This window comes from Seriola dumerili, unplaced genomic scaffold, assembly GCF_002260705.1.
Source record: "Seriola dumerili isolate Sdu_G_001 unplaced genomic scaffold, Sdu_1.0 BDQW01000002.1, whole genome shotgun sequence".
Lineage (NCBI taxonomy): Eukaryota > Metazoa > Chordata > Actinopteri > Carangiformes > Carangidae > Seriola > Seriola dumerili.
In genome coordinates, this window is record NW_019174257.1 from 5,067,090 (window position 1) to 5,211,268 (window position 144,179).

The following is a 144,179-nucleotide window of genomic DNA, read 5'->3' on the forward strand; positions in this document are numbered from 1 at the left end:
AATCAACATTAATTCTGCACTATGTTAATTATTAGTGCAGTTGTTTTATTCCATTTCCCTATATGCCACTCCACACTACCCTACAATTTTTGTGTTAATCACATTTCACTGTAATGATCTACTTTCCCGAGCTTATTGATGAAACCACTGCAATTACTTAGCTCGATATTTCCCACATTAGTCGGCCTTAGAAGTGTTTCACACGTCCATTTATCTGCATGGGTTTTTAAACGGCATAAAATCGGCTTCAAAGTGCATTCATATTTTATTCTATTGAGATATTGCTCTGCTGATGGGCTGCCAGTAATTCATACCCTAAGCAGGCGTAATAGCCCAATGAACATGGACTTTCCTGATAGGAAAGCTGTTTCCAATGGAAGGGGTTTCTCTTCCACTGCTGAGCTAAAGGACTAATCCATTCAATTACCAGTTTCCCTGTCAGGCAGCTATGAAATATGGTGGTTGTTTTCCTACAGACAGAAGAAACATGATGAAAAGCTTTTTTTTTTTTTACTTTTGAAGACATTTTTCACAGATTCTGCATTATCACTTCTTGTTTGTGACCAGAGAGTGAAAATTACTTCTGTGAAGTGCTGAGTTCTGTGATGCTCAGGTCTGTTAGGGTCGCCATAGGTGTGACCGTCTTAGTGCTGTAAAAATGAGGTCACTTTTTTCTGCTGTTTCACCAAATTTCCACAGAGGTCAGGACAGGAGGATCTGGACCCATCCAGGTTTACTATTTCCTTTCCATGAAACACCTTTCCATCTTGTTTTTTATTGTAGTTATACACTTTATTCAGCAGTTTACTTTAAAATTTACATCTTTTCAAATGTAAATTCTACACTTGTTTTGCATAATCTCTTCCCATTGCTTTGTTTTGCACTAAAATCATAGATAGTTACCGTCACTAATGCTCATCAGATACCAATTATCGGCCCCTAACATCCTCCTCACAGCAAGCCAATTCATATTCCAAGCCCTTCTCCACTTAACCGAGGGTAAAAAATCGTTATGTTTTCTGTTTTCTGATTGCATTATTCTTGGTTAAGAAAAGCCCCTGTTTCATTAAGGTACTCTACTTGAAGGGAGGGGGAGGGCTGCTGCGTTAGTGGGATCAATCAATATCCATCTTCCCCTTGCCTTACTGTAAATGTGCTGAAGTATTTATGAATTAATTGACTTCCTCTGTCAAAATAAGAGAAACCTACCAACATCTCCTGAGCTGTGGTGTGGAGGTCACAGACACTCTTGGTAATAAATAGAGAGGGGTTGTTGTGGAGTTGGTGGTTACCACAGCTTAAATGTTGATGAAATGACAAATTGAGAACTGAGCTCTTCCACTTGGGAAAATGTGGGAAGGATTTGTTTTTATCTTTTATTAACCATTGGGTAATGAGCCATGTCTTCCATCTTTCTTATGATCATGCATTGTTTGTTGTTTGTTTGTTTGTTGTTCATTTGTTTTTTCAGTCATACTTTAAAGGCCGCAGTTTTAATTTTTCGTCTCCCCAAAGCTGGTTAATGCAGCACTTAGGCGTACTACTACGTGACACTTTTTATTCCTTCCAAATCTTAATGTGAAATAAATATATCTCTGTGTTTACTTGTGTATGTACACACATCAATAGATTTACAATTGGAGGCAATTGTGCACCATAGAGTAGGTTTCTCTCTTTTCTTTTTTCTCAAGTAATAGCGATGTGATACGCTCGATGAGCCTATTGATGGCAAAACCTGATGATTTTGTTGATGGATTGGTATGAGTGTGTCATACAGATCCATTGAATTTTGGTGAAGGTCAGTCCCATTGTGGCCAAGACTGTAATAACCACAGTGACAGATTGGACTGGTGAGGAGCGGTGTATCTTTAATGTCTGCATCACCCCATAGCCTGTGTCACTGAGGTGTGGCATAGAAAGAAGGTTCCACATTGTAATCTAGTGCTATGAACAAAGGAGGTGCACTCCCTTAGACTTTACAGACTTGCCTTGGAGAGTAGTGCACTAAAATGTGCATGTGCTTGCTTAGCTAATCAGCACGGACTTATCAACCATACTCTAAATAGCCATCAAAATCCTGACCCCTCATTCACGGAGTCAGCAACCTGAGGAGTTGCAGAGGGACGACAATGAAAGGTTGAGACTGTCCTCCCGTAAAAAGTGAGCCCATTGGTCGTTTGTGCAGCAGGTTATTATGACCCACAGTTAAGTATTATAAGGCAACATCTATCGGCTGTAGTAAGTATGACAGGTGCAAAGGGAAAGGTGTGGTGACGTAGTATATAGAGCGACAAAGTGTGCGTCAGGAGGAGGTTGGGGTGGGTGGATGGATGGGTCAAGAAAAGAATATTACACAAGAGAGCGGTCTTCGATTTCCCATGTGAAAGTAGCAGTTTATGTTGTTGCTATTATCCATGAGCGTTCAATGTTGTTATTATTGTCACAAAGATTGTGTAATGTTGAGGAAGAAGTTGTTTTAACTCAAATCACTATATTTCTCAAAACTAACCAAATAGTTTTTTGTGTGTAAACCTAACCAACCCATGACCGATGTAGGTACAGCTTGCGTGTTTATTATTGTAACCATGACAACCAAGGTTGTACCTGCTACCACAGGGACGCTGTTGTATCAGAGGGTTGAAAAAAATGACCTATATGCTTGTATATGCTTCAGATTGGAGGATGTGTTGGAAGGGTTACATCAGTACTCATAGAAAATAAATTAATGCACACTACCTTCAAGGTTGTCCGCAGGTCAGTTTCAGCTGAATACTTTCCACCACTGCGTCAATGCTACAGAATTACCTCATCCAAAAATAGAGACCATCTTGCATATCCGTTGTGCACAAGGAACAGCAGCATCATTAACCATAAACAAACCACAAACTGATATCCACCTTTGTGTTGCCCTGGCAAATCTGTGTTGGTCCCCAGTAACACTGGTGAAAGTTTAGGAGGACACTGAACCTCAAAGCTCCAGGTTGATGTCAACGAGTTGAAAATTGGTGGATATACTGTAAATTGGGGAAATCTGTTATTACTGTGTGCTGGGCAGCATAAAACATTTTTTCTGCAAATACTGGATCAGATCAGAGAAGACACCATGCACCATTGATAATGGCTGCACAGGTTTAATTTATTAGCAAAATAATACTGGGACCCAAGCCTGAGTCCCCAAAGTAACCAAGCCTTGCTTTTAAAAGGTTTTCCAGCCTGAAAAAATACAGTAATTAAATCAACACCCTAACACTGATTCAGTCAAAAAGAAAGATACTTTACATTAGTTAAATCCTAGGAAAAAGAACCCTACAGCAACTACAGCAGCAGCAGCAATAAGCTTCGGAATATATTCTCTGAAGAACCCTCTCTCGTCTCTCTGTATTTAAATGCTTGTACCTCTCTGAAGTCTCGTGGAACAAAGTTCTGCTTCTGTGGTTGGACATTTCTAATGCATCCCAGATTACGGACCACCTCTGTTTGAGGTGAATTACTTTTCGGGGCACCCAACGTACATCGGCAGTCTGTATTTGGAGCAGTCTAAATCATGTGATGTCACAGTATTCATTTTGCACACATTTTGCCTAACCCCACTTGGCGTAGGAGGCTCCCCAACACTTGGGTGGTATTGGGGAGAGAGGGAGGGAACAGCAGACATTTTTTTAAAAAAGGGAAACATGTTGAACAAGCTTCTTCCCCTGCCATGGTCTAGCAACCGCGGGAGGAGAACAGAGTAACCAACCACCCTGAGAAAACATTGTGGTTCGACCACCACTTATGACGCTGGACTGGATATGAAGAGATGCTGGTGGGTGGGTGGGGGCGGGGGTTCTTAAAGGACAAAGAGAGGAGAGTTTTGCCTGCAAGCAAACGCTCTTCATGGCTGCCTTTTAAGAGATACAAGGTCCACATGAAACATTGAGTCTCTCCTCAGAAGCTGTTGGCAAAAACATATCTATTCTGTCCAAGAAAGTGAATGATAGGGGATCTCTTTTTCCTCTTTATTGGGATGAGGAGATTTTGTTTCTGTTTGGGTACTAGCCACAAAGTTTGCCACCTTCCAGCTGTGATATTAACTCCTTTCTTTAAGGTGAGACCACACGTGAAGCCCTCTCACCCCTGACAAGGGAAACCGAGAGTATTTTTAGAGGAAAAACTCCTCCAGTTTGACTTTTCTTGTAAAGATTTATGATCTCCTCTCTGAAGGCAAATAAAAAAGAACACATGAATGAACTAAGAATACCAACCACCTACATAGAAAATGATACTGGAAAATATTTGTATCTTTCCTGTTTAATCTAGTGTCAAACACAAAACCAGGGCGTTTTCACCTTTTTTTGTAACCTCTTATCTTTTACCAAATTAGAAGGTTTTCACTTTTTAAGACATGGATTGTATGTGTTTAGTCAGTTGGACAATTTGAGAAATTCATTCATAAGTGTTTGGGTTGAGAGGAAACAGAGGGAGACTCGGCAGATCCTGTCTGAGTGTGAGTGTGTTTGTGTATGTGTGTGTGTGTGTGGGATAAGTTTTGCCATCAGTCTGAGTTACATGCATTACCATGCTTCCTGATGTGGGTTTAATGCATGTCAGATACTACCTGGCTGGAAGGTATGAACAAGTGTTTTTTTTCTGTAGTATCTCAAAGATGCATATTCAATTATTTCATACTGTATGCATGTATGTATGCATGTATGTAGCCCTGTAGCTCATATTGGCACTAATTCATAGAGTGTGATTTACTTACTATCAGAAATACTTGATTGTATAGTATAAAGCATAAACTTGCATAAACTTTTCATTGTTTGCCAAAATAAACTTAATTAATATGATGTCTGGTATAATTATATGGTTTGCAGTAAAATAAAAATCTTAATTTGTTAAAGGGAGTAATGACAAAAAAAAGGAGGAAGAACTGAGCCTCTGTAACGGGTCTTTTGTAAACAGTGACAACTATGGCAGCGCTAATGAACAGGACAAACTGAGTTTTAATACAGCTTCATTACTTCATGTGAAAGAAGTATGAGAGTTACAGAGTCAGTGTAAGTGTGTTCATGTGTGTGTGTAGGGTAGTATTTGTACTGAGCTGTTACCTTCCTTAAATCCTTTCATTATCACTTGATTGTTGGCCCGCAGTTTGGGCGGTCACATGTGTCATTGTTTGCACAGTAAGGGGGCAAAATGTCAACACGACCCAGCCACAATGTAGCTTCACATATTCTTTTTGTTGTATGTGGGAGCACTTGCACAAGTGTGTGTGAGTGTCAGTGTGTGTGTGTGTGTGTGTGTGTGTGTGTGTGTGTGTGTGTGTGTGTGTGTGTGTGTGTCTGTATGTTAGTTGACAACCCTTTCTGCATCCTCCTTGGGTTCGGTCCCATTTCCGTCTGGACAGTTCCAAAATAACTGCCCCCCTCCCCCCTGTCCCTCCACACTCCCTGCACATTCACACACTCACACACACACTTGTTGCTTCCTCTGAACACAGGAGCACATCGATCAAGACTGGACCTCTCTTCCTGAGATAGCCAGGAGGAACTGCACCAGAAACACATACACCCATACATACACATGCACAAACAAATAATGATTTGTTTCATTCTTGTTAGGCTTGCACACTAATTCAAGGCCAAAATGCAAAAAAACAGAACAAAAATAAAAAACTTTTGAATAAAATATTTCTAAATGCATAATATATTTTAGTGCATGATTGCTGGCAGTTCCAGATGCACACACGAGTTCAATTCAATGCACAGTCACACATTCACCACAGAAAGCAAAAGATATTAAATTTTTGATTGCACTCATCTGCAGCCACACACAGACACCAACACACTACGTCCACATTTTCATACAAAGGAGCACATCTTATCCTCTTGACATTTTTGGTAGTTATTTCCTATTTACTGACTGGTTGTTTTGTTGAAACAGCTTCTCCAACCACTGAGTCATACACCTGGTTTGGCTTCAAAACTCGTCTCACAGGTAACAACCAGGCATCAACAGGGAAAACTTTGCTTGTTTTCCTCGATAGAAACACCTGGAAACCAGGAAGTGCGTGAAAAGCAGGCACGGACGTTGACGTACGAGCCCTTCGTGTAATTACTATAAACAAATGAGGTCACGACAACTGGTAGCATTTATCCCACCTCAACTTATTGTTAATGCAATAATTACTGTTGCATAATGTTACATGTTACTCTTGTCACTGTTTAATTTTAATTAGAAGGATGAACATGTTCAAAGTAATTTTTTATAGGGATTGGAATTGGCCAGATGTGCTGCTGTTGGTTTAAAACTGCATTCTTAATTCTGTAAATCCTACCATCCTTCCTGCCACAGCAGAGCCACACGGACACTCCACTCCATAAATAGCTATTCAAACATATCAAATATCAATTACCTTTCCCAAGTTTAATCCTCCTTTACACTGTGTGTACTATGCAGCAGTATTATGCAAGAAATAAACACTGGACCTGCGCTCAGCAGATACTTAAAGGTAAATTTTTTAAAAACACAGTTACAGTATGTTTACATTCACTATTTTTCATGAAAAGCCAGTGTGTGTCTCCTTGATACCTAATAAATATGCTGAATGCATTTCCCTCCTCAGAATACATATGCAGAGCTGGTTTTTGAAAGAATTTGAAACCTATATTGTTAACATCCATATTTGACTGCTAGCAGTCTCCCTCTTCCTTGCCTTTTTTGGAGCACTGCATGTATTCATCAGTGGAATAGGGTGAAACCATTGCAAGGCCTTTGCACACGCACACTCACACAATGCAATCCAGAAGATTCTCTATACATATAAAGACCAGGCAGCACACAGTGTAAAACAGCAGTGTTTGTCTTGTCATTAGTGGCCTTACATGTTCATGTTAAGTAATGTAAAATGTAACATTAATGACCATTCAATTTGATAGTGACTCACTGATGTCAAAGTGATTTTAAAAACATGAAATGTTCACCCTGTTTTCAAACAGCATCAAAGATTTTGTCTTATGTCTGTCAAACTGAAACACACTGCTGACCAACAACACCTCCAAGGAACTGTTCATTGTGAGGAAATCCTTTTCTGAAATTCCATCATTTACTTTTTATGACAGACAGATTCCTGGCTATGATATTGAAGTTTCTCTTCTCAACAATGTACTTGCCACCTGCTTCCCTTTAAGAGCAAAACTCCTCATATGGCTCTTTTGCTTTGAGAAAATTATGATTATATCACAGAAAAAGTACAAACACGGAATAATTCTTTAACAATGTGTACTGTTGGTCCCAGTTGTGTATATTTCTACATATGCATGCTTGTGTGTGGATGTGGCTGTTTGTATGTGTCTATGTGTGAGCTAGTCTCCATATGCATCCTGTTTCGCTCCTCTGTGCTAGCTGTTTGATGAAGTTTGAAACATGGAAATCCAGGCATAATCTCCTATCCGATCCCTCTGTGATCAACAAATGGGAATCCTGGAGGCCCACTGCTCCAATTTGCACAGGAGAGGAATTACGGGACACACACTCACACAGACACACATGCACACACATGCTCATTTTACATTCACACAGAGTTTAAACTGACATCAGCCCCCCATATGTTCTCACTACACTCAAATTTACATACACATAACAACACACCCAAATGTATAGCATTCCCAAACACACAGACTGTCATCCATACACACCTGTATCTACATAAACATGCACACACTTAACAGATGGCCTCGCTGTCAGGGGCTTTTATAGACTCCACAGAGCTGAACACGAGTTTTCTCTCCCAGTCTGGAGACAGTCTCCCCTGTATCCGTCACATATTAATTATTAGGTCTCTATTTCAAGGGGGAAATAGTTAATAAACCATTCAAATACTTCCTGGATAACATTGACATCATGCCACGCATGCAAAGAACAGCACCAGATAATGCTGAATAGTCTAGACACTCATCAAATGAAAGCTAATCTTTTTAATTACACTGGGAGCAGTGTGTTTCACATCATTTGAAAAGAAAACAAATCATTGTGAAAGATTTATTGTCCAGTGTCTCTAAATCTAGATCCTCTCGGTAGTGGGATTCTCATTTTGTCAACCAAGAGTTCCAGTTACCATCTTTTTAATTTTCTGTTATTATTGATTTTGTAAGAGGAGACACATTTTCCAAGGGTGAAAAATTAATTCTGGAATGAAGGTTGATTCATTTCAAAGACTTAAAAAACTGCACATAAAATGCTGATTACAAGTCTTTGGCATCATAAACACATCATTTAAAACCGACATGGTAAACTTCACATTGAAAGTGTTTAAGATTTATTTCTTTCAGCTGGGAATCAGCCAAGCATATCAAGAACTGTTCTTTTCAGTGTTCGAAAACTTTCCGCTATGCTCAGGATCAATCTTCACATGAATGCAATTCAGGACATTTGACAGAAAGCTCAAAATATGTAAATAACTCGTACTTCATGAGAATATCACTGCCTAATTTTTATTTTGTTGAAAGTTTACATTACCACTGATGTGTTGAGTGAGTTGTATGACCTTTGTAGGCTACATGTTAAAACACAGTTGTTCAGTGTTAAAAATGCATGGATGTCAGGACATCTTTTTCCTTTCTGGAGAAACACACTTATTTCAGATACTTGTAAAGCTCATTTTCATGTCTGACATTGTGGTTCTACAGTTTAAAAAAATATTATGTCTTGCCAAAATTTAAATCAGAAAAATGTGTTCAAAAAGAGCTCCTTTTGTCTAATTTATTTACACCATTGAGTGCCTACAGCATACACCTTGCATGAAAAGATTGTCAAAGCCCTGTCATGTCGGAGCGCCGTGTTTTAGCCTGCCTCGCTCTCTTCTCTACCCCAGAAAGGGAGTCCTGGGACTGCTTAAAGCCCTCAGTCCCGCTCCCCCCGCTCCCCCCAACCGTCTCTGGCTGCTTACAGCCGGCAGGGCTCCCAGTACTAGACCCACTAGCCTCCACAGATATTTCCTGAGGAAAACATATCACCTCAGGCTAGACCAGTCGGCTGACTATGCTGAGGCAGCAGCAGCCCCAGCCCACAATCCACCACAGGGCTCAACCTCACTCTCCCTCCCGTTTCTTTCCTCTTTCCTCCCTCTCTCTCTTTTTCATTTTCTCTTATTCTCTCTGCCTCTCTCTCTCGATTCCTCTGTCTATCTTTCTGTCTTTCCCTTTACCTGGTAGTTGTTTTTTTCTTCTCTCCTTCTCTTCCCCCCTTACTTTTACTGCCTGAGAACAGAAATTCCTTACATCCGATGGGCAGTAAATAATTACAAATCAATATGGTTAATCGTTTTTACAATATGAAAATATTTTGACTGAAGAAAAAAAATCCATGAAAATCATCTCCTAGTCGTTAACATGTCGGAGAGAGGGCATAATGTACTGCAGAATTCATCATAGGGTTTTACCCTGGAACAGTATTAACCTTGCCTGGTACTGAAACAGGTGTCTGTGGTGGAGAAAGGAAATGCTTCTGGTATTTGGACAGTTAATTTATTACATTTATATTTTGTCAATAATTTTTATGTTTTCTGTGTGCAACCTGATTAGATAGACTTGTGAAATGCAGAATAAAAAGAGTTAAGTGCTTTTTCGATTGAAAAAAGGGATATCTAAAAGGAATTATGATTTGACATCAAAACATGAGTCTATAATATTGCACTCTTAAAAAGAATGAAGGATTGTTTTAATTAAATATATCTCTCATGCAGGAAATAGGAGGTCACGTTTTCAACACTATCTCGAGTGGAAACACGTCTGTAAAATGAAAAGAAGAACGGCCGAGCACTATGCATGTAATTTTTCAGTGTTTGGGCAGATAACTATGCTGCAGAGATTCAGAACTGACGACAACCTTCATCCAGTATCAGTCAAACATCTTGTTAGGGTAATGCACTGGACTCTTTCCTTGTTCGCTCTTTTTAAATGCACAATATGTAAGTATGTATGTAATGTATGTAATGATTAAAATCCTTCATCCGGTTAGAATATATAATTAAAAAGTGAATGGTGAAATCTGGCTTAAAACTGGACAAAAAGAGACTTTTGACCGCTCCTGGCAGACAACCACAACGCTGATGCATGTGCTAAGGGGGTCTCACGCCACTGAGAGTTGACCAAATGAAATTGACCATTACTTTGATTAAAATTACAGATTTCTCTGGGGTTAAAAATTTCTGGAAACATTTGAGACATTGTAAGTACACAATTCAACAAAATATACAACATAGGTCTAGCAGTGTTTAGACATTTTAATGTGGAAAAGTCTCATATTATACCTGTATGTCACTCTGGATTAAATGTTATGGCAATATAAAATGACCTTACATGCTGTAGCCTCGGGGTCATTGTGGTGTTTTTTCTTCTCTCTTTTTTTCTCAAACATGAAGCAGGTTAAGGAGAAGATAGGACTTAGCTTTTGGCAACCGTCCCCATCCTTGAGTCCGAACCAGCATCCGTCAACATCTTTGCAAGCTGCAGAGGAAAGGAAGGACTCGATGATGTGTTTTATGTGGGGAAGGAGGGTGGGAACCCAGTGGTGCGATAGTAAAACAGAGAGGACATGTTAAACGTATTGATACCTTCGCCTCAGGAAATCCCTTTTACCCCATGTGTTCTCATCTCCCTGTCTCTCTCTCTCTCTCTCTCTCTCTCTCTCTCTCTCACTCTGTCTGTTCTGCTCTCCCTCCTTCCCATGAAAGCATTTTAAGACCGAGGTCTGCCTCCTTTGTCCTCCCACCATTCCCTCTGGATATTTCTGGAACAAATTGATGTTACTGGATGATAACTATAAATCCGCAGAAAGTTGAAATTTTCAATATGGTACAAGAATTGTTTTGATAAGAGTCCCGTGGCAACATCACTGTGAACAACAGCTTTCAATTCAGTTTCATTAATTTATTATGTTAGGATCATCATGACTCATGACTGTTGCATGTGAACTGCTTGGTCTCATATCAAACTGTTAAAAAGGTGAACTCAAAAATAAGACAGCCACCATTCAATCAGTTTCACCAAAATATCAGCAGAATATATGAGAGCAAAAATCTCTTCTTCTGGGTTTCGTCAACTTGAACATCTTGATGGTTTGCATCAAATGCAATGCCCTTGGCCATCCACCAGTTATTGTCATACATTACTGAAGGTTACTCGGGGTTATCTCGTCTATTATTATTAGCTCCTGGGGTTCTGTGGAATGGATAATATAAATAGTAGTCGACTTTCTTTCATTTCCCTCTAAAAGTGTTATTGTTCCTGCAGGCACGCAGCTGGCCTCCAACATTGTTAGATGTTGATATTTGGTTGAATGTAGGTAACGTTGGGTGACCAAAATTCAATATCAGGACAAGGTCTAATGCCAACAACAATTTGATAGATACAATGCTGCCGACAGCTGATGTTGACATTTTGTTGGTTTTGAGTTGTGTTGTTTAGTAGCCAAAATCCAACATCTCCCAAACGTCTTATGCCAACACCATTTTGACATATCTTGTGAGCATTTCCATCATTTCCAACCAAAGTTTAATGTTTGTCCGACAGTCAAGAGTCATTAGCGTCCTCTGACATCCAACGTCTGTTACCTGCTGTGGTGGTTCTAATCAAGGTGATGAGTGTTACCATCTATATGGTAAGTTACTCTGCAAAAACAAAGTGGTATACACAGTATATCACAATAGAAGTACAAAAGTTGAATGCAGTGCAAACTATTTCTCTTTAATATAATAATAATTAGAAAGTGCTAAGATAATAAAAAACAAGACACGTAGTAATAAAACTATATAATCAATAGTTGTATGAAATGAAAAGAAAATGTCAATTAAAAACATGTTTTAACTGAAATGTACACAAACAACACAGAAGTTGCTCTGTCAAGTGGGTTTGTGCATCATTTGTTCAATAGCCATGCTGCAGCAGAAAATGTACTTTTACCCTTGTTGCAAAACCAGAATTTGGACCTTAGCTATGTCTGGAGCTTTCTCTGATCACATCAGCTTATGCATGCAATGATAGAAATTAAATACATCTTGTTCTCATTGAGCTAAAGAATATTGTAACACAAATTATGGAAGTAAGGTTTGTTTAACATGCAAGGCGAGGTTCTCTCATTGCTACATCATGACCTAAAACCAGACTGAACTTGTTCAAATAATTCATAGCAACTCATATGATTTATCCAATGAGTATAGACAACATCAAGACAGTTGTTAGGAATGTTAATTTTGAAACAGGTTGATAGTAAGGCAGAAAAAAAGGGGTCAAGGCTGGGCTTTTTCATTAGCAGTGAACCAGATAATGTTTAAAATATAGTATAGAGTGTGTTATGTTAGTGTAGTGAGAGAAAATAATTTAAGGGGTTTTGGGCCTATTGTACCAATTATGTGTTTTACAGACATTGTTATTAACATGGCAAGGCAACAAGGGTGAGTTTGCATAAGTCGTCACCTAATTTACATTGGCTAATTCAAAAGAAAAGTAATGCCAGGAGTATTGATGTTTTTATACTTCAGTGAAAACCTGTATGAGGAGGACTGACAGGATGTGTGCATGTCTGGATGTACAAAGAGAATGACTGACACATACCAGGCCTTTCCTTCAGTATTGAGCCATAATCGTAACTTACCAAACTAAGCATGCATTAACTATACTGTCTAAATATGATTTGAAATCATCCATAAACTCAGTGATTGTTTGCTTTACTTCTTATGTTCTGTTATTTTTCTTAGAAAATTACTATTTAATGTAAATATTCTCCTCTTTCACTTTGCACCAAAATACATGACTCAACTTGGCTTTTTAGGCATTAGTCAAGAGTCATTTAAAATCTGAAATATTGTGATTATAGTTAGGCGCAATACTTATGCTAAGGACCTCTATTTTGTAATACTGAATACATCTGTAATATGTATATGTAATATTTTTTTTTTTCACCTATAAACAATCTTATCTGCTCGACATGTTTTATTCCAGTTCTCAAGAAACGTTCCTCCTTTATTATTTCTTCATTGCTGTTGCAACGATATCCTAGCTCTGAGACTGCTGGCATCACTTCAGTTGTTGCGACAAATGGTTTACACCAAAAACATTCCGAACATCACTGAAATGCCATTATATGGAGCATGGTGAAGGGACACTTCGGCATAGCTAAAAAGAGTGTTATGAATATGTCCTGTTTTTTTTTGTTATTGTACCAATATGAAAAGTTCATAAAGGAGTATTAGAAACGAAAGAACGTTTTAAGATCTGTGCCATCAGTCATTTTGTAATTTTTTTAAATGGCAGCTATTTCACTTTCGATCCAAACTATTCAGCCGCTGTTTGACCCAGGTCTGCTTTCCACCCTACACAGTCAGTGAGGCCAGAGGAAGTCAAGGCAAAGAGGTCTATTACACCTTGGGGTCTATCTCAGCCTGCGTCAAGACGATCCCACTTAGCATGAAGGATGACTCTATCTGTCCGCTGTCTCATTTTGCCTGTCCAAATGCCCCCGCTGGCCCGGGCCTACCTGCCCATCGACCGCTGTGATTTGTCGGGATCCAATCCTAGGAATGATAATTGATTTAATTGGAGGTGATGAATGAAGGGGTTTTATGGAACATGGATCATAAGTTGTTGACAGTCTGGGGGATAATGGGGAAAGTTTATGGGTCAAAAGGCAGAATGGTCTTGTTGTGGGTTTGATAAGTCATAGCTGAAGCAGTTTGTCGGGTCCATGCTGGAACTTTCTTTGGAAATGCTTCTTTGAGGCAGCATTTTGTCAGCAAGTGATGAATTTGGGAGGTGCAGTTCAAGTCCTTTAGAGTCTTGAAGTTACAAAGTGTGTGTGCCTGTGTAAATTGGTGTAATAAAGGGCACAGACAGATACTTTGAGAGACAAAACTTTCTGAAAGAGTATATAGATATGCACGTGTGTCACTGTCTGTATTATACTTGTATATGAGAAATATAATGAATGCAGATGCTGCCGTACAGGGCACAAGGGGTCACTGTATGGTTTGATGAGTATGAAAATGACATGAATTATAACCTGTGACCTTCACAGTCACGAGATCACTGTCACCCTGACCCTAAGCCACCTTGTTCATTCTTGATTTATCCAATCAATGTCACTATGTATATCTTTGTGTTACTTTGCACCTGTATATTGATATATCTGTTAATATACCGTGATGTACATTAATGTGTGCATATCTTTGTGCTGTTATAATATGTGTATACTTATGTATCTCTGACTACATACATGAATGTCTGTTGTGTATGTGTGCATTGTGTATCTTAACATCTAATTTTTCCATTTCATACATCCTTAGGTTTAAATAAGCAACCTACACTCTGTTGGAACACAGGGTGACTCTGTTGTGAGCACAATGTGAAAAAAAAGAAAAATCCTGCGACAGGAAGGCCCAAATGAGGTCTTGTTTGATGGATAGGTTCCCATTTCTGTTGCACAGGTTACAGATGGCATGTTTAAGTGCGTCTGTGTGTGCATGCATTTGGTAAGATAGCGTACAGAAACACTTTTACACAAATGTAATACATAAATCTGCACTCCCTTCCTTTCACATGGCAAAAAAATGACAAGTTTGGCAAGCAATTTCATGTTGCAGCCAGACTTGGCAGCGTTACTTCAGGATATAAGAAATTAAACTTTGAAAGAAGAAACCTGTTTTAAAATACCCTGACTTTGATTTTGGAGCTAATGCACTGAAACAAGCTGCTCTAGAAACCAGCGGAATTACCTGCAACCAGATGATTCAAAAACTATCCTTGAAAGAAGTTTGGTAAGTTCATTGTCTTCTGCAGTGCTTCCCCTACTCTTTACTTCCCACTCTCTCTTTTCTCTCTCCCGGTACATCCACCTTGCTCTGTCTCTCTCTCTCCTGGTTCACTGTCTGTTGAGAGAGGAAGCGGAAGGAAGGAGGAAAACCTAATGCCTTGTTCCAGACAGATGAGCGGAGTCGCGGGTTCAATGTGCAGTTGAGACAGGAAGAGGGTGAAAGAGTGAGGTTGGGGGAGTGTGATGGTGGAGAAAAACAAAGAGAGGGAACACAGGGAGAGGAAAAAGACATTTGGAAAGAGGGGGGGTAATAAGAGTAAGACAAAGAAGGTGGAATGAAGATGGAGAGATTGACAGACTGAGAGGGATGGAGCAAAGATAAAGAGATGGAGGCAAAAAAAAATTAAAGAGAGACAAGAAAAGTGGTGGAATGAAAGAAAAAGAGCAAGAAAGAAACAGAGAGTTAGTAGGGTGTGTGCTGCCAGGATCCGATTTCCACATTCTTCCTATCGCCACACCTAAATCCTTAATTGTGTGGCCACAGACAAAGTACTGCAGAGACCACAGCACTCCTGCTAGCCGGCGTTTAGCAGCCGAAAACCTCGCTGTTTAAATTGGTCGGCGACCCAGTCTGCATGCGACTGGGGTTTTGGAGTGAGCGAGAGTGAGAGAGAGAGAGAGAGGGAGAGCTAGAGAGAGAAAGAAAAGGAATGAAAAATAATACCAGGAAAAGAAAGGAGAAAATCCTTTTCGGAATTTGAGCTTGGCGAGGTCAACTGAGAAAATAAATACGAACATTTCTGCAAATCAAATTGCCACCACACCATCAGTGTGTCAAATGTTTTATGGAGGGAGAGCGGCGCCTAACATTTTTTTTAATCAAATCATATAGAAGAGAAAGTGCTGTATTTGAACTGCCCCAGTTACAGTATTTTTGGTCAGGCGCTTTGGCCAAAAGATGAGTGGGAACTAAATTAAATGGGAATCTGTTTACAGTGAGTGAAACAGTAGTAAGGAGTTAATGGATCAGTCATGATAGATTTTCCATGATTGATTAGCCCGGTTAAAAAAAAGGAAACTCTCAATGCCAGTGACTGTGCAGCGAGTATTATAAAGTGATCTATGCTGGTTATACTGTATCAGAGTATTCACGTCCTGAAAAGTTGATAAACTTCCAAAACAAAAGGTGACTTTCCTCACAGTGAGCAATGGCAGAGGGAGAGTGGTTCTCCTTTCTGTAGCCTGATAACAATTCCCGTTTTCACACACTATGGAAGTTTTCACTTACTGCCATTCTCTGCAGGACTCTGAATGACCACAAGAAAAATAACAAAGATGGGTGCAAAAATATCCCCATCTGACCTCACCTTTAACGCAAACAAACATCTGAAATGAGCACTGCCCGTCTCTACGTGGCCGCAGCCTAAAGGCCTCCTCATTATCCACCCATCTATTCAAAAACCAGTGTGTGTCTGTGTGCGCGTTTATGTGTGTGTGTTGGAAGCGAATGGGACAGGCGGATGAGAACATCATTTTCCTGGAGGTCGACGGGCCTCAAACCCCCCCACCCCCAACCACTCCACCCGACATGCTGTCTCTGATCAATAAACCTCTATTTTCTCCCCCACACAAGGTTTCCCATTCAATACAGCTGCCACTGGCTTTAAAAACATAGAACCATGATCCATTTATTATTGGCTGTTACTATGATCTATCTACTCACCCCACCATCACCACCACCCCACCTCTCTTTATGTTGCTGCCTATTGGGGAAAGAGGGAGGGGGTCTCTTTATTTCCTGCCTATGCTGCTTATTGACATGCCATCACTAAAGCCCATCATTCATCACTCAGCCTACATGAATGTGGAGATGTATGGAATATTGTTAAGAACTGTATGTAATTTAGATGGTTTGCTTTAGGGTTATACAGACAGCCTATATTTGTAAAACGTCTGCATTTCACACACTTTTCCATACATTTTGGATTGTGCGGGACAGACAGTAGAAAAACTATGGACTATGGAAAGCAACATGAGTAAAAATGTGTTTTTAAATATGAGTGAGAGAAAGGTAGAAACATGTACAACAGAAGGAAAAAAGAAGGTACATAGATTTTTAAAAGTCTGTAATTTGTAAAACTATTTGATCCCCCACTCTGACAATAACCAGAACTACATCAGATCATGGTAACAACGGAATTTAAATCTTTCTATCATAAAATTCTTGGTTTAGCAATTAAAATGTATCATTTCAAGTGTCTCAGATAAAATCCAAATGAGACAGACACTTTAATTTACACTTATCCATATATAGTATATAACAAAACTGAGTACAACCCTGCAAAATATTACTAAAATGTTAAATGATTCAAAATTGTATCATCTTAAAATAATTGTATTATTATTTATTTGAAGCGCATTTTATCCTATGTATAATTAAAAACAGACAAGTGATCACACTTGTTAGTTCCAATTAAGGCCTATGCATGAATGGCATTATAAAGAACCTGTGACCGTTGTGTCTAATGCAACATGGCTCCACATGGTAAGGCATTGCACAAACAAGTAAAAAATCAGTAAGACTGTGAGATCCATAATGATGGAAGAGGGTACAAGAGCATCAGTGGGCCACTGAACACAAGCTGGAACACTGTTGCAGCAGTGGTTGGGACGTACAGGAAGAGCCATACTATCAATAACAGAACGTGCAGTGGCCATCCTGAAAAAAACGATACCACCCACAATTCCCTTTTCACACAACCTTGCACTGAAAAACCGTCGGGTAAGTGCTTCAGACTTGGCACACGGATTTTCTGAGGAAATTGGTGTTTCAGTGACTGATCAGACAGTGTGAATGGCACTGCATGAAGTCAACCTCTGCAGACAGAGTCCACAAAAAAACCATTGCTCACAAAACGGCTCATCGCTCTTCTGCCAGCACAGATGAAGTGAAGTGAAGTGGTTTCAATAATCAGATTTCAGTTCATCTCCAATGTGTCTTGTATAAATTTACACTAAGCTTTTTTGGGATAGGATAGCTTTCCAATTTACCCAAGGTGCATGAAGTGACTAATGAGGTGCAAATGAGGTCTTGTCATCAGAATCAGGGGAGTGGGCATCTGCATCTGGCAATTTTTGTTTCGAAACTTTTGAAAACGGACAATTCAACAAGCACGTTCACTTCACTCAGCGGTTGGCCAGGTGTGTAGTGGCAAGAGAGTGAGTAGGATTTTAACTTTTCTCTCAAGTTCACATTTTACACTCTTCACAACTGCTTCTATCACTTTTCGTGAGTACAACACTATGACCGCATTCCAGGAGAGATTGTGTCTAAGACCGTTATCCCATTCAGAATAGGTCTGAACCTAATACATTTGCAGCATATGGACCGAATAGGCCACTTTGACTGTGAACATTTTCAAATTTGAAATTTTCCTTTGAATCAATCAGATGTGTTTATCTGCATCAAAGGATTAGCTGTCTTTTTGCATTTGTCTTGCACTTGCATCTCTTCATCTGTGTAGCGCCTGTCTGTGAGAGCCACGGCCTGTGAGTGCTAATATTTATTGCTTTACATTTAGTGAAAACTCGCTAAATTATATCCAGGTTTGCATTGAGGTTATGTTCATTTGTATGTGCCTCTGTGCCTTTATGTTAGAGCATATGAACATTTCCCACACGTGCACATCGACGCACACACAGAGTCTTGCCAAACCCAAACTGGCTCACCATTTTCTCCAGAGGACGAAGCTGTCAGCTTTCTGGCCGCCACAGGCCCGACTCTACCTGACCGCTCCAACTGGAGGTCCTCATTAATGTGGTCCACAGCATGCCAACTTTTAATAGCCACACACAACTGTACAACGTCAGATTATGGGGCCTGCTGCTGTATGTAAAAAAATAATAATTAAGAATGACCAGTGAGGCTGTCTTACCGCATTCTATAAATACCACACACGACTTTTCTGACTCTGTATTTGTGCCAATGTTCAATGACCTCATCTTAGTTCCGACCAACGATGTGTTCTTAAATAGTGATGCCATGGGAGAAGATGCAGCAGACGATCTAACTCACGGTGTGCGATGAAAACAGAGGAAGCATGGAGATACTGTATTATTTTTTTATTCAAGAAAGGGAAATTAAGGAATGTTAGTAATATTAATGAACCGATGAACTGATCAAAGATAAAAGTTGCAGGCAAGAGAAGAAGAAACCCTATGACACACACTTAAACGTCACCTTAAAACTTGCTTACCACAAGATGTTTTGGCTGGTCAGCGGAAAAGGACAAAGGCGACCGTTTTGTCCAGATGATGAATGGGCTGGACTGACAGGTCACTTCTCTCTCTCTCTCTCTCTCTCTCTCTCTCTCTCTCTCTCTTTTTCTCCCTCTCTGTCTTAGTAATCTTTTTTCTGTCCTTCCTTCCATCCTTTCCTCTTCCTCCTCCATCTCCATCCACCCTCTTACCCAAAGCCACAATTTGTTCCCTCCTCTGACTTGGGGCCAGGAGACGGATTCCACCAGGTGACAGATTTATCGGCGTCTGCACGAGGTAAAACGCCTCAAACCCTCAGTAACGCCTGGAGACCCACTGCTGGGGGAGACAAGATTGAAGCACCATTTATATCTGCTGGGGTCCCAGTAAAGGGCAGCTTCTATATATCTCCACAACAGGGGACTCTGTCTGCATTTCTCAGAAAATTACTTGCACTTCCCCATCCAGCTGGAAAGCTAGAATTTTCTCATTCTTTAAAACATATCTGGATTTCTTTCTTGATGTTTCCTCACTTTTGGACAAATGAGTATATGAACCATATGTGTGAGATTTCCCCCTTGAGTCTGAAGGGGGGAAAGCTGGAAGTCATTTTCGCCCAGGCCGACAGGCCATATCAGGGAGCTGGTTTGAGGTTTACAGTGACGGAGTTCACAGGTGTAACAACCCCACCCCATCCCCCTAACCTGCCACAAAACCACCTCATACAGGGACCGTAATTAATCCAGGTCCGGGCCTCACCCTACGGGTGGTCCAAAGTACACACAGATACACACATGCATATACTGTACTGTATGTACTGTATATACTGAGCAGTATATACATCAAATGTACTATGTGTTTCTCCTCTTTTTGTTTCTTTAACACACACACACACACACACACACACACACACAGACACACTGACACAGGCACACACACATATGCCTGTACAGCTCTGAAAATATACAAAAGGCTTACTTAGCTGGTTTGGAACCTGCTGCACAGACAAACTGGGCAGCTGCATGACTGGCTGACTGGTGAGTGGTGACTGACTCACCAACTGTTTCATTAGCTGACATGTGATTGATTGACTGGTTGAATAACAGATGAAATAAGCTGACTGGCTAACTGTACCCTGGTTGTCTCACAAACTGACACTGACTAGCGAACTTGTTGGATATCAGATGGAGTTACTCACCAATGTGTCAACTAACCCAGTGATTGCCTGACTTACTGACTAGTCCGGTGGCCAACTGTTGAATTTATTGGCTAACTGAGTAACAGACTGACTGGCTTTGGATGTCTGACTCACCAACAAACTGGGTGACTTACTGGGTGACTCATCAGCTGATTTATTTTAACTGCCAGCTCAGTTGGTTAGCTATTTGGCTCTGGCAGCCTGTTAGAATAAGCTAGCTAACCAAATCATTGGCTAGTTGGTAGCTGATTTACCTGCTGCCTGGCTAGCTGGCTGTCTGTCTGCATACTTAGAATGGCTAACGGGTCATCTCTCCTTCATTACTGTCTGGTTGGCTGTATAACTGAATGTGGATGGCTTGACTGGCTAACCAACAGACAAACTGTGAATTTAATGGCTGCATCATCAACTGGCTGACTGGCTGACCGTCTGGCTGACTAAATAATTCAATGCAGAAGGGACTCCATCCAGATAAAATTCACTCGCATCTCAACTCTCCCTCTGTCCAAACTTCTGTCAGAAAATTTGCTGGCCAACCTCCTCTCTTCATTCCTCATGTCAGCTAAGACTCGAATGATTGCATTGGTTTCGTTGAAGAACATTACATTTTTCATCTCAGGCATTTAGATTATCCAGAGTAAGCAGGTGAGGATTCAGAAAGACGCGCAAAAACAGTTCAACAAGACATACAGTACGGCTGTTGTATAATGGCATTACAGGGATCAAACTGGTGATCTTTAGGTCAAAAGGAGTTCTTCTAATATAGTGATCATCTGCTGCCAGACCAGAAAGCAGAGCTATGGAGAAAATTATACATTTTAGAAAAGTATCACGTAACATAATTTCAATATTTTCTCGGGATCCAGTCCAGAGATCATTGTGCCAGCTGATTATTTAAATTACTTACTGTGCTTCAGAAATACCAGCAATTTGTTTTATTGTTACACTTTCAATTCCTTTGAAGACATAAAGTTATCACTTCTTTCAAATAGGTCATGTTTTGTTTCAAAAGGCGCTGAGAGCAGTCGCTGCAAGGGAAAAGAAAGACTGAGTAAGTGAAGTCTTTGCTCAACAAGAAGATAGCTTCAAACAAAAGGAAGAGAGGGGATTGGCCATTGATGGTATCAGACTCTGGTGCAGTGATATTGGATAGATTTAAGAAATTTTGGGGATCTGATGCTGCAAAGTATGCTGAATTAGAGATATGTTTATATGGCCTGTCTTAAAAATCTTCATTCTGTGCATATATGGATCACCTGATTTGTGTAACTTTTAATATTAAAAACATAACATTAAAGAATAAAGTTAAATGATATTAGAAGCCATGAAAACCGATTTTAAAGTAGACTTGGCAGAGTTCCTACAACTCCATCCATCAGTGATGGATTATGCTTAATTAAAGAGCAACCCCTGTCTTCCTCAAACACTGTGCGCTCCCATGTGACCTCTTAGTTCAGTTTTGAAAGATTCAGAGAAAAGTACATAAATTTTCAAGACCAAATTCCTCCAGTCAAAGAGAGGAACTGGCCATAGATAATGTTTCCTAGTGTCTCCATGACTAAACATTATGGCACAGTTAATGGTTAGGATCTCAGTATTTACCCTCCATTAGGTCTTAACACACACAGTAACAGATACACACAAGCTGACATAATGACCAAGTGACCTGCACATCACTCACCTCTCTAGGCCTCTCACTTAGAGGTAAGCAAACACACACAGAGAAACACACACATCACCAAAAATGATACCTTCACAGAGAGGTAAGTAAACATACACATAGAGAGACTGGAGCAGAACAATGTCCACCCCCACCCCCTCTTTTAAACCCATGAAGCGGCTCCCTCGGCCTCTTCACCTGCCTGACTTTATGGATCTCTGTGCTGCAATTAGGCTTTATTAGCTATTCTCTGAATGACACAGCACAATAGCCGCCCTAATTGAACAGAAACACATTGATTGGAGGTGTTAGCCCTTCAAACTGGGCAGCAATGGAGGATTGAGGTCAGAAATGTTCACATCGAAGTATACAGCATATGGTTTGTCTTGGTGGTGATTGTCAGGACACTATAGCTGTTATTTGCCTGTAGGAGCGCATCAGTTCAAAGGATAAATTTCAACTCTAGATATTCATTCAATGACCAGTTTGTGATTTTCATTACTATAACTTATCTGTGTACACACTTTCTCTAGGAACTTTTTTCGTGTTAGCAATGACAGAAATCAATACTGTGCTCTCATAAAAAAGAAAAGTCACCAGTATGGCATTAAACTGGCTTACTGAGAACCAGACAATAGTATTTCTGGAGAAATTGCCCCTGTATGAATGCTGAAATATGCAAAATGGAGGCACTAGAAAGAAACTCATATGGAGCTATTGTGTGTTTGAAATTTGTAAAAATAAAATAAACTGACTCTCAAAATGCAAGGTACACTGCTAATAATTGTCATGTAGCACTACTGGGGGCTTTCAACATGTTTTTTCCCTTAAATGTCTGATATGTAGCCTGGCATCATCTTCAATTTCCAAGGGGTGTTATCAATGGTTGCAGACTAAAATGTATCTGGACGCAATTGAATAGAGCCACAACCATTCAGAACAACGAAATGTGTGACGTAGCACAGAGCTGGTAAATTAAACCTTTACCAAATTCTGACAGTAATCTGGCAAACACATCTTTCTTATGTACAAATGCTCTAAGTGCAGTTGTTTGTTCTTCTTTTAGAGAAAATATAGCCTATCGTCTAGTTTGATTAATACTTTCACAGTATAAGCAGATTCAACAGACCTCGCCACATTAGTAGCAGCTATCTTGGTTGTTAACGAAAATGCTTCAGTTGCACTCATCTCTCAATTATTGTATCAAACCGTCCCAATTTTTGATAGTTAAATGAGTGTTTGGCTCGACCTGAAGCAAGGCCTGACCCATCTTGCGAGAGTAAATAAGCATGAGCTCTAAAAACAAATTTTAAAAAATGTACATGGTAACAATTACTCACTTGATCCTACTAACAGTAGCTCTCACTGAATTGGAGGATTGTAGACAGAGGTTAAGACTTTCTGCCAAATGCGTGAAATGTAAATGTGAATGGATTGGAGTGGAAATCGTAATGTTATGCATTTTGGCAGAAGTGGAGGTGTGTGTTTCTTCGATGGCCTGTTAGCTGTTCTGTATCATTAGCGCAGTGTTGAATGGTATGGCAGGTTTGTTAGAAAGGGACAGGGGTTGGGTAAAGGGAGAAGGGAATGGTCCATTGGGCACAGTTGTGTGTGTGTGTGTGTGTGTGTGTGTGTGTGTGTGTGTGTGTGTGTGTGTGTGTGTGTGTGTAGCCAAGGGTCAGCCAGAGGGGATACGATGTGTCTGTCACAACTGACCGCTCTGCAACCACAGACACCAGTCGACCAGCCACTAGTATTTGTTTGGTGTGTTCGTGTGTATGTGTTTGTGTTACAAGCAGAGAGAGTAAGAGCAGTCCATCCTCTCTTACACACTTTTTCACTATCCAGACTGTTACAGCCAACCGCACGCTGACCCCAGGGTTACTGACAGTGTGTGTGTGTGGGTGTGTGTGTGTGTGTGTGTGTGTGTGTGTGCGTGTGTGTGTGTGTGTGGGTGGGTGGGTGTCTCAGACAGAATAGCAAAGCAGTCATCAACCCCCACAATCACCCAGGATTCACCTAAATAAACAGTGATGTGAATGGAGAAGAGATTTTATAGAGTCAGGTGTGTGTGTGTGTGTGTGTGTGTTAAGTGCACCTCTGTCACAAATGACCGCACACTCACCTGGCAACTAAAACTGCCCCAGTGAGAGGATTTTGTCCTTGTATTCAAATCGCCAATCCTGTATAGTGAATGATGGGGTTGACGGGAAAAATCTATCCAGACATCCTCTGTTATTTCTCATTACTCTGCGCTGCTTGTTCCATTACTATTCTATATACAGTGTATTGGGTGATAAATTGTTGTAGTTTACCCCAGTATGCACCAACTTTGCCTCTGCTTGCTGCTTCTACCTGTCTTAGTGAGTCCCTGTCTCTTCGCAAATGATTTTTTAAAATTCTGTAACAGTTATTCTGGGTCTTTTTGCCTTATGATCCTGTAAAATTATCACTTTAAAGTGCTGTTACTGTTTTTAGGGTGGTATTTTACAAACAACTTGTGTCGCATGTTTGAGCAGCAGACCCTCAAATATCACTGGCAACCACTGCTAATAGCCATTGTATACTTGAAAAGAACTACACCATTGCAGGGCAACAGGGTAGGAAGCTGGTAGGAGAGGCCACACTCGAAGATGAGGTGAAAAGTATGGGCTCAAATTAGAGACAAAATTCCCTCAAAAAGATTTTGAACTTGTAAAGTGATGTTCGCAAATAATTCCTAAGTTTGTAGTTGTAAATTAACCATTGTAAACCTGTGAAATAAATCTGCATGAGAAATATAAGTCTGTGCATGTTTAGAAAAGATTTATGTTTTTTAAAGAGACTGTACGAATAAATCTGTGAACAAAATACATCAGTGGTGAGGTTACACAAAGAAACTGTGAACAGGCACAGAGCAGAAAACTGTGTGCGAAACTCAAAGACTGTGTTTGATGCTGAGGTTACAAGTATGCATTTTGACCCTGTCTTTACACCTGAATATGATTGGACAATGATAGTCCAATCATAAAGCAGAATCCAGACAGAGGGCAGGTGGTTCTGTTACCTTCATCTCTGCCGCAGGTCCTCAAAGGTGTAGTAGATTTTCGAAACGGATGACAGCACGGGCTCTTCCGCAACCCAGGTGGGTTTAATTATATTTGATGATCCTGTGGAAAATTGGCTGTGTATTTATGCAAAATCACCTGTGCCACAGAAGAGCCACTGCCACCGTCCATATTTATTTTTTCACCTCCAGATCACTGCATGAGTTGTTGTTGGAACTCAGTCCTGGCTTCTTCATTCAATTGACTAATTTCATTCATTTATCCATCCTTTTTTTTATTTGAATAAAAGCTAACCTAATTTCCAATAGTGTTAACTAAGCCAAAATAGAAATAAAAAGCAGCAGCCAATACATGCACCTTTAAAGGAAATTATATTCATGATCATATTTACAGTCTGACTCAGAATAACAAAATGCACCGAGCAAAGATTATGTCGCCAAATATTACTTCTTTTACTCCCACCTGCAGTGGGATGGAGTGTGTGGTTAATGTGGCTTCCTGACGCCAGGGCTGAAATCAGTGGTGACATGTAAAGCCTTATAAAAACATCTACTACCACACTGCACAGTCAAGTTTTCTGTCCTTTTTCTGAAAGCCTAAACCTGATGCTGAGGCAATAGTCATAAAGAAAGATGGGATTATAAATGGTGTACGTTGAACACATATGGGGTTATATTCAGAAGTAGACAGGGATACTACTGCAGATAAAAGACCAACTTTTAGATACTGTCTCCTCAACATTATTCATGGAGAGCAGTTAAAGAGTCAACACATGAAGGTTTAAAAGAAGGAAAAGTGTGGAACAGCTGAATCCTTGTTCTTTTTCACATGAGCACAGCTGGTAAGTTGCTGCAGCAATAGCAGTTTATATCCTAGACTAATATTTTCTCAGCTGGCAATTCAGGCTAATTCAAGCAAAGTTCAATTAAGAAAAGATTTTGGACTTTGGATTGACAAAAACACAAAACTGTCCACGAATAACAAGTCAAATAAAACACTATTCTCACCATGTATTTAGTTCATTTTTCAGATTCTCAACTGGGCATCCTAAAATCAATCTGTGTCAGTTAATAAACCCATCACGTGTCGCAACAACAGACGTCCTATGATTTTCAGTTGTACCCGGGTCGAACATCCGCTCTGGGATAAATAGCCACACTTAAAACATGTATGTTAGGAATTGTATGCCTGCCTGAGGAGAACAATGCCATAAACTGACATTCCTGCTGCAGCTGTTTTTGGTATTCGCACTCACGTATGGGAACCTCCACCTGAGAGCAGGCTACCCTTGGAATTTCACCTGACGATGCTAACGCTAGCTGCTGTAAGCAAACATCCACAGATAGGAAGGTGCAAGGGGCTGATAAGGTGTATGAAGTTATTAATGCATGCACGCATGATCACATAAACATAGACTCTCTCACACATGCACACACACACAAACATAAATAGTGTATTTCAAGTGAGACCCTACCCTATGATTTGTTTAGTTTCTGTTGCGACCTGAACACCTGATAGTGTTGGCGAGTACTATTGTTCCTCCTGCTGGCTCTTTAAAATAGAAGCTTATAGGAAGCAATGAACAATGACTGTTACATGACCTGCTAATGGATCCAGCAGTCGCTCCATGCTTGTGTATGTGCACGTGCATGTACAGTATGTATGCATGTTTGTGTGTTTACAAAGAGAGAGAGAGGCACAGAAAAAGCGACATGCAAGACTTAGAGGATAAGTGTGTGTATGTACATGTGCCATCACACAGATTAAGAAAAACATATGGTCTTTAAACAGAGTGACACAACAGCTCTCAGGTCTCAGCATGCATTCCTTTTACAGGACATAATCTGAAATGGGCCATAGTGTCTGGTATCTGTATTGTGACGAGGGAAATGCTTTCATGTCCACATTTTCCAGATTGACATTTTTAGCGTTGGCCTGATGTTCCTTTACAAATTCATTTACAGTCTGTCCAACAGGAGTTACTTCTAAATGGCCCACATTAAAGAAACGAATAGAAGGGAAGTGAAGGGTCAGAGCCGCTGCAGTCTGACAGTAGATATAACAATTATACCTCTGTTCCTAAAGAAGAGCTTGGAAAGCAACCAAGAAGCAGGCAGATTAATTATCATCTTGAACAAGCCGGAGTATGTGTGTGTGTGTGTGTGTGTGTGTGTGTGTGTGTGTGTGTGTGTGTGTGTGTGGAGGAGTGGTGAGGGTGTGTGAGTCACAGTTACCGCAGCATATATTCCTGGACATTCTCCGGCACACTGTTTATACTGGGTTGAACTGTATGTGTTTTCTCACACTCCCCCCTCAACCCTTTCTCATATTCTATATTTATCATGTCTTTCCTTAATTGTTTCTTTCCCTTCTCTACCTGTATACTGTCCTGCATTGTCCCTCTGCTCTTCACCAGCCTGCTGTCAAACTTTACAAATGGTACGCAATGTCAGGAATGCACATGCACCACAAAGAGTTAGCAGAAAACTATTTTTCCCACAGTGAAAATGTTATCAGTGAGACATAATAGGCATACACCATCATTTGACATTGAAATAGTGGGGGACTTGTAGATGGATAAAAGTATGCATATGTTCCATTCCCAATTTATGTGAGTATTCTAGTGTGAGCACTTGACCATCAGATCATGGATTTAATTCCTCATTCATGGGATGGGCCGTGGGCCAGGGAAGAACCTATTAAATTTTGGGACAGATTTGGATCACTTACTAGGAATTTGTTGTTTTTTTTTCTCTGAAGTCTGGTGTATGTTGTTTGACACTGACCTTGGCAGAGGTCTGCACTCTCTGAGAGCCCTTCTAGTTTCCTTATTTAATGGGCAAAATGAAACCAGCAGGTCTCTGGGTACAAAAGTCCAAAAATGAGAGTAATCCAGTTTGATATCATGTGCACTTGCCATAGTTTTGTCTTTTTTTTTTATTATTTGTGACATGTTTGTATAAGCTATAGACAAACCCCTGCACATTTAATGGACTTAGAAATGAAATTGATTTTTAGTCTATCTCCATGTTTGACAAATTGATGATCGTTTAACCCCTTGCAGCTTCCTCTCTCCTCCTTCTGCTCTTCAACCCATCCCCCACCTTCTCCCATCCTGTCAGAGATGTTAGCAGGACATTTAGCTCTATGTAGATCTTATTCTTTCATCTTCTCCTCTCTCCCCCCTCTGTCAGAAACATTAACAGGGTGGCTCCCCGCCGAGCCCTCAGTTTCATCCCTCCCTCTGATGCTCTCCTCCCTTTCCACTTTGTCTTTGCCATCTCTTTTACCATCCCTCACTCCAATTTGATTGACAATTCATCAGACACTTGGAAGTACCAAACCTTGACCTGCTGTGTGTCACAGTAGCCAACAGTATTTTTTATTAACCTTTTATCTGCTGCCTGCACAGCTTCACTCCATTACCAAAGTAACGTGATACATGTTTTAAACAACAACCCATTATTATCAAATTAATAATCATGCCTAAACAAATGAGACTATCAGAGATATTGGTAGCCCGTCTTGAAGGGCTAGCATTAATGATTTTTAAACAACTTTCCCGTAAAACCTCTCACTTCCTGTAGCAAAGAGCACGTTGCCTCTTATGCCTTCTCCCCCTCTCTGGAGATGTTTGCTGTCTCCTCGGCTTTATTGAAGATGTACTGTATGTTGCCCATTCTGCAATCTACAAGTGCAAGAAATAGTAAAACTCTATCCTATTTTGGAGTAAAAAAAAGTGCATCTTCTTCCCGTTGCATGTTTTTCAGGAATCATCCCATATTTTTACTAAAATGATGTGCACAAGCCAGGAGAGGCAAATCTTCTCATTGATACTATCAGTGGTTTCAAGTTCTGCCTCAGAATGTATATGATAATGATTTCTCAAAGTGTACAGTAGGATCTTTAAAGCGTTTACACTGAAAATTCTCTCACATCTGCGTTGATACAGTGTGTGTTTCTGTGGGACTTTATAATTGAGCACATGGATGCCAGTCAAACCTAAAAATATTCTGGATACATGTGATGTTTTTTACATTTCACCTAGGAGTAAAATCATTCAAATGCGCGTGCATGTGTGTTCTCCAGCTCACCTCACTTTTATGTCTTCTCAGCAGTTTGACATAGAGATAACCAAACCTCTTGGACAATATCAGTGTCCCCCCACTTAAGGTTGTCAGCAGCAAACTTGCAACACTGAAACCTCTTTACACAAACGTTAACGCACGCACGCACGCACGCACGCACGCACGCACACACACACACACACACACACACACACTCCTTTTTTCAGTCAAAAGGGCCAGTCTCTGTTTGATCCCCTGTGAGGTTTATCTCCTAAGCCCAAATGTCAACACTTGAAGTTGACAGACTCAGTTTCCTCCAAATGATCCAGTGACTGTCCACAACTAAAGACCAGGAGACCAGCAGGTAACAGCAGTTGACCTGGGTCACAACAGAAAGTCAATGGGATATGAGTTACACTGAGGGATTAGGGAGTGACTAACAGAAAAGAGTGTCATGTAGGAATCAAAAAACAATTTGCACTATTATCTAAATTTGAAAATCTATCGCATCCCCTGCATTTTGACCATCTGTCCTCACAAACAACCAGTGTATCAGCTGTGTATCAGCAATGTTAACAAGACTGTCTCCTCTAATTGACCACTCACTTTTAGTGTCACGTTAGCCAATCACACAACACAGGTATGGTCATACAGCTTTTTTTTTGCTTTTCAGCTGTCATCAAGTGCATGTCCAGTTTTCAACAGAAAAGCTCTGTTAAACCCACAGTATGAACCTGCCCAGCACCAAACAGCAGACAAAGCTGATTATAGAGGCACTTCCCTCGGGAATAGTGGAGTGGAGGAGAAACGAAGCTAACAGGACAGTGAATATTGGACAGACACGTGACTCCAATTAAGTGATTATGTTGCGCAAAGTCTTCTGGATTTGTAAATAGGGAATTGTATGTCAACATGTTCGCCATAACAACTTCATGGGGGGACAATATGTCAGCCTTGTGTTTACAGCTTGTTGCACAGCCCCCAGTGGCCGAAAAATCATTTCCCGTGATGCAGCTTTTGGTTTTCCATGTTAACTTATTTGTTTCTGCACTTCACTGTATTGATAGTAAGTATTATGGAGGATGTCTGCTGCTTTCTTTCATATTTTTTTTGTGTTTTTCTTACATCAGGGATGCTGTGTTTGTGTCACACTGTCACCTTCTTTGTTTAGTTTTATGAGTTGCTGCTCTGCACGCAGGGTCCTACAGTATTCTTAGAGCAACTGACTGTGTACATTATATCTTCAATACAGAAAACAGAGGTAAGTAGGAGGGAGAAGTGTGTGTGTTTGTGTGTGTGTTGCGGGGGTGGTGGTGGAGGAGTGATTTCCTGGTTATGAATAGGCAGTGTGTTGATTATCATTTAATGATGTTAGTGTGCGTATAACAATTCCAAGACTATTGTTATTTGATCAGAACAAAAGTCATACATGCAGACATACACTCATTCATAAACACAAATGTGCACACGCACACACACAAACAAACACACACACACACACACACACACACACACACACACACACACACACACACAGACTCAGACTTGCATGCAAACAGACCAGCATGGAAATGCTGCAGATGTCGCCAAGTATCCACATGACAATACACACACACACACACACACACACACACACACACACACACACACACAATAATGCACAGAAGTTCCTCATTGAAAATGAGAGTCAATGATTCTTGTGCTTTAATTGCTCAATTATTGTGACCTTATTATTTTTTTACAGCCAGCAGAGTTGTTGCTGGAAGTGTAGTTGTGTGTGTGTGTGTGTGTGTGTGTGTGTGTGTGTGTGTGTGTGTGTGTTTGTGTGTGTGTGTGAGCGTATGTGTGTGTGCCAATCAGATAAATCTAGAATTAGAAGTGTCTGAGGCTAAGGATTAGTCCAAAGTTTGAGTTGTGGTGTCGGCTTGACTTCAGTTTTAAAGTGACTTTTACCACCTCAAACTGTAAAGACCCAGTGTCAGTAAAGTACACTTACCTCTCTCTCGCTCTCTCTCTCTCTCTCTGTCTGTTTTTGTGTTTCAGTTCATTTTCATTTTTCAGTTCCTGTAACTTTATTTTAGTTGTGAATAATAAACAAACCGTGTGATGTTTGTCTTTTTGTGTCTTTTATTCTCTCCTTCTTCCTATGTGTCCCATACCTTCCCCCACAGCACCACACTATGTCTCTCTCTTTCTGTGTGTGTGTGTGTGTGTCTCCATACAGGTTAATCATTCCACCAGTGCTATATTGCCAGAGAAGCTCTTATCAGTGTCTGTGTCATTTTATAACCTGACCACCTCTCCCACCCCCCACCCCCTTGTCCTCTCTCGTCATTCTCTTACTCCACCCCCACCAAAGCCTGAAAGTAACCTGCTTAAACCAATCACAGGCCAGCATTAATAGTATAATGCTGGTTAGTGGAGCCTCCTGCACTCTGTCAACATTGTGGTTGATGTGCTGGTCACCAGATGATGATAAAAAAGAATCTGTATACATGGGTATGAAGGGAGGCCAGGTGATTACAGATAAACAGGAGAAGAACTCAATTATTTTCTAAATCAAAGTTCAAAGCAAGTTTAGTTTGTTTCATATAATTCTATGTTATTTTGTTTCTATAATATATTGCCATTATTGTAAATAAATGGCCTTTTTGTTCCAAGAGACATGAATGAAATTAGTCAACAGGGGTGAAATGTGACATTTTCAGAGAGATGCCAAAGAAACAGTGGTGGGAACTTACTGTGTGTGTGTGTGTGTGTGTGTGTGTGTTGGCAGTGAGAGTGGGGAGGAGTGTATTTAAAAAAAAAAAAAAGGGAGAAAGACGGTGACAACAAGATCAGGTCAGCTCTACAGAGGACCTGTTTGTGTGCACACTGACTGTGTATTGACTCGTATGGAAACCTGACGTAAACCAGCTGCAGGTGATGATGCTGTATTTGTAGCACAAAGCACATGTTAACATTAATTTCTGGTGGATTCAAGTAATAGCCATGTGTTGTCTTAATCAAACTTTTAGAAAAACACGTTTTATTGAAATGACTGAAATCCATATGAGGATATTTGAAAAGAGACATTTCAAAAACATGTAACTTAGCCTATAAAATACTCCCAATCTCCCAATGATAATATCATATAACTTTACTGGATTACCAAAGCTCCACATTGTGTTAGGGGTCACATATCTGTAATGAACTGCATTTTGGCTGACACTGTAGAAATGAAAGGATGAACACGACAGGTTTAGACAAAGCATTTGCTTTTACACTTTTATTGTACTTGGTTTTGAATAATCAGATTTCAGTCTTCCTGCTTTTCAACAAAGGTTTAGAGGGTAATGCTGGGAATTTATTACAAAATGAAGAGGAAAACTCATTTTATGATGAGTACATTTTACATGCTTGGTGTTCTATTTTACTTCCTATAGTGCCACACTAATACCATTGTCTCACAGATGATATTAAATTCTTGATTCTCTAAATATGTTATTTTATGTGATCGTAGTGTTTTTCTGTATGCTCGTGTGTGTGTGTGTGTGTGTTGGCAGTGAGAGTGGGGAGGCGTGTGTTTGTGTATGTGTGTGTGTGTGTGTGTGTGTGTGTGTGTNTGTGTGTGTGTGTGTGTGTGTGTGTGTGTGTGTGTGTGTGTGTGTGTGTGTGTGTGTGTGTGTGTGTGTGTGTGTGTGTGCGTGTGTGTAGCGCGCCCTCTGCGACCCCTCAGGTGTGTCTGGCGGTCTGCCCCGTGTCTTTTCCGTGTCTCCCCCCTGCTCGTCCTCAGTGACTCAGACCGATGATAAGAACACACTGTGTTTAAAACATCTGCCTATCTGTGCCTGTGTATGTTGGAGCGGGTGGAGGGAGGGAAGGGGGGTGGGGGTGGGGGGTGGGGGGCATTACAGGGACGTAGCCGCATAATTATTTTTTGTCTTTGTGTATGTAATTTGGAATTGGCTAAATAGCCCGAGTCTGACGTCAGATCACTAATTGATCCCTGCTCAGCCAATTACTGATAATAATTCAGAAGCAAAGGTATAATTTATTGCGTGAGGGGGGTGATTTAATCCGCAAATAAAGGCCATTTTAAGCCCGAGGCCGGCGCTTCTCACATTTTCCACAAAATTGAACAATCAACCCCAAAAAACTGGCCTACTAATGCTACACAGATTATTATACGTTTTTCAAATATATATGGATGCAATGCAGAATTTATTATGTCCTTCACCTACATTAGAAAGAAAGAAAGAAAGAAAGAAGGAAAGAAAGAAAGAAAGAAAGAAAGAGAAAGAAAGAAAGAAAGAAAGAAATGCTGTTAAGTTTTATTTGATTATATTTTATGACATTTTATATATCAGGAGATCATTGAAGTCTAATTGAGTTGTGTTATGACCACAGGGGAACATAACATGATGCTAAAATTGATTAAAGGGGTTAATAAATTAACACAATAAAATATATGCAACAGATATATAAAGATGAATAGTTTTATCAAAAAACTTTTACATTGTAAAAGCGTGCGTACCGGCGCGCAAGTGTGCGAGTGTGATCGTGGGGAGTCTGCTCTCACGCACAATTGCATCACCTCGCTTGATTTCCTTGTTCTCCCTCCGCTTTTAAAGTCCATCATTAACGGGGATTAAACAGCTGAGATTTTGGAGATATGGAACTGGAGGGTTTGAGGCGATGTTTCCCGGTCTCCTCGCCTGATTGGGTCGGTGAAAGATGATGTCAGACGACCGCATGCGCCCCGGATTGGAGAAAGCGGAGTAAACAAAGCCGCGAGGAGGAGGAGGAGAGGTCTCCACATCTCCAGACAGTCCGACCGACACACCGAATCCGACTTTACGCACAGGAGAGGGCGGCCCCGGCGGCGCGTACTCGACTGCTAAAGGCTGAAAGTTACACTGACAGTCCCGCTTTAATGGGTGACGCGCTAAAAAGACTTTTGGAAAAGCCAAAGGGAAACTTACCATCGTCTTTTACTCCGGACGCTGTGCAGTTTTGTCGTTTGAGTAAGAGACTGATTCCCTAACTCTGCGCGCAACTGCTCCTTAACAAGTAACGAAGGAATCCCTCGCCTGTGCTCTGCTTATTATTACGGCTTTTTCTTGCGCAAATGCAATTTTGAGAAATTAAATTAGTGAAGTTGAATCAGAGCAGACACACACGCCGAGCGGCAATGCAGCCCGGCCGGTTGGAGACAGTCTGACTCGTAGGAATCAGGCTTCGTATTCAGAGCATGGTCCGATAATTGGAAGACAGACAGACAGACAGACACAGAAAGTAGAAAATAGACAGCTGAAAAGACATTTGGCTCACGCTGAGGTGTGTTTGGGAGCGTGTGCCTCTCACGTCCAGGTGTCCCGCCGAGCGGTGCGGAGTCTCCAGCTCAGGCCGGCAGCGCTGACATGCTGCCCAAAGTCGAGACTGAATCCCTGGGACTCTCTCGATCGTATGGAGAACAGGGGCACATGCCAAGGAACATGCAAGGTAAGACCTGTCATTCCTCTGAATCTCTTCACACCACAAGATCCGTAAGCTTTCGCTACAGTGTCTTTACAGAGCGTTATCAGACTGGAAGCCCTCGGCGCGTTCCTCAATGTCACTAAAACTTCTAAACACGCTCATAACCAGCTAGATCTTTGCAGAAAATGCAGCTCAATTACTGACGACTGTCAACACAGGCTATTGTTGTAAGATGAACGTGTTAAATTACATTATTAGACGTGTATCACGTGGGTCATTATTTTACAGAGATCGCTATTTTATGAAATGTGTTTAGTGTGGTTTCAAAAAAGGTTTTTGTTATTTTTTTTTCCTAGTCTTTACTCTGCTATGTAAATGTTAATGTTTGGCCCATGATCAAACGATGGTTATACTCAGCTGTCACTCATACTGGAAGTGTGCGGGCGCCTGGTGCAAGTGAGGCAGAGCAGAGGAGAGTAGGTTATTTAACTTTGTCACTTGTATGGTTTTATGACGAACCACTTGACTTCGTCTCAGCAGTGCCACTAATACGCAGAAACAGGTCGGGATTTTGTCTTTATATAAAGAGCATTTAAGACAACGTGTTGCCTATTTATCAAAAGGTCCGCAGAGCAGAAATGTGGAGGTTTGATTTAGTGATTTGCCCCCTACAAAAATATTTGACCTCGCGCCAGCTAACTTTAGTCTAATAAGCCTAAAAAATCACTTTATTGACACTGTAAAATTATAGCAATTGTATGACAAATAAATCCAAACTAATATTTTTTTGTTACGTTCTTAAGAAATTTCTGTGTTGCAGTTTGTCAGTTTTTGGCCTAAAAATTGAAGTAAATTACAAAAATCAGGTTGAACTAAATTTAAAAGGGGCAACAAATATTTATTTGACGATGCTGTGCTCGTGGATGTTTTTTTTTATTTCAGTATCTTTGTTGACTTTTTTAATTTTTTTAATTTCTTTTTTTAACATTTCATTAATAATGTCAAGCACCGGGGCAGAATTTGCTTTAGATCTTTAAATGTGCGAAATGAGGTTTAAGAATTCAAAAACGTGCAGCTTTGATTGAGGAGAGATTGCTCGGGCCAGTTTTAGGTTTACAGATTGGTTCACATTTATTATAATTCCCTCTGGTATAAATTAATTTTTTTCTTGATCTGTTTCTACAAAGACCATGAAGCAGATAAAAAAAAAAATTAAAGAGGGAATGAGTCCTCTATCGAGATAAACTCACGTTCCCCCAGCTAACTCCTCTCAGGTCAATCCATAGCCATATAAACGGACAATCAATTAGCCCGGTCTCGGTTTATGAGACGCTGATAACACACACTCACAAGACGAGGAGTGGCTGTTTGAGAGCCCGTTATCTGCTTGTACACGGGTTAAAAACAAGGTAGCTCGGAATGAAAGGGGGGGGGGGACTTCTCTTTGGAGTCTTTTTTTTGACACATGCTGTAGCTGTGTGGAAACTGCATGAGCAAGTGGCAGCAGGTGAGAGACCGAGTGCTGCCCGGTGTGTTTCTGCATCTTCTTAAAGCCATGACATCTGCGCACACCTCTTGACTGTCTGTGGAGGCATGGATGCTGGATTAACCACATCTTTACATTAAAAAAAATTATGTGTATCTTTTGGAGTAGCCTATAGACATAAACCAGCTTCTTATGCTGTTATAATTCCTTAAACTGTGAACCCACAGTCATAACTATAGCAGCATAAAGATTGTGAAATTTAAAGGGAAAAATATATAGGGCTAAAACGTTTTTCTGGAAATGTTCTTTAGTTGCGGCGTTAGGAAAATTTCCAACTGGAGGTACTAATTTATTTTCTATTTACCACGGCCTCACCCACTGCATAACTGCAGCCACTGTCCCGATAACGTTTATTTTCTCCTTTAAAATGTGTCCAAATCTGCAGCTGCCGCGCGTCATGAGAAAAGGCCCTGTACAAATCCTCTCATTTTTTTGCACTTTAGAGCAGGAGAAAGTTGGGCAATGGAGTTTGCTTTGTTGCTTCTGCATGTGGGAAAGAAAACGGCAGCTCGGTGGAACTTGTTGCTTCAGCTGGAAATATGCAGCGCGGATCCCAGCAGGGCAACGCGTTAACAAACCAGAAATCATGTCTAATTAAAAGGTCTGAGTGCGCAGATGAGTGGGTTTTTGAAGCAGAGCAGTAATATGTGTGAAGGCCTTGGAAGGCGTCTCGTTGACAAAATATTTCCACTTTTACAGCCACATCCACTGAGGCTTTCCTGTTTGATCCTGGCTGCTTTTTATGATTAGAACCATAAATGCTTTTGTAACTGCTGTAAATGTCAGTGTGGCTGTTTGCTTAGCGCTGTCACACACAGTCTTATCAATGCAACTATTTCTAATACACAAAGCAAAGGGGGGTGGGGGTGGGGGGGTACAACAAATACACCGCAATAATATTCCTATCTTGTACTATGCTCTGTGTTAAATCTTAATAAGAGAATAATGTGGAAAAATGTTCAGATATGATGGACTTTCTGCGTCGATTTTAAATTGCAATAATGATTTTTTTTTTTTTTAATCTACCTATTCTGTGTTTACTCTTCATTTTGAATAAGAAATTATCATGTCACATTAAACTGACGACGTGTAAAATGGACCTATTTTTTCCCGGCGCACGCAGAACGTCACGTTAAATGTTTCGCACCACTATATAAAGCATGAAATAAACCAAAGCTGTCGCCCCACACAGCATTGCGGGTGATTCTTCGAGGGGCAAAAATGATGTTGGTTCAAGTTGGTTTTGGATGTTTTTCTCCTCGCCTGCAGAGATAAGGGCTTTTCTGTGTGTCTTCATTTGTCTGTGGGCGGTAACATTTTCTCCTCCAATCCTTAACTCTAATATCTCTCCATTTCCCCCAGCGATTTCACGACTTAGATGCATGCATATTTATGAGGCTCGCTTTCATGAGCTTTTTTTTATTATTTATTTTTTTGGCTCCTGTCTGCAACGAATGTAGAAGAAGAGAAGGAGGTAACAAGGAGAAAGAAATAGTTGCGTCCTCTCAAGTCATTTCAAAATCGATTATTCGTCATCTTCCCCTCCTCATATCAAACATCTAAAAGTCCAACAGAACTACAAGAAAAAAAGAAAAAAAAAAGACTCTAATTCAGTTGCGTCGCGTGGTTCCCCGTGGTTCACCTTGATGGATGAAAGTGGGCTTTTGGAAAAGAGATTGCTCAGCACAGCAACAGACTTCTCTCTGTGTGTGTCCGTGTCTCCTCCGCAGCCCCCCAGTTAAAAATGATGGACTACTCTTATGACGAAGACCTGGACGAGATGTGCCCCGTGTGCGGAGACAAAGTTTCTGGGTATCACTACGGACTCCTGACCTGCGAGAGCTGCAAGGTTAGTGCCCTCTTTCCCCCAAAAAGGAAAAAGCACCGCACTCTTGCTACAACAATATTTCCGTAGTGACAGAAAGTGTGTCTGTGGCGCTGTGTGGGTATGGTGACCTTATCTTATCTGCTTTGATACATAAAATATTCCCAATGTCTAAAATTGTCTTTAGCAGCGAGGTCACAGTCAGAGTTGCCTAATTATTAATGGTATTATTATTATAGAGTTCCTGCAGTCAGTATTAGGTTGTGTGGCTTGACAGTGGGTTGACTGCATTATAATCACCTGCAGGTGTGTTTGCAGTGAAGCTGGATTGTTATATACTTAAGTGTAATTATTTTCCTTGAATATTGTATGTGCAGCCCTATTTGCATTGTACAAATTAAAATACACTCCATACATGGTAACACTTTATATTTATATGGCCGCATTATCTCAGTATAACCTCTCTGTTCATCCGTGGGGATGCTTCTTTCTTTTTTTTTTAGCAGTTACAGTTTTGCATGAAGATCATTTAGACAAAACTTTTTCTGTGAGTATCAGAGGATTTTGTAAAGCGGTGAAAGGCTTGGAAATGAAACAGGGGTTCGATGGGGGTTGTGTGATTTTTGCAACCACCAAACACAGGAGGTGGAGGTGGAGGACTTAACCCAGGAAGCAAAGTACACAGTCATAATGAACCTGTTTGTACAAGGCTATGTCCTACTGTCTAAAACTCTCATCACAAGTTCATTAAGAGCACGGCAACACTGTCTGGTTGCAAAATGTTTCCATACGCAGGTTAATAATGAGGCTACTGTTAAGCAAACTGTTGCTGCTCTTAATTTGAGCTCTATCAACAACCTATTTGTTCCTTTCTGCCCATTTCCACTGTTCTCCTCAACACCAAGCTAATAGGCATTGCCCAAGTTTTTTCTTAGTCCAGTAAAGCTGTCAGCACAAAATTAAGCTAAGACAAATGTCTCTGTGTTAACACTATTCAGTGTAAAATTGCAGCTCACAGTATTGATGCGGCGGCGCACATTTCTTGCCTATGTGGTCATTATTCAAAGCAGATGTTATAGATTTTATCCCATATTATGACCTTGAGATGCTCAGCACTTGCTTGAAGGGAGTCGTCAGTGGCATCTCTGCTGCAGAAACAATCCACAAACACATTTCCCAGTTAAGCTGAAACACTTGCAGGATGTAGATGAAGAGGTCTGTTACACTGCGCTGTACGTCGGTGTTGAAACATTAATAATGCTGATAATTACCTGAAGCTTGTCATTGATTATCTCTAAGATGCAGGCAGTCCGTTCAGTAAACGTATGATCATCAGGGCTGAAGTGATATATCAGTTCGTTGACATGTTACAGGCTCATATTGGCATTAAATATCCGCTATCAGACAGGCAGTGCAATCCATCTCCACTGTAGTGAAGGTTCCTCCCTGGACACAGCTGCACAAAACTGGAAAAAGCAGCAATTACATTTTATTCTTAGTTTTCTATTAAAATGAAAATAAGTCTAGTTTCAGATTTTGTTATGCGCTACCAGCGTAAGCTTCACATCTTCTGACTTTGTGGAATGTCATTAGTCACAATTTCATTGTGAGCTTTTAGATGGAATCATCCTTTATTTGCAACTACCTTCGACCTCTGCCCTTCCACCCCAAAAATGCAGTTTTGAATAGGACACATTTGTCATCAGGATGAGACTTTTTTAAGCTTTGGTTGCCAGCTTTTGTGCCGAGACACTCACACACACACACACACACACACACATGAGAGAAAGAGTGAATCACACAAGTAAATATTCTTTTCTTTAACCCCCTCATAATCCTGCCACCTCCGCGAACACATACAGAGACACACAAACACACACACACACACACACACACACACACACACACACACACACACACACACACACACACACATCCCCTTTATTCATACAGACTGGGAGACTTGAATCCTAAAATACTGATATTACAAGCAACTAGTAGGAAGGTTAAGTGTCAGAGCTGCAGTGCACATATCAAAAGATATATTTATGATCTGCAGAAGTAAAAGGAAAATAAATATGAGCAAAGCCAGTTGAGGTCAAAAGAATATATATATATATATATATATATATATTTAATTTTTTAAATTTTATTTCAAAGTTGGCGCATATATTTGAGCAAATAAAGCACGTACAGGAGACAGGGATCAGAGGAGATAAAGTGATTATGTGAATTATATTTTTCCTGCTTCTTTGTTGGACTTGCAGGTCAGGTTTTTGACATGTTGTAAAATCTGTTTCCTGGTGGCTGGTTTTGGGCAGACTGCAGTCTTTTAGGATGGAATTCCAAGGTCAGGAATACCCTGCTACGTGATAAATTAAGACATTATTTGTATGAATGTCTTATAGCTACCTCACAGCATGATTTCAGATTTTATGTTAATTAGTAGATCTTTTTTGGGGGGGCTAATGATCTGTGTTATTTGTAATGGCAACAGAAACAGGAAGAAGTTGCTTGCAGCCATCCCTTTACACATGAAAATGAGCCTTGATGAGTGCCCTTCTCTTGGTTTGAACTGCAGGTCAGATGAGAGCATTTCAGTGAGATCCGCTTAATCTCCAGAAGTGATATTGTGTAGTTTTTAAAGCATGGTTGAATCCTGTTTGGTTCAGATATTTATAGCACACGCTGTGTGCTAAGTGGAAAATTGGAAAGAAAGTTCTCTCTGAAGCATGGATTTTTTTTTTAGCACTGAGAGGTCAATAATCCAAAACCGAGAGCATTTTTTTTTTTGGGACGAATCAGGCAATGCAGATTGTCAATTAAATTTGTGTTTGGTGAGATATTGACAGCAGCACGTTCTTTTTTTATTTTTTTTATTTTTTTTAAAGACCAGGTTTAAGGATTCTCCTCCTAGGTTATGGATCTAGAATATGTTAATACAATCTTCCCTACGTTTGATTTCCACTGCTGCTGCCAATAATTAATTCCACATTGCAGGTATGAATATCTGTAATCCCGGAACTGTGAATTATGGATATAATTTATTGGATTTTTTGGACTCCTGTGCTCATATTTTTCAATAATTTAGTAGAGAGTTGAAAAGATGCTTTCCCCATAAATTTTAGCCTTTACGTGAATAGAGAATATTGAGAATAGTAAAGTAATTTTGACAGGACCCAAATTAGATTTTATTCCCTTTATAAACTGGTTTATAATGCAGTGTGAGTAAATTAGGTATGTAGAGAATATATGTTTAAAGCTGAATGAATTAAGGTATGATATAAATAATTTCCTTATATGACTTCAGTCAAAAAGTATTACAAATACAAAGCTTGTTTCATTTGTAAAAAGTGTGTATTCTCTGATTTATATGCGTGTGTCTGTAGAGCATCACAACATCAATTGGAGTATAGCTTTCAAAACTTCACTGTGTGTGTGTGTGTGTGTGTGTGTGTGTGTGTGTGCGTGCGTGTGTGTGTGCATTAAGTCTGTCCCTTTCCATCTGTCTGAGAGTGTGAATGGGCCAATTACCGTCGCATTGCAGGGGTCAAGCAGGTTGACGTCTTAATTGGTTCTCTCCGCAGGGCTTCTTCAAGCGCACCGTCCAGAACAACAAGCGCTACACATGTATAGAGAACCAGAGCTGCCAGATTGACAAGACCCAGAGGAAGCGCTGCCCGTACTGCCGCTTCCAAAAGTGCCTCACCGTCGGCATGAAGCTAGAAGGTACAGCAACATGTTTCCATTTTTACTGCTCAGGTGTTTGGCTTGTGGCAGGGGATCACAAGTTTTGTTGGTGTTGTGCTTCTGTGATTCAGTGTGTTTCCATCTGAAACATAAGATGGGATATAACCCAGGTAGAGATGTTCAAAAGTGCAACAGTGACTGGGAGATAATGTGTAGTTGTCACAAGTTTGGGATTCATAAAAAAAAAAAAAAGATAAATAAGATGCAGTTGTCCATGTCCAAACAACTAGCAGCTGTAACAGACTGGCCACTGGGATTTCAGCATCTTGCTCAAGGGCTCTAACAGAACAGATGACTGTTACTGAACATGTGACTGTCCAGTTATAGATCCTTATAGAGCCTTTGCTTGAGTAAAAGTAGCAGTTCTACAGTGCAAACGTACATGTACTATCAAAAGTAGAAGTACTCATAATGCAGAAAAGTGTCCCATGTGAGTGATATACTATTACATATTATATTATTGCAATATTATTCTGATTTACACTAATACTGATGCATTAATGTGCATGTACTATTTTACTGCTGTAGGTAGTACAGTAGAGCTAATTTTAACTATATACAAAGTATTTTATAAAGTAATAGTATATACTGGTAAACAAATATAGTGGCGTAAAACGTGCAGTAGTACTCTTTCCATTGTTGAAGAGTAGAAAGACAAAAGAGGCCAAGAGGAAATACTTCAGTACAATACTTCAGTACAATACTACTTACTCAATACTTGAGTAAAAGGTACTTCGCTATATTCCAGCACTGCCAGAAACAAGACGGCATCTAGGCCGATGAAAGCACCACACAGCCTCCGGGGCTCACTTTCACCAGAAGTATTTTAAAATAATATTTTACTCCAGGAGAAGTTGTATATTTTTATAGTGCACATACAGTACTGTTTGTTCATGAATAGTTTACCACAGCTTTTGTCTATTCTAGGGTTTCATAGTGAACACCACTCACTAAAATATGACCTAAAACTTACAGTACACATCTGCGGGAGTGGAAAAGCAGACCCAGGCAGTGTTATTGCATTCTGGGTGCTGCATCATATATTAAGATATGATGCCTGTTTGCAATTACTGTTTCTGAAAGTTGGGGAGGAAAAAATTATAACATGGAACAGCTGAAACTGGAGGTTGACTGCTTCTGGACCTCCACAGAGGTGTTTTAAAACCCTCTACCAAAGTCCTAGTGAACTGACAGAGCAAGTCTTTTTCCATTAATTCCCAAATGAACACAGTTAATCATAGCACATTAACTTTTTTTTTTTTGGAAAGAGTGAAACCAGTCTTCCGTGATCAATTTGCATGTGAATAGTTTCCTCCTACATTGATATATCCACCATTAAAGAAAGGCGAGTACCTGCTTTGACAAAATGATTGCCTGTATGAAAGCTGAAGATTGTATTTATTTAAACATTTAACAATGAACATCTCAGTCATTTCTCTTTTCCAGACTGTATACCCCATGAAGAGAAACCTTTCATTTCTACCAAAACATTGCAATCCAGCATTGCTTATTAGTATTTGAGATGGGGTCAGGGGGAGTTGGGGGGTATCTGGTAGCTGCTGTGCACTTAAACTTGCCAGACAGAGTAATAGATAAAATATTAAACTTGGCGGCAGGGCGAGAATGGTAATGATGATACTTTTGGCCGGCCATTTCGAGGCCTCTTTGTTTGATTTGAACGTGGCTCAGAAGCTTGTTCAAACACAGCTATCCAGAAGTGACAGGGCAGCAGGGCAAGAAATGCTCTTCAATGTTTAAGGAAAATATTTAAAATCAACTATTTTTCCACAAATTAGTTGACAACTTTTACTCTGAAATCACTAATTCTAGAATGAACAAAGAGACCTGAAGGTCATCTGTCAATAAGTGTAAAAGAGAGGATTAAAAAGCTAAAGGTAATAGTTATTATTTTGTTAAGCAGGAGGTTAAGTTACATTGTTGTAAAAACTGCAAATTATTTTTAGTTTGCGGAGTCTTTTAATCAGAGTAGGTGTTATGTTATTCATAGGGTTTCAGTTTAATATTGAAACAAAATTCCTCACACATTTGTATTTTAAACCAAATGAAAAATCCCTAGGCCCCTGAAATGATCACATACAATTGAGAAAAGTTAATATGTTGAAGAAATAATACCCTGGGAGGCTGAAAGTCGAGCAAAGACAGCCTGACTAAAATCTTTCTGGAGGCTTCTCCCTTTACCTGCCATGTGCGGTGTAATTAATTGCTGTTAATTGTGAATGGCCGCTGGGCAGAAATGTCCCGGCCCGTCATTTTCCAGCTGACACGGGTGGGGAGGGGGTTAGCGTTTGATTTGTTTTGCTGGTGGTAGCTTTCAGCTCGGGGGCAAGACGGGCCCTGCAGCGCTCTGTCAGGGGCCAGAAGCTCCAGTGGGCGACTCCTGCCACAACCAGTAAAGACCTCCCATACAGAGAGTCTGACACCCCTCACCACACACACACACACACACACACACACACACACACACACACACACACTCTACACATACAGCTCTCCCTGGTAAACACATACATATATTCATGAGAAGCCCAAAAAGGTGTTCAGAAGGCCACAGGCAAGAGGGAGAAGATGACATTTGATCTAAAAAAAAAAATGTGTGTACAATAGCTGTGAAAGAAGGGGGTTTAGGGTCATGTGCTTTGTTATTGCAATCTTTTCATACCATTACACAGTTGCTTGCAGCAACATGTGAATTCAGGATATCGAGTGGAAACCAAATGTGGACAAAAAAATGTGAGGGAAACTGAAAAGTTGACTCAAACTGTAATTTCTTTTCTGTCTTTTTTGGGGAGTTTACTTTTCTGCGGTTGCTCAGTGTCTTTCCTGTTTGTTGATATATGTTTGCCAACCAATGGAACGGTGTGTACAGTTTGAAGTTTGCTGCGAGGGTGGTAACAGTAAAGAAGTCTGTTTGTGCATCTGTCAGTGTGTGTGTGTGTGTGTGTGTGTGTGTGTCTGTGACTGTTGGCAATGTTTCAAAGTTGAGGGAAAGCAGTGAAACAAGGTGAAACAGCAGACGGGTACATATCAGAGTGAAATAAACAGTGTTGTGACATGTCTATCACCCCTATCCTGACACTAGGAGATCAGTTGTATTATCTATAGCTGATAACAAAAGAAAAGTAGTTAAACCTTGGTGTCTCTGCACGACACAGGAAAAGGGAATTTTGTAGCGCTGTAGAGGCATATCATATTCTCCCTGTCTGTGCCTCTGCCACCGACCCTGTGGGTAACAGTCAAGCTATGTTCTCCAAAATAAAACTCCCTCCCTTTCCTGTCATCTCATCAACTGTGATCCTGAAGAGCAGGCAGGTGTTTGGAGAAACTCCACAAATCTAATCTTACCATGTTAATATGATTATGAGTGTATCTTACAACCTTAAGAAAACTGAAACCACATGTCATCAGCTGCTAATATTTGTCCATCTAATTTTACAATTCATATTATTTATCATAAAATTATAACATGGAAAATATATCTATAAAATGCATTATTAGTATCCTACCTTTTGTCCATTAAATCTTATTTAATTTGTTGATTTATCTTTTACTGTTAGGGGCAGGTGGTTCATTGAGTCTCACATAATGAAAGAAAAACAAGACCCACCCACACACACACACACACACACACACACACACACACACACACACACACACTGTCACATACACACACAGTGATGATAGAGCATGGCGGCCACACACTCATTTAACCAAACAAGCAGAGCACAGGCTTCCATGCTGTAAAAAAGAAAGCCTTGCTTCTTGGTATGCACTGCAGCATCTCAGCTAGTGTTGACTCATTGAGGAAAAAGCAAAAACAAAAGCCACATCCCATCAAGGTTTGACCCATTAGCATGTCATTCTCTAAAGCTGATGTACCATGCCGTATCTGAACGGCTCCCACTGGTATGATTTTCTTTTTATGCTCACTAGAAGTTGCCTCGCATCATATGCTTCACTGAACTGCTTAATATTTCCTTCACCGGTGTATCGTCTTAAAGACTGAGTGTGATACTGGCAGTTGGAATAAACTGTTTCCACTGTGTGCTATTTAAGGCGGCAGAAGTTAGTTAAGATGTTATTGAGAATGTCCTTTGACAGCATTTGAACAAACACAAGGAACAACATGAAACTTTTGTCCTCCACTGATAAAAGGCTGATTGTTTTACTGACTGGTTCCTGCACAGTTTTCAGATACTGAATACCAGATGATAATTTCTTGTGTTTAATCTCATCTTGTCTGGAAGATGACCAGCCAGCGCTGTCTTGTTTAAAACCAGATGTGACATTTAAGGTGGCCTTTGTTGGAAAGTAATCTACCTCTCATTTTTCTTTTCATCAACTTTTACTGGACTGTTCGCTTGCATGTACATTACTGAACAGACTCACACAGGCTTTCTTATGGATCACTTTTTCCAGTGATCTTGATTTTTAACCTCTTTTTTTGCATGTAGTTGATCCATCATGAAATCTGAATTTATTCATTACTCCAAATGCAAAACCACTACAGGGCCATGCGACTGAAATTAGCGCCACCAGAGTTTTTATATTCCTCTCTGCCTCTCTATCCCTCTCCCTCCACTTTTTCTTTCCTCCCTGTCTCTAGCTTTCCCACTCTGATTTGTCTTCCATCAGCCTCACAGTACCTGTGGTGGAAGCCGGGGAGCTGTCCCATTACTTATGCATAGGTATCATAGGTATTCATGTGTGTGCATGGGATAGGGCGCATCCGGAGCAGGGGCCGGGGCCCCGACATGACAAACAGGGTGTCAGCAAGGCTCCACAGGACCCATTAATATGCCGGCGGCCGACAGGGATCTTCACCTACGCGCGCTTAATATTCCTGTATATTAAACAACCATAAATCAGAGGATATAAGCGCTGAGGGCTGTGTGTGTGTGTGATGTGTGATGTGTTTAAGTGTGTTAGGAGCTACGTATAGGTGTGTGCAGAGACATTGTGTCTGTAAAGGATTCGCTGTATGTGTGTATGTGTGTGCATGTTTGCTTTGGGACATGTTTGAGACAGTGTGTGCAATACTTTTGGGTTAAGAGAAACAGGGTTTTGGTTGGGGCAGTTTGTGAATTTATGGATGTGTGTGTGCTCAAATGTGTGTGTGGACGTGCTCTCAGACAGTAAGTCAGGGGAATTCAGAGTGGAAGACAGCATCAGCTTTTAGCCTTTCAGCCTGGCTTTAGCCCCAAAGCCTCACTGCTGAACCACAGCATCCCCTCACTCAGATCCTTTTCACACTAACAGAATGAAGTTCTCTCCTATCTATTCAAACAGGAAAAAGGAAGAGTTTTACTTGCTTGTGATATTTTTATTCATATACTAATTTTCTTCTCATGGCCTCCTTATTTCTTTCAATTTACATTTTTCATTTTTCTTTTTGGCCTCTACTTTTGCGCTAAACCAAGTGCTCATTGCAGCATTTTCCAGACAGCTCCTGTCAATCAAGCTGTGTATGCTGCACTGTAGTCCCTTTTTCTCTTGATGAAGGTCTTTCTTGTTTGCCTGTTCAGCAGGGCTGGCTGTCACCATCATGCTAACTATTCAGTTTGTCTTGTTTATGCCACACACATACCACAAACATCAAACAATTCACTTCCTTGGCACCACGGAGAAGGACGACCAGGGACTTTAAGTGTTTAGCCAACACTCCACAAGCTTTTAAGAAAGGGAAATTCAATTAGTTCTGTTACATATAAAACATTTTCTGCATGAAAACATTCACAAAATGACACTTTAAAGCAGTAATCTCAGCTAAACTGTTTGTGTTTCTTTTGTTCAAACTCTGATTCTCTTTTGACAGATTGTTTAACCCTTTAAAGTTGCAGGGTCATATGATCACTGTCACCATAAGCCCATTCCCTGCAGCATCTGACCCATTAACATCTCTCCACCTCACTCAAACACACACATTCATCTTCTTCCCCGACACACATGCATACACTGTCCTCTTCCCCTCCCCCTTCCATATTAATCTGTGTTACATGCATGCAAATCACCTTGTTTAATTACAGACAAAGAATCTGCGTGTGTGTGTGTGTGTCTGTATGTATGTGTGTGTGTGGTGGTGGTGGTGGGGAGACCTACACCCCCCAATCTTGATATTCATGATGTGATGTGGGTCCCTGGGTCCGAGGCAGGCAAGAAGGCAGTCAGGGCCTAATTTTGTTTTCCCAGTAGGGCCAACTATTAGTTTCTCAGCTCATTAATTACGCTGTTGTGCAGAAATCATTAATAGTTAAAGTCGCCCTACAATAATGTATAATGGATACATTTGACGGGGCTCCTGATTTCTTCTTTTTTTTCTTTGATATGTGATCAATTTTTTAACGGTCATGATAATCCCTGAGCCCGGGATAGCAGGCACTGGAGTTGACCTCAAGCACGCTGGGAAATGGCAGTGTGTGTGTGTGTGTGTGTGTGTGTAAAATCACAGTGTATAAATTACATACCATTTGAGCGGTCGGGGGCTCTCCAAGGTGGTGGAGTGTCTGGCCTGCTCCCTTCTCTCTCTGTGACGAGGACCAGTGTGTGATGCTTTCCATGTCAGCCGGTGTGTTTGTTGTGTGTGTGTGCTTTCTGTAAGAATGTATGAGAGAGAGAGAGTCAGCATGTGGGTGTGTGTGTCTGTGTGTGTGTATGTGTGTGTGTGTGTGTGTGTGTGTGTGTGTTTGTATATGTGTGTCTCCCCCCTCGGCTCCTCTCGCTCAGATCAGTGACAGACACTTTTGTGACGGAGGTCATTAAAATCACTCCCAAGGCAGCTCAGAGTGTGTGTGTGTGTGTGTGTGTGTGTGTGTGTGTAAGAGTGTGTGTGTGTGTGTGTGTGTGTGTATTTTTGTGTGGGTGTCCCCCCCCCCCTTCTCACTCCCCTTAACACTGACCCCCCACCCTGCATTCTCCACACCCCCTTTTCAATTTTCTTCCTCTGTTCTTTCATTCATCCATCAAGACACCACGAGTGCTGGAGTGGACCCAGGCCGACTCGCCATGTTTTCCGACTACTCACTGTGTATGAACAGGGCAAATCTATGTGCATGTATTTGCATATACTGTTAAATATGTGGGTTTCTTCCTAAAGACGGAGGCAATAGCTTACTGAATACAATAAAAATAAGTCTATAATATTCTGCAGTATTGGTATTAGTGAGTGTTTTTCTATTGCATAGTCTCCCAGACGTCCGTTAGCTTGTGGCACGCTGCGCTCGGCGAGCCTCGTCAGTGTAAGAGGTAATTAAGTATGAATAATTAACACCAGCGCCCCCCGACTGGGAGACGGCAGAGCAGCTTCCCCATGGCAGCAGTCGGCCAGATCACACATGGCCCTCGTAGCAGTCCACTGAGTGCCCGGCTTGTTCATTAGAAAAACCCACGGCACAGACTCGTTGTGATCCTCACCACAGGATCCTGCACCGAGGAGGGAGGCAGGGGGCATCATGGGCATGTTTGGTTTATCAGGAAAAAAAAAAAAGAACCCCAATTTGCTTATTGTCAGCCTTTTCAGCCTTTGGGGTTTAAAAAAAAAGTTCCTGCTAATGGACAGTGACATTTGAAGCTTTTAGGTATTGCATAATCAGACAGCATAATAAAAACGTGTATTTTGGAAAGAGAACTTGAATTGTCTTTGAGTCTATACCAATATCTCGCTTCTGAGGTACGTATTCCCTGAGTGGTAGATAGAGATAGCCAGCTGTACAGTGATCATTTAGCAGAGCAGTTCATAGAGGTTTGCGTCTCTGGTCAATGAGTAACAGCACTATCTTTTAGACCTGTGGGGTTTAAGAGTCAACATGAAAATGTCAAGTGTAATCACCACAGGAACACATTTGCCCTACATACAAGTTACGAATGAGGAGTTCACCTTCATAAAGCCACGCAAATATGCATATGAATACATGGACATATCTTATAATTCACTAGATTATAGAGGATTTAGTCTGTAAAGATGATTTGGTTGAAGACAGATTATCTGAAACACCTCAGATAATTGTTGTATTGCTTCATATAAGTGTGTTAAAGGTGTCAAAGTATTGTACTCAATGACTTCATCTTGCATGAACATAAGTAACATGCAAGAAAAAGATGTACGTACTGTACTATAGTGCTAATTCTGTTCTTTCTTGTCCCCTTTTTCACCTCTCTTCCTGTCTGCCTGTCAGCTGTGCGGGCGGACCGTATGCGCGGTGGTCGCAACAAGTTCGGCCCAATGTACAAACGTGACCGGGCCCTGAAGCAGCAAAAGAAGGCACTGATCCGAGCCAACGGCCTGAAGATTGAGGCCATGAGTCAGGTGATGCAGGCCGTGCCCACTGACCTCACCATCTCCTCAGCCATCCAGAACATCCACTCAGCAGCCTCCAAGGGCCTTCCACTGAGCCACCACGCCGGCCACCACACTGGCCACCACCACCACCATCATCATCACGCCACTGCCCTGCCCCCCACAGACTACGACCGCAGCCCATTTGTCACTTCGCCGGTCAGCATGGCAATGCCGCCGCACGCCGGCAGCCTACAGGGCTACCAGGCAGCCTACGGACACTTCCAGGGCACGCGCACCATCAAGTCAGAGTACCCAGACCCGTACACCAGCTCGCCAGAGTCCATCATGGGCTACGCCTATGTAGATGCCTACCAGTCAGGCTCGCCGCCCAGCTTCCCCCACCTGATCGTAGAGCTGTTAAAGTGTGAGCCGGACGAGCCACAGGTTCAGGCAAAGATCCTGGCCTACCTGCAGCAGGAGCAGGCCAGCCGAGGCAAGCACGAGAAGCTCAACACCTTCGGTCTAATGTGCAAGATGGCCGACCAGACACTCTTCTCCATCGTGGAGTGGGCACGCAGCAGCATCTTCTTCCGTGAACTCAAGGTAGGGTGATCATGGTCCATGCATGAGAGTGCTTTTGTTTGAATGTGAGGAAAGCTTGGGTATATTCTATTTTTTACAGCCATGTTTTCATGATTTGGCCATCATTCCTATTGGTTATGAGAGAATAGTACTATTTAATATTATAACATTATATAATATTTAATCTTTAATTCTATTTGCAGTAACTCTGCAGGCCATTAATAAAATATCCTGCACTTTGTCTCAATGGTAAATCTTTCACCAAGCTGTCATCTATAATTGACAGTACTTTACACAGTTCAGGAACATCATCTGTTCAATCCTTTATCTTCAACAGACCTTTAATCATCCTTTTTATGCACTGTCAACACAAATGCAGAGTGCACAGAGCTGTGGGGGATAAGAGGGGGTCTGCTTGTAGCCTCCACCGGTGTCTGTCCCACTGCCTGATCAGAATTCAGCAACCAACCATATTTATTTGTGTGGCACATTTTGGTTATGGGTTGTGAAAACTTTGACTATGAGCTTCAGGCGCTTTTCATACTAACAGGGTCCTAGTCCGAGGGTTTTATGTGAACTGAATACTGCCCATCTAATGTTGAAATATTTCACAGAGCTAACTGGGCACACACTGTGATGATATGAGAAATTGCCCACTAGCATACCAGTCAAATAAAATCCAGAGAGCTTACCATTTCACAATAACAATAAATCGCCTGTATTTAATTTCAATTTAATTAAGATCCTTTTTAACATTTAGTTAGATGTTCTTTTAAAGCATCTTCACTAGATATGTAATCCGCCAAATCTCTTAAAACAACAACATTTGAGCCTGGTAAACACTGTGTCACTGTTTATCACAGTCAATCCCAACTGGCCAATAGTAACCGTCCACCAATGCCTCAGTGTAAAAATATGATAATTCCCACTTATTCATCGCAGAGCCCAAGGGAGAGTTTCTGGTGTGTGTTTGTGCACTTGCAGCTTTATTTGCTCTAAATGAAGGTTAATATTCGGAATGACATGAAAGGTGTGTGATTAGCCTATGCTTTACCTGTTTTTCTTTCCGTTGTCTGACTCCTTTGTCTGTTTGTTTCACACCGCATCGCCAAAGGCTCAGCTGCATATTCATGGTCCCAAGCCTGTTGCAAAATTCCCTCCAAATATTTAATATTATTTTGTTCTCAAAGGGGGGAAAATAACAAATGAAATAAATGTAATATTAAAAACTGTGCCAATTACAACGTAGACAAGAGTCCTTGAAAAACACATGTTGACATTTAGCACGCGCCGTGTCCCCACTATTGACATTTTCGAGATCTGAATTTGCATTCAGCTGGGGTGAGCACTACACCCTCATACACACACACACGGGCTCATCATAGGGTGTGGCCACAGCTCATAATGGTGTGTGGTTTGCCCATTAACTTTGAATGATCATTTTTGCTGCACTGTGAAGCCTCTCTATTTCTCACACCCTCGTCCTAATTCAATTATCTCACACCCTTGTGTTTGTCACTGCCTGATTTTCTGCTGAATGAACTGCCATTATGTTTGGCTAATGACTACCCATATTAGCGCAGCTTAATAGTAATTGAGCCGGGTGCCTGTTACAAAGGTAGAGAATGACCTGGGCTTAGTGCAGGAGAAACCTCTTCCTGCACACCCCACACACTCCACCCCCCACCCTCACCCCTCTAAATAAAACCTCTCCTGCTCCTGTTGCACAGCCCCGTTGCTTTAGGTGAGGTGGGGGCATATTTCACTTAAGTGAGGGAGATAATTGAACTGAACCCCACCCCCACCCCCCCTTGCTTGCCCTGTTTAAAGAGCCATCTTTAGCGCAAGGGGGACTGAAAAAAATAATGTGCTAGCTGTGGCTGTGACAGTTTTTCCCACACAATCCACAGTTTTCTCTTCCTAGCATGTTTCTCATTAGCAATGACCAGGAGGACTGCTGAGCAAAGCTTAGTGTTAGTAATAGTGACAATAAGCAAACCATGAGCTAGCCAAACTGATCAGCCCTCTCCATCATCTGATGCTTTAGAGGCTGATTTTTGTTTGTGTGGGCGCTGTGTAGTGTGTGTGTGTGTGTGTGTGTGTAAATGTTGTGTGTGTAAAACCCACTCATGACCTCTGCCCCCTCCACTTTATCTACCTGCGAATGTCCTCTTTTGTCTATGCAGGTGTGTGTGTGTGTGTGTGTGTGTGTGTTTGTGTGTGTGTGTGTGTGTGTTTACATGTGTATCTGTTCATACATCCTAACAGGCTTAGTGCTGCTCAAGCATAACAAACATTGCTAATGTTTAGGGATTAATATCCACAGATGAAAAAATGTGTACCCTTCTCATATTAAGGGGTAGTAAGGGGTTTCACATAAAATACCAACTACAAACAGTGTAAGTGTGTGTGTGTCCCACTGTTTTAACTAACGATTGCTAGTTTGATTAAAGATATCATGTTCAAAATCAATCTGACCTCTGACCTCTCCTGTTAATATAGATCTGACTGTTAGATTTCGAGGTCCAGCCTGGGACCAGAAAGACAGGAAGCAGAGTAGAATTAAAAGTTTGTCACAGGAGTAGGAAGCTATAAATACGCTTACATCTCTCACATACACACACATGTACCCCACATTAAGACACAGACACCGCTCACACATAACGCACAGTCCCTCTCACTATTATTAGCTCTGTAAGAACAAAAGAATTTCTCTGGTAATAGAGCCAAGCTGGGAGTGTGTGTGTGTGTGTGTGTGTGTGTGTGTGTGTGTGTGTGTGTGTGTGTGTGTGTGTGTGTGTGTGTGTGTGTGTGCTAGGCGTCTGCCAAAAAAAGTGTTTAAAGATTTAGTTTCCATAAGTTGGCTTCGGTCACGAGACTCATAAATATTTAGCCATTAGAAGGACCTTCTAAAGAGCACACTCCCCATTCTTCTCCAATGCGGCACGCTGGCTCTCTCTTTCTGGGAATGAGGCATGACGTGAGGGACGTTTATTTCTAACACCTTGGATCCGAGAAGCTGGGACGGGGCTCTTCCCGCCAGCGCACTTCAGTTTTGATTGGTTTAACACATCGACAATTAGAGAGAGGCAGATCTGGTGCACTGGTTTTGAAATCAATGAAAATGTGGCGTGATGAGGGAAGGTTTTGGCAGGGTTTGAGGGGCATGATCGCTTGTGGTTGTTTTATAAAATTTGAAGTGAGTTGAAGACAGGTGCATGTGTGTGTGTGTTCATGTATAGGTTTATGTCTGTTAGAAATGGTTGCACCTAAGCATTTATTTAGTTTTTTTTTTTTAAATCCGTGTGTGATCAGTCTGTTCTGCTTTTAAAATGAGTTTCTATACCAGACTGTGAGCGTGTGTTTTCCAGTATATACATGCTGTTTAAGATTTCAGTCAGTTTCCAAATGTATGTTTTGATACTTTATTCAGTTGAAAGATTAGATTGTTGTTCTTGTGTAGAGTAAGTTTAATGAACCTTTGCTGTACTTTACTGTAACTATTTTTCGTATAAATTTTGTTAAAAGGTTTTTGTTAAATTTATTTAAGAAATATACTTTTGTCATTGGGGAAATGGCAACTCTATAAATCACTGCTGAAACCCGTTTCCTTGCAGGTAGCTGTTGCAGGAAATGTTGCACACTGTGTATTTTAAAGTTACATTGTGCAGATGCATATATTTCAGCATGTGTACAAGGTCTGTTTTTGAAAATATGCTGCCATAGCTATTTCTTTGTTTTAGAGTTTGTATAATATGTACAAATGTATTTTAGAGCTTATTCTACTTGTGTGTTCATGGGCAATTCATAAGCATATGCCAGTGTTGTATTGTGTGGTGTATGGAAAGGGAAGGGAAACACATGTGTTTGTCTCTCACTGACATTTGCTAGCGCAGGGCTGGTACGTCGCCACTCCTCCCCTCCCTTGTCCTCTCCTGTCCTGCCATGAACCCCTCCACCCGTCCTGGTGCCAGCCACCAACCAGACAGCTTTGCAAGTGTTAAAGGACAAATCCACTAAAAATGCTTTAACATTCTTGAAAGACAGCTATAGGGGATATTGAGACTTGAATTCAGATAATGGTTTCTCTATTGACAATACGCTCAGCAAACCAGAATTCAATGCTGCAGCCCCATGGATGCAGTGTTTTCAGTTATTGTTAGGCAACCTTGTGTGTGAAATGTTGGAATTATATTACTGACGCAGCAATTGATTTTGCATCGTAGTTTGGTTTTGTTTGTACCTGACTGACTAGGTTATGTGACAAGACAGAATTGTAACTAAGGACACACCATGGCTTCAAATACAAAATATTGTGAATACATTTTGTGCAGTCAATATGTAAACAAAGATTAGAGGGGAAAAAATATTTAAACATAGACATGTTTTAAAAAAAACATGACCGAATAAAAAAGTAAACAAAAAATGTGAAACAAGAAAAAAATTATAAAAATACATTAAACTGCCCATGTAGTAAATAAAATCACAAGAGAAGCGAGAGTTTATGAAGGTTTGGATTGCACAAAAATAACCTTAACTATGAAGATTATAAAACATATTAATTAATTAATTAATTATGTCATGCTTTCTTTGTGAAAACTGTAAACACAGGCCTCTTGAAAACACTTCTTCTAAAGTTCCTGTTTGTGTTGCTGAACATGAGGGTGGACATTGCTTGACTATGAGTTTGTGTGCATGTGTGTGTGTGTGAGAGTGTGACTCATACTGTAGCTGGTCCAGTGCTACCCTCTCCTCCATTGTTTCAGTGTTGGGATGGCTGGCCTGACTCCCACCACAAACACAATGGGGAAGGAGAATTTAGCAGGGCGATCGGGACTATTGATGATTCATATGTTTATATCTCACCTTCCCAACTCTACTCCCTTTTCACCACAGCCAACCCACCCCTACCCCTCTTCCTCTCCATACCCTTTAATAAAAAAGGATGTGTGTCTGGTGTTGGGACAGCGAGCACCTTTGTGTGCCTTGTCAACACACAACAGACAGTGGCCAATAAAGAAACATAAAACACTATGCCAGAAAAGACTTTTAAGTCATTTACTGTATTGAGGCTGCTACAGTTCAGCTATACTACTGGAAAGGGAAAATATAAGTTTAAATACGTTACACTTTTCAATGTCCTGTGTATTCCGAGAGTTATTTTCTGATAAATGCTCTATTTTTTGCTGTATGCGCATTTAACTTTACACTTTTTCTCCCATGTACTACTTCAGGCACTTCAGGTTATTTACTACATTTCCTACAATGCCTTTCAACAACATTCAGGAAGCAGATATGATCTTGCTGGATTCAATCAAACACGGGCATGAAGGACAAGGACGGCATTTTATTGTTGTTAAATTTCAACTCATGCCAAAGTACAAAACAGGAACAACGTCTGCAAGTTGTACCTCTGTGGCGGGGACACTAGAATAGAATAGATACTAAAAATCAACCTGCTGCCCCAAAAATGACTCCATAAATGAGCCTCAGCGGATCTGCATCACAACATTTCAAAGAGGCCTGAAGCAGTCATGAAGGCAAAGAATCATCCTCTTCTCGCTCTCGAGTTTTTATTTAGAGATTTCTAAATGTGAACAGCAGCAACAACACAACCGAATGTGACTCACAACTAGAGGTTGTTGCATTCTGAGGCTGACGTGTCCATTTTTGAGAGGATATTATTGTTTCAAATCTGTCTTGAGTAAAATGCTGTGTAACTTTATACATATATTTAGTCCGTCCACCTGATAAAAGTGGAGCAGGGAGGAAAATACCCGTGACATTTTGAAATGTGGTTTCGCTGTTTATTTTAGTCATCTAGGGACAGTTTTTTGGGGGGATCCAGACAGGTTTTTCTGCCTCTCTGTCTCTATCCCTTTTTTTCAGTTTTGTCTCTCTGCATGTAGCGGGAATGGCAAAAGCAGAACTGAGGGCCATTAAGTTGAGGAGGAACTGTATTAGAAGTCTTGTTCCCTGGGAAAGCTCCCAGCTGAGATGGGACAGCCATATTGGATAAACAGATGGCCGGGAAGAGGAAAGGACAGGCGAGGAGAGGTGAAACAAAGAGGGGAGATGAGAGAAGAGACGAGTAGAGGAGGAATGTGGAGAGAGCTGAGGAGAGGGAAGGAAAGGACGGGGAATAACAAAGACGAAGAGGTAAAGGAGAAAAAATAAAAGGTGATTGAGTGAGAAAGGAGAAGAGAGGGGGTTTTTTTTGGTAATAAAAGAAAAAATCCATTATTAAAATTTAAAAAAAAGGAATTATTTTAGGCATAATTTTAATGTAAATTATATTTTTTAATACGTTTTCAAAATATAACCAAAAACTAACAGTTTACAAGAGCAACTGCTATTGTGTTGTTATAGAAATGAAGGTAATAAGACAATGTGTTGAAGTGTTCAGAAAAGATTCATTTTGCTCAGTTGAGCTCTTAAAAAAACCTTAAAACTTAAAGCTCAACTTAAAAATTCACAAATTTCTGAGAATCTGCTACATCTGATCTGCTACAGCCTAAAAACTGAAATGAGCATTTTAAGCAGTAGAATTATTTACACCACTGACTGTTTGCTGCCAAGTTTATTCGACTCCTCTAAGCGGCTGCACGTCAGTCAATCACACGGTATGACAGATCCCTGGGGTGGGGCAGGAGGGGGGCTGATGTTCACATCTCACACCTGAATATTCTCCACTTATAGATTTACCTGAGTGAATAATGTAAGGTGCTGTGATGCACCCCACTCTGCCCCGCTGCATAATTTCACCCCCTCCTCACCTCCCCTCCATCTACATCCATAAATATTACATGAATTTTCTTTTGGTGAAATTATCCTTACACCACTCACCCGCCCAGTTCAGACTGGAGGGTCTTTTTCTACAGTCTTAGTTATCCTCCTCGTACACACACACACATACACACACACACACACACACACACACACACACACACACACACACACACACACACACACACACACACACCTTTTTTTCCATGACCTATCCAGGAGCAGTTTAATTTTCAAGGTGCAACCAAGTGTGTGTGTGCATGTTTCTGTGTGTGTGCATGTGTGTGTGTGTGTGTGTGTGTTGGGAAGGGAGGGGGGTGTATTACCGCTGCCCTGCTTTGACCGGTGATTGCACCTTTTCTTTTTTCTTCACACCCCATAACTAAGTGGAAATTAATAAGCCGTTTTAGGCGTGATCTGTGAACCCTGGGAAGTGGTATATCTCTACAACCCTCCACACACACACACACACACACACACGCACAGATACAGAGCCTCAAGCAGCAATGTCTGTCTTGTCAGAGGTCAACGGTCCCCCCTCCCGGCACCCCAATTCTGACAAACTGCGGGCGTGATGGGGTTGGCGGCCGCACGCAGTTGGCAAAGATTTGTAACTGTGTCCCTGGTCCATTGCATTTGAATTATTCTACAGGATGTGATGCACCCTCCAACACATGCGCGCACACACACACACACACACACACACACACACACACACACACACACACACACACACACACACACACACACACACACACACACACACATACCATACCATGCTTGCTTTACATTAGTGGGAAGAAAAAAGGTGTAGGGACGGATGGAGAGGGAAAGAGGGATGTAGGGAAGGACACGTGGAGTTTAAATGAGTTACAGAGGGAGAAAGAGAGAGAAGAGCAAAGACTGTGACAGGAGATTGAAAATGAGCAGCAGAGAGAGAGAGAGAGAGAGAGAAAGAAAGAAAGACAGAGTGAATGATTTGGAATGAGAAAAGACTTGGTGACCATGAGAGAAAGAGAGGACAGACATCAGAGATGGAGGTAGAGCTAGAGAGAGATATCGGAAACAAAGATGGAGCGAGAGAAAAAAAAAAGTTGACTCTGAGAGATGAAGAGAGATAGAAAGAGACGAGGAGAGAGAGAGAGAGAGAGAGAGAGAGTGAGAAGGAGATAATGAAGGACAGCCAGAGGAGGACAGAAAGACGGAAATGAGCAAGAGAAGAAGGTTGGGGGGGGTTAAATGGGAAGATGAACAAGGGGCTGCGAGAGGCAGCGACCAAGGGCAAGAGGAGGAGGAGGAGAGGAGCATGGTGAAGGACAACAGGGGAGGGTGAAAAGAGGACCGGTAGGTTGGCGGGGTGGGGGGTGGGGGGTGCAAGGGGGGAACAGGTGGAAGGTTAATGGGCCTGGAGCGGATCCACCAGACGCTCTTGGGCTTGATATATGGGCCCAGGGCCTGGCGCGGGGCGTAGGCTTTCAAAGATATATTATTTCATTTGAGGAGCAGCACCATTCTGGCCGACAAGCACCCCTCCCACCCTAAACCCAAACCCCCCCCCCCCTTACCCCTGCTTCCACCAACACCCCCCACAGCCCAGCATTTGTCCAACTGATAGATGACATGCACCCGCCCCCACCCCACCCCAACACCACACATGGACAAATACACATACGGTATTGTACCCCCCCCCCCCCCCCCCCCACCCCCCCCCCCCCCCCCCCCCCACACACACACACAGACATACACTCATTGCTCCAGTACAGATTTTTTTAAATTTAGTTAATTTATTGATTTTCTATGCACAATTCTTTCTTTCTTTCTTTCTTTCTTTCTTTCTTTCTTTCTTTCTTTCTTTCTTTCTTTCTTTCTTTCTTTCACCCCCTTCCTCACCCCCTCCACTGTGCTGTCAGTCTTCCTACCAGGCTGCAGGCAGGTCTTATGGCCGCCTGTGTGTTTTTTTAAGTTGCTATTTTAGTGGTAACAATATCTGTTTGATCAGTAGCACTGGGTAGGAGCAGGAGTCTGGTGGTGGTGTTGGGGGGCGTGGGTTCAGGGGAAGGAGAGGATGGTAGGGGTTCACAAAGGCCTCTTTTCATTCATAAATTATTGATCATCGCACAATACATCACTCTCTCTTTTTCATAAATACTGTAAAACAGCCCTCCTGATTTCTTTCTTTTCAGTACTACCAATACAAAATGGAAAAAGTCGATTTTTGGATCAGTTTTGAAGACGCAGTGTGCAGTCAGTCAAAGAAAGAGCGTAAATCAGACATAACTGAGGCTTCTCTGTTCCTGGAAGTCTACAGGTTGGACTTACTGAATGTGTTCCTTCTGTTAAAATGTCCCTTAGCCATGGACGCTGAAACCAGGAAGCACTACTCCCACAGGCCCCACAGCTTAAACATGTACATGTATGTGTCTCAGGTGGATACCAGTAATTGAAAAAGTCCTTATTCCACTGTGTGCACTATGTCGAGATAGCAATTGCACACATGTGTTTAGTGTAAAGCTCTTATGGCGTAATATTTTTTCTCTGTATCAGTATTTATTTCCTGGCATAGCCAAAGTCATTTTCCAAAGCATTTTCCAATAGTATCTGCCATGTTTTGGCTGTTCAACTGCAGGCGACCACTGATCTAACATAGATCGAATTTTCCACTGTCCCCCTCACATCCCCTGATGGCTGTAGACAGAGCTTTAAGATACAGCCTTTCCAAATACTGGAATGGTCCCGTAGGTCCAACCCCAGGGGACTACAGGAGGCCGGAAGGAAGAACAGGAAACTTGTTAAAAGAGAAGATTTAAGGTCGCCCATCCCAGAGGAGCGGCAGCTATAAGGAGACGACGGGGGTTGGGAGGTTTTAGCGTGCACTAGGTCTGCTCATCTACTTGTTGCTTTGATGAGGGATGAAAGGCTGTCATGAAGTACAAGTTTACAGAGCTCCGGGCAATGATAGACTCAACCGTCCTCAACAACATTTTCTCTTTCTCTTTCTCCTTCTTCCTCACTGAAGCAATGTTAATTTTTCTTAGAGGTTCAACATTTAGCTGAAATTTTCACCCGGATTTGTGTGAACAGGGGAATACACTTGCTTATGGACAAGAAATGCAACCGCTGACAGAGGGACATTGTTGCATGGATCAATTGTCTGCACCACCTCGCTAAACCTGTAGAAGAGATGTATTTTTTAACTTCTATCTGTCTCTGTATTTCTCCATCTCAACCTCCTCTTCAGACCACTGCTGATGAAGTAGCAAAAAAAGCAAAAATTGCCTCCACCTCCTCCATAGTTTTTCATTTTCAAGTAAGTTAACACAGCCTGATTGACATTTGCGAGCACTTTGGGCATTCGGCAGGAGAAAGAGCTGGTTGTGTTTAAGTCTTGTTTGAGGACGATCAGGGTAAAAGCCTTTTTTATTGGCAGGTCATGCTGCTTGTTAAGACGGTGACGCAGGTGACTAGGCTGTGCTGTTAGCCTCGGTGGCCCCGAACTAACACAGTTGTTGTTTCACAAGTTGGCAACAGTCAGTCAAATCAGCAGGGAGAGAGAGATAGATTGAAAAGCAGAGAGAAAGTGGGAATGAGAGACAAAGAAAATGGGTAAACAAAGTGGATATGGGGACTTGATTTAGTTGGCCGGGCTGCTAACAAATCAACTCAACAGCGTGCAAACACTTTACACACTCCATCGAAAGTACAAAGCAACTTTCCCCCCTCCCCTCTCCTCCTCTCTGCCGTGCTTGTAGTTATGAGCCATGTTAAATCTACAGTTAATGCAGGAAATCTTCCCAAAGTGCCTCCGAATCAGAAACTCTGCAAGCCAAAACAGTGGTGCTCACAGTTCACAGCAGCAGAGGACAAATTAGAAGTGATCCTCGTAAAAAGTATTGTTATCTGCAGGCAGGCTGGGTGGCTGAGGGTGGCAATATGTTGTCAGACGAGTGGTAAATATACAGACAGAAGTGCTGGCATTTTGTTTCTAAATAGCTCCACGCTATAGGATTTCCTGGAGGTCAAAGGGGCCGAGGTGTGGCTGCTGCTGCCTTACGCCGACCCTCAACCTCTAAACTAAACTCACCACGCAGAACTATGCAAACCTTCCAGCTAATTTATCTTCCTCTTTTACGCCCGCCTACATTTCATCTTTGTAAAAGACACAGTTTGGAAAGTATCAAAGCACCAATAGCTATAAAAAGGACATCCATTCGAAGGGTTTCACCTTGTAATAAGAAACCCAACATTTGATGACGGTCTGTTCGTATATTCATATCCTGGACAGAATTAAAAATTATATATTCTTTACTGGAATAGCAGACTCTTCATGAGTTCCATTACTCAACTTGAATAAGACAATTGAAAACTACTGTCTGGAGGGCCAAACATAAAAAAATGTAATTAATAATTCTTAAAATACAATCATGGAAGTGCCACAATAAATAAATAGTAGGCCAAATCTTGCATATCTTTTGGGATACTGAATGGCAAACTTCTTCAGGCAAAGATTTTGTTTCCCAAACTGAGTCTGAAACACAACCCCTTTAACTGGCTTTTCAAGTGAGTTAAAAAAAACAAAAAAACACAAAGTGCCCCCAGCTTCTTATGTTCCGATGTTGCGTGGCCTCAATTATCTGCGTGTAATCCAGCCTGCCTAGAGGTTGTGCCTGTGTCTGCCGCTTTCGTCACTGGGCTGTCAGCAGTTGTCCCCCAATGTCTATTTTTGATGCTTATTTATGGCATGTCTATTCTGGACAGGGAGTGGGGAGGCTTTGGAGGGGAGGGGGGGAGGGGGGGTCCAGGAGACAATAGATAAGACAGTGGTGGAGCAGAGTCGACAGCTTGCCGGGTAGTTTTACACAACTCAAGAGCTGAGGGGTATTTATATTCAACTGGTAAGGCCGGTGATTGAATTTGCACAGCGATGAGTGATGCATGCAGTTCATAGGAGTAACACTAGACATTGTGGTTGTGTTGTGACGACGGGTAAGAAATTTCAATGGGGCCGCACGCCAAACAACGACCCAGCCGAGAAAATGGCTTTAGCTCCGCTGGCAAAGTAGGACAAAGACACCTGTTCCCTATCCCTACTTTAAGCGTTCCTTTCTTTGCTGGTTTTAATTTTCCTCTTGCTCTCCTCATTTCGTTTACACCACACCAGGACTTTTTTATTACTCTCACACCATTCCTTCTTCCTCACCTCTCCATCTGTCAATCTCTTTCCCTATTTCTCCCAAAACGCCTTAACTGCAAACCTGGCACGAGCCACAAATAAATGATTCCATACATTTGCAATAAAGGCATGGTACTAAAAATAGGCATTACAGTACTGCGTTCTTTTAGGATTGCGCCCTCTCAGAGGGGGATAAAAAGAGGCTTTTCAACCGAGCTGAAACAATGACGAGCAATAAACCAAATATGCAGCAAGGGGACTTGCTGAGAAAGGTGTCGACAACACCGTTAAACCTCTGGAAATGAACCAGGGATGCTGAACAAAAACCAAAAAAGACAAGGTATCAGGTGGCAAGCCGCAGTCTCACCTTCCCTCAGGCCAATACTTTATACGCCACATGTTGCACTGCACTTCCCATCGGCAGCAGAACCACTAGGCCTCATACTGCCGCAGCAGTGCTATAGCAAGATGGCTCTCCTCCCTAACGCAGATGCATTCGTGGCAGTTTCTGTCATAGGAGACCTGGAGATGCACTTCAGGAAGAAGCAGAGCTCCATCTGTTCTGCAGCATTGCGGGTTTGATGACTGGTCTTCCTTGTACTTCAACTGTTTACATATCACAAGAGCTTCGGAAATGCTCAATTAGTTAATTCAGATATTTAATTTGGGCATCAAAGGCTGTCATCTCTGGAGCTGTGCCACATTTGGATGAGAACTCACAGCTGTCTGCTCTAAAACCCCGTTAAAACTCCCAATCAAAAAAAAAAAGAAAAAAGAACCCCCCACACCCCCATCCCAGTGCGTCAATCCCTAATGGGAATCTGTGTCTCCCGCCCTCTCAGACAGAAAGCATCACCGCGTCAGTCTCTGCATTTTAAAACAGCTTTAGTCTTCTCAGCTACGTTAAGGTATATTACATACTGTATATGTGTGTCTGTATATGTGTAGGTGTGTGTGTGTGGGGGGGGGGGGGTTAAGATAGACTGTCTCTACTGTCCTGAATAATACAAAAGGGGAAAGCCTTTAGCCTGTTGTCTTCTTTGTCTCCTGTTTTCTTGTCTTGTTTTCCTCTTAATGCAAAGACAGCCAGACGAGGATTATGGGGTAATTTCCCACAGTCAATGAAAGTCACACACACACATACACGCACACACACATACCCAGCTGCACAAAAACACACTTGTTTTCATGCGCATACATCCTGTTTCTCACTCACATCTGACAGAGTCATGACCATTTAATAAAGTGAATGCAAAACCCCACTTTTAACCAACAAACACACACACACACACACACACACACACACACACACAGAAATCTGCACCTACATTCACACCTGCATACATACACGCTGACCTCCTCACCTTCTTATATTGCATCCTACCTTTCACACTCAGCACACAAACACCAAGTCATAAATTGCAGCATTAACTCAAATAATGATTGCACGGCATGAAAATCCAATGGCTGCGGCTTAATGCCCAGGAATCGCCTAGTAGATTAAGCTGGGTGTGTGTTTGTGTGTGCTTGGGGAGTCTGTAGTGGAGGGGGAGGGGTGTTGATGGATCAATAGGATTTCTATGATCAGTACCTCCCAGCCAGGAACCATATAGACAGTCAGCTAGCGCAACTCATTTTACATTTGGATGGCATTCATTTTCTATGTCTGCATTTGACATAGGAAAGGCGGTGTATAGCAGAGAGTGGAGTGGCGGGAAAGGAGCAGGAGACTGCACATGTGTGTATTTAAGTGTGTATAGACAATACTGCCAAGCATTTGTATGTATTTCTATGTGCAAGTATGCAGGTCTTAACATGATTGCATCCGTGTGTGTGTGTGTGTGTTTGTGTACGTATTGGAGTGAAGAAGGAGGAAGGGTTACTTTTGGGAGATGCCGTTCCCTGGGCTGCATGCGTATTAGCGGTCTAATGTTCATGTGAATAATTGATTAGGGCTTCTCTGTCTTTTTGATAATTAGTTGATAGCTTCTTAGCTTTAAGCCCTGAGATTTCACGTCTGTGTGTATGTGAGAGAGTGTGTATGTGATGGGGGGTAGGTAGTCTACTTCTGAGGTATCCTGAAAACAATAACTTTCAAAAAAGAAAAAAAAAAAAAAAAAAAAAAAAAAAAAACTCAATTCCTTTAAGCCATGCACTCATGGATTAACTTTCCCTCAGAAATGAGGCAACAGTACATACGTTTCTTTCTCATAACCTAATTTTTTCTGGAGTTCTCTCATTTTTTTCTGTAGTGCTTCACATATGATTGCTGGATAAAGTTGAACTCAACTCACTTTTCTTTAGACACTGTATCACCAGCATGACTGAGATGGACCTTCTCATTTCATATACGCTTATACTAAAATACTGCCAGACATTACCTGAAAATTTTGTACATATCTAGTAAACAGACTCGCCATAGCAAACAACAATAAACATTGCTTGCATGAAAAGATATCTATTGAAATTCATGTCAAGCCTCTCACTGCTCTGTTCTCTTGCCTTATTGATTTTTCTATCTTTCATATGCTTATGCATCAAGTAAAAACGGAATAGGAAAGTTTGGGCATGGTTGGTTCATCCTCAAATCCCTGCGCTGATATCAGACAGAGAAGAGGGTTTGTTGCCATCGTCAGCGACCTTGAGAAAACGAGACGTTCTTCCCCCTGCAACACACAGACCCACAGAGATACTTTGTTTTTCCTGCCTCATGAATGTCATGCCAGGCTTCTCGTGTATTCTCACAGATATGTGTTCGTGTGTGCATCTGTGTATGTGTGCTTACACTGGCTTAAGCTAACAAATTAACCTTGCAATGATCCATTATTTTTTACCTGTAACAGCTGTTGTATTCTTAAGATTCTTCAGCATCTTTGTTATTTATTCATCATATACTTACATATTTATTAAGGACACAAATTGTTACACTGGTTTGCTTGATGAGCAGCTACTGCATTTCCTGTATCTGTAGCAGCCCATGCAAAGCAGGAAGACCTTAATAGGCCCTCGTCTTGTTTCCTCTCATCTCAACAAGGCTCAGGACAATAGGATGCTGTATGGAATAAAAGGACAGATGGGGGAGGGAAAGGCGGGAAAGAGGGCATGTCCAATCATTGGCCAGGTTTTTGTTTTCCCTTTCTACCACAACCCTGGGACAAGAAGGTGAATGTCATGAATATCGGGATGTGTCGACAAATGAGAAGATGTGAAGACGGGGAGAGGGAGTGTGCATGGCCAATCGAAAGCAGAGTGTTCCTCAGGGTCAAAGGTCAGCCCCCAGAGTCTGTTAATGTAGTCACCGTGGGAACAGATCAATCTCAGTGCCCCAGCAGTATCGATCAGACGTGGGCACATGCACACTTGGACACACACTTAGACACAGACAAACATTCTTTCTGACACACAAACAGCATTCATTCGCTCTTACAAAACACACTCTCTCTCTCTCTCTCTCTCTCTCTCTATCACACACATACATACACACACACAAAATACCTTAAATAATGTTTTTTTTTTGCACAGAAATAGTTTGAACTTGAACGGGAAAAACAGACTTTCTTTGACGATATTTGATCTTCTTGTAACAAAAATGCTACATAGCATTACAAGTCACATATTTAACAAGGCCAACCAGTCTGACAAACACACTCAATGCCTTTGTTACTACAAGAAACACGAAAGGACACTGCTAATATTCACCATCTTCTTTACATTTACTGAAACTGATTTGGAAAATCCTCATAAAATGATGAACAATGATCATCTCAAAGCCATATAACTAATGGTTTATTCAAGGGCATGAAGACACCATTGTTTAGTATTTAAGTCACAACTGATTTTCCACTCATATAGTTAAAGTAAGCATAGCGGTACTACTGTTGAGTCAAATATTATTTATGCCATCCTCTAATGCAAAAACGAAAAAAGCATGGGGACCCAGGTCTTCGGCTCCCTTATGTCCCATAAAGTCTTTGCCTTAGTTCGACTAAGTCATGCACATTATCCACTTGTTTACCACAGCAGTTCTCATGCACTATGTGCCACATATTTTCCACATCAGTCTAACCTCAGCATTGTGTCATTTGTGTCCTACACACTAAAAATTCTTCTGTGAATTGAAGGATTGTATGGTCTCTATTGCCTCATATTCTCTTTAAAAGTTTGATGTCAAAGAAAATCCACATGATGTTTACACTTAACTTGCTCTACAGTACCCTGAGTGAATATGTGCTGTTGAAACACCGGTAGTAGTACATGTAAGTGTTTCTAAATTGAGCTTTAAAAACTGACTGAAATACACAATTCCAAAGAGCAAAAGTAATTTTTTTTCTTTCACAGAAACTGTTCTTCTTAAAGTCAGAAAAACGCTTTTCTACAGACACAAGGCCTTCTTGTGACAACGGTGATATTTTCTGAGCTCACAGAATGCCTGTGGCATCTCTATGGCTGTTTAGGGACATAATAACAGTCTAGGGTTTCTGTGTGCTCAGTTGGAGATAAATCCACAGGCATTCTCCACTACCTGATATGTTGGATTAGAGATACATGCAACCAACAAACAGGTGCCAGTGACATGAAATGTTGATGAGCATGCACATAGTGATATACTTGTCATGTACGTGTATACATAGCATACATTCAAGGTGCAAATCACAGTGAGTGGTATCAAGCTGATGTTAAGTCTGCTAGCTTTAGGGAGATATGCATTAATGTGTCTATTGCGGTTTTTGTCTTTGATGGCAGAAAAACAATGGGTCAATGTTGGTCTAAAATCAGTCTGCATCACACTACATTTAAGAGACTAAACTGTCGAATGATGGTACAAGGCAAATTTTTACCTTGACCGTACTAATGAAGGACGTACTGCACATTAACTATTGTCCAAGCATCAATAGCGAGAAAGCTTCAAATGTCTTTCATTTGTTATTGAAACAACAGTGTGTGTGTATGTGTGTGTGTGTGTGTGTGTGTGTTTGCATGTTCACTGGAAAACCTGCATCCTAAAAGTCATTTCATTATCAGGCAAACATGGCAGGTGACCAACAGGTGTATGAGTAGTAGAACTAGCGGTTGCTTTTTCCTCCAACCTTGTCTGCAGGCTGACAAATTTAGTTTTACTGAATCTTAGTTGTTCAGCATATTATCACCAATGTTATCATTCCTCTCTTCAGCAAGCAGCCCTCTCCCCCCAGCTAGCAGTGCCACCTGCTCATTTTCCCAGCATTCTTATCACCCCCGCCAACCTTTGCATCGACACCCAAATGGACTGTATGCCTTGATAAACAAGAGCTGGTTTGGGAATAGGTGAAGGAGGGGCAAGGAAGTGAAGGGGGATAATCGTTTTCATTCTCATCCACTTCTGCAGTCTGTGGAACAGTAACATTGAAACCCAAAGCCCACCTCTCCCCACCCATCAGGTCACATAGCTGGAACATCCTAGGGATTTAGTCACTCACGTCGCCATTTTTTCAGATGGATGCAACTCTATTTGCGGCTTTTGAAAGTTATGGCTGCTAGAAATGATTTGCATTGGTATTCAGTAGGTATTTGCTGCTTTATTTGACTTAAAATAAGACACAGGTTTGAAGATGCTCAAGTGACATGATTTTTTTTTAAAGGACAATTTACCTCCTTTGTAATTTGGTCTTTGTTTAGAGACAAGAGGAAGGGTAATATGCAAATAAATACACTGGTAATAAAATTTGAGCTTAGGTCAACAGGGCTACATGCGCTTCCACAGGAAAAAGTATCAACCACCTCATGATTTGTGAAACACTGATGACCAATTAACTGAACAAAATCCTATTGTTGGCAATGGAACCCCACACTGAGACTCTTTTCAATTAAATTACCAAGCTAAACTGGAAATGAGCTACAGTACGTTCAAGCACGGCATAATTAAGTGTTCGCAACACTCTGAGAACAACAGGCGCCGTTCTAGGTGAATTAATGCCTGTTCCCAGGTGAATACAGGGCCTGTTTGGCTCAAGGCGAACAGATGCCAAGACAGGACTGCACCAAAGGATGGCTGCTAGAGACGCATGAGCATTGATGTCAGCTTCAAACCTCACCTGTAGTACTCAGTAGACAGCATTGATTCTTGTCCAGCAGAGAGAAACAGAAGACGGAAAGACAGAAGCACAGCTATTGTTTATGTACAAGTCGTTTGAGGCAGATAAACTCATCGTCTGCGTGTGTGTCTGTTCCCCCCCCTGCGTTAAAAAAAAAAAAAAAAAAAAACCCGATTCTCTCCATTCATTAAGGCTCCACAGAAGGAGATTCCATTAATCTGTTCATTAGGCCACATCAAAAATGGAACTACTTATTAAAATCAGATCCAGCTGTGTACTCTCGTTAAAGCCCGCCGTACCGTACGAAGCTTAACAATGCTCGTGGCACTAGACCAAAACCCGGCCACAAGAAAGGGGGGAAAAGATTCTACTACATTGGCCTGTTTTGACTCAACACACCATGATAATTGCTCTACTCTTAGCAGGGGGCTATGAATAAACATTACTTTTGTCAGGGAGCGTCTGAATGCTCCATTTCCAATTAATTTACATTTGCCCAGAAATGGAGGGAATATCTGCTCTTAATCTCTATGTTTTATTTTCTCAATTTCCCCCAAGTCTTTTCTCATTCTCTCATTCCCTGTCTGGCACTTTCATTTGCCCCCCCACCCCCACACCCTCACTCTCTTTCTTTTTCTAACTCTCTCTCTGGAAAATCCCATTAATCTCAGCCAGTGGTTTTGAACAAAAGCTATGGGCTAAGCGATTGATCCGGGCATTGATCCCACTCGCCTGAACGATCATAAAGGTGTTAAATTGGTTTCTTGGAGGATATGTATTTTTCATTGCTGGCTGCTGCAAGTAGAAGTTCCTGCTTGGAATTTTTCTCTTTTTTTTTTTTTTTAACCAAACACTGGTGATAATATTAAAATATTAAATAGATCACACCTTGAAAAGTAGCATTAAATGTGGATTTTGAGGCCAGTTTGAAGTGATTTCTGGGGAGTGTTTTTTCTGCATGAGCATGAACCTTAGAAGCTAAATCCTTATAATGAGATTTACTCCGTCCAAGGACAGGTAAAAACTTGGGATTGTCAAAATGTGCACATTGGAAGCAAAAAAAGCAAACACCTTCATTGATATTGCTGTGAATTATTTCTTGAATTGTTACTGTAAAGCTAAATTCGTATTTTGAAAGGTTTTGACATGGATAAGTGTTGAAAGGCCTCTGTTTTGAGAGAGATAAACATTAATGTTCATCGGCGGCGCATGCAGTTGGTTTGATTGCAGTTTTACAGTGGCATACAAAGACGAACTGTATGGGTTATATTTCTGTATTTTCAAAGCAGCACAGGTGCTAAAAGACATCAGACCAGCGTGACAATTGTATTTATTCTAATGTAAGTGAGAAAGAAAAGTGTTTATTAAACTAAATGAATAGGCTGTATTCAATTTATTTATATTCATTATGTCTGTCTTTGATGACCTTCCTTGCTCTCTGATAGTTTTAATGAGGGCATTCGAATTTTGCTTTTTGTCCTATGCTTGAGGCTCCTCCGATATGGGACCACAAAAAAATACATGTATAGAAAGGAGGAGGAGGGAGAAAAAAAGAGGCCATGATACTGTCAAAACCCTTAGAAAAGGTCACTGAAGCTTTGTTTGTTATTTTGTCAGTTTTATGTTAGTAATCCATTGTTAGTCATAAAATGGCAAACAGTGATAACAGTGATAATAAGTGTGTTGTGTATCACCTAGAAAAATGGTGAGAAACAACAGCACAACAAGTTTGTTTCCTGAGTCAATGAGTCAACATTGCTGGAAACAGTAACAACTGGCAGTGTTATCTTGAGATAAGAATTAACCAACTAAATATGTCATCTGTTTTATTGCTCCTGTGTAGTTCAAACAAACTGCTTGTTTGAACTTTGTAGTGTCATGTTCTGAATAAATCAGTTTTAAAGATCAGCAATCAGCCACTGGCAATCAGCCAGTGTTTTACTGACTGTATCGTCTCTGCACGGAGATAGTGTTCAAGACTTGCCTGCACAACAACACAAGACGAATCGGTCGTCAACTCCATGTCAGAAAGTTCATATTATCTGAGCGAGCAGGCAGCAGATCTTGTAAAATCAGGCGCCATGAATGTTGCTCATTTGACAGAGCAAAGGAAGAGCTTGTCAGGGAAACAGCTCGTGTCGCTGGCACTTAAAAGGTCAGCAAACTGAACCCCAACCCCTGGCCTGCCCTCACGCCTGCCTGTCTGTCACCAGTCCCCCTCTTCCAGGCGGGTGTCCCCTGCCCTCGTCTAGGCTCCTATCAGCCGCCGTCATCCCCTCTGAGCTGCCCCTCTTTGATGACCCAGGCCTCTTGTCAGAGAAGAGCTTCCAGGCAGGCAGACTGAGGACAGCCCTTTGATGAGGACCCCGACACTTGCCAGCTTCACTGACATGCAGGGGGGGTTCTTTGAAGAGCCTGGGCCTTACATGTACCCATCCGTCCACACACACGCACATACACACACACACGGTTACATGTTCTTCCAGGGTCCTTAGATGGAGGGACGAAGAGAAGAGGATTGGGGCACAGCACAGAGAACTCCCTCCTTTGACTACCTTCCTTGCGCTCTGATGGTTTTAATGAAGGCATTTGAATTTTGCTTTCGTCCTGTGCTTGACACGCCTCCAGTATGGGACCACGAAAAATAGATGTATTAAAAGGAGGGGGAGGGAGACAAAAAAGAGGCCGTGATACTGTCAAAAATGTTTGAAAAGGTCACTGAAGCTTTGTTGTATTGTGTCAGATTTTCCACTGATAAAAGAGAAATGGGAGATGTGGGACATTCCAAGACTACGTTTGGGATTTGTTGCTGCATAATCTCACTACACCATTCCTTTATCATATTCTAGGAACAATTTATTTCAGTGCAGGCATGACAGAGGCATGGCGGTTGGGTACGCAAAACCACTTTCCTACATATTGGGTTTTAATAGTCAGAAGAAAAGCAAAAGAAGTATTTAAAAGGAAAAAATAAACTGCTACCAAATGGCAGCTGTGGCCAAAGACAGCCAAAGTCATGCATCCTCAAGTGTTCATGTCCTCCAACTGTGTGTATGATCTGGCTTCACTGCGTCAGTGTTATGGCACAGTATTGGGTTATAGATATGGGATCAACACTGATTCTTAACAGCACTGTTTTTACCCCAGTTACGTCCAAACCAATCATAACAACAAGCAACAGACTTGGCCGCAGCCAGTGCCGTGTCATACAAGGTAATAAAGCGTTTGATGCTTGTTGGCAGAGCTAGAGTTGTTGACAACAAATTAGTGCCTGGGGTCACTGCAGATTTTGACAAATGAATCCCTGTACAATATCCAGACAGCACGAAAAAGAAATTCCTTTCAGCAGTGTTCACGCTGCACCTGCCTGTGTCACAACATCGATCCACATTCTTCACCCTGCGAGTTGTGGTTGACATTGGCGATGAACGTCACAGACCGTTCTCACAGACTCGAAGCAACAAAGTAATTCACATCACCACAAAACCGCAGTGTGCCCAGAAAGACACATCGTTCCCAAAGATACCACAAAGAGCACAATGTTTGTTGACAGAAAAAAAAGGGGGAAAGAGAGGAGAAAGAGCCTCTCATACATTTTCCTCATTCCTTCCTTCTCAATGTGGCCTTTTTTTGTGAGCGTGGCTATGTGGAGTAATGATTAACACAGCCAGGCATGGGAAGAGAGTAGCGGTTACAATAGAGGGGGTTGTTTCTGGTGCACAAACCAACCGTTTCACCTGTGTCAGCTTCCCAAGCTCACCTGGCAGGTCCCTGGGAGCCAGCGGCTGGCATTCAGGACGGGGGGGGGGGCTACTTAATCATTATCATCTGTGGAATCACTCAGAAACTGCTGGCAATTGGCAAACAGATAAAGCTGGCAACATTGTTAAATCAAGCACGTAGCAAAGTGCTTAACTGAGTGTGGAAAGGTTCACATGAGAAAGCTTTAGAGTGTGTACAGGGGACTTTTGAGCTTTGTGTAAGGTTGAAAAAAACAATGCCCATGGTGTGCATCTGATCAATAGCGATTGACCTGTGAGCAAGCTTACCTTGCAAACAGCTGCCTGTGATATTTTCAAGCTCCTGAGGCTGACACTGTGCCTCAACTTTTTATTTTGAGGAAGGGACACTTGACTTTATCCTTTGTGGTTGAACTGGAGACTTTTAAAGCTTAGGCTATACACAGTATAACAAGACATAACTGCTGTAACAAAATTAACTTTTATTTCTTCAAGGATATCCGTCTATTACCAGCATTCAAAACTAAATATTCAGAATGATTTTATCCACCACGTAGACTACATTACATGTAAAGAGATTGGAGATGTTGATGTTGATGCAGCAACAAATCAGCAGTTTGCATAGTAGCGAAGTACATATACACTAGTTTCCCATTTACAATCAGTCCAAGGTCAGGTAAGCTTATAAACATACATTTTTAATATTTCCAAATGAAGCCACTGGCTGGAAACCAGAAAAAAAAAAAAAAAATTGAGAATTGGTGTGCAGCACTCGTCCCTGTGTTGATATATGTTGATGTCAAACCGGTCACCAAAGCAACTAGCCTGATAACCCATTGCAGCATTCATTGAACAGCCATAAACATAAGTTGAATGACTGGTCTTACCTTTAACAGACTTTTCTTGCTCAATAGCCTGTGTCACAAAAACAACTCTCCATGTTGATCCTCTCATAAGCTTTCACCTGCATGTATGCACAACTCACACAGAAACTCATCTGTACAGACAAACTTTACCTTCTACAGGGGCTGACACAAAATAAAAAAGGGCAAGCAACTATCTGCAGCGACGACAGCACATATTACTTAACAGGAAGTGTCGTTACGGCTGTGTAGGAGGAGAAAATCAAATAGTTGAACTGATGTTTTTGTTTGTGACTAGGTGGACGACCAGATGAAGCTGCTCCAGAACTGCTGGAGTGAACTCCTCATCCTCGACCACGTCTTCCGGCAGGTGGTGCACGCCAAGGAGGGCTCTATCCTATTGGTCACCGGACAGCAGGTGAGTTGGTTAAACTTCACCCTGGAAACTACCTCCACCGTTTCCTTTTTTTCCTCCTACAACCCTGCCGACCGTGCATCAGCTGCTCCTCAGGGGACCCGCTACATCTCAACAGTTCCCTTAAAGCGTTATTGATCACTCAGCCGCACAGGAGTCCCTGCCTCATTAAAAATAGATTATGTTTATAGATATAAACTAATGTCACCAGGAGAATCAATTTTGCATTTTTTTTTTTTTTTATCTCAGTAAATGAAGACTCCGGCATGTAGGTAAATAAAGCACTTAGTTACGCAGACTGCAACATAGTGAGTAGGTTGGCAGATTAAAGAAAATGTGGCTAAGTGTGGTATTTTGTTTTACTGGAGCCTTTAAGGAAGTTGGGGGGAGCTGATGCCAGAGGCCCAAATGGCTCCCATACTCACTGTATCAGGATGGTGTGGTTCTGTTTTTGCTTCATACACACACAAGCCCAAAGCAACAGAGACAACAAAAACTGAATGTATGTGCGTGCATTATCTCATGCACACACATAGGAAAGATAGAATAATGCACCTCCAAATAAAAAGAGTACACATGCACATGCACATTTACAGGCAAGACTACAAACAAAGACATGACACTTCCCATCATGAATAGGCCTCTGACCAGTGGTGTGGCTGTCAGTGAGATGAAAAGTCATTAATTATTGATTGGCTGGCTCCCCAAAACATTGCTCTTAAACAAAATCTTTTACAACAATAGATAGCGGATTAAATATTGGAGCAAGTGCACTGAGTACAAGCAAGGAATGGAAGAGGGAAGAAGGAAGAGCCAAAGAGAAGGAGAGATGTTTGGGTAACAGGTGGTGGAGAGTGGGAGAAATGGTGGAGGAGGAAGTCAGACAGAAGTGGAAGAGGATGGTTGCCCAATAATCGCAGGAGGAAAGGAAGGGGATGGAGAGAAGAGATGTGGGAGTGAAGGAAATCGATTGAGGCAGAGGACAAAGGACAAGAAGTGGTAATGACAGGGAGGAAGGAGGAAAATATAAGAGGAGAGATGGAGGACTGACTAAGGGACAGTGGCAGGGAGAAGAGGAAGAACTGACAAAGAGGTCTGTAGAGAAAAGAGAAGGAAGAAAGGAGGAAGAAAGGAGGAAGAAGGAAAGGCAGAGAAGGAGTGAGGAAAGAGAAGGAGAAAGAATGGCAAAAAGGAAAAGGCGAAGAAGGCAATGGTGGTCGACCTACATGAAAGAAAAAAGAACATAGAAAGAATCGTATGAGAGAAAGAGATGGAGGTATGTGAAGGGAGAAGGAAGAAGGAGGAGGAAGAAGAAGGGATCAGGGAGGAGGTGATGAGGCGAAGAGGAGAGGGCAGTTTGAAGAGACTAGAGCAGTAAGAAGAAGGAGGAGGAGGGGCTGATAGTCAGGGGAGGTGCAGGACGGCGGTTTCGTTTGCATACTTTGGTTAATGAACAGCTGGTGTTTGGGGGGGCAGTGGGGAATGTGTGTGTGTGTGTGTGAGAGAGAGAGGGAGAGGGAGAGAGAGAGGCTCTGAAACAGTTCATTATCTCCTATTATTCTCTGCCTGGCCAGGGGTGACAGCACAGTGATAACACCAGGGATATTTAGACCACAGTAGCAGCATCACCCAAAGCAAATGCCACACGCATGCACGCACACACGCACACGCACACACCACATAATGACTGCTCGGGCCAACATACTGCACTGTAATAACTTAATTGTTACAATATGCTAATCATATTGGTGTATATGATGTTACATATTGTCCTGAAAAAATATACTATAATAATACATTATAATATTATTTTTTCACTCCCAGCCATTTTCTTGGATAATTGTACTGAAGTTTTTGCGATTTTCTACTTTTCATTTCATTCATTTTCCGCTCAAGCTCAGAGAGAGGGATTGAACTTTATTCTGCGGGTTAAGACAGATATCCTTGTACTTTAACCGTCAAAAAGTTTGAGCTCAAAAGATTGACAGTGTGGCTGTACCACATGACTTAAATAACTTACCAGGCCCAGTAAGAAAAGGCATGACTCAGTGTGTTCTTATGTTTTAAAGTTAAAGTTAAAGAGCCACAATCATGGTAGAAAAGTCTCTTACAGCTGTAGCAGTTTAATACGTGCTTCACAGATAAAAATCAAAAGACTTTGAGCCTTCAAACAATGTATAATTTGTCAAGGTTGTGTGATGACTGAAAACACACCTAAAATAGCACGACCAAGTATATTTGTTAATCATTTTTTGATCAATTACAAAAAGGCAATTTTTCTATCATAAAAGTTGAAGTTGACAAAGTTTGCATTGGGAACCACTGACCACTGATGTCCTCACATTGGCAGATATTTTCACGTCTTTTTAGAAAAATATGACATGAAGAGAGAGGATTTGTTCAGATGGAGAGTTTAGACAGATGTTTCTCCCCTTTTGCTTTGAATCAAGCTGCTCTCGTCAGTCATATGCTGCACTCATACTGACCTTTGAAAAGAAATCCATGGTAGCAGCAGATTTACTGTTATAGCCTGTCATTTGCTCTCTGTCTTGCTCATTCTCTTGCCCTTATGTTGCTTGCTAATTCCTGTCTTTTTCAAATTTCTCTGGTTTTCGTTTTCTGTACTGCTGCATATCATCATGTCACCAAAAGCAGTGAGAAATGGCCATGAGTGTTTTTTTTTTCAGTTTTGGGTTGAAGTGAAGAAAGGAGGCTTGTTCTCTATCCTGTCATACGACCAAATGCAAAGTGGAACTTGTCAAAATGCATGCAAACATGAAATGACAAAGACCGGACTGAGCTGCTGAATGATTAAACAAGGCCTCGCAGCTTTGCAACCAGTTTTCAGTATGAAAATCCTGATATTTTGATAGCACAACGCTCCTGGTGTACATGAAATTCAAATGATGAAGAAATGCAAAAACAGACGTTCCTCAGCCAGCCGCAGATTTCTGTGCTTTCAAACAAGGTACATTTTCTACACACATCAAACCCCTGTACGCATCAAACCGATCTCACCTTCCACACTCATCTTTAATGTTCAGCTAAGATCGTTCATCGTATTCATGATGGGTTAAGATTTGAAGGTTTATTCATATATTTACTCTATGTCTCTCCAGGAGGGATAATAAAGTAGTATTGATTGATTGATTGATACACAGGTCACCAGGGTTAGTGCTAAGTCTGCTATAGCGACATTATAGCGTTTTTTTCCTTCTCTCTTTTTACTTAGGGCTAGGAAGCAATAACCCAAGGCATCACTATCAACAGTCCAATCCTTCAATGAAGTTATTTCATGCACAGTTGATTTTATGTAAATTGATTGACATCTTGGAAGGGGGGCAGTGTCTGCTTCTCACAGAGTCATAACTCTTACCGTCTCGAAGGTGGCAAGAGCGAAAGAGAGTGGGACAAAGGAGTTAAAGTAGAGAGGTAGAGTAGTATATTAAGAATGGTGTAGTAAAAGAAAAAGGCAAGAAAGGGAGGAAAGAGGACAAAAAAGAGAGATGAAAAACATGGTGCATTGTTAACATTTACTCTGACCCCTCTTCAGACAGATGAAAAACAGGCTCCAATCATCCTATTTACACGATAAATAAATTCCAAATCCAGGCTGTTTTTAATTGCAAATGGGAGCTCGCAGGGACCTTCTTCCTCCCTGAGCTTTAGGAACTGCGCACGCCAACATCTACCTTCCCCTGGAAACCCTCACGCAGTCAATTATGGTAATGAATTGTCAATAAATATAAAAATTTAATATGGTCCTCCTTACTGTGAGTGGCAGCTGAGGACTTGCCTCCAAGACAAATGTGCTGCGGCTGCAGTTATGAGGTGTACCTGGAAAAAGGTGTGTGTGTATGTATGTGTTTGAACGAGTGAAAGGGTCAGAACTAAAGGAGATGGGTTTATCAGACATCTATCTATCTATCTATCTATCTATCTATCTATCTATCTATCTATCTATCTATCTATTTATCTATCTATCTGTGTTTTGTATCATGCCTCAGCATGTTTCTGGTTTACTGTAGAACAGAAAAGAAAAGAAAGAGAGAAGTCAAATCTGGCAGGTCTAGTTAGTCGGATGTGAACTCTCATGCTCTCTCCATATGCCCACAGCATGTTGTCACAAAATACAGTTAAACTGGAAAAAAAATCTTCTGCCTGCATCTGCTGTTTTAAAACATCCACCAGTGTCTCACTCTCTGACAGACAGACCAAAGCTGTCTGGGAAGTCTAATATGTATTAAGTCTGCTGCAGCTACACATAATGTTATCTTTATAGCAGGATAGCCTAGCTACCCTACACATTGCTGACGTATGAATATTGAATGCAACTTGGATGAGTCAATGAAAATCTGTGGCATTGTATTAGACTATACTGATGGTCAAAAACTCCACAGAGTATCTTTCATCCAGGGGTGTTTCTGGCCTCGGCGCTTGTGCTTGAACACAGTCTTACTTCCGTTTCTCTCCCTGCTTATTCTAGGTGGACTATGCAGTGATTGCTTCGCAGGCAGGAGCCACCCTCAACAACCTGTTGAGCCACGCCCAGGAGCTAGTGGCCAAGTTGCGCTCCCTGCAGCTAGACCAGCGGGAGTTTGTCTGCCTCAAGTTCCTGGTCCTCTTCAGCCTGGGTGAGTCTCTAAAGCTCTAATGTTTTGGGTTTTTTTTTTTTTTGGAGGAAGGGAGGGGGTACCTTTCCAGGAATCAATTTAGTTATTAATTTAAATGCAATTTAAATGCTTTAAGAGAGGATGAAGATGTGGTACTTGTAAAAGATCTATAGGAGGGAGGGGCATTAGGAGGAAAGGGGGGGGGGGCTGTAGGAGGGAGGGGAGGAAGGAAAGGACCAGTGGTCTGGGAGGGACAAAAGAGAAAGTGAGGGAGGAAGGAAGTGAGGGAGGTAACTCACTTGGTTCTTCTGCGAGGTTTACAAACTACTATTGAGAGAGGGGTAGCTATGTCAGTATGAGTTGGTCTAAAATTAATATGAATCATTTACGTTTTTGGAATTTAGCATCCATTTCTGGAATAAGCATCAATCCCTGGATCAATAACATTAGATGTAATGAATCATAATGTTTGTAGGATGTATGATCATACAGTATGACTGGGAACCATGAACTGAGTAAGTCAGCTGGAAACAAGGGAGGACAAGAGCTGGGTGGTTGAAAGTAAGTGCATGAGACATTGAGGTTGGGGAAATGGAACGGAAAGGGAGTGAATTTCTTTTTTTTTCTTTCAAAGGCGATTTTTAGGTTTTCTCTCTCAGATTGAGTTTTGGAGGGTCAGACGGGAAAGGAGGGGAATTGGAGGGCACAGAGATCAACTGAGGAGGGGAGAAGGGAGGAAGGAAAGAAGGAGAAGGAGGAGATAGGAGGATGTTGAAGTGGGAGAGAGTGGGAATTGGTGGGAGGCAGGTATCGCAAAGCATTTGAGATAGAAAGGTGGGAGGGAGCCGAGCCCATGGGATTAGGAAGGGAGGGAAGTGGAAGGGATAAGTAGCTAAATGAGTTAAGGGATGAAGAGAATGGTAACATTCATATGTGTGTGTGTGTGTGTGTGTGTTCAGATCTCAAATCTGCTCTCTACTCTCTAAACCGAGGTCAGACATTGCCAGGAGACTGTCATCTCTGTCTCTTTCCTAACAAGTCTCCAACAAATGGCCTCTGAGGGATATACACACACACACACACACACACACACACACACACACACACACACACACACGCGCGTGCATGCTCAATTTTAACATTCTGCATTACTGAAGCCAATGATGTCCAGGTAGTTTCACTCAGCCTGTCCCCACTCTGGCACTGTGAGCAGCAACAGTAGCATACATATGATGAATATTTTCTTTGGCTACCCCTCCCTCCATCCATCTGTAATCCACAAGGGTCACACTTTCACTTCCTTACTGCCTCTAAACAAAGAAAGAGGGACTAATGAACTGCTGGCAAAAGTGCGCACACACAGACACACACCGAGGTAATCAGGCAGGATTAATGTTTGTGTTAGTGTTGTTTGTGGTACAGCGAAGAAAAAGGGGAGGGATGGGATGGATTTCAGTGGGGCTTTGGAGTGTGTATGTCTGTGTGCATGGATGCGTTTTGTTTGTGTGGGGTGGGGGTGTTGCTGGGGCTCAGGGTCTAAATAATTTGGCAGAAACATCATCCATAATGAAAGGCTCACCTGAGGGATATGTATCGCCCCCGGCAGTGCCTGTTCTCCGGCGTTGCCCGGGCCTCCTCCTGCAAAAGAAGCCCGACACGGATGCCGTAGAGCTGGCTGAGGGGATCAGTGCTGGAGAAGGTGGAGGTGATGCCGGTGGCGGGGAGGGAGGATGAGGGATAGGGAGGGGCTTGAGCAACGTAAAGCCGGGAGATTTAGAAATGATTTAATTAATATAACACACAGCTGAACAGAGACATGTGTGTGCGTATGTATGTGTGTGTGTGTGTGTGTGTGTGTGTGTGTGTGTGTGTGTGATTGGCCGTGACAGGGATGTGATACATACGTTTACCTGAGGGATGTGCATAATGTGCGTGGCAGTGGGAAAGCAGGTGTGTATTCATGCATCTGTGTGTATGTTTAGAAAGCTGCCTGTGCCCAACAAGCAGAGCCAATTAATAAGGATTGTAGTGAAATGAGGCATGAAAGTAGCTCTGCACTGACTGCTCAACTAAAAGATTAAACGCTCCCTCTTTATTAGCTTTATTGCATCCCTAACACTGGTTTACTGCACTCTTAGTTGAAGCTAATACACAGTGAATGGGTGTAATCATTATGACAGGTTTGATACTGGAAACTAACTGTTGTCGCCTTACTTATTGTGACAATGCTACTTTTGTCACAGATACTGCTTGAATATGAGAACATCACTCTGATGAGTGACTTAACGGACTTAACATTCACTTCCTCGTTAACTAAATGCTTTAAGCCATACGTAGCCATAGTTTTATTTGGCATAAGAATGATCTTACCATAACTTTGACTGTACTGTAGCTGCCATGATTTTAAAAACATTGGCACTGGACATATTCTGGGGTTTTGCAGAATTATTTAATATTGATGCTCCTGTCTGGCAACACAATTGTATCACTAATACCATACTATGACTGCACTCAAAGTATTACTAGTACCCCTATTAAAACTAGCTCTCCCATGAGACTCATGGAGGTAGTGATGCAGTCTGTATTCATTCCTCTTGCCCCCGGCCTCTTTCTCTTCTCCTATCATTCTGTGTGTGTCTTCCTTTTTCTCAATATTTCTCCCTCTATCTTCAAACCTCTCCTTCTCTATCTCTCCTTCTGTGGATGGACAATCAGTCACCTCCTACCTGCCAGAAGAGCTCTTAGTTAATCCAGTTGTCGATAAAGACAGGGATATAGATGTCACTCCAGCTGAGGGGAGACACTTGTCTTCAAACCTTTATTTTTATATTTTCTTTCCCCCTCTCTTTCTATAACTTTCTCTATCTGTCCCCTGTCTTAAGTGAAGTCTTTCACCCTCTATCAAGGAGGAGATTATCATTCTTAGAGCATTGATCTCTTAAGTGTTTGTAGGACTGTGAGGAATGGTTGTGTGTTGAGCAAGAGACACACAAAATGGCAGAGAGAGAGAGAGTGAGTGGTGCTTGGGTCAGAGTTCAGGAAAGGATTACTACGAGTTGTTGACTGGTGTCGGACCACTGTTAATGGCTCTTTGATTTTCTTTAAAAGGCTCAAAGGCCTAATAGAAAGACTGACAGGTTGTTGTATATGACCAGGTGACAGATCAGCACCAGAGGTAAGGAATGGGTCACAAGTTCAAACTCAGGCTGAGAAAAGTGAAAAAAGGGCTCTCTTCTTCCAAATTTTAGGCGGGGTTGACTCCCAACTGCACTGATGGATATACTGAGTAGAAATCTGAGTTAGTACTTGGCAGTTCCCAGCTATGAAGTTATAGAGGAAAGGCATTTTATTTCAAATACCAAGGAGAAAGGTGTGCTTCCTGAAAGGAGCAACATCCTTGATATTGTGTGGCTCAAAACCAGCTCAAACCCTCTAAAAGCTTTACTTGTAAGTGGAAAAAATAAAATAACAAGATTTATTGATCAACTTTAACAAAAAAAAAAAAAAAATCATGCACATGTGCGCGTGACGCATGCCAGCGCGAAGTCAGTTTCCATATTAGTGAACCAGACTCGGTGACAGAGGTCAGACTGTGTTCAGCCAGCAGCCAGTTAACCCAGCTCAGCAGGTCAAACCCCGTCAGGTGTAATTGGGTGAGACAGGTGCTGCCAGTCCTTGTAAGCTGAGAGGAGAACCAGAGTCGCTGCCAGACCAGCGTGGGGTGGTAAATGCTCCCAGCGGAGAGAGCAGATTTGTGGACATAGCCCTAAATAATGTCCCAGCATCGGGGCCTTTAGCAGAAACAAAGCCAGTGACAAGCTGATAAAGAAGAGAATTTAAGTTCATGTTTGATTTGTGCTCTGTGTAGGGACAGTGACAGTCAAACCCCTATATAGACTGATTTAAAGAAGTCACATTGGGAGTTTGATAAACTATGAATATGTCAAATGTATAATTATTATTATACATTAATTGGATGGATTCCATCTTAAGCCTCGAACCCAAAACTCTGGCAATACACTGATCGATAAAGTCCATCTGCTTACACCGGCATTCATGTGACTTATTTAATTTCTTGATCAAGTAAAGCTGCAAATGAAAGTTATTTGGATATGACGATGGATTAATCTGATCTGAACTGATTTAGTTTTTAGTTAGAAAAAATGTCATAAAATAGAAAGAATACAAAGTAACCAAGCAGATATTAACATATGAGAGGCTGGAGCCAATGAAAGTTTTGCATTTTTGTTTAGAAAATGATTGATTAAATATCCTTTCTGCTATTAAATATAAGGATAGAAAATGTTCACATTTTTTCTCTCAGGGAAAATGACACCTTGATACCTGAAGCTGTTTGGTTATGTTAATACAATATGACTCTTTTCACATCCAATTAATGCAATGAAGTAAATACTAAAACATGCTGAAATGATGTTTAACGCCGGCCCCAGCTCATTGATCAGAGATCAGTGTCCATTCATTAAAACCAAGACAGCCAGTCATTCAAGAGCTGCCTCAGCACCACATTAACTGTCTGTCAAGTGATTAGTCAGGCTCTGAGGCTGGAGTTTAGAGACTCACACCCACCCATCCATCCCTCACCATCCATTCAGCCCTCTGCTTTGTCTCTTCTCTCATTGCTCTGCCCTTTCGCTCTCTCTCTCTCTTTTTTTTTTCACATCCATCTTTGTACAACTCGATCTATCACAACTCCATCCTCACATCCACCTCTATCGCTCCTCGTTTATCTTCACCCACATCTCAACTGCCATTTATCTCTTTTCCTCCCTCACTCAGTGTTTTTTTTTTCCCAACCCTACTTAAAATGTCTTAACTACAGTCATTTAAACTTGTATTGTAATTAAAAGAAGTGAAATGATGTCATGAAATCATGTCCCCGCTTCCCCTTATTTCCAGTAGTGGTCAAATAAAGGTGAGCTTACCTCAGCTACCACATGGAAAGATGATGCATAGATAGACCGACCAATATCTATCTTATCTATCTAACAATCTTGATTCTATATGGTCATTATTATTGATCAGTGTTTTATAGCAGATTCCAATCTTGCATTTAGAAGTGAGACCTCAACAGTGTTTCTGCTCTCTCAGAGTTTGTAGCCTACACATCTCTCTGTCACCTGACTCCTGGGCTTGTTCTGAACCAGCTTCTTTCTCTTGTCTTCCTTCATCTTTTTTCTTAAAATCTTGAATCATTGGCACCTTCTTTACTTTCTCCATGACTCTGTCTCCACTGCTACTTGTGATCTTTCATTTGAGATGAGATTTCAAAAGAGATGTCGTATGTCTTTACACTGATTCACACTCTTCCCCGTGAAAGTGGCTCCTGCAGTGTGCGTGCTATCTTCAACACGAGGGATGCATTTGTCTTAACTCCTGCTAAGCATGAATGGGTGGTAGGTTGATGGTCACGCTGAGTTAACAGTATGCAATGGCACCACTATGGCAGTGCAACGGTTAACAAAACAGAACAGGTGAAAACAAAACGAGCTAGATGTTAGATGATATTTGCAGAACAATCATAGTGAGGGAGACTGGTTTTAGTGCATTACCAGGTGTGAAGTCTGCCTCAATCCTACTTCAGAATTTGAGAGGTGGGTAAATGGTGTCGTCCCCCCCTAACACCTATGGTAGGACGGGTTGTTCATTAGTATGTTTAGTGCGCCACACACTGAAGACAGACTCTTTCTGTTTCATGCACTGCGAGGTCAGACACCAATCTGCTGACAACAACACAAACACAGCAAACGTGATTAACCTTGATGAAAAAAGACGAGCATTATCACTCTCTCTATTTCTCTATCAGACCGTATTTGTCTCTCCGCACAAGGAGAGAAAACACGCACACACACACACACACACACACACACACACACAATTCCCAGACAGGTATGTCCTAATTAAGCAACAGCCGCGGCTGCTCAGAATCAATGCCCTGATCGGGGAAGCTGGCTAATTCATGTACACCGCTCTCCCCCTCTCCTCCCGCAAAGCCTGGCAAATATTCATTTCCTGAAACGAACCGAATCATTTAGAATTCGGTCGGGGATTGATTAACATCGGAAGGCGGCGACTGTTCAATATTTACATCCATTGAGACCAATGTAAGGGCCAAACAATGGGGCGTATAACTTGCACAACTTAATTAAAAACAACATAATAATCATATTTTTTTCCTCTTTTTGTGCTGTTTGCTTTGTATGGGAGCCAAGCTTTCTGCTGGGCTGTGAGTCAACAGAATGGAGTCATCATGAGTACCTTTGACCTGATCAGTACACAAATAGAGTATGTTGTCAGTTGTTGGGCTCTGGCCTACGGGACTCAACAGGAGTTGTGGCTGTTGAGAGGGACCAGGAAACAGGATCAACGAATAAAACATTTATATTTCCAGAATTAAGGTAGTGTTGCTTCATCAATTTAACCTTTACTTGAAATACAGGTGCCAACCATAAAACAAGCAAGCACAAATAACTTCCTAAGTTAAAGAAACATCAGAATTAAAAGACTACCCAACCCTGCCTCTACCAATACTCCTATGTTGTGGGGTCAGAAATCTGTTCATTACATGGGGGCTCATATCCCATCTGGGAACAGAAAACAGTTCCCTATAAGGTACACACATCTAGAGTTAAAACTTATTATAAAAACTAATAAGACGGATTATAGGGCTTAGGTAAATATACAATACATGTGAGTACACAAGTCAGAACAGTGATTGTGTGTTTGGGTTACGTAAAAAAGAGAAAAAAGTTCCCTTGTTAGGACTTCATTAGACATGTCACATGTCAAATGTTTTAGCTCACATGCAATCCCACAAGCTAATTATTACAATATTACAATTGTCACAGATGTGATTTTTGCCTCACTAGAAGTTCATGAGAAAAGACCCAGATATTATGTGATATGTGTGTGAAATGTAGCACGAAACATAGCCAACTCCATAGTGTGTGTGTGTGTGTGTCTGTGTGTGTGTGTGTGTGTGTACAGGGATGCAGCCCCTATGCTTAACGAATGCTTGTGTGTCCCACAAATTACGGACTCAGTGACTGGATTGGTGCAATGACAGCAGTAATGGAAAATGCAGTAGATTGCGGTGGGACTAAGACTATAAATGTATGTATAAGGTTCATAAAGTGCAATCCATGCACAGAGCGACTGCATCTAGTGCTTTTTCATCACTCTGTTTTGAAGCTTGGTGAAGTGCTCGGCAAACTCGTGTTGATTGAAAAGTATTGGACTCTCATCTACTTTTCAAACAAATCTTTTTACCCACCATCAGGTTCCTTCAGGCATCATTTTAATGTAGGAAACAAACAAAAAAAAAGTCACTCAAACTTTGTCTCCGACAGAGCCAAACCCAGCTAATCATGTTTGAATTTCCTGACTTTTCTTTCATTTTCTTTCATCTCATCAGGAGTAGGTGAGAGTGTGCCCTAAAGCAATGAACCTAATACTTCCGCCTATTTTCTGTCCATTTTAGCCTAAGAAAAATAACATGGCGAGCAGTCGCCTTCTGATGCCGGCTGCCACTTTGTAGGGAATTCCATGTAATGAGGCTGCCTAAAAGGCTTTCAGACTTTATCAAGCAATAAATGCTCCAGGTCTCCAGCCTGCCACTATTACCTGGCAATGCTGCAGGCTGTTGTCATTAAGCAGCAGTTGTGGTGAGTTGTGGCGGCGGCAGGGATATTGAGGATCACTGACGCTCACCCCTGACCTGAGAGTCCCTTGAGCCTCGGTGTTATCGCCTGAGATACCTCACAGTTTCCTGATGGATTTCGATATTCTCCAGATTATCTCCAAAGTATCTTTCTAATTTACAGTTACAAGCTTGCCCTCTTCTCTTTTTAGGTATTATCTTACCAGGATTTATATGGTGATTATGTGGACACTGGTCTTTTTCTTGTTTCAAACAAGGCCAATTATCAAAGAGTAAAGCAGCACAATAGGGGGGTTTGTTTGGAGGGGGATTTGTAAATGGATAGACCTCAGTATTAAGTGATAAATATGGTGATAAGACAAAAAAAAAGCCACATTATTGTTGTTCTTCAGTGGGGACCCGCTAGATAGAGAGAGCAAGCTAGTCAGGATGGTAACCTAATTAAACATATTAATGGGGATTAAATACTCCTGTAAACCACAGTATAGAAAGAATAAACAGCAGGATCTGCATGTTTCACATTTAAAAATACAGATATGTGGTATTAAATCTCCAGGTCTCCAAAGACTTGAGAATCATGGCAATTCATGTAAAGTATACAATACATGTAGGTGACGATCATCCTATTTAAAAAAAAAAAATGGAAGCTGCGATTTTAGCTATTAGTTACTTATATTATCTATTTTCATTTTAACTCTTATTAAAACAACTTCATAATGAGCAAACAAAAAAATGGAGTAACAACACTTTTTTTTGGTTTGAACAAGCACTATCAGTACACAAGCAAAATCGATCCAAAGCATGCAACTTTAACACAACAGAGCGATACAGCAGCAGCAAATTCTCTCACCATTTACTAGAAGTGTTGCAAGAGTAGTAATCTCTGTGAATTTCAACACAGCCCACACCCAGTAAGAGTCATAACACGTGCAGCCCAGCTCTGCACTGCCTGAATATGGTGACGGCTGCATGGTGGCAGTAGGATTTAATACACTTTAACTCACTGGCACAGCTAAAGCAATACAGGACATACCGTCTAAACTTCTGCTCCCCTCCATCAATACACTCACTAACTACCCGAGCAGTGAGTACAACCAGACAAATGCTTCTGTAAAAGTTTTTTTTTTTTTTTGTTAAAAAAAAAAAAAAAAAACTTTTCCTCCCCTCTACCTCCCTCTCTGCTCCACTCCCATGTGGGGTGATTTAAGACGGGCAAGCTATGGAGAAACTGTTGCCCTCCATCTCTCCTCCCTCCCTCTCATTCTCCCTCTCCCTTGGCCTTATTACAGGCTGTCAGTTTATTATAAAACATTAGGAAAGCAGAGGGACACTTGCAGTTACTGTCCTATCGATCGGCAGGGATAGATTCTGTGATTTAGAGTCAGCCTCTGCTCGCACCCTCCACGTTCTCGGTCTCCTATTAAGGCACCAGCGCTTTGCTTTGGCTATTGATGTCTCAACATTAACAGTTACAAGCAGCTACAGAAAATCAATGCTCAACTTTTATTACCGGCTGCATAACGCAGAGGACCTCCCGTCAGCTGATACTTAGCAGTCAAAAGGAGGCGCGGATGGTCCGCCTTGCACGTCAGGTGTTTTCTAAGTGATATCTGCAGTAATATCAATCATGTGTGGAACATATGGGGGCTTTCAGGGGCCAGTTGAGGGCCTTGGAGCTTAGGGGTACAGCATAGGAAGGTATAGCTCGCCAAACAAATTAGCACACGCTTCCAAACATCAGCCTCTGTGCCTGGACAGAGACTTAAAAGGGAGAATGTAAGACAGGCAGGGAAGTTTTCATCTGAAATTCTCCCGCTGAATAGATTTTCCCATAAATACAAAGTGGCAAACATCTGCACTTCTCTCAAATCTCTTTGAACACACACATGCAGCACACCACCTAAATGTCATCAAATAACGATCGATCCCCTCAACCACCAGCACCGACCGACCGGCCATCCATCCATCATCAGCATCAACCTGGATGTGTTTCTGTGTGTGTGTGTATGTTTGTGTGTGTGTGTGTGTGTGTGTGTGTGTGTGTGTGTGTGTGTGTGTGTGTGTGTCTGTATGTGTTGTAACAGAGAATCTAAACCCAGGTAGCGTGGATCTAGAGCGGCTGAGGCCTCTCAAACATTTATGAGGGGCTACCGAGCAGCAGTACGGCAGCCCTTCTGGGACAAACAGCCCCCGGTTCTGTACTCTCAGTCCCGATCAATGGAACTCAAGTTCATTACACACACTTTTCAGCCGAACGGCGGCAACTGATCCCCCCCCCTCCCCCCCAGATAGTGGAGCAGCCCACCGCTGGGGCTGCATTACACTTGCTTGTTTTCGTGACTGCGTGTGGAAGACAGGGGCAGGGAGTGTGTATCTGTGTGCATTTGTGTGTGTGGAGTGTGTGTGTGTGAACAGGGGCTGCTCCCAGTGGCCAGAGCTTGAGGTTATCATTATGTACAGGTCAGTCCGCTGCAATGCTAATGCTAATGCATTCTCAGTGGCCACAGCTCGGGTCCCAGTGCTGTGCTAGCTAGGTAGCTACTCCTCTCCAATTAAAGGCTGAGGGATGTCTGGTTGGGGTAGGGAGGACAGGCCTGGGCTATCCGGGGCCCTACGGAGAACAAGCTCACATTAGTCGAGGAAAACAGATCCGGAGAAGAAATTGTGCATACATTGGAGTGCTGCAGAAAATCCCACTCTTGATTTGAATGATTTGTTGACTGGAGATCATCTAGTCCCTGGCTGTGATTTCATGCATTCTAATAATTTCTTTAGACAACTTATTTACTTTTGGTCAATGTCACATAACTTCACTGTTACCAGACCCAAATGGCGTCAAAGTGTCTGTACAAACTATATTTTAAGTTAGCTTATGTGGGATGATACTGTCTATTAATTAATTAATATGTTAACAAGCATTTCAACCATTGCAATCATTTTCTTGAGTCAAAAAGCATCATCTCAAGAACATGGTAAACGAAGAAAGACGAGGTGTCAACAAATTTGAGCTGATTCTTGCGATCGAAAACGCATCAATGTTTCACTCGCAAGCTACAGATTTACAACACTACTGCAAGATGAAAACTGCAGATTTTTTTTTTTTTTTGCAGCGGTGCATGACAGCAGGAAAAGAACAACTGCCACACTCATGCAGCGTATTGATCAGACCGCCTGCCTCGACCTTACTTAAACATTACATACAAACAGCAGCAAAGAGTTACACAACCCTCCCTATGGAGCCGTCTCAACCAGTGATCACTCTTTCTTGGTTGTTTTTTTTTTTTTCCTTTTTTTCTTTTTTCTTTTTCTATGCGCTCTGGGAAGCAAACACACATGTACAGATATATATAGTGATGTAACGCACATTCACACACATAGATAGGCACTGGTGTAAACACACACACACCATAGGATCTAGGCCAAAGGGTGATGTTGTGGCCCCTGAGTCTTTAGGTGTACCTTGGGTCAAATGTTCAAAAATATAAATGTAATCAGATGGAACCCGCTTTACACATCCACCTTGTCAATCATTTGTAAAGTTGTAAATGTGAATGGCAGCGCTTCACTTCTTCAATCTGTGTCTCAGTAGGAGCTACAGTATTATTGCCGTGACTGTCATGTCCACAGGAAAGACAAACTTTTATGATAAGACATTTATGGCAGCTTCAGCTCATGATGTGTCATTAGTGTTAATGATTGGACATTGGCAATTACTATATGGAAATTGTAAAAGACACAGGTGTGGTATAAAATCAGAGCTGTAATGCTTGGGCAAGATAAAAGGTGGTGGTGATGGACAAAGCTGTTTGAAAAGACTTAATTCATCGATTTGTTGTTCAAAAATGTCGAAAAATGTCTGGAAACAAAGTCTGAAAAACATTGTCTATTTTTGTCAAATGGCAAATGGAAAGAAACTCATTATTTGTCACTGGTATCTGACTGACTTTGTACCCTTGCGAGCGAGAGCCTCCACAGGAAAAAATACTGACGATTAGAGTAGAAGTAAAAATAATCCTCTACATTCACCTACCACCCTGATATCACAAATGGAGCCCTGTGGCATCACTGTACTGCCCGGCATGTGGATTGTCAGCCATTGTGTTCCTGTGTGAAATGTGTACAGTGCAGAGGCATGTGTTTCAACTATGGTGGTGGTAAGCTATATGGTAGGTCAGGTGGCTGCTATAAGATTATACACCCTCTTCCCTTTGCTCTTTGAGCCTCTGTGCGTGTGTGTGTGTGTGTGTGTGTGTGTGTGTGTATGTGTCTTTGGACAATGTGGTTACAAGATACCTCTGGCAGGGAAGAGAACAGTGGAGCTTTAAGGTGATGCGTGTGCATGCTGTGGCGTGTGTGTGCGTAACCAGAGACAGTGATTAAAAGTTTTAAAGCACAGATGATCCAACAGGTGCTCTGGCTCGCTGTCTCTTGTCCCCCCCCCCCTCTCTCTCTCTCTCTCTCTCTCTCTCTCTCTCTGCATTGAGCCCCCACCCACCCTGTGACCCCACACCCCCACTCCTGAACCATATCACAGCTCCTTTCTTGTCTCTTCATTCTTGTCCTAGAGGATATTTTAAGCAACAAAGCCCTGTGAGTCCACTGTCTTACACACACACACACACACACACACACACACACACACACACACACACACACACACACACACACACACACACACACACACACACACATACACAGACACGTTGAGCATAGCTATTCCTTGTAGCGCACTTAACAAAACCATCATAGTGCAATGGCAACCTTCAGAGCTGCTGGCAAATGTTGGAAACAAGGGTCAGGGAGCCAACACATGTTGAAACACAGGAGGGCATGAATCAGTCAGCCTTTCTTCACACACACAAAGCTAAAGTACACACCCATATGTCATTAGAAAATAAAGCAATGTAATTTAAGAAATATTCCAGGGTGCTATCAACCATTTGTCATGCCAACTCTGGGCCTGTGCAAGCTGCCTTAGTGCATACATTTGTATGTTAGTGCCACCTGGCACTGATATCCATAGCTACTGTTGACATTACACTGTTAGCCTGTAAATTCTTACAGTGCTCAGTAATGAGAAGTTCCTGCCTGACATACAGACAATGAACATAGCAATCTTAAAATGAAGCATTACAGCAGTACTTTCCATAGACAAACAGATGTCATAAAGGAGAATAAGCAGGCGATTTTCTAAGCTGTTTCAACTGGTTTTGTTTGGCAGTTTCTTTACTAACTGGTCAAGTTACAATCCCATGAATCCTCAGGAAAGTAAAAGTCCAGGATTTTTACTTGGTCTTTCTTTTCATATTCTGTTGTTTTTGGAATTTTACTTTTACAGTCAGAAATTGCTCCAAATGCGTAATGGAGGATGCGAGCACACACACTGTAACAGGCCTATTTTGTCTCTTAAAATTCTTTCAATAAAACTGGTGAAACTCTCAAACCACAGTATGTGCAGAACACAAACAGACACCCACAACCACAGACAAACACACTCCACAACATCTTTTCATTAAACAAACGTTTTCGTGGTTTATCCTCAAAATTGCTCATTTCCTCTAATTTCCTTGTATTGTGCATTTGAAAGTCCTAACATTCAGCGCAGAAGAAAACCCCAGCTCTCTAAATCAAGTCCAGCTTTGAGAGGCAGTGTGCAAACATGTCATTTTACATTAGCCCTGAGGGGGAGGAGAGAGCAGCCATCGCCATCCAATACTTTTGAATAAATTAAGCCCCAATTTGCACTTAAGTTGACTCCACTTGTCACATGACAAGGGACGAAAATCACACAGAGAACAAAGAAGTTAAAAGAAGGTTTGGAAAACATGCGGCACACTCTCTTTTTAGTCAGCACTCTACCTGCTGGCTCCAATCATCAAATGAGAATGAGCCAAAGGAGAAGGGAGAGAGTGCAGGAGAGAGAAAGGAGTGAGAGAGAGAGGGAGGGGGGAAAAATGACGCTATGGATTAACTGTCTTTCATGCTGAAAATATACATCCCCAGGCGCTTGGCACTGAATTATTAATTCAAATTTGTCAGAGAAAGAATGAGAGAAATCTATTGACGGGGAGACGGGCCCTTTAATGGTCTCATTAAAGGGGAGGCTTCCCACACCAGGCACCTTCTGTACTGCTGCAGGAGTTTTCAGGGCAGTGGAGGGTTGGAGGGATGTACTTGACCCCCCAATGATTTTCTGTCACTTTATCATAAACAAGAAAGGTTGACATGCCCCTTCATTCCCCACGCCCTCCCTCCACCACCACCAAACAAACCCTGTGTAATTAGCCAAGGGGTTCAAAAGTGCACTGAATGTAAACGAGGTTCACATGCATGCGTAGATACAGACAGACAGACACAGCACCAACACACGCGCGTTATATGCTGCGCCCGCTTCTACTGTTGCTGACAGGTACAAAGAAGTGAGAGGTGAAGTCTAGAGGAGCCTGAAGAGTCACCTCCCAGGTACAGCCATATTGATTTCTAATTCATTCGAATTTCCATTTCCCCATTTCACTGCTCCATAGATCATTTCCACAGATTAGACCAAACACAGTGACTTTTTTGTCTGGAGCGTTGTCCATTAGATTTGTGCCTGTCAGTCATGTGTTAGTGTCGTTAGCCGCATATGGCTGCATGACTGGGAGCTGTTTTGGCGAGGGAGGGGGTTAACTGTTCGTGCAATCCAGACGGTATTAAGAAGGTGAGAGAGCAGGGACCTGTGGGTGCACCACGTTGTCCGAGGTCGACTCATTGAAAGGCACTTGGTTCCGCCTCCAGGGGGGCTAAAGAAGGGGGCAATATGAAGAGGAGGGCGGAGGACTAGAGGGACCACAGAGGACTAAGCACTAGCTTCATTGCTGATTCAAGTCTCTCAGTATCCCTCTGGCAAATGGATTTTCATAATGCTGAGACAATGTGATTTTTTCTCCCCAGCAATATGATTTTAATCCCAGCGAGTCCACTGTTGTCAGAAATGAAAGGTAGCAAATGAGGCCAGCTGACAAAAATATTTTAAACCACAACAGAGAATGAAAAAAAGAAATCACTGAAATAGCAAGCAAAAACTTTTTTGAGTGTTGTTCAGAGTTAAAACATGTTTATATTTTTTTTTTAAATCAAACTGCCAGGTCACTGGGTTATCTCACACCACAGAATGTGCAGCCTGATTTACTTCCAATCCATTAGATTTAGTTTATCTTATTTTCATTATCGATTAATCTAGTGATTATAATTTCAACTAACTGATAAATCATTTAGTCTAGAACATGTCCAAGTTCACATCCTTAAATTACTTATTTTGTCCAATGAACTGTTCAAAAGCAAAAGATATTCAGATATTTGAAACCATATAAAACAGAAAAGCAGCTAATCCTGATGTAAGAAGCTGGAACAAGAAAATATTTAGTTATTTTGCTTGATAAATGACTTTAATAAATGAATTTATTACAAATTTGAGATTATAACTCACACATCTTGTGTTAAACCAACGAAAAACAAACAAGCAATACGTACCATTCCATGTCAGAAAATCTGAACTTGCTACCGATATTAACTTCTGTGGCTCTGCCCATCTGTTGAAGACCTCAAAGTCCACATAATAACGCAGCCACAGACAGGACCAACTGATACATGATGTAAATTTGTTTTCCACTTCACCTCAGGATAAATCCACAGCACCTTCCAGCCAGCATAAGCAATGAGAGAGGCTTGTCTCCTTCCTGCTCGGAGCGCCTTTTCTCTTGTTTATTTTATCAGACCTAAGGCACTTTTCCTTTCCTCTCAATATCTCTCGACCTCTCGCCATCGCCCCACCGAGCCCGCCGACCCGTCCTTGGGCGACAGAACTGAACCAGCCGCTACCTGTTTAGCTTAACAACAAATAGCAATAGTTGTCCGCAGAGGTTGAGCTTTGACTTAATATATCCCCAACTGGACTGCACCTGCTTAATTCTGGCCCCCTGAGTGGCTGAAGGGAGGATTTGTTGAGTTGGCGGGCAAATTGAGCCTTCATGCTTTATTCTGACATGCTGACAATAGCGTCCCCATTGGTGGCCTGTTTTCAGGAAGTGTGAGACAGGTATTATTATGCATTGTTAGCCCAGAAGATATTTGGCCTCTGGACATGGGCTCTATGTTAGCTTGAGGGCATGTAACTACAGTATGTTACTGTATGCTGGTGAAATAAAGGGTCACTTTTCAAGATGAAGGGTCACTGCTCAGGGCTTAATGAGCCCTTTAATATATGAGCCAAAAAGGCAAAGGATACTTCCTGAGATTCTTTCACTCCATTAGATACAGAAGTAAGATTCAAAGACAGGACTGTGCACTACAGGGTAAATGTTATAATAAAGGCATTATGCAAAGCATGCAAATGCTTAAATGACATTTAACAATAATTCATAATAAAAATTAAAACTTTTGTCATGTGAAAACAATAATTGCAAAAAAGAATGAAAATGACTGGGGTAAGCATTCAACCCTGACCTAACCTCATCTTCTCCATAGCCTTGAACAGCATCTGAAACCACACACCTTTCCCATGTCAGAATAAAGGGGCCTGTGTTCGACAACTTCTGTGACTTTATGAAACTCACAAAATGACAAGCCCACCCACTGCACGCAGTAATTGTCCAGATGAGAAAGTGAGCAGGGTTTGAACTTTTCTCTCTAGCTCTCTTTTTTTCATAATTTGCACAGCTATTTCTGTCACTTTTTGTATGTACAAATGGATGCAACACCACCCTTTAAATAAACCCTTCTGCCTTAAACGTGTTTGGACAACACGTCATTCTACTGTAGGTTCTTTTTTTTTGTTGAGTATGTTCCCGCCTTGCTCTTCTTATATCCTGTGATAGGATAGTTATGATGCTTGTTATTCTGTTAGCCTTTGGTGTTCCAAGTCGCAAAGAACCCCCATTAGATGTTCAGAAGCATACAACTCCAGTTTTACCCCCATCTTTTTACTCGCCTTTAACGTGGAGGCATCATATCGGAGAAAGGGAATTCCCCAAATGGGACTTGGAGGAAAACAAGGAAGCTGAGAGCTCCAGGGAGTGGGGAAACGAGGACTGTTACTCTAATGGGGAAGTAGAGCCTCCTGTAGAGGGGAAAAAAAACCCAACTAAAACATACACTTCCACGTGAAATGCTGTCAGTGGAGTGTGTTGATGGGAGCTCAGGTGTGTAGCTGCAATATGTGTGCGTTCGTGTACTTCATGACTTTATGGTGCTGTGAGGGTAAAATGGGGGGTAAAAAAGGCAGCATGTTGCTTTTCGCTAATACAAAGCCCAGCTTACATATCAGGACAGTGCACCATAACTTAGATAACAGCCTACTTAAGTGATATCACTAACCAGGCGGCCATTGGCCCTTGCCCCATGAACCTTATTTGCTTTGATTGCCTTTGCTGCCCTGTTTTTCTAACACTCACATACACAGACACACAGACACGTTCTCCCATTGAACACGTATTTCTACATGTTGCTTGTTGTAGGCTGTAAGTCCTTTGTCCTCACTTGGTCCTTTCTTAGTTAAAGGTTATTGGGTTCTCTTCTTTCAACGCCCCTGTCACTGATTGGAGCCAAACTGCGAGTCAGATTAATAAGGAGTAAAATAGCGGTGGACAGTGTTGACTTGATAACAATCCAGTAGGGTGCAATAAAGAGGACTTGGCCTGGATGCGGGTTCAACTCTGTGGTCTTTGAAGCTCCGCTGCTGTAGTAAAAGGCGCTTCAGCTTTGATAGGCTCGTATAAATGCCCGTGAAAGTCCCTATTGGAAGAGGCGAGGGCCTGGTTCCCGCCTATACAGGAAGTGACCAGTTTGTCTTTCACTCACGTTTAATTGGCCAAGTTTACTGACAGCACTTGACTCAATAACCGTTTATGACCCAGGAGTTTTATGTGTTGTTTTTGGACCCGGCAGGAAACATGTGCTGTGAAGTTTGAAAGGCAGAGTGAATTGGCAGCATGTGACTGAGAGCTTTCATTGATTTAGGCAGTAAAACTGTAATGGTGAGAAAACATTGTGTTATTTTGCCATGTATAACCGTTCGCCTTAGACCAGTGTCTTATATTAAGAAGACATGACTGGAAACTGGTGTTCACGCGGAAATAGCAAAACTTACCTAAAAACTTAAAACCCAAAAACGTACCACTACTTTATCCAAAAGGTTGTTTTACAGGATGAAGACACTTTACTTTAACCCACCACCAACAATTACAAGGTCTCCTATGATGACATATTTTACATTATTACAACTGTGTTTTACTATATTGTTCATTCATTGTCCGTTTATACACCTACTTCCAGTAATGGGTGTCCAGAAAAGGAATTACGGTTGTTGACAAATACATTATGAACACTTCGATTGGCTTACAGCTACATAATAGTGTGTTGTTAACAATTTATTACATGCTCATGTGAATACATGTTTATACTTAGAAATGCTAAACCAGGGGGGTTAAGTGTTACCTGTGTGGTTAAATCCTCACAAATAAAACTAAACTCTCAATGTGACAAATAAGAAATAATTTGTGTATGAATCATTTTTCTGCATTTGAAATTTTTGACTGTTTTTTAATCAGACGTAGGTTTACACTGTGTGTGGATAAATAGCAGCAGCAGGTCTTACAGAACTAGGCTGCCTTACTGTACAGTGCAGTGTTTTTCCACCTCTTTGGCTTCTTACAGCCATAAACAAAGTGATGCCTGCTTGCTTTCGCAATGGCCAGTGAACTTTGACACCAAATGATGTTTTGAGTTTTTTTCTCATAACTCTGTGTCCACTCTGTAAGGCATCACTGAGATCAGAGTAAAATAACAGTGAGTATATTTGCATGAGTCGAAATGCTGTGTGCGTGTGTGTGTGTGCATGTCTGTGTGTGTGTATGTCCCTGGAGCAGGTTGATTGTAAGGGGTGGTCAAAGAGAGTAAAAACATATGCAGACACACACACTCTCACGGCACAGAGCAGATCTAGTCTAATTAAAAAGCACAGCGGTGATTTCAGGGGTTCTGTGAAAGAGAGAATGAATCTGTATGCATGTGTGTGTGTGAGTGTGTGTATGCGCGTGTGTGCGTGTGTGTACTTTTGCATTAGGTCGCTGGCTTCAGCATGATCGCCCGTCAAATGAAACAATGTATTCCGTGGGACCTCGGGGTTTCCATTTGAGTATTCGGACGCGGCGCTGCAACGAACTGTGGCTGTTTTATGTGAAAAAAAGTTGATAATTAGTCCCACAGTGACTGAACGATGAGATGTAGAGAGAAAGAGAGAGCGAGAGAGAGTGAGAGAGAGAGAGAGGAGGAGGAGGGGGGATGGGGGGCATTGAAGGAAGAGGAGAGAGCGCTTATCACACTTAATACTCCAACCTGACACTGTCTGGGAATCATTAATCAATTGCTTATTTTGTTTGTTCTTTTTTATTTCCCACTCTCTTCTCTCCCTCCACACCCATCTCCTGCCTTCGAATAATCAGTAAATCTTAACCAGTCTACTTGTCTGATTTGATTAGCCACAAAATTAAGAAAAAATCCTCTTCAACCACCTGAGTGTGTTTTTGTCCGGTTCTTCACTTGTCTGCTGGCTTTTGCAGTTGGGAGTAGATTTCAAGCTATTGTCATTTGTGCTTTCTCTTTTTTCTTTTTTTGGAAGCCCTGATTCATTATTTTTTCAAAAGGGGCTGTGGTAATAATTAGCAATTAAAATGCTGTCTTTTTGCCTCACTTTCCCCTAATTAGCTTGACAGAGACATTGGGTACTAATTCTCTGTAGTTTCCCCCCCATCATCCACACATACACCCATCAAACTCCCCTCCACATGCAAACACACTCACGCAGACACACACAAACACAGACAAATCTTTCTGAGAAACCATGGCAACACCTCACATGTTTTTGCTGTGATCTGGGCCTCACCTTGTCATGTATCTCCACATTTAACCAAATCAAAATCAGGAGGAAGCTCTCACATCCCTGAACTGATTATTAAGCAGCATGAGATGTTTGTTATCAACGGTGTCTGTACTGCAGAAAACACTAGTCCTTACTCATATTACTTCATATCAAAAATAATTACACACTTAATATTTTTCATGCCCAAAAAGTATATTTGCAAAACCACCTTTGCACAACCTCACTATCTATAATAGATTCTGCGCAAGACAGAATTTTGCTGTTTCAAATTCAAAACTTTATTCCCCCAACACAATCTAATCAATGTTCATATTTCTCTTTGGCCTTGAATTTGAAGCTTTTGCCCTGTAATCTATGTCCAGTTTTCAATATACTAAATGTAGTTGGACAGTGTGGCTCTCAACAAGACTATAATGACTTTATGGTAGAAATTATTCCGCTCTCAAACAGATATTGTATTCCAAAAAGTCAGTTATTAGTCAGTGCTAGGGGTGTAGATACCACTGAGGTCATATCTTTTGTTTTTTTTTTTTACTGGAGTTTATTTGTAGTTTAAAATTCTACAACTCAGGATTTACATATTTATACTCAATACAGTTAAATTTCACTCTTTTTAGGTCAAGCTGAACATTGGCAACAGATGATAACTTGAGGATTCCTTACAATGGGGAATATAAACATATTATGACCCTATTGTTATTTTTCATTTAACAAATTATATGCAGGTTTGCCTAGATCAAATAAAGTCTAAAGCGGGAATAAATCTGAAGAATTGACCTGAATAAGCATTAAATGCGAACACTCGAGACTTTGCTTTGCACCCTCTTTAGTCAGTGCACAGAATGTACTTAGGCTGAACACCCAGCACTACAAAGCAGCCAGAATGTTATGCTTTGACACAGTATTTACAGAAGATATACTGTAGTTGGACACTTAATAAATATGACAAATCTAAATATATTTGAAAAATTAGAGGTGAGGTGCAGTGGAGGGATATGGACTCATCTGCAAGACATGCAAATACGGTCATCACAATTTTCAGCAACTTTTCTGATCAAGCCAGAAACTTTCCATGTCTTTGCTATGTTTCATTTGTTTCATATGCAGATAAAAACTAGCCTCTTCTTATCTCCCCCTTGTTGACCTGCGTAGGATGTCTGTGTGTTAAAGCTTAAAGCCCACGCTCGACTGGGTTAGCTTATGTAAGGCTATATTAATGCTACTCAGTGGGGTTGTTGGTGTGAAAGCTGGTTCAGGAGTCTGATAGGGGGTCAGACAGCTGAGTGGCAGCAGGAAAAAGCACATGTCATGTTTGTTTGGAGGCTCCTTTGTCACAGGACACACCCCCTCTCCCTTTTCCTGCCCTCCTCTTGGCCTTATTTAGCCCCCCGCCATGTCACCCAGAGGTCAGGGTGAGCACGCACACACTACACGCCAGCTCTCTCACACACACACACACACACACACACACACACACACACACACACACACACACACACACACACACACACACACACACACACACAAAGAGAGCACACACAGACCCACACACACACACACACACACACACACACATGCAAACGGATTGTAATAGCATGGTAGAGTGCATCATAGATGGAAGTGCCTTGAAGGACCTGCTTCTCATTCTCTAGACCTCATTAGCTGCTGATTTATCTCCCCCTCCTTCCTCCTAATGTTCTGGGTGGGTGGATGGGGTGTATGTGTGTATGAGAGACTGTGTGTGTGTGTGTGTGTGTGTGTGTGTGTGTGTGTGTGTGTAGGACAGGGGTGCTGTTTAAAAGAGAAATAAATATTGTGTGTTTTTCCATGGATTAATGTCTGTGTGTGAGAGAACTAGACACAGGGACTCTGTCGCTCCACATTAGTCCACTGCAAGCACACTCAACCTGGGGTCAAACAAATTAATAAAAGATCACACACACACACACTCACACAGAGCTACTATCTGATTAAATATTCTGCAGCCCTGCGCTTCATAATCATGACAAGTCCACATGGTGCTCTGGTTCACCATTATCCATTTAGCAAATTTTTGCCTTGTCTTGCAATAATCTGCTTAAACCCCCAGTGAGCTTATTATTGTCAAGGAAAAGTGCTTATAGCTGCGCAGAAAGGTAGGATTTTGGAAAGATGCAAATGCATTTTGCACAAAGAATTAATAGTGGACAAAAAGACTTCCCGCCAAGAGGAATTCCTGCACTTTTATTGCTTCTTCAGTTTGAGTTTCGACAGTTTTTCATGAGATTGATGCTTTAAAAAATTATCTTTGGCCCTTTTAAGTAATAATAACAACACGTGTTTTGTTATGAGGATGGGGAAGGCGTTAGGTTAAAGGAGCAGATGTGGCGCTAATATGAGTGTAACTCTGCCCTACATAATTCATTGACTCCTGGGGAATGAGTCTCTCAGGAGGAGAACCTTTTTTCGCCTTTACCTGATTCCCTCTACATCACAGTCTCAAGAGACGATACAGAGGAAAAAAAAAAAAAAGGAGGGAGGAATATTTCGTCATGCGGTGCATTTTGAAGTCCTCTTTAAAAGCCAAAATGAGCCCCAACCAAAGAATTCAACTTGTAACACTGTCCCCTGATAAATGAGAATGTTAATTACTCGGTTTCAGTGTAATATAAATCACTTGACCACTTGATTTGTCTCCACATTTAAAATCCTGTAACACTATAAATCCTTGTCTTAAATTCTAGTGTCTAGCGAGAACTGGGGGTTTCTATTTTTTCAACTATTTAGACATTGTTTTGATTGTCATTAACTGTCTTTGTACTTTCCCCACATTCCCCACAGAGATTGTTAAAATGTCAACTCATCTAACCTTTCTCTTGCTTCTTCCTGTAGACGTGAAGAATCTGGAGAACTTCCACCTTGTAGAAAGCGTCCAGGAGCAGGTCAACGCAGCACTGCTGGACTACGTCATGTGCAACTACCCGCAGCAAACAGACAAGTTTGGTCAGCTGCTCCTCCGGCTGCCTGAGATCCGAGCCATCAGCCTGCAGGCCGAAGAATACCTTTACTACAAACACCTGAACGGCGACGTTCCCTGCAACAACCTGCTCATTGAAATGCTACACGCCAAGAGAGCTTAGAAGAGGACTGTGCTACCCATAATGCAGCTGTGCGGACATCCTTACATCCAAATAATGAACCTCCATCTCAGACTTGGTTATGTGATGACCCGGAGGACGGAGAGCAGTGTGTGTTAGAAACTCTTGTTTATATTGAACTCACGCTGATGTTCAAGTTACAACTTGAAGTACAGATCTGGACAAACACACGTGCACCGCAGAGACTGATAATGTGCAGAAAAACAGCATCCCTTTATTCTAGAAAAAACAAACAAAAAAAAAAAAAACACCCCAAAAAAAAAAAAAAAAGTCTGAAAGAAAAGCCGCTTCTCCTCAACCACACAGAAAAAGACACTATTGAAAGGAAAAAAGAACACTTGAAACAAACGCTGCATTTGACACTACGAGATGGTATCTAATCGTCTGCACGGGCACAGACTATCAAGAATGGCAGGCTGCAACTTAAAGATTTAACAACCCTTGAGTGTTTTAGCACTGGTGACACTGAGAGGCTTTTTGTGCTGAGAAAGGAAGCTGAGCAACACCGCCCATCTTTCAGACAGCTTTGTGACTGGAGCAGTGTCTGATTTGGGTCACTAATCCTCCGGCGTGCTCTCTCACTTTAACCGGCTTTTAGCTGTCGTTGGTACTGTAAAGACAAACTGGGCCAGAGACTCTTACCTACCATCACGTTTGTTTCTTTTTGCCACGGCAGCTTGACCTGACTGAAAAGGGAGAAATGAGTTAAAAAAATAGGTCTAAAAACTGAACATTCTTTAATGAACAAAATGATAAATAGGCCAATAAGGAGAAAAACACAATGTCTTTTTTTTTTGCTCTTGTAATGGAAGTCATTTGCTAGTCATGGTCACCTTGTGGTTCCCCTTTCTTATTTCACCTCCCCAGATCATCTTAAACTATGTACCTCAGAAAGACCAGTGTTAAATAAATTCAGTTCATAATGTCAGCTGAAACAACTGTATTTATAGCCCCTTTTTCCTGCAAAAAAAACACCGTCCCTTTTCATGATTTCATTAAAACTGGAACAAAACAAAGTGTGATTCTGGAGACGGAGAAGGATGGACCCTGCCTTTGTTCGGAAAGACCAAAGCCTGCTGCAGAACAGAAGAAGGAAATTACAAATACCTTAATAATCAGTATTATAAAAGAAAAAAAAAAAAGATTTGTGATGTCACAGTTATGTGAGTCTTGCCTTATTTCATTACCATGCTAGCTAACCGTGCAGATGTGAATGAAAATATGTACAAATATATATATAAAGTATTAATGTTGTAAAAAATTTAAAAAAGAATAATTCAACAGGTGTTTACATTCATGTGGTCATATGGGAGAGAACTGTGATGAAGCATAAATTGCAAAGCAATGATTTCCTAAAAAATGAAATCAACTAAATGAAAAAAAAAAAAGATCCTTCTGGTTTGCTTTCTTTGATGTGTGTACAGTGTTTTATTTTTTATTTGTTTTGAGCAGTACTTAAATTATGTCGTGAGACACTAAAATCAAAAAGGAATCACACTTAAAATATTAATTTTTATCTGTGTCTGCTGGCATTCAAACATTTGTTTCTTAAATGTTGCTGTGTAAGGGATCCATTTCACGTTCAACCTTTTTGTAGACTTTTTTTTTTTTTTTTTTTTTTTTTTACAGTTTTTTTACCTTTTTTTTTTTTTTTTTTTTTTTTTTTTTTTACAGTGCTTTTACCTTTTTGATGTACAGTATGTCACTGGTTACGCTTAATAATGAAGATAATTTATTGCGTCTTTGGGTTTCCATCTTTGTGTTACATGACGTGAGGTGTCCGCGCCAGAATAAATTTGTTTACTGTAGCATGTTCTTGTTTTGTTTCCACGAGTAGCTCCGAGATGCAGGTCTGCAGCAAAAGTAATGAACTTTCAAAAAAAAGAAAGAAAAAAAAAAGAAAAATCGCCACAAATTTCTTTGTCTTTTAACTGTTTATGCAAGTCTGTACATTGAAAAGAGTATTGTATTTAAGCGAGTAGGTGTGAAAGATGTTTGTGCCACATCAGTTTTTCTTATTGAATTTACACCTGCATCATTGTTCTGTCCGGTTTGCTCTTATACCAAAGACTGCATCTTTCCCCTGTGAGCTCTGACCTCTAGTATTGTGTCCAAAATGAACAAAACTTTTTTTTCTTTTTCTTAAAACACGGCAGCCTAAATTATCCTCATGTGGAGTTCTTCACATGTTCAATAGTTGTTACTGTTTTTTCAAAGTGTCCCCAACACTTGCCTCCCACAGCAACCTGTGGTGTTTCTTTGTTTACCTTTGGATTTTGTAGATTATGAATAGAATGATCAAAAGTCTTTCAACAGCATGTTTAATGTACAGAAGATTCACTTAAATCCCCTGTCTGTAAGCTGATTCTGATCCCGCGCTTCACTATCTGATGTCCTCATTACCTGCGTCTACTGATCAGACAATCTTTTATCACCCACTTTCTATGTGTTTAGGCTGTGCAGCTGCCTGGACTTACTATAAGCTTACAGGTGAACACCACATGCAGGCATTTGTGACTAATGTTGTCATTGCAGATGTCCTTATTTTTACTGCATGTTTGTTATAACACATCTTAAGCCCTGCTCCTTTACTACAAGCTTAGAGAAACAGTTTTCTGTCACTTCAGCAGTCGGAAGTTACATGGTATGGTCTGACATCCAGCTGTTTGTTTTACAACATACAAATCTATAGATTAAGAGTAACTCTCAAGACGGACTCTTATCCAGGATAAATGCTTTAAAAAGGACTTAAACAATGGCTACCTTTGTGCATTCACATGCTCATGTACTTTGTCAACACATGGATACACAATTCATCAGTATGCTGTTTTCCTTTCTGCTTGTCTGCTTGTCTTTGCCCCTCCCGCTGACATTCTGACTGCCCCCATCAATTCACTACCTGGTCCTGGGAGTGTCTCTCTGAGGCTAATTGAAATTTTCCTCATATTTCAATAAATAATTATTATGCTTATAACACCAGATTCTCGCTTCCTCTGCACACTAAAGCTGTCCAGGTCTTTTTTTCTGTGGGAAACAATGAATAGCTACTCAAACATCCCAGTAAAACATTATAGTACCACACCATGTGGGAATGAAAGATTAATTTCTGTTTCTCCAACTGTATTTGTGTTTTCGGGGCATTGTTCTTTAAACATGTTTTGTCTAGTCGTGGTCAGCACAGGATTAGAAATGTCAGGAAAAGGGATTTCATTGTATTTTTTCTTTAAATCACTGCAGATACAGTATGTTCTCTTCTGTACAAAGTCCATGGGAAGAGTCACAAACTATATACAGAATTATAACTCCGCTGTTCTTTTTCTACTAATTATTTCATGCCAGTCTGGCCTTTATTTGATAGTTTGACAGTAGAGTGACAGTAGGAAAAATGAGGAGAGAGAGGGGATGACATGAAACAAAAATCATCAAACCAGGGACACTGCAGTTACATGATAAGTACCTTGCACTAATAGGTTATGAGGACACCACCCACTACTCAGTGCATGTAACAAATTGCAGTACTACCACACACTTTACTGTACAACATAATGCTTTGACAAGCACATTTATGGCAAGAAAAGGCATGAAAGATAGTATTTACATGTAAAAAATACAAATTTACCTACTGAAAAAATTATAGAGAACTCAGAACTTAAATTTAGATTAAAACCATATTTATAGCATTTAGCTTACATTATTATCCTGCGCATCTTAAAATAAGTGTTAAAGGCAGACTGAGTCCGAGATCACAGATAATACTTACAACCAGTATTAAGGAACGCAACACTTGTGGACACAGACATACTAAATATTCCTGTGTCACGACAATGATCACAGGTGACAGAAAATTGAAGACTTAAGAAAAAACGAGCTTATAATAAAAAGAAAAACATTTCACCAACTCTGATTAAAAAAAAAATAAAAAGAATCACAATATGAAACTACAATCACCATCACACCAACCAGGTCAGTCCACGTAGACAAGGCCGTAGCTTTTCTGAGGCGCAGGGCTGCGAGGGAAACAGGAAGTTGCAAACTCCAGCTCCATGGGGATGTGAAGACTACAGCCACCCGACAAAGCATCCACTTCTGAGGGAGGAGGCTCCTGGACAGAAGAAGGTGATGGGTAAGTGGTAAGTGTCAAGTCATTTTAGCAAAAACATATTTATTTACACTGTAATGACAAAAGAATAAGGTCATAAAATACACTGGTATATCTAGGAGACGATGGACGGAACATTTCCCACTTCGTACGAGGAGGAAGATGAATTACAGCGAACTGTATTTGTAATGTGTCTTTACAGGTTTTACCGAAGCACATTCTGTCACAGAATTTGGTTACGACTCCAACCATCTTCAAAAAACTTCCTTTTTAAAAAGCCTGAAATTAGTGGAATCCCTTTACTGTGTTTAAAAATACATGTTAAACATCCAAACATTTTCTCCATGATTCAGTGAGGTTTTTTTCTCTCTGATCAATGTTTTTTTTAAGATACAGGTCGTCTTCGTTTTAGTATTGTATTGCATTGACCTTTACTGCCTTGAACTCTCATGGCTGCGTAGCTTTCATCTTTTTTTTCAGCTTTGCTGTCAAACAACTTCAGTTACAATATTTGCAACAAGTCTTTTAAAATCACAACTATTAGCAACAATTATATATAATGTATTAAATTAAACCCTCAATTATTGTTGAGTGAGTGAGTTAACCTGACTTAAGATCTTGAAACATGTATTGAAAACTATTCAATATCACAACTTCTCAACTTTGACTCCATTCATCCCACAGGCTTCAACAGCTAAAGCTTTGGTGTTCATACAAATTACACTTAAATCTAATTATTTACTGAAACACTTCTGCTATTGCGATGTGATTTTTGGCATAAGGTTCAAGAATGATCTGAAGACCTTTACCCACTTAACAGCTACAGTTCCGTGCAAATACATGCTGAAAAATGAAGAATGGTTTTTCATTATTTTCTGGTATCTTACATTACAGAAGACGAGATGAAGTTAGACTGATTGGTACCACAGCCATTTTCCTTTTGTATGATCAACCCACAACTCCCTGTAGCCCATGACCAGCCTCTCTCTCTCTCTCTCTCTCTCTCTCTCTCTCTCTCTCTCGCTCTTCTCATGTTTGTTTAAAACACATACATGTTGACATATACATGCCTAATAAAATAAACAAGTTGTTAATCAGTTGTCTGTTTTAATGTAACAATACTGTGATTCTAAGAGCCTCTGCACACGTCACCTGGTAGAATCGCTGTGCAGCAAAAACTGCTGACATGGCTTCTGTACTCCAATGTTTACACTGGGCTACAACTTTTCTACATTTTCAGATTTTCAGAATAAGAAAATCCAGCAATGATAGTGAATGGGTTACATAAGTGTCTCTTTTAAATATACACCAAACTTATGACAATCTATTCTAATTTTTTTTTCCATGAGGCACATGATATTAGGGATCATTCAACTGCTGAGGTGGTGATGATAATGTTAGCAGTGCTCTCGTGCAGCATTAAGGATGCTGGTCATAGCCGGGCAAGCGGCCAGCTCGATCCCCAGCGCACGGTGTTGCAATCCTCACTTGGAGCTTGGCTTGCAGTGCCTGGCCTCCTGTCTGTAAATGTGTTAAACCTGCTTTCACTCGCCCTGAATTTGTATAAATAATGTATATACATTTATCCACAGACTCTAACAAGTGCAGCCTCAGGTGAAAATACTCAGAAATGCATGCTATGCGCATCCCCGAAGGTGGACATCAGCTCCAAACCGACCAACTCAAAAGATAACCACACAGAGAGCAAGAAAAAAGAAAAAAACACAAATGAATAACTTGCCAAAAGCAACATAAACACACATAACCAGTTTTTTTTTTGACACACACACACACACACACGCACACGCACACACAGAGATGCAGTGCTGTCAGTTTCTAAACAAGTTTTCCTTTCCGTCACACAAACAGCCCCAAGTTGTGTCTGCCAGCGTTGAAGCTTTTAAACTCTGGAACCACATCACTCGTGTTTACTGAGATGTGTTTGTACATTTCCCTGCATTGTCAAAGCACAGTCAAAGAGAAAGAGACTGAGGGCAGAAGAAAAAAACAAAAGCTTTTGGAAGTGTTCCAAGATTGCAAGAAAAGGTGCAACTGAATGCTGGAATAAGCCAGTTTGGTATTCAGTCCAGTTTCAGGCAGGCCCGCAGGCTCGAGAGGCCTGAGAAAAGCACAGCCGGTCTAAGTAAAATGAACACCCACCCAGCGCCACATGGTGGCAAAACTTGTCTTTGGTGGATTCATCAGTAACGATCATCTACCACTCCAATCAGTGACTTTAACAGATATTAATGTTTAAAGACATCGTTTAATTCAAGTCCATATTAAAATCTTTTTCCAAGCAACAACCAAATAAATTCACTTTTGCTGCCATTTTATTTATATTTTTGCCTCATATATATCAAGATACTTGTTACATAAAAATGTTTGTCTAAAAATGATTTGCAAATAATCTCCAAAATGAAGAGAAAAACGTTGTACTTAATTTTATTGATGAATGAAATGCTTTATTCATCTGTTTTGGTGTTACAACTGGTTGAGGTTCACAGCAGAAGAACAAGGAGGCTAAAAAGAAAAAGCACAACTCTTCAGAGAGGCAATTAGCCAACTTTCTAATCACTTACACCAAACAGCGACTGGGGGACCCATTGTTTGGCGGCCTGATGGACAAACTTTAAAAATGTAAAGATCAAATTAATAGGCAAGCATTGTTAATGGGAAAACTCACTATTGTTATGCAAAAGCCTCACTGTGGCATGCAAAACAAATACACTAAGGTTTGGAGATGGAATGGTTCGAAGGCCGCTGCTGTTTCATTTCAAAGCATGCATTATACATCATTGTGCATAAAGAGGAAGCCTACAGCATTATGATGTTTTTTTCCACGATGATTATCCTTTATTAGTCATTAAAAAGAGAGCGAGTGAGAGAGAAAAAATACAACTTTTAAGCACCTGAACCTCGCTGCCAGCATTCCATTAATTGCCTGCACAATGGGGAGAGCCTTCGGAGATTTTTCAATTTCAAAAAATGAGGAGCATGCATTCAGTCGTGCTCATGTTATACCGGCACTTAAATCCTACAGAGCTCACATAAAAAAGGACTCAAGGTTGCATCCGATTGAAAGCCTCCAACTACAGCCACTTCAGAAATCCATTTAGCAAGCGGGGGGTTAGAACATCTAATTCAAACAGTCGCCCTGTTAAAACGGTTGCACCAATGTCTTTTAAAAACACACACACACACAAACACACACACTTTCAGGCACACACTTTTCTCCTGTTTGCTTGGGTCCATTGTAAGAAAGATGAACCTGGCACATAGAGAGATAACAAGACACAAAGAATTAATCTTGCCAGACCTCAGCCAAGTGGCGAAGGTAAATGCCTGAGTGCACGTGGAATCTTGACCTTTGCTTCGACAGTGTCACAAAGAGTGCTTTATGGGAGCGACAAAGAAAGAGGTCTGTGGCGTCTGTAATAACATGACGACCTGAATGTCACGACACTGTTCATCAGCTACAGAGTCCTGGGTAAAGAGAATGTCTTGCAATGAAAAAATCCAAAAGAAGACTTATATTTTTGGTTTGACTTCAATGCCTTTTTTTGGAAAGACAATTATGAAAAACTTTGACACAATTAACTTAAAAGTAAGAGGAGGAGGAAAAAACTGGTCGCTGCATGAAGTAATCTTTCATTTGCCAAGGAACTTGAGTTCTATATTAATTTACCAGTCCCTGGACAGTTGCTTATACTTAGTGTTAAACTTATGAATCAGCAAAACCTGCAAATTCTGCTTCTATTCATTCCAAAGAAATTCTTGTTATTTCTGCAGGAAACGTAAAAATTAATCATTTCTCTCATCACCTCTTCCTGGGAAAGACTGCAGACTATTAGACTATCAGACTCTCTTGCACTCAGAAATGAAGTTGTTTGTGATAGGTTGCTCTGGCAGAGAAAAACAAGCTATTGGAATCAGGACAGCCACACTGTCATTACTTGCTTATTTATTAACTTCTCGCAAATCTGCGATCTTATAACAAGAGACATTTAAAGTAGTTAAGCTTTTTTCCCCCAAATGGTTTCCATTGCCAACAATACACCTCACACAATGTTTCTCTTTTGAAGTTCACACAGAGTGAAACAAACACACACACACACACACTTAAACTTAACAGACCCCCCACTTAAACTTAAAATACTTCTTTGATAGTATTGTACTGACCCACAACCTCAACATAACCTTGTCTTAATTCTGATCCTATATCTAAAACTAAATACTTGAGTAACAAACCAGGTTTCGGTCTGCAGATGTCAGATGTCAGTACACACATACACACAAGCTGGTTTCTGAATACACTCAGAAACATTCACTTTTTCAACAGCCTTAAGCCTGAACCAAATTAATCTTCTTTTACCCTCAACAAAGAACAATGTGAAAAAGTGAAACGCTCATAATACTTTCTGAGATCTGTGGGTTCATTTGTGCTAAAGTTGAGAGACGTACAGTAAACTGTGCAGCCAGCAGCATGAAATGAGGCAGGATGGCAGCTTCAGATTCCATCACATAGAACCAGAACATTTTCAATCTGACAGGACCACCAGCAGCCTTGAGCTGTGACCTAGTGCTGCGAGCTCAGGAACCAACAAGGAACAGGACCATCACACACACACACACACACACACACACTCTCTCTCACTCACACACTCACACACACACACACACACACACACACACACACACACACACACACACACACACACACACACACACACACACGCTACAAACATGTGGTCTACTTCACTATTTATATCTACAGTATATAGTATATTTATGGAAATACATACAAAGAAACAGAGATAGATACACTCTTAACAATGCCTTTTGTGCAAACAGTGACATTTACATGACTGAGGTGAGAGTCCTGCCCAGTGTCAAGCAAAGTCAGCAAAAGATTTGGCCAGCACTGCTTTTACTAAAGACTAAATGCTTTCCATCAATGTCCTGAGCAACTTCAACCAGATGCCTAAGGAAATGATGTACAGCCTGATTTAAAACACTCTTCTACAGACAGGCCTTAATGTAAGAGTTTTCATTGAACTGTCTTTACTTGCAAACTGTCTTTAACATCAATGTTTGTTTACATTGCTAAGCTGTTTTTTTTTTTTTACTGGGAAGTGCTACATTAAATGCTGCAAAACAAATAAAGCAATACATTTGCAACTTAAATCAAATACTGTACATCCTTGAGTGTACCGCATTCCATACCTATGACAAGAACAAAAGATCCAGCTTCAATTTAGTGTGCGTCAGTGTGTGTCTCTGCTACGTGTACATGTGTGTTCACAGATGGATGTAAAGTGTTTGTGCACGTGTCTCTGCACATACATCTGCAGGTCTGTTGGTGAGATCAATATCAAAACCCTTAAGAGGACTGAATCAAGCAGAGAGAAAACTTTCCTTTCATCTTTCCCTCCCTCCATGCCTCCTTTCTTTCCTTCTCTGCTTCAGAGCGCCATGGACAATTGCTGGCAGGTGTTCAGATGCAAACAGCTGCTCTCACATTGTCACTGTGATGGGAAACTTGACTGGATTATTTAGTCTGCCGTCCCTCTCTTGGGACAGCAACAGTTTCTGTAAGCTACTGAGGACTCTAAAGAGGCTGGGTGCTTTGCCAGAGGCTGCAATAACCCTGTAACAGAGGCTCCTATAAATGAACATCACAGACTTTAACATAGCTATGAAAAAGGAGAATATGGGCCCCAGGGAAGATCTTTGGGGAACATCCCATCAGCATCTGCTCGGATCTGTGACTCTGCTTTAGAGAGGCCAGGATTTGTAACAGTAACAGGGGAAAGGCTGACTTTCACCATCAACCTCAACCTCACAAGACCTGAACCCACCCCACTGAATCACTGTTTTTACCTCTCACCTAATAAATCATTGATCACGCAAGCATTCGATTATCGAGATTCTGTGCTTTTTGGTTGGGGGGGGGGCAACAGGAAAAAGGTGTGGGCGCAGAGATTTTGTGTGGGCTAGACCTCTCTTTGATATCATTATAGTGCCTGATCCTGTGTCCTGAGGCAGCTGCAACCCACACCACAAGCCCCGGTTTTGCCTCTTTAGATTCCGGACCATGGTCACTGTCTCAGTCCAACTTAACGCTGACTAAATTGCTGAGAGGCATTCCCGTTCCATTTAAGGCAGCCACCTGAACTCTTCACACCCCCAAACCATACCACGGATGACTCAGCATCTACTTTACACTGGTGAAGTGGTTCCCGCCTATTTTGGCACAATCCTTTAAAACAAAACATTTTAAGGTATAATATGTTATTTTGTGTGTATCACTACTCATTTAGTACCCAGCTGAGGACAGCAGAACAAAACAAGCAGTTTTCAGCACAGGGTGATATATGAATGGGCTGTACTGCATCCTCAGTGTTGCCCTGACATAACATCATAATTACATGAAAAACATCTCACTGTGTATTTGGATGGGTTAGGGTTATACGTTTTTTTTTGTCAGTTTTTCAATGTGGCCGAAAAATGATACTGTTAGCATGGCTATTTTCGCTGCTGTTATTTTGTCTCTGGCAAGCCACCAGTAAGTGGGGAGATCTCCGCCACTGTTGAGTAACATGCACCTTGTTATGTCAAAAAAAAGTCAAAAGTCTCTTTAAATCTTTAAAATCACTTTAAAGCACACAAGCCTTCTAAAGTCAGGGGAATGGTGTCAGTACAGTGTATTTGTCATTCATGAACTCCATAGTACTACCAGCTATGGAAGACAAGGTATCTGCCGGGTAAGACAATCACTGTGTGGGTTGGACAATGGCTGTATTGGAACTGCTCAGCAAGTCATTACTTCCAACGGGGAAAAAAAAGGTGACAAAAAAGTCACTTTGCCTGTTATCTATCTATCTATCTTCCCACAAGATCAGAAGTGGTGAAAGAAGAGAGAGAAAACAAAGAACATGAATTGAATCTGCATCTATTATCAAGGTTCTGCTGACAATGGTAACAATTAAGAATTTCCAAATACAAACCCTTAAAACAAAAATGTATAATAGATGTCATGGCATTGTTGAATCAACCTCCAGCACCCAATGCAAGATTGACAGCAAGTGGGCGGTCTTCTGGTAGAGTTCATGTTAACTGGCATTTGACAAGTTTTCAATTTATGCCAGAGCCTAACAGTGCATATCAAGCTCAGAGTCTAATGTGAGGTGAGTGATGTAGGGCGAAGTGAGGCTGCTTGATGCCCGAGGCTGAACACCGAAGCACAGGGCAGCGGTCGGATCAATACTGGCTCATCCATAGACGAAGGAGGTTGGGGTGGCAGGCAGCAGAGCGACAATGCTTCCTGATAAACCTGGGCTCATCATTTGTGTGCAGGGTACAGTCTGTACATGGTACATGGTATTGGTGGTCATTACTGATGTGGATTTTACTTTTTTTTCTTCAATAGAATCAATTACAACACTGAGTAATCATTAAGTAGATTTTTTTTTAACTAACTAGTGACTGAATGGACAAAAATCAACACTCGATTTGCTGAATGTGGATAGACTCAACTGCGCAGTCTCAGTGCGGGGTCGAAAAAACCAACAAAAAAAAGAAGTAGACTAACTGAATGCAGCGTTATCAACAATATGACTTTCAAAGCAGGGATGATTAATAGCCTGTTCTTCACCACCTATTCACCACCTAACATGTCAATGTTTAAAATGAACAGTAACCCTTCATATATTTCCTTCTCTGAAAACACTGTCGAAAAATCAAAAAAGTAAGCACAGATGTAAAAGTAATACGAAACCTGCACCCAACTGTAACATTCTTGCTTTATAATACCATGCAGTTGTATTTAACCAATATTTTCATTTTGTCAGGGGGAGGACAGACACACCCAGCGTAGCCAAATCAGAAACAGACATCCACAACTGATGAAAATGTCAGTTGGAATTTGTAAAAACTCATAAATAATGGATGCTCCAAGTAGGCAGGGGAGCATCTTCAATGAGTCCAGAGTGCAGAGCATGCTTTCTCATCTCCAAACCAAGGAGCCATCTTAATGACTGCACCCAGAGACCTGCGGGTCTCCATAAGCCACCCCCCCCCCCCCCTCCCTTCCCACCAACCCCACCACCGGACCCCCCTTGTCAAGCCTGTCCATGCTCCCAACCACACATCGTAGAGAGGGGAACATGAGCTCTTAAATTAAACATTCACAGCAGCAGCCGCTGTCTGTTTTAGGTAAATCAGCAGAAAATGAAACAAACAGGGTGCCTCAGGAAGATCTATGTGTGTGCAATTGAGACATTTTTTTGTGGAGAGTGGGGTGGGCTGGGGGGGGGTCTTTTAAGTTTTGCGGAGAGCGGAAAACGCAAATAATGTCACAAGAGTGTGATTACTCCTTTTTTGTGTTTTTTGGGATAAAAGGGGCTGTTTTACAGTTAAATGGGAGTACAACAGAGTTTATTTTGTGGATATATTTCATTCTGTGTGCAAAAATGGAAAAAGAGAGTTGAAGTTGCACAATTTTTGTGAGTATTTCTTTTAGCGACAGAGCAAGAAGGAGTAGGAGTGGGAGAAAGGGATTTTGTTCAGAGTAATGACACTAGGCTCCATAGCATCCTGCATCATCAGGACTGGGGTCACACCTAGGGAAGGATGACGGTAGATGAGGTAGGGACCACTATCCCCCTCTCCTGACCTGCATTCAGACATAAACAGGAAATTACCCACAGGAAGGAAGTCATATTTTTTGCAGCTGTGTCCTGGACGAGAGCCGCATTGTGCGAGAGCTGCAATTTTAATGTACATGATTAACTCATATTCATACATATATTGTATAAAATGTCTGAAGACTCCATTCAGTATCACACACAACAAAATGACAGGCAGACTGCGGGCAGTGTTTATGTTTTGAATGAAAACTGCTGTCATTGTCTTTTCCTGTCACCATTAAAATGGCCTTTTCCTGCACCAGCCACAGATGAACCTTTTTGTCTCTTTGTTTTTGTTCTTGGATGAAGATCAAAGAAGCTGGTCCAGACTCAGGGCTTGTGATCTGTCAGGGTGCAGGGATTTATATGGCACTTGCATCCTATGATACTCATCACATCTGCAAGTCACAGCGATGAATCAGATTGGCAGGCTGCACAGCATTACATATAGATATGCTGGTCCATGAGGCAATACATTCTAGTTTTCAAGCAAAGGTGTTTTGTATTGTTAAAAAATAAAAAATATAGTTGCTCTAGATGGGGTCTTCATCTCTTCGTTAGAGTTATTTCACTCATCAGTGCAATACCACAGAGATGTACCCACAGGGGCAAGCACGCTTTTGAACACACAGATAAAGAGACTTGATCAATTTCTCAGTCTGCCAGAAGGGTGGTTAAACTATGCTGAGTGGTGGAGGCTGAGGGTGGTGGGGGAGGCAGTCCTGAGCCCTACAGGAAGTGATTTAATGTCCAAAAAGACATAAGCTTGTTTTTGCTCTGTCTCTTTCCTGTTGTGTTCTGATAGGGACTTCCTCTCCCCAGGGCGGGTGGATACGGTGTCATCCGTCCATCCATCCATCCCACCAACCCCCACCCACTCGCGGCTCACGGAAATATCATTCTGCTGCCATGCCATCCCAGCGAAAAACTCATCGAACTCTATGGACATCAGCGCAAATGGTCCCAAAGTGGTTGTGTGTGCATGTGTATGTGTATGTGTGTAGCTGGGCAGGGTGGACATATTTTAGAGATTTAGACCAAGACAATGACAAGCAACCAATACCGAAAGGTAAAAGGTCAAAGGTGATAAACCATGAGGAAGAACACGTTCATGTTTGTAAATTTGTGTGCACTGGTGTCCCCATGCATCTGCATGTGTGTGCGTGTAAGCGTATGAGGAATAACCTGCGTGTGTACTATGTATGGGCCTGGGGAGCCAGAGGGCTCAACCCCAGCCATGGTAACACCAGGATGATCTCTTCCTGTCTGCCTCAGTATCTCTGCGACCAACTCCCTTCTTTTCCGCTAAAATATACACACACACACACACACGCACGCACACACACACACAGTTTGTGTTACCATACTAATGAGCGTTTCATATTGAAGACATTCTGTCTTTATCACTAGCCATGACCCTCACCTAAACACCTAAACTTGAACCGTCTTCGAACACTAATGTAGACTCTCGGTTTTATCTGTTTTTCCAGGGATTGAATCAACACAAATATAATACAGTCCAATACAAACACCACTGACAAATTGCACTAGAGGTGATTTTGATGAACACTTAACATTACAAAGGCAGTGCTGTATTTGATGCACTGTTATACTGGATCACAATACCACACTGTCTCACACACACACACACACACACACACACACACACACACACACACACATACACACACACTCTCTCTCTAAGGTATTACACCAGTTTTACTCATTAGTGGTACCAGGGGGCACAACATACAGAAATTTTGGATTCACTCATATGGATTCACTGAAGTTGCAACTTTCCCATATCCTTTCATAGGTATTTATATAAATATGAACATTTTTATACAACAGTCAATCCATTATTTGTTGACCTGGAGCACACAGTCCTGTGTTTGGGTTGTCTCAGTCAAGGACACTTAAAGACTCAAACCATTAGGCCAATCCAAATCAGACTGTGTCATACACATCCTCAACAAGATATACTAATTAACATTCAAAAGGGGTTTGACTTGAAAACGTTTCCTAAAAACTACAATTAGGTGATGATGTCATCTTTTACTATCATCTCCTGCCTGTCATAGATTAGAGAAGATAAAGACAGGTTAGATTAGATCGACATTTTAGCAAGCCATTTTCTGTATAGCTGTGAGAAATAATTTACCGTGTGGGTGTGTATGTAACCAGAGCTCTACCAGCATGTCAGAATGCTTATCTGCTCTTGTCTCTGTTGAACGATTTAACACCATCGCACACAAAAAAACACATACACACACTCAATGACCCACCCTCCAACCTCCTCTCTCTTACTCATTCACCACATCTACGGTAAGAACACACAGCACAGTATTAGCCTCTCACACACACACACACACACACACACACACACACACACACACAGGGATGCACATGTGCGCGCACATTCACCTACAGATGGAGGAAATAAGCTCAGCGCTGCCTGTGTCTGCTAAGGATGTGAGGTGCAGTGATGGCACATTAACGATAGGACCCATGACAGCAGTATGCATCGGCCTCACTGAACAAAGCATGCAGCCAGTTTTTAATTCAATGAGGATTGTTTGAGCGAAACAATGGCTCCTGGCCCCACTGAGGGTTCGGAAAGGGTGAGAAAGGTGAGTTTGTCAGTGGTAGCAGGCCGGTGTTTTTGTGTTTTAGGCTACGGATGATCCCGTGGGTTCAATGGGGTTGTGGATCAGAAATATCATTGTGGCGCAGCAGCATCCGCTGTTTTTCAGGTAACTGAGTGGAACTGAGTAACAATGAGTGGGCAGAGAGGGAAATACTGTCAGACATGCTCTCTATGGAACCATAACTACTATTTGGAGGCAACATGACTCATATATGTTTATATTCTGAGACATTATTTTAAAGGACACTCATAGCATCCTAGAATGAATAAGCAAGCTGTAAAGAGTCTTGCTGGAATGACTTTGAGAAACACTCTGAGACTGTGAGTGTTGTTTGTGATGATATGGTCATAGCACATCTGACTCACTAGCAGCCCACCCATTATTAATTATGAAACAAATAATTAGCAGCAGACAATAAACAACACTGAAGTATCACCTGAACAATTAAGCTTTCAGTTTATCATAGCTCATAAAATAAGGTATATGATTTCACAATAAAATTTTTACCACTTTAAAATCACCTCTTATAATACCAGAAAACTCAAAGCTACAGGTCATTTTTGTGGAATTTTTTCAAAAGGGAGAACACCTCCTTTAAGAACACAAAAAGATATTTGTTAAGACTGTGTCAGAGAGGCGTTGATCCCATTTTTTGACAGTTTTATTTTTGAGCATCTAGTGTGTGGCAATGGTGTCAAATCTGATTGTTTTACATTTGATTATCTGACAATATAATCCAGTCCAACACACAACAGCAATTTCTACAAATAGCAGAAAGATCTTTAACAGACTGCACATGTCTTTAAAGGATAACAGAAATGTGTGTGATCCCAAAGTAGTCACATAAATGCTCTGTAAATAACACAAACTATAACACAACATGTCAGTGTATATATTTCTTTCTTCTCCACCCACACAAATACACTAAATAGAGGGCAAAGCTATGTGGCCTGTGTGTGTGTATGTCTGTTTTCACTCTAGTATTTGCATTCCTCACAGCCCATTTGGCCTATGCTAATGGAGTCCAGTCATGCAGAGCAGCAGGTCTTAATGAAAAACCTTTGGCTGGTGATCAGTGCTATTGATTAGCCTGAGCCCCAGCTTTAAGCAGGGCTAATTGATCAATCACCACTGGTTGCTTCGGATTAATGGAACATGACTGGTGCTCCCCCAAAGACATATCCACTTCTAATGAAGAGGCCTGAGTGCGTGCATGTGTACATGAGTGATATTTTCTCTATAGGGAATAGACAACATTTCATCAGACATCTCCTAAAGTGAAAGTAGAATTGATGTGTTTACAATGTACCCCTGATATACAGGTATATTACAAAAAGCTTGTTAATTACAATATCAAGACCATTTGTCATGAGTAACTTTCCACCCATATGTGTGTTGTAAAAGGGTTCCAACCTGGTTTACAAGTTACAAAATGTTGTTTTAGATGTTTTAGTAGGTATTTTAAAAGCTTTTCATTGCGTTTCATTTTTGAGTGTTTTTTCTTTGTTTAAATAAAGAATAAGTTTAGTGTAAAATGAATCTCTGACAATTCTATAACATTGTATTCTTTAAGAAGCACTAAGTTTTTAGAGATCCCTCCGTATGAATGTATCCACTGGCAGATTCTTCAATCAAATTTAGAACAATATCTGCTCTAATGGCTCGTGAATTGTTTGCTGTTGTGGGTAGACTGATAATGGCAAAACCTGATGTTGGATTAAGGCACAAGGAACAGTGGCATTACATCCCATCTGTGGGTTAATGTTGTAATATTGTTGTTGCACTGTTGTTAATGAATCCACTGAGTCTTTGCATGTTTGTGTGCGGGTGAGTGACATCGGAAATGACAGAGGAAAGTCAATGAAAGACTGATCTGAGTGTGCATCCTGTGTTACCCTGGGTTTCAGGAGAGTTTTTCTATTTTGGTCTCAGGCTTGACTCTTAACTTGGACTTAGGTTTTGACTAAACTCCTGTCTATGTTCATCTGCTTTTGTTCTACAAAAGACTCGTCATGTGTGCTTCAGAGAAAATGATAAAAAATACCAGATGAGGAAATTATAAAGAAGGTAAAACCAATGAAATTTATAAAGCAGGTGTATATGTTATGTCTACACTGATAATAATATATATCTGACAGCATTTAGCTTTTTACTACAAATTGGAAAATGGCAAACTGATTTTGATCCACCTCTTTCCTTGTTGACCACAGGTGGAGGAATGTGGTTTTATTGTTTGTCCAGAAAAATTACTGCAGTGTTGTTTGGAGGAACTTTAATCAACAGCCTGTAAAAAAATACAATAAAACCTGCCTCACCCTGTTTTAAAGGACTGCTAAGCTACTCAGAAGAAATTTCATTAGTCTGGGTTTCAAAGAAAGGTTTTCGAGTCCCATGCTCTAGCCTAAATGCTGTTCTGGCAGAATTATAATAAGGATATTACAATTTTTTTAATGTTAAGTATAAAACATCAGCTACAAAATCCCCATATCATTTTACATTTATATTTTATGTAGGCTCGTCCCAAAGCTGACAGACATGACACCAGAAGTACCCCTTCCACGAAGGACTGAAGCACACAGGCCAAAACAGGAAGCCCCAACAACACCCCAAACGCACGCGTGCGCGCACACACGCACGCACGCACACACACACACACACACGTTTACAACCCTCCCCTTGAGTGACTGACAGGCTGGCTGGCCAGTGGTGGCTCTGTGGAGGATTTGTGTGTGTATGTGTGTGTGTGAGGGGGTGGACTGAAGGTTCCAGCTGGCCTGTCATGGGACTCCCAATCGCGTGTGAACGGTACTCAGAGGGAGCTGTGGCTAACTGGTCCAAAACTGAAACATTCAGCAGGCTGGAGAGGTCAACTGGGGTAATTTCAACAGGCCAAAACCAGGAATACTGGTTTTTCTATTTTGTGCAACAAACCACAAGAGCCCAGGGTTTTTCTTTTAATTTTGGCTAATTTATACAGTGCTATGTTTCTGATCTGGATAGAAAAAAAATCCAAATAAATTATTATAAGGATTCAAAACTTCAAAGTACCCTAGAGTATACAGAAACACACTAAGGACATGTGTCATATTTACAAAAAAAAGTATTATTAGTATTATGCTTTTATTCTGATAGGATGGCAAATCAAAACTGTTCGCAAAAATTTGACTTTCCCAACATTGCAGCTGGGCAAAAGTTAAAGTACATTAACTTTGCACAAGTCAAAAAATCTCTGGCAACAATATAGCATCATGAATCACACCCAGCTAATAACAATCACCGCACTTACTAAAACCTTATCTTCAATTGCCATTGGACAGCACAACCTGTCAAGGCAAAGTCTCCAACAGCAACAGCCAACCAGTACTGAGGCTCCGACTCTCGCTTGTGCTGAAACCAAAGGACCGCCCCAGGAACACACACACCATCTCCACCTCCCATCATTTAGTTAACCTTGACCAACTAACCAGCAACACATAAACACTCACACCCTCCTATCCTTTGACTGACTCGCACATTTTGTGGAATGAGACCACACTTCTACCCAATAACCTCTGGTGTGAACTTAATTGTGTATACTCAGGTATTGAGTTTCGGACCATGCCTGGCTCCCATAGCACTCAAAGAGAAACAGACGCAGTGAACTTAACAATGAGTGAGTGAGAGAGCGATAGAGTGAAAGAGAGAGGGAGAGAAACATGGACCACCCAACGGCTGTGAAGAAAAACAAAGCGGGGTGGAGAGCAAAGTCAGCTTCGATCACATCGGAGGTAGGACAGTTGGAAGTTGTTGTGCGGTAGCAGTTTGCCAAGGGTGAAAGAGGCAGATAGAAAGTAAAAGTGGAACGCCGAAATAATTTGATCTTGGAGTTTGTGTTTAGTACTATTAGTCTCAAAGCAAAAACACTATATCTGCTATTTTGTTTAGATAAAGCATCTTGTTTTAATTAAATGATCTTGCAATCATTCTCTATTGAGTCAAAATTTTAGTCTCTTTTTCTTAATATTGTTGAAAATTAGCTAGTCTTGTGATTCCCTGTATTGCCAAAGTGCTGGTACATGAGCAGTGCTTCTCTATCTTGGACTCAGAGCACAGCTGGTTTCACTTGTAATTCAGAGCTCATGAATTGTAAGAAGATAAATTAAATAAGCCCTTAACTCCAAACACCAGTTTAATGTTGTGAAATGAAATGAACATGGCAGTTCAACCAGCCAACTCTATACAAATATTAAATCAATTTTTTCCATCATGATACACACCATGCAGAACAAATGAATTCATTTGATTAATTTATGAGGAAGAATACTAGCGCCAGGATTAAAAATCACTCGATTGGAGACTACAACAAGTGAGTTTATGACCAGCTTTGAATCACTAGATCAGCTGGAATAAAACCTCAAAAGGTAAAATGATCATATTCCCACCTCTCCTTAACCTTTCAGTGTATTACTCTAAAGCACAAAGGAGGCTTAGGAGACTGAAAGCACCATGTACAAACAATGTTTTATCCAAGAAAATGTAATTTCTTATTGATCCAGATCTCAAATGTTCTACAATTTGTGATACAAAAGATTGTACATAATATTAAAGTCCCTTGTTTAAGGGGATATGTGGTGATGTGGTTCTACTGCTGGCCACCAGGGGGACAAGGATATGCAGAGATATTCAGTGGAGAGGCAGTGTGAGGGTGTGTGTGTGTGTGTGAGAGAGAGAGAGAGAGAGCGAGAGAGAGAGAGTGAGAGAGAGAGAGTGGGAGAGAGAAAGTGACCCCTACTAAGCCCTATAAGTAGTTTTGCTTTACAAAAATCACTATATCATAATTAATTACTTCAAATTATTCATTTTGAAAAACACTGTAAACACTGGTAATCTAAAAAAAAATAAAAATAGTTTGGAAAAAGATGAATACCTGATGTTGATTGTTTAGTAATTAAAAAGCAACAAATCATATTTTAAAAAGCAATTACTACACTTAATAGTTGCAATAGTATGTATATTATTTAACAATATAAAATTAAATAAATACAAAAATAAAATGGGTCTAAAGATGACTAAAATAATTAGCATCAATAATTCTGAATGAGTTTGACTTTTTATTTTTCTGATTTTTATTGAAATTAAATTAATATTTAATACTAAAGCATTAAGAAGAATATGACCACAAATAATTACTCTTTACTTAGTACATTTTTTAGAAGGCCAAGATTTGTAGTTTTAATGGTACAAAGGCCTGGTACCAAAGATTAATAATGTTGTTTTTATTTATTTACTACAGTATAAATAGGGGATCATGACAGGTATTTCTCATAAATCCTGGAAAAACTGAATTGTACTAAATCTGCGAGTGAGAACTATCAGACCTGCTGCTGCTGAATGTGTTAACCCAACACAGTTATAGTTCAACACCTGAGTTCAGTCTGTTTTTGCCCTAAGGTCAAAGATCAAATGCCGCTGTTGACCCCATGCCCTGTTACCCAAAGCTCAAAGTTCCACTGGAGGGATGTATAAACACGACGGTGTGTGTGTGTAAGGAGTCAGTTACCTTTCTATGCAGATGAGTGCCTCTAAAGGTTTGGCTCAAGGGGTTTTCTAGTCTCTCTGGAACACAAGGAATGGACAGCTGACCTGAAGACGTACACACAGACACACACACATACACAGTGTTAAATCTGCCAGTCGGTGCTGCAAATCGTGCTCAGCTCCATTGAAAAGTAACTGAATACACACATGCACACACACCAGGATATGTGCTTGGAGCAAGTAAGTGAGCAGGGGTATCTTAAAATTTTGTTGCAATGAATAAAAACACATAAAATACTGTTATTTACATATTTGAAGTTAATGAGCCATGACAGAATTTTATGCTTCCTTTACAACCCAAATATTTTCCCTGAAAAATCTCAACTTTGTGGGTGTGATTTTACTATTTCATATTTGTAAAAAAGAAAGGAAATGATACAAGCCCCATCCAAGAGTAACATTCAACAGAGGCTAGATGTGGTCTTACTGATTCATTTACATGTGCTGTATGCCCCCACAAACACACATGCACTCGGATAAAAGCATCAGTTAAATGCTTAAATTGCTAATATCCTCCTGTAATTTCAGACTCATGACCTCGAAAGGGACCACACCTCATCACTACAATGTTTCCATTTCTAGGAAGTGGGCAAGAAAAGTGCTAGTTAGCAATTTCACTACTTTGTGTCATTGTTCTTCTCCCATACAATCTGTCACTGAAGCATTTAGTATGAATTCCCTTAATAAGTTCCCTTTGAAACTTCTCTATTCAGGATCCACGTTGTAGCTAATCATTCTATGATCCAAGAATTTCTCCCATGTATGCGATCTGTAAAATGCACTGATCTGAGCCAATTATAGAAGGAAACAAGACAGAAAATACAAAGGATGGCCCAAAGGTGAAGGATTATAAATTGGAGCCAATTAAAGCAGAATACGAAGAAGGCAAGTCAAGTGTGGCTAATGATACCACATTCATCAACTTCTGACACCCATTTTCACATTTCAGGCACTTTGCTGTAGCTCTCATCTGGATTGTCTTACAATATCTGAGCATGTAGTGTAAGGGTTGCTCAAGAACACTACAATAGGCCAGATGATTGTGGATGGACATCATGGTTACTGCTTGGATATCTCTAAAATCACAATGCTGCCTTGCTATTATACTGTCAATGAAACATATTTGTAGAACACCTTGATTAGCATCATCTGGGTATAGATTTGAAAACTCAAAGTTTATGTTTGATAATAATAACAATAATAAAAGTAATAATAATAAAAATTATTATTATTTTTATTACCAGTACATGAACTGAACGACCATGAAGCAGACATTTACATTTTCACAATGCATAACCCTACCGTAAACAGATTACTATGAAGCACAACGATAGCTAAGTAGTTCTACATACTAATTTGCATCAATCGAATTCAAAGACTTAAAGACTATTTCTGCTTGACCATTTATTCTGTTGGCAATTTAACTGAGCTAGTTTGCTGGGTAACATTTACGACCTAATTTTAGCAAATTTATCAGCTAGTTTTTGTCCTCCCCCTCTGTACCAGCTAATTCATTATGTTTTTAGGGTTCTCATAAGAATGTGTATAATTTGTATTTATTCTATAGTTACATGCAGGTTAAGTTTTATATACAGTATACTGTTGAATGCAGGATGCCTTGACTTTTCTGACACAGCTTGGTAATGTCACCAACTTAAATCCCATTTGCAGAGGCTCTGATTGGGTTGATTGTTTTTATAATCAGGGAAATTATGCACTAGACCAACAGAATATGATTAAGTAAATGACTGAGAGATCAGGAACTATACTAAATTTTTACATTTCATGGTGAAGAAACTTGATCTTTACATTATTCATGTCCATAGCAGTCTAACAATCTGTATGTTAAACCTCAAAGTTACACACATAGATATATGGACACAATCTCAGTAGGTATATCATTGTCATGAACCAACACGCCCCATCTGTCTGTCTTCCTGCCTGTCTCTCTCCTCTTGTTCAGGGCCTGTCATGACTGCTCTCAGCCGGCCTCCTGTGTCTGGATTAATCTCCCTGGTTGTCTGCTGATCTGAAGGTGGGTCGGCCGCCATCCACCAACACCAAAACTAATTTCACTGTGTCACTGCATGACACCCCTGCCCACCACCCCCACTGACACCCATGCATGCACACACATTGCAAAATATCTTCATCTGTCTCTGTCTCATCTACATGGAAGAGGGCAGGAGGGCGGGTGACTAGTCCGAAGGAGAAAGGTCAGCCCAATGAAGGAGTTCATCATTCTGAGGTGTCAAAGCCTCTCTTTAGGAGAGCAGATGAAGGGGAGCGGAAGGAGGAGAGGATGGGAGGGAGGATGGCAGGGAGGGAGGGCGTAACAGTGAAAGAGGAGGGGGTCTGTTTTATGTTTGTCTGGTTATTGGTTATCAGCCAAAAGTTCGTCATGGCCTACAGAGTTGGCTGGAATCCACTGAGCGCAAATCAATCATCATACTGTTTGTGTTTCACCATCACGTGTTGTCTTTGATTGTATCTTAATTATGAGAAAACTGCGTACACACTCTCACACATCTTACTCAAGCCACGACTGGTCATTTGGTGGCTAAAAACACACCAGAGGGTTTATTGAAACACCAGAAGCTGCTAGTCAAATACACATACACACACATTCAGTCATTCAGAAATGATCACACAATGCATCCACCACACTTGATGGCGTCTGGCATGAGGTAAACAGCTTTTAATAGCATCAAACCCACTGCAGTTTGTTTGGGACCATCTGTCCAGTCTATTGTGTTTCTCTGTTGTGACTCTTTGGAAGTTCATCGGATGACAGCTGACGTATGGGTTCTTACAAAGTCCCCAGCCAGGCCCTCGGGATCCGGCCACACTGTTTTCACCCTGTCTTCTATCTATTTCTTCCTCTTTTTCTTCTGCTTTGTCTTGTCATTTTTTTAGTCCCTTTTCTGCTTCACAGAGTATTTTTTTAGATCAAGGTGTAGCAGTGTGCATCTTCCAGTGGTGTTATGCCAGTTGAGCAGAAGTAGGCGAGCAGGAAATTGTGTGCGTACATGTGTGTCGGTGTTGATGAGGCAACCACTGATACCCGGCACTGATCATTTTAGACACCATAATTGTGATATGAAATGTTCATACCATTTTATCTCTATTTTGTGGCTGACACTTGTGACTATGTAAATACAACAGATGGTTTCTGAAACACAGAAACATGTAGCATCAAATTTATGAAAGAATTTTCTGCAGTGCAAAGACGGGAGTGGAATTTCACAAGTGTTGACTATTAATTCCAGGGTTAATTCAGGGCATACACATACAGTAAGTGCAACTTCAAGAATAGGCAGAACTTAATTGGAAGGAAACTTCTACAATACCTTCACTGGCCAACATCATACACCCATGTATGCAAACATAATTTGACCACCATCTACACATTTTTCCATCCAACTGAGAATTTTCTGTTGTTTATAGAAAAAACACCAGAGCGAATATTAGGTGGTTCCTTGGGAGGTTGCGGGGCACATTGGAGTTGAGGGGTGGAGGGTGAAAACTGGGTTCAGGAAGTTTTCACTCCTCTCTTCCCAGGGTGCCCCTGGCCTCTCCAACTTCCAGTCAACGGCTGAAAGAAGCCAGATCCAGGCAGGATAATCACCCCCTAATAAGAGGCTATATTGAAAGCAGGCTGGTGTTCATACACTACAAGCTTGAAAGGCGTGTGCGCACACACACACGCATAAAAACACACGTATACATGCATGTACACGTGCAGCTGAATGCACACACATAGTTGGGACAGGTGTAATTATAGCGCACGATGACACACTTCAGAAAGAAGCAACCGCTCACAATGTGTACACATATGGACAGGCATGTGTACAAAAACTAACACACTCACACGCACATACAAACACACAGACACCCACACCAGACCCAGATCCTTTTTCTTTCCTCTGACTTTAGTCCTCTACCACCATCCTAGAAAAATGTTAGCATATGGCAAAAGATATCAATATTTTCTTGATATATCAATTATCAATTTAGAAAAAGAGAGAACATGATCCCGTGGGGCTTGTGTATGTTGGTGTCTGTTTTTGTGTGGCCCTGTGAAAGAATATGAGGCTCAGCATAGAAAATGAAGCTCTACCCACACTCTTAAAACTGAAAGAAGCCTTTGAGGATTCTAAATGAGAAATAACTCTCTATGAAGGTTTTTGATTTTATTTCTTTTTAATTTCTACCATAGATTAGTTTTTCATTTCATGGTTGTAATATAGTTTTTTGGTTCTCATGAAGTATTAAAAGTGCATTTATCCTTCCTTTGTATCTTTGAACAACTTTTGAATTTAGAGTGCATGTTGGCAGAACCAAAACACTTAGAAACCTCCAAAACAGCTGAAGGAATCTTCCAACCACCAATCTTACATTTCATCAAAGGAAAAATGGCTGAACATCAACCAGTGTGGGTTGTATGTGTAAAAAATGTGGCACAACTATGCCCTTCTGTTTCATGAATAGTACACCAATAAATAACCATTCGCATTCTTGTGGATTTTTAACTAAGCAGTGTATTTGCTAATACTAACTAAATAAATGAACACAGCCACAACATTTGGGGGTGCTGCTGCTGACACAAAATATTTAAAAACTGATTAATCCAGCAAGGTTTACTTTCCTTGCTTTGAGGCAGCCATTCACTTGTGACTGTATCTGTATGATGCAAGACACATGTGAAATTAAAGCCAATATTAGACTCTGCAGAGCCAACAGTACGTAACTGTGTTTGAGAGACACTGGTTGTACTGCTTAAGTTTTCAGTATTCTTTTACTTTTTGCTTTATTCTTCTTTCCTCTCCCCATCTGCCTCCATCTTCTGCAATACCTCTTTTCCACCTTCTCTCTCTGCACTCTCCTATGGATCTTTAGCTTGTGTGCACTGATGGGCATGGTGTGCATGCATTTACACAAGATGCAGGTTGTGCATTTCTTTTAGCTAATGATTTCCCACACCTGCACATCTGCTGCCATTTAATTAGCACTCTGAGGAGGCTCTTTGGGAACAAAAGCAATGTTATTTACAGTACAATTAACGCGTACATACAAATTTGCACACAGATCAATAACTGCTGGGGAAAAATAGATTAATAGGCCACATTTCTTTTAGATAAGGAAACTAGATAAAAACTAGATACTGAAGTTTAAGTTCAGTTAAAATAAAAATCATTAAAAAATAATTCACTACACATCAAAAACTTGTCTGCAGTAAAAAGTATGGCTGGGATATTAACCGTGAAAGTATCAAAACTGATATTTAGAACATCTCTCATCTTGATTAATTCAGTTAATACTTTGCCTAATGCGTGTTTTCATGAACTGTCCCTTTAAAAAATAATACTACTTCGTGTTCAGTTGCATGTCTCCCCCACATCCAACTGACATTTGCCCATTTTCACTCAAAGTGAGGCTGGTGATATGGATGACAAGGGCACAAACACTGAGCCTCAGGCCTCGTCCACACAAATATGTTTTAGTTGTAAAATGCAACCCTTTTGCTCCATTTACGTCTGGCATCCACCACTGTGCAGTTTTTGAGCCCCTAAAACTGAGACTTATGGAAATGCAGCCGGCCCAGTTTTAGTTTGAAACTCTAGGGTTGCGTTGTAGTCTGGATGGTCAGTGTGTTTTGGAGACTAGATGCAGACCCCGACCTTGCCTCCTGATTGGGTCTTATCAGTTGTGACTACCAGACATTGGTGAGTGCAACATGGATAGCGAGGTAACCCCACCAATTAGTTTAATCCCTTGGAACACAATCACATTTACGAGTTTGAAGAGTGCATGGCTCAAAAAAAAGAAAAAAAAAAAATAGAAACAAGCGCCAACGTAAAAGGTAAAGGTTTGAAATTATTGTGATATGATTTGAAGTCATATCGCCCAGTCTTTATTGCAGCAGGATAAACTTTAGTTGCATATACTGAGGTATTAAGATTCAAATCATGTCAAACACTCAAAGAGAAACAAATGTTGTCATTTGTTCTTACTCTGTCTCACTCTCAACACTTCTCATTGCTTCCCTTGAGTAGGAAGAGAAAGTTTGAGGTTGACAAGGTCGATGAGTGAGGTGATGCAGGCATCGCTATGATAAATAATAATTAGCTGTTCTAATTTCTGTCTAGAAAAACATGAGAAAAGCTACCATTATTAACTTTCTTCAGTTCTTGTTACATTTTCCTGCTCCTGTTATGATATGATGAAATCAGTATTTAAACCATATTCTGAGGCAGTTCAAAAAAAGCACACTGCTTTGAATTTACATTAAAAAACTGAAAAAAACCCTCCTCTCAACACAGAAATGCACTGTACGACTCCCAGTTACAAAATGTACATGCAAGCTTTTATCATAACAGACATAGAAAATGTCCTACCCTACAAATATATATGCATACTTGTCCTTCATCCATCCTTTCATACACACTCACACACAACACAGCCATTAGTCCAAACGTACACATCACCCCTGTGGCATAACATACCCAGTGTCCTGCTCTTACACCATCAGCAGCATCAGAGGGAGAATCTATATTCTCCCCTCTGTCTTTTGTTCATTTGAGTGACTACGAGGAGCAGCAGCAGCAGCTGCAGCCTCTCTCCCTGCTCGTGCTCAGCCGAGGGAAGGCAATAGGTTTAGCAGGCGAGAAGGCGAGGCAGATTTATGGCGGTGGAGGTGACCTCTGGGGCCGTAACACAGTGATGGGTGAGTGGCTCTCAACGGTAAGCTACTGGCACTTGACAAAGTGCCCGAAGCAGAATGAATTTACTTCTCTTTTCCTCAATCATCAAGCAGCCACTGCCCTGACCCCCATCCTGACTGCTATAACAAGATCTCCCATCTCACAAGGGCCTGAAAAATTTACTGTCACATCTACTTTTCAATGAGCTCAAGTGAGCACTTCTTTCACCTTCAGCGAAGCAGGTGCCGGAGTGGAGGAGGGCTAACCTACCCCAGTGTGTGTTTGTGTGTGTTTTTTATGTGTGTGTGTGTGTGTGTGTGTGTGTGTGTGTGTGTGAGTGTGAGAGAGAGAGAGAGAGAGAGAGAGAGAGAGAGAGAGAGAGAAAGAATATACAGAGTAATATGTGTGTACATTTGACCACTTTCTTGCTCCCTCACTCACCCAAATTCACCATCTCTCATGCACGCACACACACACACACGCTTGAATACAGTACTTGCATAATACACAATCACAGAAACAAGAATGAGAACACAGAATTGTAAGCACACGTCAGCATACAGCACCACAGTCTATCCCTTCTCACATACCCTCACACACACACACACACACCACACACACACCACACACACACACACACACACACACACACACACACACACACACACACACACACACTAGCAGAGAATGAGGCTGCCAGGCAGGGACACAAAGGGCACTGGTATACGGATGTCAGTAGACACCTCTGCCATTTATATTAGAAGTCAATCTACCTTATCACATCCCTTATACACACACACACACACACTGGCATACACACCAGGCATTAAGAAGTCTGTGTGTGGGTGTTTGCCAGCTTTCATCAGCTTGATGGCAGTAGAGTTGGACTTAATGATCCTGATATTTTTTTTATATGCAGACGATAAATCTCTGTGCACACACATTCAAATTTCACCTTTCTTAAGCTCTAGTTGCTGAGGTGAAGTCATAGTCGATGTGACAGTGAGCAAAGAAGACCAAACTAAAGATACATCAGCAGTAAAAAATAAATAAAAGATAAAATAAAATAAACAAACATGCCTTACTTTAATTTAATAAAAAATTGTTTTGTTCCTTTTTGAACCAAACAAATAATGAAAAGTCAAACTGTATAATGAAAAAAAAATCCAGAAAATATGTTTCAACAAAGACTTAAACACACAGGAAACAGAGCAAAAGAAAGGGGGAAAAAAATTATTACTGTTATTCCAGTTTTGTTATTATTATTATTGTTATTACATTAGCATTCAGCACTCATGAGTTGGACCACACCCATCTTTGAACTTGGCCTTCATTTTGATCTCAACTACACATATGTAAAGTTTCATGACAGTAGGTGTCTCTAGGACCATATTTTGCCAAGATGACACATACACACAAACAAGGTGAAAACAATAAAATGTTCTTTGATCGACTTATCAAGAGATAAAGAACGTGTGCGACAAGCGAGCAAGAATGAAAGAAACTAATTCTACATGTATTTGTATTTTATACATTAAAATAAACTGCAGAAACTCTGTCTGTAATGTCTAGTATTACACAGCCTTTCCTCTAGATATCTCAAGATATCTGTACATTATAAAGAGTTCAGAAAATTTTGTTGTGTTTCCACACAGCCCCACTAGAAAATGACAACATATTATTACATGATATGTGCATCATTTTTTGAAACATACGGTCATAGTCGGCTTTTAATCTCGTCTTTTCCCCCCAAACAAATACACTGATTTACTAGCAAAAGGAGGAAAAAAAGTCGCCGGTGAAGGTTCCACTTGTTTAAATGTTTACTGCATCAAACTGTCCATGGAAATAACAGTTACACTGCCAAATCAATACACCGTAAGTTGGACAAAGAAAGTTGGTTATGCCAACATTTCATTTTGTCAACTTCCCTCTTTAAAATGTCATAACTAATTCAACCTCTTTTCTTTTATGGGCCACTCTTTTGCCTACCCTTGCCCACTGAAATAATGTTATCATGATGAACCAATAAAAATCAATGATTAAGCATGTGTAATTTCCCAGAGACGATGTATTAAAATTTATTGTCTCTCTCTCTGGCGAGCCATCACATCAGCCCTGGAGCTGCAGACACTCTGTGGGTTACAACTGAAAATAAAGAAGGGCATTAAAAGCTATTCAATAAGCCACTGTAAAATTGATCAAGCTATAAAAGCTGCTATGCTGCCACCCACCTCCACCCACTCCAAATAGGGGAATGTGACTTTGGAGGAGTAGGAGAACTGACAGAGAGTAAGGAAAAAGAGAAAGAGAGATAGTAAGATGGAGAAGAGGAGAGAAAAAGAAAAGAGAAAAAAGAGAAAGTAGAGACCAAAGCTGAGAGAGGAAGGAATTTTTAGGAAGCAGCTGTGATTTGTTTGCTGACACAGCACTCACTGTATAATCACACAGCAGTTCAACAATGTGATTTGCCATGTTGTACTATCATTAAACCATTACACGTATTGTAACTCTCCATTCACTGTGAAGAATTTTACAGCACATACCCACACACACATTTTACTCAAATTACAATATTTTACCAGTACCTATTATTATTAATTTCCTCTCATCTTTATACAGTTTTTTCACTTCATAGTCAGGTATAGTTTTCTTACAACACTATAGCTCTGGTGGGATGTCATCATAAATGTGTGTCCTTCCAACTAATCCCTGACCTGCCTATTATCTCTTTATGCTTACCGCAATTATTGAATTAGTAGGTATTATGCTTTATTTTGGCCTGTAGTCTGAGGGCGGAGGCACTAAACGTCATGGGTTCTCTGTGTACAAGGTTTTATCTAGGTTTTGTTTGTTGCTTTTGTCAATTCTTGAGAAAATGTGAGTCCATTGTGCGTAGGCTGACTATGCAACAGTGAATTTTTGGATTCCACCACTAGGAGGCGCTAAGGTCGGACATTTCCTCTGCTTTAATGCATTGATTTGTGATTTTGATTGTGAAGTGCTTTCATCTTCAGACTAGAGGGGCCAAAAGACTGTAAAAGGAGGGAAACAATAGTAAAATTTGAATACTGCTGGGAAATGTTCACACGCCTCCCACTTTAGGACTGTGATACAAACACCTGGCACTACGATAAAGTCCGTCAGGTGTTATGTTCAATTACGGAAAAAAACTAAAAGAGAAAGTTCATATTTATAAAGACAATTTCCATCTCATCAGTTTCTCCCACCAAAAACCAATCTAGGCCAAGTGAGGTCCACACCTCAGGTCACTGAAAAAGAAAGATGTCCAAAGTCTCCAACCAACTTCAATAAGTGCAGGAAACTCTGAAAGAAATGAAATCTGAAAAAATACTATAATACAACAAGCCCTGGAGGTTTATTGTTTGATAAACTATATGGACAGTATGCCACTTGGGCCTTTCTATTGCCATCTCAGAAAAAGGAAAAAAAAAGATTACAAGAAATAAGAAAATTCCAGAGGCAAAGAGCGGTGCTGTCGGCTGGATGAGTGGAAGTGGCTTGGCAAACGGCGTTTTTCTTTTAACTTTCAATTCTCCTAAGCATGCGTGCTTCACAGCCCCTAGGGCTATTGCCTTTCTCAATCTGTCCCTGGAGAGGCAGGAGTTATGGTCCCTGTCGATTGAGGAGAAAGGGATGTTATTCCCCTGTCACCCCCTGGTCGCGCCGCCATCCTCCCTGCCCTGATCTACGGCCTTACTCCCCCCTTTACCCCTTTACCACCCTCCCTCTTCCCCACTTTGCTTTGTCGTAAGCTGCCGACTATGTCGTTGCCATGGGCTGTTGAGATGAGGACGAGGAAAAAATGTTCTGGGGGGGAAGGGGTGGAGGTGCTGATATTGGTTTAGAGGAGTTGTTGGAAGCTGCACGATGGTAGTAGTGGCGAATGCTTTAGTACTGTGTTAACACACTTGCAGAAAATTGGTGTTTGTGTGAGCGAGAGTAAAAATGCAGCTGGAGGATAAGAAGCAGGACATTTTGTGATTTTGGCTGAAGTGTTTTAATATAAAAGTATTTTGTAGTCCAGCTTCATACAATGGGTATTTAGTAAGATAGAGTGTAGGGTCCCCTTGCTGCAGACGGGGGTGATGGCGTGAGATGGGGGAGCAGTACAATGAGACAGCTTGGCCCAGGGGAGGTGACCTGCCCCACAGCACATGTAGGTCTTTGACTGACACCCTTGATAGGGGAGCAGTGACAGGGTTAAACATGAAAGGTAGTTAGCTAACGGTAGTGTGTGATCAAAGGTGTGGTGATTGCTAAACTCTGTGTCACAGGAGTCCCTGTAGGTTTGGTTTCATTACGGGGAGCTGACTGCTACAACCAAATTATATCCATCCAATATTTTCAAATATCTCATACAGAATTTTAAAAAGTCCCACAGTTTGATTTTAATCTTATGTGGTTTCAACTTCATGACAATGTTGTCTTTCATTTCATGTGGTGGATCTTCAATTTTTGGAAACTTTTTTTTTTTTTTAATGTTTTGTTTATTTAGACAGTAGGAAAGCTGAGTGGAGAAAACAAAGAGGCAGACACAGAGGAGGATGTTTTAGTGGAATTCAGGCCTTCATCAGCAGGTTTACATGTAGTTCAAGATGGGGGCATTAACCACTCTAACATCTCTGGATACATACCAATAACAATCCTTCAAGAGACAAAAGCCTGGCTGTAACATATTGAAATTTGTCTTGACAAGTTTGCATGCATGTTCAAATATATTTCTGTGAGATATGAGTTTGATTAGTGGTTTCTAAAAAGCTCCTATGGAGAAAATGTCTCATGAAACTATCAAGATTCAACAAACTGCAGACCCCCTTAAACCACCAACACCACCAATGAATATCAGCACAGGCATCAGTACACCTGACACATGCTCAACAGAGAACTTCCAGACCTCGGAGTGCTCAGCCCCATTTCCATAGTGGTCAGCACTCAGCCTCTTTTAGGTACAACTGCACCTTAGGCAAATCCTGAGTTTGTGAGGGTCTCTCTGGGTGAGGGAATAAATAAATAAGCAGATAAATAGATGAATAACCCAGAGGAATGGGAGCCCATGCGGCTTGGCCATCCATCATATATCCTATTACCACGCACTCAGCGGCACCTGCAGTATATATAATGCAGTCAACCTCCGTAAGCAGATACAAATTCAACTCTTTTCCTCCTCAATTTGTTATATCTGACAACAACACAGCTTGTGCCTTGTTGTTTCTTTGAATTATGAATAGATTCCCTTCACCAGACTTTCGCCTGTGCGTGATAGCGTAGCGCTGTTATGCAGAACAGCTGCTGAAAACAAATTCGAGAAGCCTGGTAAGCTTTGTAGCGGCTGGGCGAATATGCATAAACAGTTGCGCTTAAAGCCACTTAAGAACAACCAAATGGGCTCAATATTTCATCTTTGGATTTGTTTCATTGGGTGTGATGAATATGAAATGCCAGAATGTAGTATGACTGCAGGCAATGCAGTTGTTTAAGTGTTTCAAATGATCTAAGAATGATTTTGAGATTTTTCACACAACAGTGAGAAATAGCAGAAGTGCTTTAACTGACAATTTAAATCTTAATTCCTGTCACCAAGTCCTTTTCCTCATTTAGCCATGATATTTGGACCCCAAAATATCACAAATGTCATTCACAAACTGAGAATAAAGGGAATGGAAGGAAACTGGATCAGAGTGAGCAGAAGAAAGAAAGAAAAGCTAGCGAGTAAATACAAATTAACAAATCAGATCCAAGAGTAAGACGGAGAGTGAGAGAGACCAAGTGGGAGAGAGGAAGAGGAATGTAAATATAGGGCAAACCGATAGCACATTTTGACCGCTGCGTGTTTGTTTGGGTATTTACACTGTGAGGCTACAATCAAGTCCTCAAAGCTTCAGCCCACATGACCATAGCCCATTTCAGGGCCACACATCCTCTCAACAGCCAAGCCCTGATCCACAAACACACACACACAAAAAAAAGACTCCAAAGTCATATCCACTTATTTGTCCATTACTTCAAAATACAAAAAGGATGCAGGGAAAATGCATCAAATTTAATTTGTGCACACAGAGAGAGGGCAGGATAAGACAAGCTTTGAGGAAGTGATTTTTTGGGACTTGGCTGAACCTTCAAGCCCTGTTTTGGTTAGAGCAGATGTAGAATTAGTACACATCACTTTGCATCAGTAAGACATTGAACACAAGCTGCCGCTCAGAGGCCAAGTACCTCTCTGTCACACCAACACTGACACGCACACCTCGCTTCTAGTGTCTGTGATTGTGCTGTGGTAAGTGTCAATGTGATGTCAATTCCCACAGCAACGTCTTACTATTATTCTTCCCAAAGCATGCTTGATGTCTCCAAACCAGTGGCCTGTTATACCAGTCGAAACTAATATAAAACACAACGAGTTATAGTTAAAACTGTTACTCTTCCCCAGCATATGCATCTTAACTTCTGTTTTTAAATTGGCCAGTAAATATTTCAGTCTACAACCATTCAGTTTAAAAAGACCTCAGATCACACAGACACTTATTTTATGTCTGAATACAGTAATGCTTTGATTAGAGGACACTACTTCATGTTAGAGGAATTTGTCTTAGCAGTGAGACATATTAAAGTTACATCAATTATGAGTTAGACCACACATTCATGCCTTTAGTACAAATCATAATGCATAGTGCCACAACAACAGATGTAACACATGTACATCCAAATGAGCAAAAATCACACAGAAAAGAAACAGAGAGAAAGGTCAAGCAGCAGTCATCTAACAGCTGCTGCCTTTTTTTTTTTTTTTTTTACTTAAATGTGTCAGGTTTTCAGCATCTGTACATGACTATTCCTCAACTTTCCCACAAGCCAGTGTTCACATATCTCAAAAACCACTCTGAGTACGGTGACACATCTGTTGATATTGATAATGTGAAGACAATATATACTTTGGGATTTTAGCTATTGCAAAATTGTGCTACAAATGATTTGTACTGACATGCTGTATGAATTTATTATACTGTTCTAGCTGATTTCATGCCTCTACCAATTTAGTCATTGAACGCACTGAAGTTTTCTTGTGCATAAAATATCTTCTGACAGGACCAATGTTTATCCTTAAAACATGATCACTTTCCTCTGATATGCAGTGGCATTGAGGTAATTTACTGAAAATACTGTGGCATTTGACTTTTACACCATTGCACGGACCTATCCATAGCACATGTTCCACAGAAGTGGATTTGCAAATAGAGAGCTGCAAGCACCCAGATGATATTGCTGCAAACATGCTGTCATTCCACAGGGGAGTATTTCATTTTTTTTGTATTTTTGGAGCAGGGGATCCTGTTGCATGTCAATGAACTGAGCTAAACATGCATGACAAGTGGTGGTGTGTGGGTAGAGGGAGGTAAGGGGGAGTCAACCCCACGGTCAGAGATCTGCAGAAGATGCATGCAATAGACCGCCACACTACTTTATCTACAAGGCCCCTAATTGTGAGGGATGCTGAGGAACACATGTTAGGAAAAGAGGAAGGGGAAGGGGTGTCAGATGTCAGCAATGTGCAGGCATATGGTTCCTACAAGTTGGGTTACATAAACTGAAAATGACACCAGAAATCAGGATTGCTATGATGAACTTGTGAGAACTGCATGATAGTGCACAATACTGTACCCTTCCCTCATTAAAGGCACTAAACAGGTAATTACAATGAAGGACAGACCAACAACGGATCAACTATTGCTACACCTGTCGACACTTAAAATTTTAAATCCCACCACATAAATCTTGATTAAACTTACTAATTGCGCCCCTCACATTTAGAAACAATATGACATTAAGAGGACATCATCATTAACTGTCAACACCATTGCACCATCAAATACTGACATAAATTGGACCTGAATGAGCAGGACATACTCTTATTTAATTAAAACCTACAGTCCAGTCAGACACTGTTTGAAGCGAAGGTGACCCCAAGGGGTCATTGAGGAAATCTCAATGACCTTTTAAATTCGAAATATGAACAATAAAAGAAAGATAACAGCTTGGCTGTCTTTGCTTATTGGGAAGGAGGCTTTAACAAAGCATGAGATGATGTGAGGTAACACTACTGACCTAGCATATTATTCCTGCTTAAAAGGGCTCACAACCTTCAACTCAGCCATTGTGTGGGGCCATCTCATCAGGAATGCAACACTCATGCACACACTCAAACACCCACACAACCCTTCCCCTTTCAATTCAAATCCCACCACACTTCCCCCCCCCTATTCCTCTATTATTCCTTCATTATAAACTTGTCCTTCTCTTGTGCTCACAGCAAATATGTACTTTATTTTGTGTATATTTTTCCCCATGTACCCTCAACGTAACCCACTGTCTGCCTTGGACATTTGCGTCAAACCAACTTGAGTAAACAGAAAGATGGAAAAGGCTTAAAGGTATCAAAAGCAGAACACCCCCCACCCCCCCACCCCCCAAGAAGGGGTTGACCTTGTACATGCAAGATACCACTATCACTTAGGAGATGCTGTGGTTATTGTTAGGAAAAATGGTGCCCATCTGTTTGTTTGTTGCTTGCTTTACAGTGAGAAGACGCATTGTACAATATGTGGAGCATACAGTCCAAATTAAGGCACCCTCACTGAAAAGCCACCACTTTCCAAAAAACAAGAAAATTATCACTCTCATCCTAACATGATTTGCATTCTCTGTTATTTGGTTGAAAATTACAACAGCAACAAATTTTGATGAATCACATCGCTTACTAAAGGTTAAATGAAAGAGAGTGTATGACAAAGAACTGATTTAATCAAAAATTATAAAACTGTCCACTTGTCCTCCAGAGAAACTGGTCTGATACGGTTTGACAAATGTGTGAATAAAAACTAACTGATTAAAACACTCAATGAAATACAGTGTCTTCAATAGCTTTCTAAACTCCTTGTCATTTGCCCTTTTGCGAAAGTTTTATTTCCTACATCTCTCTTTTACATCTGTGTCTTTAATAGGAATACAAAATCAAAAGCATGCACGGACACAAATTTCCTCCTGCTGCCATATCAACCCTTAACAGCATCACAGACATGTTTACATGTATGTTAGATCACAGCCTAGTATGAAAACAAACATTCAATCACCTCTGATGTGGTATAAGATTAGAGTCAGGTGAGTTGTGTTTGTCATGATGATTAGTTATTGAGAGTGTGAGAGAGAAAGTTTGTCTGTGTGGCTCCCATCTGCATGATAATACACATAAAGTAGCATTAGTTTGTACTGTATGAGCACTCAGTTGCCAACCCAGTCCCAGCACTCTGTCACACAGAGCCGATCACATTTGCATGTTGTAGCACTGAGTCGGGAGCAGATTGGAGGAGCAGCAAATGGGCTGAATAATATCATCCGACAATCACTGTCAATTATTTCGGCAGTTGCGTTGCATCTAAAACATTATATTTGCTGCCGAGTTTGATTTGTCAGGTTGCGATGGAGGTTCAGTCATTTAAATGTGACGTAGTGACTGCTTTAACAACTGCGTGCTGAGTGAATGGAAGAGACAGTAATAGTGTCAGGGACCATGCAAATCACCTGTAAAGGAAACGCTGTAAATCACAGTGTGAGATGGGCACAGAGCGGAGACAAGCAGCAATAACACACAGCACATGTACTATTCAAATGCGAATATCATTATTGTACAAGTCATAAACCATTACCAACATAGTATCTGCCAGATGAGGATACTGTGCATTATGTGATATTCAACTGGTCTATCTCATAGTCAGTGAATGAAATAAAGGGTTGACAACAAAATAACCTAATCAAGACAAGAACAATGTGTTTAAAAGGCTGAAAAAGTAAAGGGTTTTCTAATCTGCTAACATTTTAATTTTTTCTCATAAATGGGGGTCATTACCTAAACACTGTCTACCCAGTCATATCTGTTATTGTCAGTAATATACATTTATAAGCGGGCTTATTTTCATACAGCTCTATGTATATTTTCCGCTTTTTTTCAGTCTTTTCGCAAATAAATAAACACAAGTCGGGAATTGGAATTTTTACGCTGCAAACGCTCCATCAACTGGGGCATATGCGACGAATGACACTAAAACCGGCTTTAAATAACAGAATGAAACCAGGGATCGACCTCTCCCTCTCTTTCCCTGCCTTGAAACTGGTGTCTCCAATCTTTTCCACAGCCAAATGACTCCTAACTCTGCTGAGTGCAGCATGGGTCAGGCAGCTAGATTGAAACCAGGGTGTCTGGTTAGTGTTAAACTTTAACAGGAGATTTTGGATGTCTGATTTCACTCAACAGGCCAGTTGCTACTCTCTGTTTCAGAGTGCCCTGCAGTAATGCCTTGCAGATATGCTAGTGGGGCAACAGTGGGGAAATATATATATAAATATACATATATATATGTATACAGTAAAACATAATTCAACGTTAATAATTTGAAAGGCTGTAGTTTATAATATTTTGACAATATATTTATATCAATGAAGGCATTGAAGACAAAATATTACAAACACCTCTCACACACATACAATTCACAGCACCACAAACTAACTATAGACTCCACAAGGACCATGAGGTTGAAACTACACCTCTCTAAAAGAGTTCAAAGAAAAATGTATTATAACCTTAATGGAGACACAATCTACTGCAGGGCTGTTGTATGAGACTGCATTAGTTTAGCTAGGCATGCCGAATAAACTGCACCAGATAATATGTCGCTATGACACCCTGAGGACAGTGTCATCGATACTCAAGTCATCTTACTGCTCCACCCCACAGTAAATATTTGGTGAATTAGGTGCAGCATACCTAGTCTGACACCCATATACATACAAACATGCCACACATGAGCTCTAAAGACTTGTTAATATCAATTAATAAGTGAATATCTACAGCTGCATTTGAGGTACTAAACTGCAGAGTGGAAAAGAAAATCATTCACAGGGAAAACTACCCTGTGAATATCTCAAAAAGCAGCCTTCTTCAAAAGGTACATTAAGAAAAAAAAAAGGTACACAACCCACTAAATATTTCACGTATTCTTAAATATTGAGATTTCATCTTTCTTTCTAATTAAAAAATATATCACACAATGGGTGGCCGTCCTTGTTCTTTTTAAGCGACGGTGGATTGGTTGTGCTTTTTGAAAAGTAAGGCAAGCAGAGTAATCACATTAGCGAACAATCTTGTTCATGTTCAGTTCCACAGGAAGCTGGTTCAAATCCTCTCATCAAATAGGAAAAACTGTGGGGGGAAAAGATTTGAATCTTTTGAATTAGAGGTGCCCCCCTCCCCTCATCAATAGTTAATACTCTTGTGGCCCTGATCAACAAAGCCCAAACTGTAAATGTATTTAAAAATCAGCCACAAGTCTAGAAGTAATAATTGCCTGATTCCAGTGACAGCATGTTTTAATTATATCCCACTTATGATAAGAGCACAGATGTTTTGAGAATACTAGATACAGTGCTCCACAATGGCAACCCATTGTCTCCTATGAAAGTTGCTCACTCAGTGCATATGTTGGCCCTAAGACATATGCGTGATTTTATAGTGTATGGCATTGGTCTGACATCTCACCTCTGGCACTGTCTTCCTCCCTCCCCAGCCCTGGTGTGTTGCTGCAAGTGTAGGTAGGGGTGGTCTCCTCCTCCTGACTTGGGGTTGTTCCAAGTGGGAAACTGACAGGACGAGAGCTGGTGACCGAGCTGGATGGTCGGGAACTCGCACAGTTCTGTAAGAAATGAGACAGTGGCGTTAGCTGAAGGAGATCACTGTAGGGTTTTACACCTGTTAAAGGAACACACAGGTTATCTTACCTGTTATCTGATAAAAACAAAGATATCAAGTTTATTTATACTTTACTAGTTGATCACTGATTATGTAAATTAGGAACACACATCTTTTTTTTATTCATCACAAGGATTATCAGCCTAATTCCGACTTCCTCTCTTGTTACACTGGTATGTGTTTTACATTTTATAAGTAAATTATGTTTGCATTAAACACAGTTCATAAAAAAAAAAACATCACAGTTTGAAGTCAACATTGTGTAAAAACACAGACGAATAACAAACACTGTGCACTGAAGACATCCTCATCAGTTAGAAGGATTAATTGAGGATTTTAGATTTTCACTTGTGAGTTTTGATAAGAAAAAAAATCTCTACCAATAGTATACACTTCATTATTAAGCAGTGCATTTGTTAATTATTATTATTATTATTATTATTATTATTATTAATATTTAAAAGATGGGCTATTGTAGACTACTAGATTGACTTTCACACAATTCCATCACCAGACCTTGTTTCACACATGCATCTTCCAGCCACACCAAAATAAAGGGCAATCAGATAAAGGGCTGCAAAAAGCTCCAGGGTCTCTAGTATTACATACTGTACTTCTATTAGGCAGGAATACTTCAATGGCAAACAACTGGGGCCTGCCATCCTGGCTGCTTTTGTGTGGTGTTGATGTGACATCAAGACTGATTCCAACCAACTCCTAACTTCCTATATCTTGTCAAAACTTGAATGAAGATCAAAAAAACTAATCCGCTTCCAATTTATATCTATATTTCAGTGGTGTCAGGGGCATGGAGTATTCACAGGGGGTTGTTTTTTATTTGGGTCCTGCAACTGACAGCTTTATTTCACAAAGCAATCTGGCTGTGTGTGTACAAGAGTGAGGTCAGGGTGGGTCAGGAGGCACTTGGTATCAAACAGGCAAGCTACACTGGTCAAAGTGGCTGTGTGTGTGTGTGTGTGTGTGTGTGTGTGTGTGTGTGTGTGTGTGTGTGTGTGTGTGATTGTGTGTGATTGTGTGCATGTATAAAACCCCACCCCCTGGGGATAAAAAAACTGTGTGTGTGACCCACGCCCATGTAGAGGGCTACTACGTGGAAGAGGGCTAAAGAGGTCGACAGAAGTGTGGAATTAAAGAGGGGAGATTAGGTTCAGTGGAATTTATGTGAGAGGTCTTCTAGGTCAGAGGTGCGTCATGCCACTGAAGAGCAATATATAGTTAAATTGTTTCTGCTATATTTAAATGATTTTCATCTGATATGTTGTGATGTGGACTGTTAAATAACTGTTATTGTTCTGTATCAGTGTGTTTTACCTTCCTGTCTGTGTCACACATGATCATCCAAGAGATGTTGGAATATCTGTAAGATCAACTGCAGGATGTCTTTAGCCTTAGCAAGCCTTTGTATTGGTTGCTAATAGCGCTTTCGATCATGGAATAAAAGGGACAAGAAAAGTTTTCAAGAGATCTTTCTTAATTGAAATAACTGATCTAAATTCTTAAATTGAAGTTGAAATTGAAGTGAATTATCTCCTTGGGTTAACCCTTCAATTGTTGCGAATAATACAACAAATAAACCCCTCTATCTCCGACAAGTACCATTTGTCTTCAAATGACGCCATATGCAGTAACACTACCAGCGCCTCTTTATCCCTCACCTAGTGAGGCACGATACCCAATCCTATGTTTTACAACAAGGGGATATATGGGGGCATGTGCGGTCATCTAGAGCCAAATGTCTCCTATCTAACCAAAGGACAGGTAGATACAGTATTTCAAGCAGGATTTATGGCACGAAATAGCATTAGCTAAAAACCGTCAGGCAGCAGTGATGGCTAAAAAACGCATTCTGGTAGCGGAACCCGGCAAGATTGGAAAATTGCCACCACGGGTCGGGAGAGGAAGCAGTAAAAATGATGGTAAATGTGGGGGCCTCACTGATAACATGAGCAGCCAATATATCAGACCGCACCTGGTGGTAAGAGACCCCCGGGGGGGCCCCCTCCGACCAACACGCTTTCACAAACACACAGACAGAAACACAAAAACACACACATTAGTCACATACACACTTTAATTTATTTATTTTATTTCTTCCCATCCTTATAGTGTCCATCTCTGAGGTGCCGTCAGATATGGTTTCATTCCTTCTTCAAAGACCTGAAGTGCATGAGGTTGGGGAATATTGGGGGGTGGGGGTGGGGTCACATATGTGTGGGTCAGGGGTGTGTGCCGCCATAAAGCGCTACACAACAACATGGAAAGAGGAGTGGAGTTAATGTGACCACTCATAAGGGACAAGATGCACTTTGTCTGTGTGTGTGAATGTGTGTTGGTGCGTGCGTGTGAGATGGCAGCGGCAAAGAAGTATGGAATAATGAGAATGGTTGCTTGTCAAGGAACCAGGGTCTATCATTGTCCGAATGTGTTTGTGTGTGGGGTATGCGCATGTTTGTGTGTGCTAGACTATTATCTACTTTTAAAGTACTTTGCATAAGCTATGATCTTCCTAAAGACACACACACACATGCACGCACAAACATAGACACCCATTGACACACACACTAACACACGCAACCGCAGCATCCTACCATATCAGCCAAACAGCAGTGTCCAACAAGGTATAAATACTGGCCTGACACTTTAATGTCAGGGGACGGCTTGTCCTGGATTAGAAACTTGTAACCCACCGCGGCGCTTGACATTGCTGGGATGAAGGTGCTGCAATAGGCAGAGTGAGGAAGGGGGGGGGGCTATTACGAAGGGTCCGCATTTGATGTATAAGGGCATCTAACATGGACTGTCGACTAGTGAGAGGCTACCAGATGTACAATGTTGCTTTGTGGCCAGCTTTCATTGGCATTGCTGGAGTAGTGATTTTTTTTCCATGAGAAGCAAAAGCTGTAAGGAAAATTGAGTCTGTTGCACCAGTGTGTTGCAGAGACACACAGACACACACACACACACACACACACACACACACACACACACACACTTATTCACAGGAAAATAGAGGATTACGTACTGAAAAATTAAGTGCTTTTCTCCTCTCCTTGATCCTGTTGACCGTGCTCCGAACCTGAAAGAAAGAGAGAGAATGGCAAAGAAAGAGATAAGTGTATGTGACAAAGCGCTCAGTGAAACACACTTACAATGAATCAAAACAACAAATCTTTCACCGTAAACGGCCTGTGAGCACCCAAAGTATAAAATAGAGAAAGGAGAAAAGAGTGTGGAAGGGAAATAACAAATTTTGAGCGTTAGCTTGCAGACAGGATTTGTGTGTGTGTGTGTGTGTGTGTGTGTGTGTGTGTGTGTGTGTGTGTGAGGGTGTTCCAGTATGTCCCAGTAGCTAATGGGACTTGAAAGTGACACATAGAGCTGGCAAACTAAGGAGACGACTTCAAGCTATCATCTGTCAACATAGAGCGCCGGGACCAACAAATGGAGCTATTGGAGGAGAAGGGACCGCCCTAGCAGAACAGATTACATTTTTACACTCCGGATGAAACAGTGTACTGCACACCTTCATTTAACACATACAATACCAGACAAGAACTTTATAGATTTTAGAGACATTAGGTATACGTACATACAATTTCAGTATATAGTATAATCTGACTTACCCTCAACCCTTAGTGTTTATTTACTAAATTCATTAAAAACTAAAACAAAAAAAAACAAAACAAAAAAAAATATTACACTTCTGGAGAATTTCATTATAAATTAGATAAGCAGTGAATTTTGAAATACTGTGGATGTT

General features: G+C 41.0%; 1 protein-coding gene and 1 long non-coding RNA gene across 2 annotated transcripts in view; one reads left to right on the forward strand and one right to left on the reverse strand.

The window, feature by feature from the left end:
- The first annotated feature begins 33,879 nt into the window (after nucleotides 1-33,879).
- nr5a2 (nuclear receptor subfamily 5 group A member 2) lies at nucleotides 33,880-101,079 on the forward strand. The gene is made up of 7 exons (XM_022745364.1): nucleotides 33,880-34,500; nucleotides 37,753-37,871; nucleotides 41,435-41,576; nucleotides 49,787-50,493; nucleotides 73,401-73,520; nucleotides 78,004-78,151; nucleotides 100,597-101,079. Exons 1-7 carry the CDS (start codon nucleotides 34,419-34,421, stop codon nucleotides 100,842-100,844), a joined length of 1,566 nt encoding a protein of 521 aa, XP_022601085.1. The 5' UTR covers nucleotides 33,880-34,418; the 3' UTR covers nucleotides 100,845-101,079.
- Nucleotides 101,080-140,233: 39,154 nt separating this feature from the next.
- The window catches only part of LOC111217012, an 8,135-nt gene continuing 4,189 nt past the window's right edge, over nucleotides 140,234-144,179 (reverse strand). Inside the window, exons 2-3 of the long non-coding RNA XR_002664944.1 lie at nucleotides 143,442-143,495; nucleotides 140,234-140,342 (exon numbers count right to left, since the gene is read on the reverse strand). This is a non-coding gene — a long non-coding RNA (uncharacterized LOC111217012). The remainder of the gene's footprint in view (nucleotides 140,343-143,441; nucleotides 143,496-144,179) is intronic.

Coding starts and splice junctions, on each gene's coding strand:
- nr5a2 (XM_022745364.1), top strand. CDS start 34,419: ATGCTGCCCAAAGTCGAGACTGAATCCCTGGGACTCTCTCGATCGTAT. Junction 73,521..78,003: donor TATTGGTCACCGGACAGCAG/GTGAGTTGGTTA, acceptor TGCTTATTCTAG/GTGGACTATGCAGTGATTGC. Junction 78,152..100,596: donor CCTGGTCCTCTTCAGCCTGG/GTGAGTCTCTAA, acceptor TTCTTCCTGTAG/ACGTGAAGAATCTGGAGAAC.